At 45.2% G+C, this 139,734-nt stretch overlaps 3 protein-coding genes and 1 long non-coding RNA gene across 6 annotated transcripts; 3 read left to right on the top strand and 1 right to left on the bottom strand.

Moving 5' to 3' along the window:
• Nucleotides 1–34,663: 34,663 nt before the first annotated feature.
• On the top strand, nt 34,664–37,078 carry LOC137344674 (hydra actinoporin-like toxin 7). The gene is made up of 3 exons (XM_068007801.1): nt 34,664–34,769; nt 34,865–34,978; nt 36,326–37,078. The coding sequence occupies exons 2-3, from the start codon at nt 34,875–34,877 to the stop codon at nt 36,732–36,734; spliced, it is 513 nt and encodes a 170-aa protein (XP_067863902.1). The 5' UTR covers nt 34,664–34,769; nt 34,865–34,874; the 3' UTR covers nt 36,735–37,078.
• A 1,507-nt stretch (nt 37,079–38,585) lies between these two features.
• LOC137344333 (golgin subfamily A member 6-like protein 22) lies at nt 38,586–39,707 on the top strand. Its single transcript, XM_068007196.1, has one exon. It carries the CDS (start codon nt 38,586–38,588, stop codon nt 39,705–39,707), a length of 1,122 nt encoding a protein of 373 aa, XP_067863297.1.
• A 7,286-nt stretch (nt 39,708–46,993) lies between these two features.
• Nucleotides 46,994–59,092, bottom strand: LOC137344393 (uncharacterized). Its single transcript, XR_010968344.1, has 3 exons — nt 58,942–59,092; nt 51,011–51,111; nt 46,994–47,879 (listed from the first exon to the last, which is right to left on the bottom strand). It is a non-coding gene; the product is annotated as an uncharacterized lncRNA (long non-coding RNA).
• Nucleotides 59,093–65,162: 6,070 nt separating this feature from the next.
• Nucleotides 65,163–138,787, top strand: ap4b1 (adaptor related protein complex 4 subunit beta 1). 3 transcript variants are annotated; one of them, XM_068007304.1, is made up of 9 exons: nt 65,163–65,798; nt 68,683–68,813; nt 69,304–69,451; nt 70,449–70,945; nt 73,029–73,112; nt 73,191–73,294; nt 73,824–74,031; nt 75,541–75,819; nt 137,937–138,787. In XM_068007304.1, exons 1-9 carry the CDS (start codon nt 65,461–65,463, stop codon nt 138,020–138,022), a joined length of 1,875 nt encoding a protein of 624 aa, XP_067863405.1. In that variant the 5' UTR covers nt 65,163–65,460; the 3' UTR covers nt 138,023–138,787. The 3 variants fall into 3 exon arrangements, with proteins under 3 accessions (XP_067863405.1, XP_067863404.1, XP_067863406.1); XM_068007303.1 differs by lacking the exon at nt 137,937–138,787 and adding an exon at nt 77,233–80,030; XM_068007305.1 differs by lacking the exons at nt 65,163–65,798; nt 69,304–69,451; nt 137,937–138,787 and adding an exon at nt 77,233–80,030 and having other exon boundaries at nt 68,729–68,813.
• The last annotated feature ends 947 nt before the right edge of the window (nt 138,788–139,734 follow it).

The following is a 139,734-nucleotide window of genomic DNA, read 5'->3' as shown; positions in this document are numbered from 1 at the left end:
TGATCTGAAAATAATACTGTTGGATTTTTAAAAATCAACAAATAGAAATGAATAAAGTGAAACAACTTTTGGGACAAACAGCTTTAAATGTTCAAAGGGAAGGAAATGTGTCTGAAAGGGCGAAGTAGCTTAGTCACATTAAATGTTCCCATATTTCCCTAAATTAGCATTCCGCCACATAAGCACTGTAATTGCAGCTCTTAACTAGTACTTGCGGGTTGCTGGAAGAATGTGCAAGCTAATCTATACCACATGTAGTGTCAGAAGCCATATATAACCCCAGAATAATCGCTCGTCCAGAACTATTTCTTGATAGTTTCGATTTAGCTGACAAGGGTAAAATAAACTGCTCTTAAATAATGTTTTAAAAAATAAAACTTCTTCATCCAATGCCCTCCATGATAAAATAGGCTGCTGGCACTCATTCCCTAGTCTCATGCATGAAGAATAGTCTCTTAGTTGGTACCGTGCTGGTGCAACGGCAGCTCAGCATGATTCACTGGAGGTAATTTTCTGAGTTTGTATTACTAGTGAATCGCAACCAAGATTTTCCAACCATTAAATATATATCGCCATTTCTTCATCGTCGCTGGGCCAAACCCCTGGAACATCCTACCTAAAAGCATTGTGGGATGCCTTCACCTCATGGGCTTCAGCTGTTCAAGAAGAAGGCTCACCACCACCTTCTCATTGGCAACGAGGGATGAGCAATAAATGCCGGCCTTGCCAGCGACTCCCACATCCCAAGACCGGATTTTTTAAAAATAATCAAAAGAAAATTGTGGGTCACACGCCCATGATTTCCCATTATTTGGGGCCAATGGCAAGGCTCCCCACTGGTAATTCAAAAGCCATCTGTCTTTCTGCACTCTTTGTAGTCTCACAGCATCTATTTCCAGTGTCCTTGAGTTCACTACCAATATCCATTGGCATACTGCCAGTATCCCTGAGTCTCATGTCAAAGACATTGCTATCTCTTCAACTATATCCATATGTCTGCTGGTTCCTCTACACTAGACACATTTCCAACCTCGATCAGGATGCTTCCAACCTTGTCAAGTTAGCAGATGAAATCACAAGTATTAAGCCTTCATCTGTGAAGATATAATTAGCTGATCCAAGACCTGCCTCCAGCATCCACGAGGATGATAACTGGCTCAGTGTGGATACCAATCATTATCCATTAGGATAGTTCTTGTGACTACTATGATTCTGCTGGCACTTTTCCATAAAATGTCCACAAATCTGCACCGACCTTCCCCATAGATATACCATTGTAAACAATTTTACAACACCAAGTTATAGTCCAGCAATTTTATTTTAAATTCACAAGCTTTCGGAGGCTACCTCCTTCCTCAGGTGAACGATGTTCACCTGAGGAAGGAGGTAGCCTCCGAAAGCTTGTGAATTTAAAATAAAATTGCTGGACTATAACTTGGTGTTGTAAAATTGTTTACAATTGTCAACCCCAGTCCATCACCGGCATCTCCACATCATAGATATACCAAGCTGACATTGGTATCCTTTACAAAAATGTCACTGCTTATTTGAATTAATAACATACGAGTCTGATAAACAGTGGAATTCATAAGAAACCAAAAAAGCATGGAACAAGGAAAGGTCCTGTTCATCCCACCAGTACCAAGCTTTTCAATGACCATGTACAATATGCTTTATTGTGGATTCCACCCTAACCATTTAATCAGCTGAAGGAAAGTTCTGCATAAATATTTCCTATTACTAGCAGTATTATCTTGAGTTATTACCTAACAGCACAGACACAGACACTTTACCTGTCGGACTCAACATTGATTTCAATAACTTCAGATCATAACCACTGCTCCCATTTTTTCAGACAGCAAGTGCTGGTATTGGTTCTGCTGTTGCCATTTACAGCCACTCCTGACCAATCTTTTGTTTCTTATTACCAATCTTTTGTCCCATTACCACCTTCCTTGTATTGTACCATCATCCTTTTTGTCATTTAATCACTTTAGCCCTCTATCTCATCACAGGCCTTCCCTTTTGTTCTTTCCTCCCCTCCCCTCCCTCCCTCCCCCCGTTCCCTGGCTCTGTACTTGCTTAAAAACTTTAACTCTTTAACATCTTCCAGTTCTGACAAAAGGTCGTCGACCTGAAACGTTAATTCTGGTTCTTTCTCCACCGATGCTGCCTCACTTGCTGAGCTTATCCAGCATTTTCTCTTTTTAAGACACAAAAGCAGTCTTGTTACAAGGGGCTAGAAATTGGGCCATGGAGCACCCGTTGTTTCGATGCTACGTGGCCTTGCAAAGTGCCAGGATGGCGTCTTGGCTGCGCACGCACGTTTCCAGCGTGACGTGCGCCCGACGCCATCTTGGTGTAGGTATTAGCGCATGCACAAATACCGAACGCCGGCAGCAATAAAAGTAAGGAGAAAATGGATACAATCAGCATGCAACACTGATTTAAAGTGATAGACACCATTTTGGACCTTAACGCTCAACTCAACGCACAGTCTTAACCACGAACGCCTGAACATGTCTTAGAGTGCCTGGAGGACCCTCCATCAGTGCTATTTAAAGGGACCATGCAGGTGTTGCAGGTTAGTTGCTGGAATATTGCTTCTGACTGCTGGTGGAATAGGAAGTGTTTTTTGAAGTTCCCTATAGTTACTGAGAGTTCCTAGAGTACATTTGAGAGTAGTTTGGAAAGTACTGCCTTAAGGTTCGGAGAGTTACAACAGTGGTTGAACAACATTCCTGGCAACCATGAGTGGTCTGCTAGGGCTCCCGCTGGGCATTGAGCACGACTGGGAGCACGCAGAGAGGCCACACGCAGCTGCGAGGAGAAGGAGGAGGAGGAGGTGCAGTGCACTGAGCAGGAGGCCATATCCAACTCAACATGAGTGAGGAGCATTGCATCCGACGGCTGAGGTTCACCAAGGAGGCCGTGACGGAGATCTGTCAGCTGCTGCGGCCACAACTGCAGCCTCAGAGCAGGGCAAGGACAGCATTGCCTGTAGCTGTGAAGGTCACTGTGGCACTGAACTTCTACGGCTCAGGATCATTTCAGGCCTCTGCTGGCCACGTATGCAACATCTCGCAGTATGCAGTGCACTGCTGCATAAGGGAGTCACAGATGCACTGTACGAAATGAGGAACAGGTTCATCATATTCCCTCTTGACAGAGACAAGCAGAACTAGCGAGCACGGGGGTTCGTCCGCATTGCCACCTTCCCCATTGCGGAGAGTGCCACTGACTGCACGCATATTGCCTTGCATGCCCCGCATATCAACTCGGTCATCTTCATCAACTGAAAGGACTTCCACTCCCTGAACGCGCAGCTAGTGTGCAACCACACACATCGAATCACGGAGATCGATGCCCGCGACCATGGGAGCAGTCACAACGCCTTCGTTATATGGCAGTCCAACATGCCAGCTATCTTTCACCCGGCTTGGCAAGTCAAAGGCTGGCTACTGGGCAACAATGGCTATCCCCTCACAATGTGGCTCATGACTCTGGTCAGGAACCCACGCACACGTGAAGAGCAGGCCTACCATGAAAGCCACGCTGCTACACGCAACGTCGTGGAGCAAACCATAGGCCTCATGAAACAACGCTTCTGCTGCCTGGTGTCTGGAGGAGCCCTGCAATACTCCACTGAGCGGATGGGAAGATTCATTGTGGTCTGCTGTATGCTGCACAACCTCGCCATCATAGGGGACCAAGCCTTGCCATCGATGAATGGAGAAGACCCTGAGCCAGAGGTGGAGGAGGAGGAGGAAGAGGCTGAGGAGAAGGAGGAGGAAGAGGCTGAGGAGGAGGAGGAGGAAGAGGCTGAGGAGGAGGAGGAAGTGGAGGAAGACGCAAGGGTACAACAGGAACCACACGCCTTATCTGCAAGGGCTCTGCGTGCTCGCCTGATCCATGCCCGCTATCAATAAAGCCAACTACATCCCCCAACTCACCAACAGTCCTACACTCCCCACCTTTCCGCTCCCACATGACTATCAAATTGCCCTCCATCTGATTACACATTGGTTTCCCCCTCAGCTCATCACACAAATAAAAACCACCACCAAATGCAAATTCAAAGGCACACTTATCAATTAACAAATAGAATTATGGAAACAGAACAGAACTATTCACCTTTGCGCATTCTCTTAGTGCCTGTCGTTCATGTGCCTTTATCTATCCTAGTGCGCCTACGAGGTGCATCCCCAGTGGCTGGAGCATGGGTGGTGGGAGGCTGCTGGCCTTCAATGGAAGAGCGTGCAGATGGCATTGGAGGATGGCCTCGAGCGGCCCTGGGCCAGGAGGGCCCAGCTTCAGACTGCACCATCTCAGCATGGGCTGCAGCATTTTGGCTGGGCTGGCTGATAGGCAACAACAAAGGTACTGGCAGAGTGGCAGGGGTGGGAGCAGGAATGTTGTCTTCCAGAGAGAGGACAGCAGGTCCGACTGCCATGGCACCACTGCCAATCTCCCGGGGCCGCGCCTCAGCAATCCTAGTGATCAGGTAGAGAACGGATTGCTGGAGTGCAGTGATGCCCTGGAAGCCCCGTTCCACATTAATCCCCAGAGTCACGATAGCTGCAGCCTGAGCTTCCATTGCAGCAGTCTGAGCTTCCATTGCAGCAGTCTGAGCAGCAACTATAGCTTGCAGACCTTTGATCACATCGGTTTGTGCTGCAATGGAAGCCGCGACATCGGCCATCAGGCACTGCATCATGGTGGGTTCCACAGGTACGCTGATGGAAGGAACCACCCATTCCATGTTGGAAAGGATGAGCTCCAAGCTCTGCACAAAGCCCTATGCCAAGTTGGAGCTGGACTCCTCCGTGCTCCTTGACATTGTGCGCAGGCTTTCTGGCAGGCTTTCCAGTGCACCAAGCATTTGGTGGTGTACGCCCATCAGCCGTCTTCTGTAGCCCTCCGGCGAGCTGGCACCTGTGGTATCCGTTCCCCCCGTCCCGGCTCCTGCGCACTTGTGCCCGGTGTCTCACCACATGTGGATCCCTCCTCTAACCTAGCCTCTAAACGACACGCGGTGTCAGCCTCTGAGCTGGTGGAAGCGAATGTCAGATTGAGTGACGACATGCCTTCAGTGTCCCCCTCCTCCTCCTCCTCATCGGATGGTGCTGCCACGTGTTCTTGGGTATCTGCAATGACAAAGGGAAACAGGTTGAGTTGTGGAGCGGGGAGAGGAGCAAGTAAGATGTGAGTGCCGAAAGCATCTGCAGCACGTGAGTCAGAAAAGATTATGGGAGGAGGGAGATGTGGGAAACGAGAAGGAACATTAAATATGCAGAGATCCCCTTCATCGGGACCTCCAGTGTGGGCATGTGGTCACGGTTGTAGCGACGGCCCGCCCAATGATCCGAAGCACAGTCTCCTCCAAGGGGATGAGAATGTGTAGACGTGCCCGTCCTCCCTCAGGTCTGTCCTGCTGCCGGCTGTTATGCCCCATGTTCTCCTGCAAGACAGAGGGCAGTGTGTAAGTGAGTATCCTGCAAGGTGTCTGGGTGATGTGCCTGTCATGGTCAAATAGCTGCCAGTGTGTGTGACCTGTGAGTGGTGGCTATGTGGCCTGCAAGTATGGTACTATGTGCAGGTGAGATGCAGCATGCTGAATGCAGCATTGCGTATGGATGGGCAGTGTTTGTTGGTGGGTGGGTGACAGGTGGTGTAATGCATGGAGCAGTGGGGAGGTTGGTAGGATGTGCTACTTGACACTTGCATCCACTCGTGTCAAATCGTTGAACTTCTTTCGGCACTGCACCCACGTGCATGATGCAATGCTCCTGGCGTTCACTTCCTGGGCCACGGCCTCCCAATGCCTGCAGAGCTGGAGGGTCTCCTGCCATCCTGCAGGTACATGTTGGCCCTCCTTTCATCCACCCCTTCCACCAGGGCCTCCAGTGCATCATCGGAGAAGCGTGGAGTCCGCTCTCGCACCGGACCTGCCATCCTTCCGGCCATCTTTCCCTCCTCCCAGTGGACTGTGCATGTGCCATTTAAAATGTGCACCTGCTCCTTTAAGAGTTGCAGCTACCGATGATGTGCACTGAGCACGCCCCATTTTGGGCCTCCTCATTCTCCGTGCAACCTCTCAGCAGCGCGTGGCTGCACGGAGCTATCATTCTAATTGGAAGACAGCTCCCCGCGCCCAATAATAGACCTCACCAACTTTTTTCCCCAAGGAGTTTGAAATTTCTGTCTTCAACAAGATAATAAAGCAAAATGGCAGATTATTCATCTTTGTTCACATCTCCCCTATTCAACCCTGGCCTGCTGCCTTCCAGACGACATTCCCCCAGCCTAGCAGCACAGGAAGCAATGTGCCCTGTGGAGTATTTGGTGACTTAGATCTATACCTATTCCTATAACCATCAATCCCATTTGCAGAACAAAGTATACAATAGAACTGTTATTACATCTTGGGGCCAGAATTCTGGTCTCTATTAATTTTAGTGAAAAAATAGACATTCTGTAACAAGTGGTATTCCACCAGCTTTAATCAAGACTAGAATTTCAAACCCATTGTATCTAAACTGCAGTTGAGTCAGTACTGATGGATAATCAGTGAACACTCAAAATAGTAGCATGACTAACAGAGCTCCCTGCTTTTCATTCCCCATAGCAATAATGTCAACAGTTATGAATTAGGCCCCAAGAATTCACTATAGTGTATCTTAATGTTTATAAAGATACTGCCCCTCTAATTCCATGGGGGTGCTGCCGAACTCCCATCACAATTCTGGCGAGTAGCCGGTGCAGACTCGATGGGCCGAATGACCTCCTTCCGTGTTGTAACCTTTCTAACCATTCTAGACTGGTATAAACTCTGAGGAAATGAGGAGGCCCAGTTACTTTCCGTTGAAGTTGACTTCAACAGAAAGGTAAACCAGCAGTGTGTATAACAAGCAGCTGATCCAATAAACTCCATATTCCACCCCGGCCGAAAAGGAAAATTATCCCCCTCAATTCAACCCATCAGACAGCTAAGCAAAATCTTTGCATTTTTTTCTATTTCCCTCATCTCTGAAACCTCTTTTGAACAGATGAAGTATAATCCAATACAAGTCTGAATCCGTACATTTATTCTGGTAAATGCTTCAATTATATTGACATATTTGGCAAACCCTCTGTTCAAACAAAGTGTTTCAAAAATAACTTTTTAAATGTTATATTGCAAGCCCAATTCTCCAAAGATTCTTCATTTGTTCACTGAAACTTTGGCTAAGACTTCTTTTTTCCCCTTGTCTCCTGAAGGCGGTGACTTGTGATGGGTGTGGTTCTACAGTTGCTGGACGCCCTCTAGTGCCTCACCCTATGAGAGATTAAATAGAGTCCGAGAAGGCTTTATAACCAGGGAGGGTGTCACGGTCAAGATCGATCTGTCCGCAATCCAACATCCATACTTTCCAGCAGGGTCACCGGATAGCAATCAGGAGTAGAAACCCTGTTGGTTTTTTTCCTCTTCCCAGGGCACTGACACTAGCTCTGGCACCACTATCAATGCCTGGCTGAGATCAGCACAGACTGGGGATCAAAGCTGGGGCCTTGCAGGACTGCAGTTCTCAGCGGGCAGGAATTTACCAACTGAGCCTACGAGAAGCTACAGGCTGACACTTCCAGAAGTTCTGCACCGTTCCTTCATTCTGAACACCAGTGTTGGATGACTACCACAAATGCTGTGAAGGTTTTTCCATTTTGTGAAAGGGAATCTAAGCCCAGAGGTTTATTGAGCCACATCTGGTGAGGCTTGTCAGGATATGGCTGTGATTCATCTACAGTTAAATAGCTTGGCAACACTCACAAATTGAGAATGGCCATTTTCTTGAAGTGCTGTAGCTGTGAAGTGTTCTCCAGCAAGCGTTGGGACCACCAGGAAAGGACAGGAAAAAATTGGGGGAAAAAAATTAAAAAGTAGTAATGCAGTCTTAATCTCAAGAAACATTATGCAAGACACAAAGCCTGCCTTGTATTCTGCCCAAATATAGTTCTGGGCCGAATGTTAGGCAAACAAATGGTAAATGTATTCCATTTGCAGCTTGTTAAACATGACGCATAGTTTGGACATTTGTGCCAAAGTTTCAGTAAACTATCGAATACTCCAGATTGTATTTATGTGGGAGTGTAAGAAACACAGGACCAGCTCTGCTATTTGTAAATGATAGGAGTCATGTTCATATCTGGGTAATGGAGAAAGTGCTGTAATTTTTTTTTCCTAATTAACAAGTAGGAATTAGTTTCTTCTCCACTGATGTGGGACAGAAAGAAAGCAGCTACTGCTCCACACACACAAGAATTTCCAGAATCTCAACGAACTTGGCAGCCGCAGGAATGCCAAGTCAATAAAGCTCTCTGCCAATGAATGTAACGTGCTTTGGAGAAGATAAGCTGGAGTCTAGAGTAGTGAGGCAGGAGGCCCCAAGGTACAGATTCAAGATAAGAAGAAGGTCATGCCTCCTTCAATTGTTTTATAAATGTGCTCACATATCTACCAAAGAAATATTATCTCCAGCATCATCTGGCAACCAGATGTTTCTGTTTGGGCCAGGAATAAATGCAGTAGCAATGCATAGGGAGTATTGCCCCCAAAAGCTTGTGGAATCCATTACAGAGGGGATTACCAATGTCCACAGTGCCTTGGAAAATATGATTAAGTATATTAATTAGAAATCTAAACTCAGCAGAAACCGTCCCCCCAGAACAGCAACCTACCCAATGATGATGAAGGACAACAATCTTAATTTTTTTTTTATTCGTTCATGGGATGTGGGCGTCGCTGGCGAGGCCAGCATTTATTACCCATCCCTAATTGCCCTTGAGAAGGTGGTGGTGAGCCGCCTTCTTGAACCACTGCAGTCCGTGTGGTGAAGGTTCTCCCACAGTGCTGTTAGGTAGGGAGTTCTAGGATTTTGACCCAGCGACGATGAAGGAACGGTGATATATTTCCAAGTCGGGATGGTGTGTGACTTGGAGGGGAACGTGCAGGTGGTGTTGTTCCCATGTGCCTGCTGCCCTTTTCTATCAAGGAGGTGGAGGTCGCGGGTTTGGGAGGTGCTGTCGAAGAAGCCTTGGCGAGTCGCTGCAGTGCATCCTGTACCACGGTACACACTGCAGCCACAGTGCACCGGTGGTGAAGGGATTGAATGTTTAGGGTGGATGGGGTGCCAATCAAGCGGGCTGCTTTGTCCTGGATGGTGTCGAGCTTGCAAGGCTGATAACAGGCAAAGCCTTCCTTCAAGCCCCATTCCCCAGACCTAACTAATCCCCAGAATCCAAAACCAACCAAATTGTATCAATGCCTTAACCCACATTGCCCCCAGCACAAGCACAGACATACCAAGAAACCTGGGTTGAATCAATGCACTCCTTCTACAGCAAATCAAAATATACAATGGTGGCATAATGGGTTATAATTTGCTGTAGCAGGGCATTTAACGGCATCTGCCATTAGTTAGACTGGCCCTTGCCTGTTTAGGTTTTTAAGTTTTTTGCGTAGCAAGTTGCTGAAAGTGGGAGCTGATAAGGTCACAGCGAGGGAAACAGGGCATCTGGGACCTGAGTGAACAGGGCAAGCAAGTGGGTATCTCCTCAATCAATCAGATTGTAAGATTGTGAAATTAACAGTGCAAGAACTGAGAGGAAGTGTTAATTAAACTGGGTGAATTCAATGTCAAATCAGGTACAGCAAGAGAAATAAAGAGAGGGAAAGAAAGAGTGGATTATGAGAGAGAGAAAAAAGACAGAAAGGAAAAGTTAAAAAAAAATTAAACTTTACATTTTTAAAATCTCCAACACCAATTAAAACCTAAAGGAATGAGACTCCACACTTGTAATAGTTAATTTTCAGTGCCAGAGAGGTTGACTGGCAGTAATTAACACTTATCACATTGTTAAAAGGATACTTAGACTGAAATGGACAAGACTTAACTTTCTGTGGCAAGTTTGGTTTGTACCTACTGCGCAAATACAGCAACTTCACGCCGTTCAATGGTGAGGCGGACAGCGAGATGTCGTTTTCGCGAAGCTAACAGCGGAGCAGCGCATCTTGGACAGCAACCTTTGGATATCCGTGTTTAACCAGGCATCTGCCCCTCGCCTGAAGTTGCTGAGGCATTTGTGCATAAATAACGGCGAGCGCCATCAGCCGCACTGTTATTTTGACAGCAAATTCTGGCCCTATATATACAGCAACAACTTTCATTTATATAGTGCCTTTAACATAGAAAAATCTTTCAAGGTGCTTTAAGGTGGTGCAATAAACAAAGGACGCTGAGCAAAAGAACGAGATATTAGGAGGGATGACTAAAAGTTTGGTCAAAGAGCAGGGTTTCAAGGAGGGACATAAAGAAGAAGAGGGAGGTGGAGAGGCAGAGGCATTCATGGAGGAAATTCCAGAACATGAAACCTAGACGGCTGAAGGCAGAGCACCAATGGTGTGGTGAAAGATGCATAAGAAGGCAGAGTCAGAGTAATTGAGAGTTCAGGAGGGGTTGTAGGGCTGAAGGAAGTTACAAAGATAAGGAGGCATGCAGCCATGAAGGAATTTAAACACGAGGATGAGAATTTTAAATTTAAGGCGTTGGGGGACCGGGAACCAATCTAGGTCAGCAAGCACAAGGATGATGTGTGAACGGGACTTGATGCGGGATAGGGTATGGACAACAGAGGTTTGGACTAGTTGGTTTGAGAGCAGATGAGATGAAGTATGGAAGCCCAGCAAAGAGAGCAATGGAATAGTCAAGTCTGGAAGTGACAAAGGCATGGAACCAAGCTAGGGTGGTCCCCATGAGCTGGGCAATGGAAGACGGGCATTAGAGGAGAATGGTGTGGTTGACCATGTCAAAGACTGCAGAGAGGTCGGGGGTGGGGGGGATGCACCACAGTCATAGAGGATGAAATTTGTGACTTTGGTTAGGGTCGTTTTGGTGCTGTGGCAAAAATCTGATTGGAGAGGTTCAAATTGGACTTGTGGGAAAGATGGGCATGGATTTAGGTGATAATAACATGATTAAATACTTAGGAGAGGAAGGGGAGATTGGAGATGGGGCAGCAGTTTGCAAGGACAAAGAGGTCAAGGGTGGGATGTTTGTGGAAGGGGTGATGACAGCAGTTTTGAAAGGGAGGGGGACAGTACCTGTGGAAAGGGAACCATTTACAATGTTAGCTAGCATGGGGCCAGGAAGAGAAATTGGATGGTCAGCAGTTTAAGTGGGAATAGGGTCAAGGGAGCAGGAGGTGTGTCTCATGGACAAGATGAGCTAAGAGAGAACATGAGGAGAGATGGAAGAGAGACTGGAGAGAGAGATGCAAGTTCAGGGCTAAGGCAGAGGGGAGCATTGGGTGAGGTTTGGCTTAGTGGGAAAGGGGAGGGAGGGAAACAGTAACGGCAGCTGAATGGATGGCCTTAACCTTAGTGACAAAGATGTCCACGAGCTCCTTGCACTTGTTGTTGAAGGTGAGGATGGAGGAAATAGGGGAGAGTGGTTTAAGGAGATAGTTGGTAGTGAAGAAAAGAAACCGAGGGTTGCCTTTGTTCTCCAGGATAATCCTTGATTAGTGGGAGGTTTGGGCAGAGGAGAGTGACCCGATGGTGCTTGATGTGGTCCAGGCAGATCTGGTGATGGATGGCTAAACCAGTTTACTTTCCAATACAATCCCTGCTCATCCCACCTTTGCAGGTCATTTTTGGCTTTACACACATATATCCACCTGTATTTGAATGTGACATATCATCAAAATGGAGAGCAGCTGATTCTTTATGCATATGAGTTGCTCCCCTCTTCTCCCTCCACTCCTAAAAGCTCTGACTCGTTGGTTCAGAGGTCTTTATATTCTTCCAGTACTTTGCCCAAATGGCTATCCGCCATGTGTGAGCCTACACAGTTAGTTCACAGCTGAGCTTGATCCATCCCTCACAGATGTTCACACATGCCCACCTTTCATCAATGGTCACTGGAGAGCAATCAATTATGGAGCAGAAACCCTGGCTAATATTTCTCTTCCCTAGTCCAGGCCCACTGAGGTCAATTGCAAGAGCCCTACCAGTGCCCCTGCTGAAATCAGATAACTCAGTGGGGAGTGGGCAATTCACTTAGAAACTGATCTCTAGAGAAGTTTGCAATCGTCTTTTGCAGCTTATTTCTGAATTATCTTTAACTACAGTGCTCTCTAATTGTTGTGAATCTGTATGTGTGCTTACAGCTGTACAAGGCACAGCATAAGTATTGTCACCAGTGTCACAATGTCATAGAGTCACAGAATCATAAAATCTTACAGCACAGAAGGAAGCCATTCAGCCCATCGTGCCTGTGCCAGCACTTTGAAAGAGCTAAGCAATTAGACCCATTCCCCTGCCCTTTCCCCAAAGCCCTGGATTTTTTTCCATTTCAAGTATATCCACTTCCCTTTCGAAAGTTACTATTGAATCTGCTTCCACCACCCTTTCAGGCAGTGCATTCCAGATCATAACAACTCGCTGAGTAAGAAAATTTCTCCTCATCTCCCCTCTGGTTCTTTTGCCAATTATCTTAAATCTGTGTCCTTTGGTTATCAACCCTCCTGCTAGTGGAAATAATTTCTCCCTATTACTCCATTAAAAGTTCCCTTCATAATTTTGAACCCCTCTATTAAATCTCCCCTTCACCTTCTCTGCTCTAAGGAAAACAATCCCAGCTTCTTTAGTCTCTCCATATGACTAAAGTCATGCATCCCTGGTATCATTCTAATAAATCTCCTCTTCACTCTCTCTCTCTCCAAGGCCTTGACATCCTTCCTAAAATGTGGTGCTCAGAATTGGACACAATACTCCAGCTGAGGCCGAACCAGTGTTTTATAAAGGTTTAGCTTAACCTTCTTGCTTTTATATTCTATACCTCTACTTATAAAGCCCAGGAACCCGTCTGTTTTTAACAGCCACATCAACTTGTTCTGCCACCTTCAAAGATACGTGGACTTAAGTGATTTTTTTAAAAGTAACACATTACAATTCTTGAAAAGTGCATATGACTGCACTGTACTTGTGAAAAATTCAAATCAGAAATATGAAAACTCATTGTTCCACATTGATTTCATGCAGAATCCCCCTGCCCCTAGGCACATTCACTCTTTACACATGTTACAACATGATCTTTGCATCATCTCTGTGCATATTCTATGAATGCACATATTCCTATCGCAAACGTTATTTTCCAGGTCGATGTTTTCTCATGCAAAAGCAATTGCACACACATGCATTCAGAATTTCACTGAAAGGGAGTGAGTCTCGATGGAAAATTGGCCACAAGAATTTTTTGGGAAGCCCAAAGGGAAAATTGGCAGTTTGGAGCAGGTCAGATCCAACATCAATAGAGTCAAGAAAGGCTGAATTGTTTATGGTTGAACTGATAGAGCAAAAGCACAAGGCTGTGAGCAGAAGGAGGTTAAAAAAAAAGACTTGCATTTATTTAGCACCTTATCACGTCTCTCAGAAACACTTCACATACAAATTGCCTTGAGACACAATGATTGTTGATTTGTAGGCAAAATTATTAACTGTTGCTCCATAGGTAAAGCAATCTCTAGGATATATAGACCATTTTAGGTTCCTGGTTCTCACAGAGCAGTTTTATGTACTACTGAATCAGCAAGCCGATTTTAATAGAACGTTTCCAGTTAGCGTCAAGTGATCTGGAGAGAATTTTTGAGGAACATTTCCATTACAATTTTTCCTGTCATCATTTTGGTGATAGTACTCAATACTCCTCTAAACTTTCCTCACTAGTTCCCCCTAAGCTCCACATATGCCATCCGATGACCTCTACCCACCTGTGTTCTCACTGTGTTGAAATCAAGATTCATTGCACAATTTCCTATTCCAACTCATTCCCAGGAGCTTAAAACTGTGGAGTTTCATACCCTCTTCACTCCAGCCTTCCTCCTGCAATTTAAAGGCTCTTAAAATCAAGTAATTATTACTTCTTGATTTACTGCATCTTCTTGCCTACTCACTTCAACCAGCGTGGGGGGTCTTTCGTGATGGAGTTTGGTGCTTCACCCAGATTTTCACCATTGAGAAAACTAGGCCCCGAGTTTCTCTTGGAGGCTAGGGTGCACTCCCAAAGTAAGTCAACCAGGAGTGCAGCACAGGGGGAGGAAAATTGAGTTGTATCCAGGAACACCAGGTCTCTGCCCAGAAGAGCAGCTGTTGCTAATCTCTAGTGGGCCCTAAGTGGATGGAAGTTCTTCCCCTCCCCCCACCCCCCATACCCATTCTCCCCCCAACGCCCCCCCCCCCGCACCATACAATGCCCCCCCCCACCCCCAATTGTATCCATGTGATTTAGTGTTAATTGTATTCAGGTGGTGATCTCTGTGAATAAAGGCTTGGAAACAACTGAAGACCAGGCTCTAGTATTCTATGCCTCACCGCGTGGCTATCGAATTTGTAATACCTGATATCATAAGGACAGGAGATGTGGCTGACAGGAGATGTGGCTCCCAACTCTTTGTCTTTCAATGATCTGGATGCTGGGAAGAATCCGGATGATTGTAGGAATGTAACTGGGGCCCTCCCTGGGTCTCCAGGCCAGGCTCATGGCATTAAAAGTGCCCAATTTTTTTGACTAGCATTCTTACAACTGAGGCTGACCACAATCAGAGCTGTCCCTTTTTTGGGGGAGGGTCCATCATTGTCAGCCCCACGCGACCACCTGGCACCACATCTTCTGCACCTCTGCTCTGGCAGGTGCCCAAGATTCTGATGTGCACACCCACCAAAAACATTTAAATGAGATGATCCCACCCTGACCCCGTATACTCTGGTCGGGTTGGGTGTGGAGGAATGCAGTGCCTACTCTGCCGCATTTACACCAGTGCAGTGGGCCCAGTGATTCTCAGGCCCCTGGATAGTGGTTGACGTGAGGCTGACATCAGCTGGTGATGCTAACCATTCTGCATGGCTAATTTGACTAGATACCGGGACCAAATCCAGATCATTTTGTACCGTCCCACTGTGTATATTTCTCAACATCTCCACCATCTTAACCAGGAGGGTATTGTGACGGCTTGCTATTTATTTGCTCAATTGCACAGAAACCAAGTTCCCCTGCTGCAAATACTGTTCCACAATAGAAAACCCAAGCTCCTGTCACACCCAAACAACAGTGATGCTTTACTATGGGAGGCCTCAGCTGCTCACTCCTTATGGGGAGTGATTGTAGGCAGGGAAAGCTACCAATTGGCCATGGAGCTCCTAATTTTGATCATCCAGTTTTTAGGGTGCGTTCTTACATCACAACATCGCTTAGTGACAAACTTTCCAGCATCTTTTGACTTGTACTGGTTAACTACATGGGCCAATATCAGGCAGGATAGAAATTAATAACAGCAAGCTATCGACCATCCTTTCTACCATGTAGAGAATTTTTAAAAATGCATCCTGACCTCACCAAATTGTTTATTGTGTATTTCAGCTGAATGGTGTCTCAATCAGCTCCCTGACTGTTCTCAATGTTGGGTGGCAATTGACTGAAGGATCTGAATCATTCTTCCATGGCATGAGAGGCCATGATTAGTATAGTGATGTGGTGCAATGCAGGATCAAATTGTTTGGATGCATTATGCTGTTTACTTGGAAACAATCATAATTTATTCATAAACACCCACTTTTTCCACCCTAGAACTACTCAATTGTTAGGGCCTATGATTTTAGAGAAATATTGTACATTTTGTCGATTTCATTTAGTTTCTTTTCCCCTCCCCAATTGTCTCCTGTGGGGTTACAGTTCCACAGAAAGCAAGCACCCTCCAATAATTTCCTAAGAGGTCATTTTTCATGCATGACTCAGACGGTAAGTGTTGGCAGGCTAGTCGTCTGTGTAAGGCTTTGCACCCGTCCAATTCTGTCCTCATGTGCACATTCTAGTAGGTATCACCAGTGATCGGGAGTGAGAACTTTGGCTGACTTTTCCCTTTTCTAGCTCAGGAATGCTTAAGTGAATTCTAGCACGCAGCAGAGGCCATCTAACCCAGCATAGATTGGGAATCAACCTTCTCATCTGTGGAGCTCAATTCCAATGCATTTACCAACTGAGCCACTGGAGCAACTACAGTCCTGATTTTAACCTAACCTGCCTGGCGAGAACGGGGCAGCTTTGGGTCGTACTTCAATGGAGCGTAAAACCGGGCGGGGTGTAAAATGGGTGACTGACCCAAACCTGCCGGGTGGGTTAGGTTAAAATTGGGGCTTACGTTTTGTCTCCAAAGATTTTGTGTTCCAATATTTCATTGTTGTACAAAATGCTACTTTCAATTAATTTGAGATCTCTTTATAGTCTAATTCCCTCTTTTCACACAGATGAGCATTATTTGGGAATTAATTTTAATTTTGTTTTTTTGCACACACAGTAATACTGACATACTCCCATAAGGTTAGCTGTATTAGTACTAATATGTAGTTAGGATGCAGCTCCAAGAAACTGCTAAACTACCTGCAAAATAGCTAAATGGGCATGTTTGCATAAAAAGTAATGCACTATGGGATAATCTGGCTGTATACTGTGCGAATTAGTGGATCAATCTAGCTGTGCACTTTGTGAATTAGTGGATCAATCCAGCTGTGCACTTTGTGAATTAGTGGATCAATCCAGCTGTGCACTTTGTGAATTAGTGGATCAATCCAGCTGTGCACTTTGTGAATTAGTGGATCAATCCAGCTGTGCACTTTGTGAATTAGTGGATCAATCTAGCTGTGCACTTTGTGAATTAGTGGATCAATCCAGCTGTGCACTGCATGAATTAGTGGATCAATCCAGCTGTGCACTTTGTGAATTAGTGGATCAATCCAGCTGTGCACTTTGTGAATTAGTGGATCAATCTAGCTGTGCACTTTGTGAATTAGTGGATCAATCCAGCTGTGCACTGCATGAATTAGTGGGCCAATCCAGCTGTGCACTGCATGAATTAGTGGATCGATCCAGCTGTGCAATGTGCAAATTTGTGGGCCAATCCAGCTGTGCACTGTTTGAATTAGTGGACCAATCGAGCTGTGCACTGTGTGAATTAGTGGGCCAATCCAGCTATATGAATTAGTGAGCCAATCCAACGGTGCCCGATATCAATTAATGGGCCAATCCAGCTGCGCACTGTATGAATCTCTGTAACCTCCTTCAGCTCTACAATCGTCCGAGATCTCAGCATTCCTCCAATTCTTGTCCCTTGCGCATCCCTGATTTTCTTCACCCCACCATTGGCAGCCATGTCTTCAGATGCCTAGGCCCTCAGCTCTGGAATTCCCTCCCTAAACCTCTCCACCTCTCCACCTCGCTCGTCTCCTTTAAGATGGTTCTTAAAACCTACCTCTTTGACCAAGCTTTTGGTCACTTGTCCTAATATTTCTATGGAAACAAGGTGCACAAAGGATTGGGAGAGACCGATAGCACTAGAGTAAGAAATAGTACAGTATTAGGTGGGATCAGACTAAGAGAGAGTACAAGAAGGTCTAAGAGAGGTTTACAGTGCATGTGTGTAAACGCACAAAGCATAGTAAATAAGGTTGGTGACCTGCAGGCACAATTAGCATGGGAATATGACGTCATGGCAAAAACGGAGACCTGGCTCAAAAAAGGGCAGGATTGGGTACTAAATATTCCTGGATACAAGGTGTTCAGGAAAGATAGGGAAGGAAAAAAAGGAGGTGGGGGGGGGATGGTGGCAGTATTGATTAAGAAGAATATTGCAGTGCTAGAGAGAGAGGATGTCCTGGAGGGGTCAAGGACAGATTCAATTTGGTTAGAGTTAAGGAATAATAGAGGTGCTATTACACTAGTGTGTGTATTCTACAGGCCACCAATTAGTGGGAAGGATATATAGGAGCAAATTTTCAGGGAAATTACAGAGAGGTGTGAGAACTAAAGAGTAGTGATCATGGGGAACTTCAACTACCCTAATATAGACTGGGACAGTAATAGTGTAAAGGGCAAAAGAGGGGGACAAATTTTTGAAGTGTGTTCAGGAGAACTTTCTTGACCAGTACCTTTCCGGCCCAACGAGGAAGGAGGCATTGCTGGATCTGGTTCTGGGAAATGAGGTGGGCCAAGTGGAGCAAGTGTCAGTGGGGGAACATTTAGGGAACAGTGATCATAGTATCATAAAGTTTAGAATAGCTATGGAAAAGGACACAGAGCAATGTAGAGTTAAAATATTCAATTGGAGGAGGGCCAATTTCAGTGGGATGAGAACGGATCTGGCCCGGGTAAATTGGAATCAAAGATTGACAGGCAAAACTGTAATTGAACAATGGGCGGCCTTGAAAGAGATGGTTTGGGTACAGTCTAGGTTCATTCCCATGAGGGGGATAGGTAGGGCAACCACGGCCAGAGCTCCCTGGTTGATAAAATGTAGGTACTAGAAAGGCTGGCTGTACTTAAAGTAGATAAGTCACCCGGTCCGGATGGGAAGCATCCTAGGTTGCTGAAGGCAGTAAGGGTGGAAATTGCGGAGGTACTGGCCATAATCTTCCAATCCTCCTTGGATACGGGTGTGGTGCCAGAGGACTGGAGAATTGCAAATGTTACGCCCTTGTTCAAAAAAGGGTGTAAGGATAAACCCAGCAATTACAGGCCAGTCAGTTTAACCTCGGTGGTGGGGAAACTTTTAGAAATGATAATCTGGGACAAAATTAAGTAATTTGGACGTGTGGATTAATTAAGGTAAGCCAGCATGGATTTGTTGAAGGTACATCATATTTAACCAACTTGATTGAGTTTTTTGATGAGGGAACAGAGAGGGTTGATGAGGGCAATGCGGCTGATGTAGTGCATGTGGACTTCCAAAAGGCGTTGGATAAGAAATAGAGAGTACTGGTGAACGATTGTTTTTTGGACTGGAGGGAGGTGTACAGGGGTGCTTTCCAAGGTTCGGTACGAAGACCGCTGCTTTTCTTGATATATATTAATGACTTGGACTTGGGAGTACAGGGCACAATTTCAAAATTTGCAGATGACACAAAACTTGGAAGTGTAGTGAACAGTGAGGAGAATAGTGATAGACATCGTAAGACATAGGCAGGCTGGTGGAATGGGTGGACACGTGGCAGATGAAATTTTAATGCAGTGAAGTGTGAAGTGATACATTTTGGTAGGAAGAATGAAGAGAGGCAATATAAATTAGAGGGCGCAATTCTAAAAGGGGTTCAGGAACAGAGAGGGTTAGGGTTAGGGGGTATATGTGCACAACTCGTTGAAGATGGCAGGGCAGGTTGAGAAAGCGGTTAAAAATGCATACGGGATCCTGGGCTTTAGAAATAGAGGCATAGATACAAAAGCAAGGAAGTTATGATAAAACTTTATAAAACACTGGTTTGGCCACAACTGGAGCATTGTGTCCAATTCTGGGCACCGCACTTTAAGAAGGATGTGAAGGCCTTAGAGAGGGTGCAGAAGAGATTTACTGGAATGATTCCAGGGACGAAGGACTTTAGTTACATGGAGAGACTGAAGAGGCTGGGATTGTTCTCCTTGGAGCAGAAAAGGCTGAGAGGAGATTTGATAGAGGTATTCAAAATCATGAAGGGTCGAGACAGAGTAGATAGAGAGAAACTGTTCCCATTGGCGGAAGGGTCAAGAACCAGAGGACATAGATTTAAGGTGATTGGCAAAAGAACCAAAGGTGACATGAGGAAAAACTTTTTTACACAAGATCTGGAATGCACTGCCTGAGGGAATGGTGGAGGCAGATTTAATCATGGTTTTCAAAAGGGAATTGGATAAATACTTGAAGGCAAAAAATTTGCAGGACTATGAGGAAAGGGCGGGAGAGTGGGACTAGCTGGATTGCTTTTGCGAAGAGCCGGCACGGACTTGATGGGCTGAATGGCCTCCTTCCGTGCTGTAACCATGCTATGATTTTACGATGCTCCGTGGCTCTGTGCCAAATTCTGTTTGATAATGCTCCTGTGAAGCGCCTTGGGACCTTTTACTATGTTAAAGACACTATATAAATGCAAGTTGTTGTTGTGGCCAGACGCGTTGTGTACTGTGTGAATGAGTGCACTGATGGATTGAATAAGGCAAATAGAAAATTTGGCTTCACGAGCAAGGCCCTGCAGACTATTGTGGACAGTGTGAGGAAATGTGAAAATGCCCTCTACGGATTTGAAAGGCACCCCAGAAGTACTCAGATGGTGCAGCAGGCAAATGAGGCAGTTGTCTGGAGAACCACCCCCTAGAAATTGGAAGTATACGAACATACGAACAATGACAGGCAGAAAAAGACCCTCTGCTCCATCCAGCCTGTCCCACACAATTGTGATACCTTGGGGTCAATTTTAAAATTAAATTGTCGGTGCGTTGGGGGCTCCGAAAATCGAGGAAATCCAGAGCGCGTTCGGAACCCGACTCCAGCCCGCAGACTTCCGGGTTCCCCATTGACCCGTCTGGGTGCGTGAGCGCCTCCCGAATGCAGAAGTCTCACCGGCAATTAAAGTCGGCGGGACGGTAGTTAAGACACTTATTTAGATACTTAAAGTAATTAAAGTACTTAATTTTGTCCACATTGAGACAGGGGTCCGATTTTGAAACATCCTCAGCGTGTTTCCTGTGCTGTGGGAAACACTCCATGTTCTGCCAGACGTGTTTCAGCCAGCAGCCAGTTGCACATTCAAATACTTGTTTGACAGATGGGAAGAAAAGGTGAGTTCTTGCAGCAGGGCACTCTGTTCTTTCACACAAACTTTTGGCTGCAAGATCTTTGTGTTTTCACTGAAAATTCTTACTTTCCACTCACAATTCTTCTGCTCAAACATATTTAACAACTTTTCGGACCCCCTCAAACTCACACCATTGGGATGGGGACCGCCATGGCTGCATTCACCACTACATCCGAGGATGGGAAACATCACCAGCCTCGCCAGGCACGGTGTCTACCTCCGCCACTTGGAGCTCCACAACACAGTGCTGCACCACAGGCACCTGCACAAGAGCACAGAGGGCAACAACTGAGAGAGCGACGTCGCAGGGTCTACAGACCGAGGCTCAGCTTCCTGGACCTCTCTGAGGAGTAGTGCATATGGAGGCTCAGAGTCAGTCGCCAGGTAGTCGCAGACATCTGCAGCCTCCTTCACGACAAGCTGCTCCCGGCTGGGCTGAGCAGCATCTCATTACTCGTCGCTGTCAAAGTCACCACTGCCCTCAACTTCTTCGCTTCCGGAATAAGGCAGGTCACCGATGGCTTGTTTCGCAGAGCCCTGCAGTACGTCAACTTCCCCGTGGACGACCTCAGCCGGATGGAAAGGGCAGTGGGATTCCACTCTGTGGCTGGCTTCCCACGAATTCAGGGTGTAATCGATTTCACCCATATAGCAATACGAGCATCTCCACACGAGCCAGCACTGTTCATCAACAGAAAGGGGGATCACTCCATCAACACTCAGCTCGTTTGTGACCACCGCAGGAGATTCCTTCACGTGTGCGCCAGATACCCTGGCAGCTGCTTCCTTCATCCTCCAGGAATCCAACATCGCGCCCCTCATCCACGCACCGAGCACCCTTAAGGGCTGGCTCCTCGGGGACAAGGGATACCCCCTGTACACGTGGCTCATGACACCTCTGAGGAACCCCATCACCGAGCAACAGTGTCGATATAACGACAGCCACATTGCTACCAGGTCTACAATTGAGCGTGCTATAGGGCTGCTCAAGATGCGATTTAGGTGCCTCAATCGTTCTGGGGGAGCACTTCAATACACACCAGACAGAATAGGATGCATTATAGTAGTGTGTTGTGCCCTGCACAACATGGCACAACAGAGAGGGGTGCCGCTTGAGGATGCCCCATCCACATCTGTCACCCACATGGAGGAGGAGGAGGAGAAGAGGAGGAACCCATGGGTAGAGCAGCGGCTCACCTGGATGCTCGTGAGGCCAGGGAGTCACTGATATGTGAACAGTTCTGCTAACATCAGACAGTGTGAAGAGCCAATCCTCAGACCACCTGGAAAGAGCAGCACATCGCAACATGACACATCTGTGATGATGCTTAATATTGCCTTCTGTTGTCTTACAGGCCTTTCAGCGACCACAGTGACGGCGGAGGGCGATTCCTCAGTGGACCTGCCAGCCTTTGAGGGTGAAACCTCGCATCTTAGTGAGCCATCCACCAGTGCAGACACTCAAACCTTGGTGGGTCCTAGTCCTCAGTTAGTTGGGTTGGCACCTGGTGAGTCACCACACACAAGAGAGCACGAGCAGACACTGGTGGCAGGGACAGCTGTGGAGAGTCCGTGTCGATGGGAGCACTCCTCTCCAGGCTCTGCTCAGCTGGACGCAGATGCTGAACCCCCGGGGGCCATCCTTTAAAAGGAGAATGATCGAGGGACAGCAGCACACTCGCGAGGTACTGGAACAGATTCATAGTGAATCTCATGAAAGGGCCCTATCACAAAAGCCAGTCAAGAATGGGCAAGATGAGGCAGCAATGGTGACAATCGTAAAATTGAATGTCATTTCAACAAAAACTAAATATAAATGAATGACAGTCTGTCAAACACCCTTCCTGCTCGCAAAACCTTCGCCTTTCTCTTCCGACTACTTCTACGTGGTGCATCCCCTGTGGCTGCAGCAGAGGTAGTGGCAGGTTGCTCATGTTCATGCCCTGACTGATTAGATGTTTTGGGCCTACGCCCTCTGGGTTTTGGAGCCCATGTGGGCCCCTCCAAAGACTGCTCCACCTGTACCTGTGGAGGGGCAGACACGGCCACCTGGAGAGGAGGCAGCATTGCGGGTACTGGTTGAGAGGGGGGCAACGAGTGATATGTGGGAGCACTTTGATTGGTGTCTCCACTTCCATGTCCTCTTTCGCCATCATCCCTCTCCTGGACCAGGCCCACTTCACTCCTATCACCCTGCTGGAGAACAGTTTGGAGGACATGTATGATGCCTTGGAAGCCCAGTTGTAAAGTTTCTGTCTGCCTGTTTAAGGGGGCAGAATGTTGTTCATCCTGAGTCCGAACGGCTGTTGTCAGGACCTGAATGGACTCATTTTTGAGCCATGCTTGAAGCTCAATGGAGGCTAGCCTTCTCTCCATTGCAGACATTCCCACACTTACCTGTGACACTATCTCAGAGAGTTGCTCATGTCCCTGTGACAGTATCTCAGAGATTCCCTCCCGCACCTGTGCCACCATTCCACTCATGCAGGAGTTGGACTCCTCCATCCTCTACGCTATTGTGGAAAGTGCATGTGGCGCCTGTTCCAGTACCTCACGAGTGTGCTGCTGTCCCTCGATCATTCTCCTTTTAAAGGATGGCCCCCGGGGTTCAGCATCTGCGTCCAGCTGAGCAGAGCCTGGAGAGCAGTGCGTCCACCAACACGGACTCTCCACAGCTGTCCCTGCCACCAGTGTCTGCTCGTGCTCTCTTGTGTGTGGTGACTCACCAGGTGCCAACCCAACTAACTGAGGACTAGGACCCACCGAGGTTTGAGTGTCTGCACTGGTGGATGGCTCACTAAGATGTGACAGTGCACCCTCAAAGGCTGGCAGGTCCACTGAGGAATCGCCCTCCGCCGTCACTGTGGTCGCTGAAAGGCCTGTAAGACAACAGAAGGAAATATTAAGCATCGTCACAGATGTGTCATGTTGCGATGAGCATACTGAGGTGTTGAAGATGGCAAGGCATGTTAACATCAATTCATATAGTGCGTGATGAATGTTAAAGTTGTGTCACCAGATGTTTGTGGGGTGCCAGTCTCGCAGTCCCCGACAGACAGGCACTCGAAGGCATGGCTCAGCTCCAGCGCCTCCTGCTCCACGTCTGTGAGGACCAGTGTTTGTGGAGGCCCCCCTCCGGTCCTCGCCCTCTCGCGTGCACTCTGGGCTCCCTTCTCCTAGAAGGGGAGAAAGAACAGACGTGTGAGTGAGTGATGGTGAAGTGGCCAACCGATGAATGCATTGCTTTGGGTGAGGCTGACTGTGAAAGAGATGCATCGGAGGGTGAGACAGAGCCATGACATTGTATGAGGATTGGGGTGAGTGGTGGGGTGACTAATGGGGAAGTGAGGAAGTGCTAAGGAAGTGCAGGTAAGTTGAGGATGAGCCTTAAGTGGGTGTGAGGAGTGATGTAATAGAGTAGTCTTGGCAGTGCAGAATGAGTTGGGGGGTTGCGGTGATGGGCAACACGGAATGTAGGAGAATCAGTAAGTGTAGTCACTTTGGCTGACCTAGTTAGGTCAATGAAGCTCTTCCTGCACTGGATCCAGGTGCAGGAGATGTTGCTGCTGCTGGTGACCTCCTCTGCCACCTCGAACCAGGTCTTCTTGGTGGCAGAGGCAGGCCACTTCCTCCCGTCCGCCGGGTAGAACATATCCCTCCTCCTCCTCACCCCATCCAGTAGCACCTGGAGTGAGGCATCATTAAACCTTAGAGCAGCTTTGCCCTTATGCTGCTCCATTGTGGCGTGTGGGTGTTTGCTCCGGCAAAAGCCTTTGGGCAATACCTCTTTAAATAGAGCTTCTCCAGCTGACAGCCTGTAATGCAGGTGCGCGGTCCGCCCGCTGCGCAGCTTTCGAACGACAAACCCGGAAGCCACGTTAAGTGGCACCAATTGAATAGTGATTGTGTGCGAAACAGACATTTTTTATTGGGCGGGTTACCCAGGTGCTCAATCACCGCCCCCCACCCCCGCGCTATTCCGCCTCCATTCTAATATCAAGGCTCTTGTGTATCACAATATATACACTCCGCACCCCACCCAAAGCTATGTGATCTCCTGGGAGGGGCAAAAAACCAGAGAAAAACCCAGGCCAATATTAGCAGACCAACTCTTAATGCATTTGTATGACATTTCTCTGCCTGCTGTTTTATGAGTAGGAAACAGCGCTTGGATTGTGGGCAGAAAAGGAGAACATGGTGCACTACTGGCATAATCTGTTTATAATGTTCTGTGTTGAGTTCTTATTAGAGAAGGTGCTCAATACAGACAACAAGGAAATAAATTCTAGATGTGTACCCATCACACCTCTACAGTTTAACCCATTGCCTGTTGTGCTGCAAAGGCTTCAACTTCCTCCTCAACTGTTCTCATCAAATATGTACATGCCTCTTTTTATGGTGATGGTGATATTGTACAGAATGCAGAATGTCACAGTTATTCTGTTCGATTGATCTGTACCTTACTGCAAGGCACCATCAGTATGGTCGGAGCATCTGAGATATCGTTTTAAAAGAGCTACAGTGTGTGTCATATTTCAGGATTTCTGACTATGCCTCCATGGGGAGAAGGGGGGCCTTGGTGTAATCTATGATAGAAATGCTACTATTGAGCTAAAGAAGCTGGTATCAGTAAAAGTGACCATGAAGCTGTTGGATTGTCGTAAAAACTCAACTGGTTCACTCATGTCCTTTAAGGAAGGAACATAGGAACAGGAGTAGGCCATTCGGCCCCTCGAGCCTGTTATGCAGAAAGAAAACCTGCCATCCTTACCCGGTCTGGCCTGTAAACGACTCCAGTCCCACACCAACATGGTTGACTTTTAACTGCCCTCCAAAGTGACCTAGCAAGCCAATCAGTTGTGCCAAATCAGAGCAACATGGGATGGGCAATAAATGCCACCAGCCTTGTTAGCGATGCCCACATCCCAAGAATGAATAGAAAAACTTAAAGCCACTAATGGTGTAACTGTGTATGATGGGGCTGATATCGATACATGCAACAATGGCTGCATACATTTGATGGGGCAGGACGTATGCCTGTCTGATGCCTGTGTCCCCGAGCCTGGACGATTTTTCAGGATCAGGGTAACTATCATAACTTGGGTGGTTTCCAGGCTGTTTACGCTGCCCTTAGGTTGCCTGCCTTAGGTAGGGGGAGAGGAAAATTGCTGCGGTTACTGCCGCCTGATCGCCCGGCAGATGGTGCCGGCTGAAGAATAGAAAACTGTGGGGGATTTTTTCCCAAATTCCAGCCTTGTCTGGTGCAGTCAATCACTCAACGATTCATTGCACCAGTCAAAGCTGCCCTTTATAAAGAACCCCGCAGCTCATAGCAACGGTGAATATAGAAACACACCGGCATTCCGTAAGCCCAGCGTTGCTAAGACACAAATGATGTCATATGATATATTCCCCTTCATTTGTGTCTAATTATAATAATACTCATCCTTATTTGCTCAAAGTCACTTCCAGCAGAAAATCCTGGAAGTGGTGCCAAGGGTCGGGGAACTGGAAAAATGGCTCCTTGCCCTTCCCAAGATAACCACAGTGGAAATTCGGCCTCACTGTCTTTTCAGAACAATCCATGGAATACAAAGATCATTTTTCCTTCGTCCTCCCATATACAAAATAAAAGTGAAAATAGGGAGTGAATGCAAATTACAATTATCGTATTGCACAAAGTTAAAATTCAAATAATGTGGACAAGGGTACAGTAAGATCCAAAATGCATAAAATTCCTTTCAAATATGTGCCTGTGGCCACAGGGGTTAAAATCTGTCCCATGAGTTTTCTGATTTGTACAATGATGTGTGGGTGAGATATGAGTGTTCAGGAAGGGCGAGGATGTTTTATTACATTGTGCTGCGTAAATAGTAGGCAGTGAGCAACAAGCCCTGAAAGTATAGCTGTAGATGCACTGAGGGTTCTGCATGGCGATGATACAGTACGGTTTATAAGCAGATGAAATATTCTGGTGAGCTCAGTCAGAAAATTATATTATATTATAAATAGGGAGACATGAAGGTAGATGGAGTTTAAAGAAAGATGATCCTACATGTCTCAATTCCTGCTGGAGAGTGTGTCTGGGCATTGGGTTAGTAGAGGATCGAGTTTGGCTTTGGTGCTCCCCCATCAGTGAATAGTCTGTCTAATCTCATACATGAAGGAATGGTAGCTTGGTAGCTTGGGCAACGTTCCCAGAGGGTGGGAAGCACCATATCACCATATCCCTTCAGGAAAGGGGGGGGGGAGAATTGGAGGGGGAAAAAATTACTCACACTTTGTGTGTAGTATTATACCAAGTTGCTACATAATAACACATTAAGATAATGTTATGTGACCAGGATACTCAATCAAAAAAATGTATGCTTGCTATGTGCCTCGCAACAGATCTTAAAACTAAACAGTGTTTTTCAAAACACAAAGAGACAAATACCAATTGGTTAACCAGCATCAAAACTCTCTACATTCAATTCAAAATAACTTGCACAGAGGAAGGTTGAAGAGTTTTTGTGATCTAGAGGCCATCACAATGATTCTTGGCCCAGCAATGATCCATTACCATTCAACAAGTACAATATAAAACCAGTATATACATTGATCGTAACTCTGAGGAATCGTTTATCTTAGAGCCTAAAAAATACAGTTAATATTCATTGTATTTGGAGTTTGATGAGCTATCTCTTCTTCAACATTACAAAATTCCTGCTAGGGATTGGATGAATGACAATTTTTTCCAATTTGTTCATTAGTATTTATGAGGTACAAATGAATGATTCAGCCCCATTATATTTTTCAATGCTGCACAGTGCTTCACTTGAAGATGTAATTAGTTATGGTCATGTGGGTGAGTGCTTTAATGCCTCTGTGTGTGCCTCATTTATGTTAACAAACAGAGACCAAAAGTGCTGGAAGTTAGATGTTTTCTTCTCTGCATTCACTGTACATGACTTGTTGAAACTGTTTTCTTTGGTTATGTATTTAACCAAAGCCTGTAGATTACCGCTGTAACAGGCAGGCAGGATGTAATGATCCCAGAACATTCTCAAACTGCATTACCGATATACATCAGTAGGTTATCTTCCTTGATTTAAACAGAACAGGCGTGATTTCACTGGCTCCGCCGGGTGGAAACAGGGCTGTAGCACTCCGAAAATCACAGGGAAAAAACTATTTGGTGCCTGCAGCCCACTTGGTAATGAGGGGCCCACACTACAGTCAAGTACCAGGCAACGACCATCTCCAACGAGAGAGTCTAACCACCTCCCCTTGACATTCAACAGCATTACCATCGCCGAATCCCCCACCATCAACATCCTGGGGTTCACCATTGACCAGAAACTTAACTGGACCAGCCACATAAATAGCTCTGTGGCTACAAGAGCAGGTCAGAGGCTGGGTATTCGGCAGTGAGTGACTCACCTCCTGACTCCCAAAGCCTTTCCACCATCTACAAGGCACAAGTCAGGAGTGTGATGGAATGCTCTCCACTTGCCTGGATGAGTGCAGTTCCGACAACACTCAAGAAGCTCGACACCATCCAGGACAAAGCAGCCCACTTGATTGACACCCCATCCACCACTTTAAACATTCACTCCCTTCACCACCAGCGCACCGTGGCTGCAGTGTGTACCATCCACAGGATGCACTGCAGCAACTCGTCCAGACTTCTTCGACAGCACCTCCCAAATCCGCGACCTCTACTACTTAGGACAAGGGCAGCAGGCGCATTGAACACCACCACCTGCACATTCCCCTCCAAGTCACACACCATCCTGACTTGGAAATATATCGCCGTTCCTTCATCGTCACTTGGTCAAAATCCTGAAACTCCCTACCTAACAGCACTGTGGGAACCTTCACCTCATGGACTGCAGCGGTTCAAGAAGGCGGCTCACCACCACCTTCTCAAGGACAATTGTAAACAATTTTACAACACCAAGTTATAGTCCAGCAATTTTATTTTAAATTCACAAGCTTTCGGAGGCTTCCTCCTTCCTCAGGTGAACGAAATGAAATCCTCGAAATGAAATCACATTTATAATTCACAGAACAATGCTTGGTGATTACAGACAGTTTTTTCAACTGCCCGTTGCCAAGGCAATCAGTGTGCAGACAGACAGGTGTTACCTGCAATGTCTCAGAATATACAAATCACCAAAAAAAAAACAACAAACAAAAAAAAAAGAGATAGAGAGGTAGAAACATAGAAAAGACAGCAACTGACCCGTTATATTAAAAACAGATAACATTTGTTCGCTGGTGGGGTAACGTGTAGCGTGACATGAACCCGAGATCCCGGTTGAGGCCGTCCTCATGGGTGCGGAACTTGGCTATCAATTTCTGCTCGACGATTTTGCGTTGTCGTGTGTCTCGAAGGCCACCTTGGAGTATGCTTACCCGAAGGTCGGTGGATGAATGTCCATGACTGCTGAAGTGTTCCCCGACTGGGAGGGAACCCTCCTGTTTGGCGATTGTTGCGCGGTGTCCGTTCATCCGTTGTCGCAGCGTCTGCATGGTCTCGCCAATGTACCATGCTCTGGGGCATCCTTTCCTGCAATGTATGAGGTAGACAACGTTGGCCGAGTCACAGGATCATGAACCATGCACCTGGTGGGTGGTGTCCTCTCGTGTGATGGTGGTATCTGTGTCGATGATCTGGCATGTCTTGCAGAGGTTACCGTGGCAGGGTTGTGTGGTGTCGTGGACACTGTTCTCTTGAAAGCTAGGTAATTTGCTGCGAACGATGGTCTGTTTGAGGTTGGGTGGCTGTTTAAAGGCGAGTAGTGGAGGTGTGGGGATGGCCATAGCGAGGTGTTCGTCGTCATTGATGACATGTTGAAGGCTGCGGTGGACATGGCGTAGTTTCTCCGCTCCGGGGAAGTACTGGACGACAAAGGGTACTCTGTTGGTTGCGTCCCGTGTTAGTCTCCTGAGGAGGTCTATGCGATTTTTTGCTGTGGCCCGTCGGAACTGTCGATCGATGAGTCAAGCGTCATATCCCGTTCTTACTACGGCGTCTTTCAGCGTCTGTAGGTGTCCATCGCGTTCCTCCTTGTCTGAGCAGACCCTGTGTATTCGCAGGGCCTGTCCATAGGGGATGACTTCTTTGACGTGGTTAGGGTGGAAGCTGGAAAAGTGGAGCATCGTGAGGTTGTCTGTGGGCTTGCGGTAGAGTGAGGTGCTGAGGTGCCCGTCTTTGATGGAGATTCGTGTGTCCAAGAAAGAAACTGATTCTGAGGAGTAGTCCATGGTGAGCTTGATGGTGGGATGGAACTTGTTGATGTTATCGTGTAGTCTCTTTAGTGATTCCTTGCCGTGGGTCCATAGAAAGAAAATGTCGTCGATGTATCTGGTGTATAGTGTTGGTTGGAGGTCTTGTGCAGTGAAGAAGTCCTGCTCGAACTTGTGCATGAAAATGTTGGCGTATTGGGGTGCGAATTTGGTCCCCATGGCTGTTCCGTGTGTTTGGGTAAAGAACTGGTTATCGAAGGTGAAGACATTGTGATCCAGGATGAAGCGGATGAGTTGTAGGATGGCGTCCGGAGATTGGCTGTTGTTGGTGTTGAGTATTGATGCTGTCGCAGCGATGCCGTCATCGTGGGGGATACTGGTGTAGAGTGCCGAGACGTCCATCGTGGTGAGAAGTGTTCCTGGTTCAACTGGTCCGTGGGTACTGAGTTTTTGTAGGAAGTCTGTAGTGTCGCGACAGAAGCTGGGGGTTCCCTGTACGATGGGTTTCAGGATGCCCTCGATGTATCCAGAGAGGCTCTCACACAGGGTTCCGTTGCCTGATACGATAGGACGTCCGGGTGTGTTGGCTTTGTGTATCTTTGGGAGGCAGCAGAAGTCTCCCACGCGGGGAGTACGTGGGATGAGAGTGCATAGGATGCTTTGAAGGTCTGGATCGAAGGTCTTGATCAGTTTGTTGAGCTGGTGGGTGTGTTCTTTGGTCGGATCTACGGGTAACCGTCTGTAGTGTTCCTGGTTGTCCAGTTGTCGGTATGCTTCTTTGCAATAGTCCGTTCTGTTCTGTATGACTATGGCTCCTCCTTTGTCCGCTGGTTTGATGACGATGTTGCGGTTGGTCTTGAGAGCGTTGATGGCGTTGCATTGTGCTCGGGTGACATTCTGGACTGTCTTCTGAGTGCGGCTGATGAATCTGGCATTGACGCATTTCCTGACAGCTTGTGCATACATGTCAAGCTGAGGGCAGCGACCCTCTGGAGGAGTCCAGTTTGACTCTTTCCTCTTCGGTTGCTGTACCGCGGATCCCTCTGTCTGCTGTCCCGGATCGTCGATTGTCTCATTGGGTTCGCTGCTGAAATCTTGGGGTTTGTGGTAGAATTCCCGGAGCCTCATTCTCCTGATGAATTCCTCTGTGTCCGCCGCGAGACTAGTGGGGTCCATTTTGGTAGTGGGGCAGAAATTGAGCCCTCGGCTGAGAACTTCGATTTCGTCTGGTTGAAGGGTGTGGTCGGACAAATTGACGATAGACTTCCCTGTGGTTGCAACCGTGGTACCAGGGGAAGCTTGGTCGATGCTGGTGGTGATGCCGAGTTTCTCAAGCTTCCTGCTCTTGGTTTTCATGTAGGCAGCGTAGTTCCGTTGCCTCGTCTGTTTGGCGGTATATCTTAGCTGGTCTGCTGTGTCCTGAGTACAGGTTGAGAGTATGGACTCTATCTTGGTTTCGAGGTTGTGGCGTCTGCTGTGGAGTTGGTGTATGAGATGGTTGCGGAGTGTGCGAGAGGTACGGCGGCAGAGTCTCTCAGCGTAATCCGAGTTGTATGTGGACTTGAGTGGGTTCGTGATCTGTAGTCCTTTCGGGATCTTGTCTGCTTTCTTGCAGCTCTGTAAAAACTTGATGTCTGTGTCTAAATGCGCGATCTTCTCAAGGACAGTTAGGAATGGGCAATAAATGCTGGCCTTGCCAGCGACACCCACATCCCATGAATGAATTTTTAAAAAGGCCCACCAGAGTCTACCCCAACACAATGGGTGTGAAGTGTTTATCGATTGCTAGGACATGCTAACAAATTACATATTATTTACAGTCAATGAGGAACCAACATGAAAACTTTGCTCATTAGCATTTCAACCACTTAGATTTAAAAGCCCAACATTTAAAAGTAACTCTTTTCCAAATCCTTCTTGTGGATAAATGGTCAAAAAAAATTCCAAAACTTGAAACCTATCTTGTGATGTATCTTTTGATCTTATTATGAAGGACTTCCGCCCACTTCCCCCCACAATTCATTGCGCTATTCATAATAACGGCAGAAATATACTGCAGGTGCATGAGGATTTAAAAAGAGGAAAGATGAGTTAATGTTCCAGGTGGGGCCCTTTGTCAGACTGATGAGGATGGCAATTCTGACAAAGGTCTCACTTAAAGTAAAGTCTCTTTTCTCTTTTCAAATGCAGATGGACATGCTATATATTTACAGCATTCTCTGTTTTTATTTCATATTTTTGGCATTCACAGTTTATCTCATTCATACTAAATGGTACAATTTTAAAGGTGATGCAGGAACAGAGGGACCTGGGGATGTAGGTACACAACTCTTCGAAGGTGACTGGACAAGTTGAGAAGGCTGTTAAAAAGGCATATGGGATCCTGGGCTTTATGAATAGAGGCATAGAGTACAAAAGCAAGGAAGTTATGCTCAACCTTTAGTTAGGCTACAGCTGGAGTATTGTGTCCAATTCTGGGCACCACACTTTAGGAATGATGTCAAGGCCTTAGAGAGGATGCAGAGGAGATTTACCAGAATGGTACCAGGGATGAAGGATTTCAGTTATTTGAATTTGATAAATACTTGAAGGGAAAAAATTTTACAGGGCTATGGGGAAAGAGCAGGGTAGTGGGACTAATTGGATAGCTCTTTCGAAGAGCTGGTGCAGGCACGATGGCCCGAATGGCCTCCTCCTGTGCTGTACCTACTATGATTCTATGATACTATGATTGGACAGTACAAGTGGGACTTGTACTTGTACGACTCAGTTGGCCTGCTATTTCTCATCTCTAGGCATAGCCTGGGCATTATCTGTTCACATTAGAAATATTTTATCAAAATATGAGAGTATGAAACTTTACTGCAAATTATTGAATGTTATTGTAGTCATGACAGCAAACGTTGTAGCCATGCATTGCACCCTTCTGAAAGGAGATTTGATGAAATAACATCACCTAAAAGCACTGATAGTAGTTAGCTAAATAGTAAGTTCTAAGTCAAAAAGTCCTTCTAATGGTCGTGTATCACTATAATTACTAAAGCCTTTACACTTGCATTATTGAGTATGTGATATCCCCAATCTCAACTGGGTAGGTGAACAAGCTTTATTAACTATAATGGTACACTATTGTTAATACAGGTTCTCACTTAAGCTATTGACTTTAGGAAAGGAATTCCGCCTTCAGATTTTCTTCCATTTCCTTCTTTCACTAGATAATTAGATGGAAAGGAAATAATATTGAATTTTGTGACTGGGAAACTTTACACAATGGGAAACAGCACAGGAACTTAAAGCTACCAATGCAAATCTGTTCTCATTAGAAAAACAGATTAATAATGCACATTGATGACTGGGCCCATGTCCAAGCACATATTCAAGTCTTCCAACTCTGTTCTATTGTGTGTTCCCCTCCCTATGATCCACTGTTGGTGACAGAATGCCCCTGCATTCTGGAATTCCCTTCCTCTTTGGCCATTCCTATGCTCACCACCCATAATTTCTCCCTCACATCCTGCTTAGTCTTAAGGTATTTGTGGAAAATGCTGCATCAGGGCATGTTGTTGTAAACACTACTGTGCTGCTCTAAGTTGCTACAACTTTTAACAACTATGAATTAGAAAGGCAGACATGTATTTATACAGTGTCATATCACATCTCTCAGTAATGTCTCAAAGTACTTAATTTGCAATGAATCACTTTGAAGTGAAGTGACTCTTGTCATGAGGCAAATGCAGCGGCCACTCTGCATGTGGCAAGATCTCACCAACAGTAATGAAATGAAAGACCATTCATTTGTTTTGGAGGTTTGAGGGAAGAATGTTGGCCAAGACCCCGAGAGAACTCCCTGCTGTTCTTTGAATGGTGACAGGACATCTTTAACAGTCAACTAAATCGCTAGAACAGGCAGAACGCTTTAACGTTTCATCTAAATGACAGCACCTGACAATACAGTGGTCCCTCAGTACTGCCCTGGAGAGTTTGCCTACATTATGTACTCAAGTTCTGGAGTGAGACTTGAGCCACAATCTTTTCACTGTGAGATGAGTGCTACCAACTGAGTCGAACTGCCAATTGTTATATTTATTTTTAAATCGTTTTTTAAAAGCTGTTTAAGAGTATGTTTGTGCAAACTTTAGCACAACAGACTTCTTTTATTTTTAATCATCTTTTTTACCACCATCCAACTCTCCTAAAAGTTCTAACTCGTGCTGGAACATGGTTCCACTGGCCACCAACATTTCATCTCAGAAAACCTTCACAGATGCATAAATCAGACAAAAATGGACACCAAAATCAAGAAGAATATATTAGGAAGAGTGACCAAAAGCTTGATCAAAGTGTTGGGTTTTAAGGAGGACCTTAAAGGAGGGAAGGGAGGTGGAGAGGCGGAGAGGTTTAGGGAGGGAATTCCAGATGCACAATAAGCTGTAACCCTCAGACCATACGCTATATGTCAGTACAAATTCGAATTTTGAAGTCTGTTCTTACTTGTCAAGTTTCTTCATACATTTCTTAAAATCAAATTCAACTTCTCCCTGCCTGCTCTTTTCATCAGTGTTTAGACTGTCTGGTGTTGGTGACTAGCCATCTCTAGGAGTGTTTTCTAATGTGGTTTAGGGATTTTGAGCTGGAATTTGGCTTGGGTGAGTTTGGACGCTGGTGACAAGAAGCTGAAAAAATGTTTCCAGGCTTGGATCTGCTCCACCACCAGGGCGTTTCCTTGTTCTCCACACACACCCCGCCTCCCCCCACCCCACCCCCGTCTCAAACAGCAAGCAGATTCTGTGGAACGACACAGAGAACAGACCCATATCCACAGGAATATTACCTATTGCTGTAAAACACTGTGAGTAAAGAAGTAATGTAACAATTATCCAGGTTATCCAGTGATACATGTACTTCCAGTTCATTTTTTGATGAGAGGTACCTATTTTTTTCCAGGTTATACAGAATGTCGAAATCAATTGAAGAAATAATGGAAAGTGTTGACTCTTCCAGATGTGTGGGGATTGAAATCTCCAACAAAAGCATGAACTACATTTTAACTGAACCTGCGTAAGTAACCAGCATCTGTGTGCATTTCTTTCTTTGGAGGGGTTGTGAAAAACTTCAAAGTAATTTGCAGTGTTTAATGTAAATACTTGTTACACATTGGTAAGATTAGATCCAGTGCTGACTTTCTTTTTCATGGAAAACAAAAAAAAAATACATTTGGCAAAATCTTGACTTAATCCAAGACAATTTGTTTCTAGTTACAGTACGATGAAAGAAAGTAGTTAAAGCTTCGCTGGCTAAATATTTCAGTCAGGTTACGGCCAGAAAATGCTGGAAATGTACAGCAGATCAGTCAGCATCTTAAAGGGAAAGACATGACGATGTTTTGAGGTGCAGACCCAGAGCCGAGTTCTGACAAAGCTCTGGTTCTTCTCTGGTTCCAATTTCCAGGCTCCCCTTGTGCTTTTTTTAACAACCTCGGAGCAGATTTTACCAATTAGCACCAGATGGAAAATTGTGCAGGGCTTGCTGACCTCAGTGCCCAAATTCCCAACATGCACTCCCGTCACGCAAAACTCTGCGTTGGGAGCGATAAATCCCTAAAGTGGAGCCCTGCTGTTGTTTTAATAAACGCACATTCCGTTTTAAGGCAACCGCAAACGTGATTTGTGGACTGATAGAGGTAGCTGAGATTTCGCAGATTACAATCAAATGTATTTCTTGACAGTGTTGCCAAAAAAAATAAATATTCCTCACAGAATTCTTATTTACCCCAAAAAGATGTCAGAAAAGTACAAAGACGTATCTGGAGATAGGTGCATTTAGGTTAGGGTTGGATGTAAAAGAAAGAACTTGCATTTATATAGCGCCTTTCGCGACCTCAGGACGTCCCGAAGGGCTTTACAGCCAATTAAGTTCCTCTGAAGCGTAGTCCCTGTTGTAATTATCCCTCGCTGACCTACATTGTCTCCCGGCCCGCAAACGCTTCAAATTTAAAATTCTCATCCTTGTGTTCAAACCCCTCCCTGGCCTCGCCCCTCCCTATCTCTGTAACCTCCTCCAACTCCACAACCCTCCAAGATCTCCACTTTCCTCTAATTCTGGCCTCTTGTGCATCCCCAACTTCCTTCGCCCCATTATTGGCGGCCGTGCCTTCAACCTCTGGAATTCCCTCCCTAAACCTCTCTGCCTCTCCACCTCGCTGCTTAAAACTTACCTCTTTGGCCGAACTTTGTCCCATTGTCTCCTTCTTTGGATGGGTGTAAATTTGTGTTTGATTATGCCTTGGGGCGTTTTATTACATTAAAAGCGATATGAATGCCAATAGTTGTTGTGATAACGGATTAGCTAAAGAATCCCTATCAGGCCTTTTAAGACTATAATACACCCACAATGTGTCTCTTACAGGACCTACAGTTACAGTGGCCGCGTACAAAGCCCACCACCACCCACCATCGACAGAGGGCAGAAAGGAGTGTGCGTGTTCATTAAGACTCCATACACAGCCTGTGGCACCGTCGGGGTGCTGAGTTACAAGTTCAGCAACGCCCAGGTCTCGCTGCTGGTCTCCAACCCTTACGACTACAGCAAGTACAGCATCGAATACGCCCTCTTCGCCCCCGACAGGCCCATTCCGACCGACCGAGCATTGTACAATAAGATGTATATTGAGCAAACAGAATCGGCTTCCTTCACTAAGACAGCGCTGGGCAAAGGGAACTCATCTCTGAACATCAGAAAAGGAGGCATGTTCATTTCTGCTACTATGTCCAACGAGCAGAAAGCTATACTCAAAATAGATATCAGAGATGCTTAACGCTCTGATAGAATCGTATATAAATTTGAGCAGAGAATGAGGCCATTCATTATACCTGTGCTAGCCAGAACTATCTAACCTCGTTTTCCTGCTCCTTCCTGTAATCGTTAACCTTTTTCTTCGCGTGTTTATCAAATTCCTTCTTAAATGTTGTGAATTGACTCCGCTTCAGTCGCCACTGTGGTAGTTCATTCCATTATCTATTAACCCTTTGCTTGAATGAAAAATCTTTTAACCTCCTCCATCTGGGGAGAGCTCAAGGCTCTCCGGTGACTAACATGGCAGATTTTTTTTCTATTTATGGTTAAGTTTCCATCAATAATAAAGCTATAATATTACCATCAGTACTATGCAGTTTTATTGTTGTGTAGACCTTTTATGAAGCAGTATTACAAACAATCTCTTTATGTTGACAGCACCAGTATGAAACCATCACTCTAATATACAACTTCAGCAAATGGGAATTGCTGAGCTATGTTACAGTAATAAATGATTGATTAGCTAATTCACATTTTATTTTTGCTTTTTATATTTTTTTTATTCATTCATGGGATGTGGGCGTCACTGGCGAGGTCAGCATTTATTGCCCGTCCCTAATTGCCCTTGAGAAGGTGGTGGTGAGCCGCCTTCTTGAACCGCTGCAGTCCGTGTGGTGACGGTTCTCCCACAGTGCTGTTAAGAAGGGAGTTCCAGGATTTTGACCCAGCGACGATGAAGGAACGACGATATATTTCCAAGTCGGGATGGCGTGTGACTTGGAAGGGAACGTGCAGGTGGTGTTGTTCCCATGTGCCTGCTGCCCTTGTCCTTCTAGGTGGTAGACGTCGCGGGTTTGGGAGGTGCTGTTGAAGAAGCCTTGGCGAGTTGCTGCAGTGCATCCTGTGGATGGTACACACTGCAGCCACAGTGCGCCGGTGGTGAAGGGAGTAAATGTTTAAGTGGGGGATGGTGTGCCAATCAAGCGGGCTGCTTTGTGCTTTTATATCATCTGCATAACAACTACAAGCATTACACTCAATACATCCATACATCTTGGCAAAAAAAAATCAACAGGTATTGTTTTGCTCCCAATTGGAGATATCCGAAGGTGTTACATTCCAAACAACAATCTGAGACTGCTGAGAGTGACGAGTGAGTCAGAAGTTATACTGCACATGCTTTGGATGCTGTGTTTTCTAAAGGTTGGGGATGGTGCCCCCTATAGTGATTGGAGATTGCATGTGTAATGGTGATTGGCGATGGCGTGTCCTATCGCAGTTGGGGAAGGCATGTGTTGGTGATGGCATGTATTATGGTGGCTTGGGATGGCATATCCTGTAGCATCTAGGGATACTGTGTGTCTGTACTCAGGATGAGATGTTATAAGGAGTAGATATTCCTTTAATGGCTGAAGATGATGTGTGTGATAACAGTTGGAGACGATGTATGTGATAACACTTGGAGATGATGTGTATGATATCAGTTGTGTGTTATAGTGGGTAAGGATGATGTGTTATACCGGCTGGTGAAGACATGTCATTGTGGTTGGGAGTGACAATGTTAAAAGTAGCTGGGGATGGCATGTGTTATTGAGGATGACGTGGGTTGCATAAGGTGAATTCTCGAGGCTAAAGTTGAGCATCGACTTAACAGGATTCCCTATAATCTTATCTAATTAATAATGTTATCTAATTTATGCAAGTGAGGTCCCTGCCCATTTTGTCCATGGCTCTATGAGCTAGGGTGAGGGGGGTGGGGAAAGGAATTGTGTGTCAGCAGCCCTTTAAGTTACTTTAAAAGGGATGTGGTCACTTAAAGGCAAGTGGCTGCATATATGAGAGCACACGTCAGCAAAACCTTTATAAAAGCTGTATGGGGAAAAAGCAAGTGGCTGCCAAAATATATGCTGAGAAGGCAATGGAAGCAAATTATGGAGCAGTGCAGCACCCGACCCTCTGCGTGATGACTGGTGAGGGGGATGACCTGTTACGTGAGGGGGATGACCTGTTACGTGAGGGGGATGACCTGTTACGTGAGGTGGATGACCTGTTACGTGAGGTGGATGACCTGTTATTTGAGGGGAATGACCTGTTACGTGAGGTGGATGACCTTTTACATGAGGTGGATGACCTGTTATGTGAGGGGGATGACCTGTTACATGAGGGGGATGACCTGTTATTTGAGGGGGATGACCTGTTATTTGAGGGGGATGACCTGTTATGTGAGGGGGATGACCTGTCACGTGAGGTGGATGACCTTTTACGTGAGGGGGATGACCTGTCACGTGAGGTGGATGACCTGTCACGTGAGGTGGATGACCTGTCACGTGAGGTGGATGACCTTTTACGTGAGGGGGATGACCTTTTACGTGAGGGGGATGACCTGTCACGTGAGAGGGATGACCTGTCACGTGAGGTGGATGACCTTTTACGTGAGGGGGATGACCTTTTACGTGAGGGGGATGACCTGTTACGTGAGGGAGATGACCTGTTTCGTGAGGGGGATGACCTGTTACGTGTGGGAGATGACCTGTTTCGTGAGGTGGATGACCTGTCACGTGAGGGGGATGACCTTTTACGTGAAGTGGATGACCTGTCACGTGAGGGGGATGACCTGTCACGTGAGGGGGATGACCTTTTACGTGAGGGGGATGACCTGTCACGTGAGGGGGATGACCTTTTACGTGAGGTGGATGACCTTTTACGTGAGGGAGATGACCTGTTTCGTGAGGGGGATGACCTGTTACGTGAGGGAGATGACCTGTCACGTGAGGGGGATGACCTGTCACGTGAGGGGGATGACCTGTCACGTGAGGGGGATGACCTGTCACGTGAGGGGGATGACCTGTCACGTGAGGGGGATGACCTGTCACGTGAGGTGGATGACCTTTTACGTGAGGGGGATGACCTTTTACGTGAGGTGGATGACCTGATACGTGAGGGGGATGACCTTTTACGTGAGGGGGATGACCTTTTACGTGAGGGGATGACCTGATACGTGAGGGGGATGACCTTTTACGTGAAGTGGATGACCTTTTACGTGAGGGGGATGACCTGATACGTGAGGGGGATGACCTTTTGCGTGAAGGGGATGACCTTTTACGTGAGGGGGTACCTTGTTTGGTACCCCAGAGAACAGCAGGGCAGCATACCTGGCAGGAGGTGGTTGCCAGGCTGAATGCCGTGAGCACTGCCCCGCAAAACCTGTAAGAGGGGCAGCAAACAATGACACACCTTCAGTGAAACAGTGCCAAGGTAAATTGGCCCAATCGTTTAACAGGTGCATGCCACAAGGGCTGCCGGGCAACCCAGTGCACATCTACTGCTGGCCGATGCCAAGCCGTCACATAACCTTACCGCCTTTTTAATTGCCGACCATGCATACCCAGAGTGCACAGGTGACAGCTGTCGTATACGATTGAAAACCTGGGTAGACTCACATCTTCAAAGGGACTCTCACATGAAAGAGCTGGAACACAGCCTAGTTTCATCGTCACTTAATGACACCCAGGATGAGCTTTGGTTGTGGCACTTGTTTGTCTCTGTGCACCTGCTCCTTTGGTTTACAACATGTAAAGGCTACTTCTCTGTTTGCATAACAAGGTGGAAACTAATAGAAGGAACAGACCTGAAGAGGATGGGGTGGGGAGGGCAGAAATTATAAGCCCTTGACTCCATTGGAGGAGACCTTGATGGACAAGCTTGCCCATTAGAGCATCAGGGGAGTAAAAGAAGGTGAAGCTACAGACCACCCCCACGATATGGATTCGTAACATCTTGTTGTTTTGCTCCCGTCTCATAATTCCCACACAGACATACACACAACCACACAAGCAAAATGCATTGTTACCATCCTGTAATGTTAGATCTGACAGAGGTGTTTCTGGGGACAGCATTGTAACCTTTCTAACTCCAATGCCATTGTAGACCTGGCAGCCTGCCAGCACTGACAGTGGGTCAGAACATAACAGCATCCCTGGGCCTCCTCTCACCAATATTTACAAGCACCAGCACAGTTACATATGTCCCCGGGGATAGAGGTGGTAGCACTGGATGAATAATAGGGTGCAGGTGAGGAGGAGCAAGTGGTGATGGCAGAGGAGGAGCAGGACTCTGCCGGTCACCATAGTGCATGTTGCACGACAGAGCCAAAATAGTAGAATATAAGTCAGAGGAAGTCCTAATCAAAACTACAGTGCTCAGGTCAGACTGCACCTTGAGGACTGTGTCCTTCTGGTCACCTAAAACCAAGTGCTGGAGGCAGTACAGAGAAGGGCCATGAGACTGATCCTAATGTCTGAGTTAATCGAAAAGAAACTTGAGTTTATCAGGCTGGAAGGGAGCCATCTGATGTGGTGATTTTACAATCCTAGCCCCTTTGGGACTATCCCAGATCAGGTGTACTTCTCAGGGGTTCACTTTCGACCTAAGGTCAAGGTAGCCAAATCCTAAAGACACTGAATGGGTCTGAAGGTCTGGTCTATCTCTCCCCAAGGGAACGGGATCACCCGAGAATATTACCATCCTCCAGAAAGCGATTTTAGCAAGTTCCAGCCAGATTGTAATATCCCGGATATTGTGAGGGTCTGGGGGTTTCTCCTCAGTAATGTACCTCTTCACCAAAAGAGTGTACGGAGATGGGATTCACGAGTTAGTGATGCAGAAGACTATGTGAGACAATACAAAAACTATACAGAGGTTTATTGATGAAACAAGTTGCAATCTACAGCTGATGAGACCGGTCAATTACAACATTAACAGTTTCTTAAAAAGGGAAAAATTATAATTCTTAAAAGCATTTAGACAGGAAATCCATCAATTATCAAGGTAGCTTTTACCTTAAATCCCAGAGTAGTAGAAGGCTATAGAGTCACCTTACTCTGATAGTCGACAGACGCTTCAGTCCTTCTAAGCGAAGCTAAAAAACTTGAGCTGAGCTCTCAGAATTTATACCACTTTTTCTGTTTACTTCATCTTGGCTGTGAGCATTCTTGTTGACAAGGCTCTTGTTGATTAACTTGGTTTCAATTCTTACTTATTAATATCAATCAAAACTAGTTACATTGTAGCTGACCGCTGTTTTTCTTCAGCCTATGTTCATTGAAAAGAGTTATTTCAAGTACTGTTTAAAGGTAGGTGCTCTTGAGCCAGCTGCTGTTTTCAACTTTTCGCTTATGTGTCCCATTGTATAGAGTTAGCAAGGAATGCTGTAAAGTAGGCCCTCTTGACCATATTTGCTGTCTTCATTACGTGCTTATTTGTGTCCCGTTGTGCAGGGTTTATCAAGGAGTGCTCTAAGGTATGTGCCCTTGATGAAATCAATCATCCATGATTTAACTGACTGGTGTTTTCAGCATTTCGCTTACTGCAAAGTATTTTCAAATGATTATTTAAAAATGTTAAAAGTTTGTTGTAAAAGGTCTTCAAAAGATTATTAAAAGTAGGTACCCCTTGTCCCCAAATTCCTTCGCACTGTAAGATGATCATATCGAGCTACATACCCTAGTCCCGGCTATATAAAAGGATCACCTGCAATATTGATAGTAGGACAAAGAGACACAAATTCAAATTAGTAAAAAAAGAAAGACTTGCATTTATATAGCGCCTTTCAAGACCTCAGGATGTCCCAAAGCGCTTTACAACCAATGAAGTATTTTTGAAGTGTAGTCACTGTTGCAACATAGGAAACGCCAATTTACACCCAGCAAGTTCTTACAAACAGCAATGTGATAACAACCGGATAATCTGTTTTAGTGATGTTGACTGAGGGATAAATATTGAGGTAAGCTTAAGACTGATAGCTTCACACTCCCGGATAGAGTAGCAGAGGCAAAAACCTTGGCATCGTTTAAGAAACAATTAGTTGTTGCAATGGGGAAATGTTGGGTCTTTTTGGATGAATGAGCTATGATGGGCCAAATGGCCTTCCTCATGTGTAATTATCTTGTGACACTCCCATATACTTTGGAAAATGCAGCAGTCCAGTGACGTCGGGTAGCTGTTGTGCTTTGCTCGTCAGCAGGAAGGGAGACGAAATGATCAGTAATGTTGACTGAGGCATCAGTGACTTGTTTCATTCATCTGTGGGTAGCACATTGACTGATACTGCAAATGAGTCCTATGCTAAACTGGAAGGAGGCGGGGTCAAAAGAAGTTGGGCACTCATCTGCCATTGACAGCCCTGTCCCCATGGTGCAGATTTGCTGCAGGTCTCCTTGCAGATGCAATAGATCTGCAAGCACCTCCATGCTGATCCAGAGCCTACGGAGCCAACTCCCCATAGTCATTGCTAAGTAGGTGTACCAGGGCCTGTGAGTATGGTTGGTGGCATCATGGTGGCTGCAAGCAATCTGGCTGTGGTGCCTCCTGATCTCTCAGCATGCCTTCTTTCATCTAATGCTAGTTAAAGCATAAAACTTTCCAAGCAACCCCCAGCATCAAGGTAACAGTCATTTACTGCAATTGGTAGCATCCAGTTAGATGCACTGTTGCACCCTGAGGTGGTATGAACATTGATATTGCTGGACAACACAGGAAATTTCCACTCCAAATCATTAATTTATAAAAAGCCTATATCTGGTTAAACTAGGACTTTAATGTATTGTTCAGAATGGGCATAAGTAACTCTAAGTGGGACTCTCCCAAACTGCGAGCATCTGGTAAAGGTGCCCATTAGCTTGAAAGGGGCATACGAAATTAGGCTGCTCCTCGGAGTGAATGGTTGTGAGAAATGCAGCCTTATAGCCTTATCGGAAAATTGGATGGGGTGAGTTTGCGGGTGGACTGTGTGGTATTGGTCAGTCCTCAGTTTCTCAGCCCCTACAATCTTACCAATACTGCTGGTTGGAATAATGTGTTCATTACTACTATCACATAGTGGGATTTCAACCACAAAATGTGTAACACGTTCACTTCTCCTTATACACACTCCCCCTGCTGGCAGTAAAACGAGCACAGTCCAAAAACAGAATAGGCTAAATTTCCCTCTGTGACCCTGCTTCAAATCGGGCAGAAACAGTGGGAAAATGAGGCACAGCGGCCTACAGCTGCCTCCTGGCCCTAACCTCATAGCTCATTCATCCAAGTCTTGTCCCCGCCAGGACCGCCACTGGGTGCCCCTTCCCCACCTGCTGTATGTAAATGCTCAGGATTCGGTCTCTCGTCCCTCCTGTCTGCCCTAGTTACCACCGCTCCCTGGGACCGCTTGATGGAAGGTGACAGTAGACCCAGGTAGCATCAGTAAAGGTTTCTGGTGGAGGGAGAGGACCAAGTAGAGGACTCGTCTCCCCCCATTTCTGCCTGAACACCTACCATCGTAGGCCTCAGTCTCAGCTGAAGCCAACAAAAACTGCAGCCTTGGCTCTTCTCCTCCTTTCACTGCTGTTCCACCTCTTCTAGAGCAGCAATGGCCGAAACTGGGAGGAACGGGAGTCAAAATCCAAGCCGTGCACTTACTGCTCTTTTTCCGCAGCCGTTTTAACACCACTGTTTTCTTGGGCGGTTGAGGCGCCCACCTGACTGAACAGCTATCAAATTTTCAGTCTGCACCGCATATAGCGAGGCGCGTTTGCGCTAACTCGATTTGCCTGCTTTACATGGTGGACGGTAAAAACATAATAGGTTGTGGCGATGAAATAACTCCCATAGTTGTTAGTGCGAACAGCTGATGGAGACTTCGGGCATTTTCAGTCTGCTGTTTACACTGTCAATTTGGAAATTGGAACACAAGATTCGGAACATGCAATTGACGCGCGGGTGGACAGAGCAGCACAGTTCTGCAACAAGCCCTTGAGCTGCATTCATTCCAATATACTGTCAAGCTCAACACATGAAACCATGGCGGCTGTAAAAGTGAAGCAAGAAGCTGCAGATCCTGTGGGTTTGGAAAACTGACTGACTGACTTGACAGCTTCAATCAGCCGTTCACACTGTTAACAACTACGGGAGACAATCGGAAAGTGGTGGCATCAGGCAGCTTCATGCATTCTGATTGAAGCTGCCTGAAGACCTGACTTTGCCTGAAATCAGCGGGGCTTTTAAATCGGTAAGTACTGAACTGCACGGGTAATACATTATTTGCAGCGCCTTTGTAATTGACTCCTACGGTAATGACAAACTGTCGGCACCATTTGCCCAATATAGGCTGTGATAAGCGGGAATGGTGTCAGCGATGGGGACGGTATGTACTTTCACAGGTCACATTAACTTTTGAGATGATGGGGAGTCAGTTCACACCCTGATGGTAGAATGGGTTTTCATTCAACATACCTGACAGGGGAGCTTAGCTGAATAGACAACACTGGTGTCACATAGTTCCATATCAAGGAGACCGCATTTCATTCAAGGTGGGAACTTTCATTAGCAGCTCAGCGAACAAATCCTTGACACACAGAGCTGAGGAAGGGACCAGAGGACAGTCTTTGTTCTCTCTATATCTCTGGTGAAAGCAGTCTAGAACAGAGAGAGAGCTTACCCTCTGGTTGGTCGAGGAGGATGAGGGACTCTAGACTGAGGCCTGAACACTTATGGCTTGTAAGAGAAAAGGTTAGTGCCAGTTAGTTCAGAGACTGCTAACTTGTGAGTTCAGCCCATAACAGGGGCAGAATTACATGTTTTGATATTTTATGACACAAGGAGTGGTAGGAAATAAATGTTTCTCACTAGAAAACTGTATTCATAGAATCATGGAAACACACAGCACAGAAGGTGGCCATTCGGCCCATTGTGCCTGTGGCGGCTCTTTGAAAGAGCTATCCAATTAGTGCTACTCCCCCACTCTTTCCCCATAGCCCTGCAAATAGTTCCTTTTCAAGTATATCCAATTCCCTTTTTAAAGTAACTATTTGAGTTACTACTAAAGTTACTATTTAAAGTTACTACTAAAGCTTCCACCATCCTTTCAGACAACGCATTCCAGATCATAATAATTCGCTGCGTAAAAAAAATTCTCATTGTGCCTCTGGTTCTTTTGCCAATTATCTTAAATCTGTGTGCTCTGATTACCGACTCTCCCTCCAGTGAAAACAATTTCTCCTCATTTACTCCATCAAAACCCCTCATAATCTTGAGCACCTCTTTTAAACCTCCCCTTAACCTTCTCTGTTCTAAAGAGAACAATCCCAGCATCTCTAGTCTCTCCACATAATTAAAGTCCCTTGTCCTTCATATTCTTTTCAATCATGTATTCAATGTAAAATAAGCCAGTTTGCTGGTTTACAATTGGCCTTTTCTCACTAGATTGCTTTTCAATCCACTATCTGGAAAGGCGGGAGAATGTATGTGGCGACATGTGTGAGATCACAGTGATCCCCGGGTCAAACTACTGTTTAACTAGATATTTGGCAGTAAAAATGTGCTCCAGATTGTAGGGACACGCAGTCCACTTACAGGAGTGACCAGTGATACTGTGGGACGGAAAATGATGCATCGCAAATCAGACACGTACATGAATTCCTAATCTGCACCCCCCAGCCTGCAATGTGCTGGGAGTGCTAAAGGTGAAAGTTTACCCCGACATCGTTCAGACGGGAACTGAGCAGAGTAGGACTTGAACCTATGTCTGTAACACTTGACTTCACGGAATCACTCAACACATCTGGATTTCCAAGTCCGATCTGGTTGTGTTTTATACTCACGAAGAGAAATGACTTTTGCTTTTCTTGTTCCTAAGAGTAAACTGCTGATGTGATGTCATTGTTGATTGATGTCATCGTGTTGTCTATTCTGAGTGCACAATTACCTCATAGATCCTTTGAAAAGAGATGTTGCTATTGGAGACAGCCTGGACTGTTCTGGTGGTGACACAAAGGCTCCCAGACACAGTGCAGGATGGCAGATGTTATTTAGCTATTTGATCACAATGCAGATCCTTTGCTGTGATGTAACACCAGCCATCTTTTAGGAAGTAGAGTAAATATAAAAGTAAAGGCTGCATATTTTATTAACAATGGACTATTGAGATGAATAGAACTTTGGTGATTTCAATTTATTTTGTGTTCCTGTGACCATTCCTTCTGCAGACATCAACCAGGGGAAAATTATCTAGATTAGAGAACTAACAGTTACAGAAATGCTAGCACAGGAATTCATTAGTACAGTAGGATTCTTCTACATTGTGTTAGTTGTAACAAAAACATTGACAGACTCCCTGTAATACCTACTGATGTTCCAACTTTTTATTTGTTCTCTTTTCCCTAACTGCCTGGTGATGTACATGATTTCTACAGCAGACAGGAGTCAGTATCAATCCCCGATTAATGTAAGGACTTGCACAACACCAGGTTATAGTCCAACAGTTTTATTTTAAATCACAAGCTTTCGGAGCTTACCTCCTTCATCAGGTGAGTTACACATTGTAACATAGTGTGATTTAAAATATATTAAAAAAAGCAGAGTCAGATCTACATTCCAATAAAATGATTACAGGGTTTTCATTGGGATCATTCACACAATCAGTAAACTGTTTCAAAGCTCCCTTCATTCTAGCCTGATCAATGTTGGCCTCTAAAAACTTTACGGGTTTATACAAATGTTTTAATCCGAAGAAAAATGAAAATGAATTGACTTCACACTGGTGCTTCTTAAATCAGTATTTTCAATATGTTACTCCCTCACAATATTTTTTAGATCTCATAAAAAGATAGAAATTGTAAAAATGTGTGTGGAAGCCTCATTAATGCTGGAGAGTGTCGTCAAATCAGAAAGAAGATTGCATCAAATAAATCACTGAGGAACCCAGTTCAGAATTTAGCAACCCTACTAAACATCTCTGATATATATTCTCATGAAGCAATTATCCATTGCCGTTATTGTGGCTGAAATGACAAGATTCCCTCCCTTAACAGAAATCGTTCCAATTTCTGAGTTCAGTTCTGTTCTAGCAAAGGACTCCGATGGTACCAGTTCATAATACATCTTGTAGTACAGATTTTCATCCGTTAGTTCAGGTGTAAAAGGGACGTATAAAGCAAACATCGCTGAGTACAAGTTGTAATCATAGGGGTTGGAGAACAGCACGGATAACTGGTAACAACCAAACGTGTAGGTCAGCAACCCAACGCTTCCACGAGCTGTGCCTGAAGTCCTAACAAACAGAGCATCTCCTTTCTTCCCAGGGTTGATCAAGGGTGTTGGTAAACTGCATATATAACCACTGTAAAGATAAGTCCTATAAAAAACATATTACATGTAGCGCATTAAGGAAAGGTTTATCCCAAGTTCTGAAATCATGTCTTCTAGTTTCCAACCTGTGAAGGATTACTCTCTAAAGAAAGCTTGAATTCTTGGGAATAGATGGTCACGAGTACAACATCAATAATAACCAAAACTGCATTGGAAAAAAATCAGCCTGGAAATTACACTGTACGATATTATCCTCAGTGCATTCATATCAAATTAGTCTGTCTGCTTTATTTTGAACTGGTTAGCACCTCCATTAAAACAAGGGCAAAGATACACGTTAAATGTTTAAGCAATAACATTTCAACTTGTAATTCACAGGCTGTCAATGATTACATTTTTGTTTATGATTTTAAACAGAGTGCTGTGCTGCCACCTCAACATGGAGCAGCTGGACAGACTGCAGTCGTGGGTCCCACTTGTCCCATTCCATGGGCTGCCTGACAGAAGTTAGAGGGATACAATGATGTCTGTCATTCGCCCCACAATTGGTGGTGGCCTTCAGGCGTCTAGGCCCTGTGATCTGGCATTTCTTCCGCAAACCTCTCCGACTCTCTCTCCTCTTTAAGACCCTCCTTAAAACCCACCTTTTTGACCAAGCTTTTAGTCACCCCCTCCTAGTATTTCCTTCTTTGGCTCGGTGTCAATTTGTACCTGACTCCGCTCCAGTGAGGCTCCTTGGGATGTTTTCCTACGTTAAAGGCGTTACATAAATGCAAATTGTTGTTGTCAATCTAGTGGGTGTGGAAGGAGTTGAGGCCAGCTGAGGCAGGAACGTTACAGAGCAACTCATGAAGATGTTTACAGAATCAAAGACTTTTTCAAAGCAGTCTGCAGGATGAAGGTACACCCTTGTTTTAAAAAAAACCCGGAACCATACTAGATCTTAAACAATAACGTACAGGATAGATGCATTTCAGGGGAAGCTAGATGAACACATGAGGGAGAAAGGAATAGAAGGATATGCTGATAGGGTTAAATGAAGAGGGGTGGGAAAGAGGCTCAAGTGGAGCATAAACACCAGCACAGACTAGTTGCGCCGACTGGCCTGTTTCTGTGCTGTACATTCGATGCAATTCTATGTTATATGTAATTCTTTGTAGCAGAACTTGGGACAACTTACTACCACAGCACATGGTGTATTTATTAGCAAAGCCATCAAGAAAGCTCCAGTTTAATGTTCTCCTGTGACTTCCTTTGTTAAACAATTTTCAGTGCATTCTGTTGCATTTTTCTGAGTGTGGCTCAAAACTGTAATTGTACACATGCCGAGTGCCTTATCATCTTTCTCCCTACATTTTCCCTCTCCTTCCTGATGGTGTGGGCGTTTGCGAGGGTATAAGAACATAAGAACATAAGAAATAGGAGCAGGAGTAGGCCAATCGGCCCCTCGAGCCTGCTCCGCCATTCAATAAGATCATGGCTGATCTGATCCCAACCTCAAATCTAAATTCATGTCCAATTTCCTGCCCGCTCCCCATAACCCCTAATTCCCTTTACTTCTAGGAAACTGTCTATTTCTGTTTTAAATTTATTTAATGATGTAGCTTCCACAGCTTCCTGGGACAGCAAATTCCACAGACCTACTACCCTCTGAGTGAAGAAGTTTCTCCTCATCTCAGTTTTGAAAGAGCAGCCCCTTATTCTAAGATTATGCCCCCTAGTTCTAGTTTCACCCAATCCTTGGGAACATCCTTACCGCATCCACCCAATCAAGCCCCTTCACAATCTTATATGTTTCAATAAGATCGCCTCTCATTCTTCTGAACTCCAATGAGTAGAGTCCCAATCTACTCAACCTCTCCTCATATGTCCACCCCCTCATCCCCGGGATTAACCGAGTGAACCTTCTTTGTACTGCCTCGAGAGCAAGTATGTCTTTTCTTAAGTATGGACACCAAAACTGTATGCAGTATTCCAGGTGCAGTCTCACCAATACCTTATATAACTGCAGCAATACCTCCCTGTTTTTATATTCCATCCCCCTAGCAATAAAAGCCAACATTCCGTTGGCCTTCTTGATCACCTGCTGCACCTGCATACTAACTTTTTGATTTTCTTGCACTAGGACCCCCAGATCCCTTTGTACTGCAGTACTTTCCAGTTTCTCGCCATTAAGATAATAACTTGCTCTCTGATTTTTCCTGCCAAAGTGCATAACCTCACATTTTCCAATATTTTATTGCATCTGCCAAATCTCCGCCCACTCACCCAGCCTGTCTATATCCCCCTGCAGGCTTTTTATGTCCTCCTCACTCTCTACTTTCCCTCCCATCTTTGTATCATCTGCAAACTTTGATATGTTACACTCGGTCCCCTCCTCCAAATCGTTAATATAGATTGTGAAGAGTTGGGGACCCAGCACCGACCCCTGCGGAACACCACTGGCTACTGGTTGCCAGTCCGAGAATGAACCATTTATCCCAACTCTCTGCTTCCTGTTAGATAACCAATTCTCCACCTATGCCAGAATATTACCCCCAATCCAGTGATTTTTTATCTTGAGCAATAATCTTTTATGTGGCACCTTGTCGAATGCCTTCTGGAAGTCTAAATACACTACGTCCACCGGTTCCCCTTTATCCACCCTGTACGTTATGTCCTCAAAGAACTCAAGCAAATTTGCCAGACATGACTTCCCCTTCGTAAAGCCATGCTGACTTTGTCCTATTAAATTATGTTTATCCAAATGTTCTGCTACTGTCTCCTTAATAATAGACTCCAAAATTTTACCCACCACAGATGTTAGGTTAACTGGTCTATAATTTCCAGCCTTCTGCCTACTACCCTTTTATGGTATGGCTCCACGGTTGCAGATTACCCTTTGGTATCTGGCCCAAGTGGCCCTTCATCATGTGTGAGTCTAGACAGTGAGTGTCGGCAGGCTATTCTACAGTCGCATGGCATCTGAGGCACATCACAGTCACACTCCAGCTTTACACCACCACAATGCTGGGTACGGCTTTAATGTAAAATTACTAAAACCAGTTTGGACATTTGTGAGGCCGATTCCCCGACTGGGCGTTCCCAGTATTGAGCAGTGCTTTCAGGCAACACTGATTGGGAAATCGCGGGCCCCTCATTTGCCTGGCACACGTGATCACACCTTTGAATACTTACGCAGGTGTGGTGAAGAATTGGTTGTTGCAGTTGTTAGTGATGTTAATCTCAACACTTCTGTTAAATTCACATGGTGGTGCAGACATTCTGTAAAATCAGACCTAAAGAGATTCATTTAACAGAATTAATTCCAAAATTTAAAAAATGCAAAATAGCTATAGCAGTAAATAAATAGCAATATTTCACTCACTTTTTTTAGGTTCCATTGAATTCAGTAAAGTTTAAATGCTATCATGAGTTGTGATATGTTCCAGGTTGATTACACACAGAGTTCTATTTGAAAACCCATGCGTTACATAGCACTTGCAGTTACCTACAGTGAGGATCTCACAAACCTTCAGGATACTGAGAGTTAACATAGTTGGGTTCTCTTCCTGGGTACAGGCGGTTTGAATGGTCAAGAAGGATAGGTTAGGGGGCTTGCTGTTAACGGCATGGTTTGTGTTTTTGCAGGATTTGGGGTATTGTAATGGACAATGGGGGCCTGGGATTCATAGTTAACAAAAGGGATTTAATTGTCTAAGGAAGCCTTTCCACCTTCTACAAGGCACAAGTCAGGAGTGTGATGGAATACTCTCCATTTGCCTGGACGAGTGCAGCTCCAACAACACTCAAGAAGCTTGACACCATCCAGGATAAAGCAGCCCGCTTGATTGGCACCCCATCCACCACCCTAAACATTCACTTCCTTCATCACTGGCGCACTGTGGCTGCAGTGTGTACCATCCACAGGATGCACTGCAGCAACTCGCCATGGCTTCTTCGACAGTACCTCCCAAACCCACGACCTCTACCACCTAGAAGGACAAGGGCAGCAGGCACATGGGAACAACACCACCTGCACGTTCCCCTCCAAGTCACACACCATCCCGACTTGGAAATATATCGCCAGTCCTTCATCGTCGCTGGGTCAAAATCCTGGAACTCCCTTCCTAACAACACTGTAGGAGAACCATCACCACACGGACTGCAGCGGTTCAAGAAGGCGGCTCACCACCACCTTCTCAAGGGCAATTAAGGATGGCAATAAATGCTGGCCTCGCCAGCGATGTCCACATCCCATGAACGAATAAAAAAAAATTTGACCTGACTCCAATTGATACTTTATTACCTTCACACAAGGATCAACATTAGTAAACCTAGAAGTAAAGGGAATTAGGGGTTACGGGAAGCGGGCAGGAAATTGGACATGAATTTAGATTTGAGGTTAGGATCAGATCAGCCATGATCTTATTGAATGGCAGAGCAGGCTCGAGGGGCCGATTGGCCTACTCCTGCTCCTATTTCTTATGTTCTTATGTTCTTATTAACATATGCCAGTGTCTAAGCAGTTGATATCAGTCGAGAACAAGAATTATATTACCCATTGCGATCTGGGTAGAAGGTGTGTCCGCTTCTCACTCCTCTTGCTTCTACACTAACAAAAGTCTCAGACTCCTCCAGTTATTCCCCAATAAAACAGAACTGCGGCAAAATTCATCCAATCAAGTGTTCCCCAAAACAGCACGTACTTGTCCAGATCGGACAGGACCTTGTAACCCCCTTATCTCTCCTTATTCTTAGCACACTGTTTCTTAATTCCTGCAGTTGGTGTACATGTATGCTCAAGCTGTCAGGAAATGCGTCAATGCCAGATTCATCAGCCGCACTCAGAAGACAGTCCAGAATGTCACCCGAGCACAACGCAACGCCATCAACGCTCTCAAGACCAACCGCAACATCGTCATCAAACCAGCGGACAAAGGAGGAGCCATAGTCATACAGAACAGAACAGACTATTGCAAAGAAGCATACCGACAACTGGACAACCAGGAACACTACAGACGGTTACCCGCAGATCCGACCAAAGAACACACCCACCAGCTCAACAAACTGATCAAGACCTTCGATCTAGACCTTCAAAGCATCCTACGCATTCTCATCCCACGTAATCCCCGCGTGGGAGACTTCTACTGCCTCCCAAAGATACACAAAGCCAACACACCCGGACGTCCCATCGTATCAGGCAACGGAACCCTGTGTGAGAACCTCTCTGGATACATCGAGGGCATCCTGAAACCCATCGTACAGGGAACCCCCAGCTTCTGTCGTGACACTACAGACTTCCTACAAAAACTCAGTACCCACGGACCAGTTGAACCAGGAACACTTCTCACCACGATGGACGTCTCGGCACTATACACCAGTATCCCCCACGATGACGGCATCGCTGCGACAGCATCAATACTCAACACCAACAACAGCCAATCTCCGGAAGCCATCCTACAACTCATCCGCTTCATCCTGGATCACAATGTCTTCACCTTCGATAACCAGTTCTTTACCCAAACACACGGAACAGCCATGGGGACCAAATTCGCACCCCAATACGCCAACATTTTCATGCACAAGTTCGAGCAGGACTTCTTCACTGCACAAGACCTCCAACCAACACTATACACCAGATACATCGACGACATTTTCTTTCTATGGACCCACGGCAAGGAATCACTAAAGAGACTACACGATAACATCAACAAGTTCCATCCCACCATCAAGCTCACCATGGACTACTCCTCAGAATCAGTTTATTTCTTGGACACACGAATCTCCATCAAAGACGGGCACCTCAGCACCTCACTCTACCGCAAGCCCACGGACAACCTCACGATGCTCCACTTTTCCAGCTTCCACCCTAACCACGTCAAAGAGGCCATCCCCTATGGACAGGCCCTGCGAATACACAGGGTCTGCTCAGACGAGGAGGAACGCGGGACGCAACCAACAGAGTACCCTTTGTCGTCCAGTACTTCCCCGGAGCGGAGAAACTACGCCATGTTCTCCGCAGCCTTCAACATGTCATCAATGAGGACAAATACCTCGCTATGGCCATCCCCACACCTCCACTACTCGCCTTTAAACAGCCACCCAACCTCAAACAGACCATCGTTCGCAGCAAACTACCTAGCTTTCAAGAGAACAGCGTCCACGACGCCACACAACCCTGCCACGGTAACCTCTGCAAGACATGCCAGATCATCGACACAGATACCACCATCACACGAGATGACACCACCCACCAGGTGCATGGTTCATACTCCTGTGACTCGGCCAACGTTGTCTACCTCATACGTTGCAGGAAAGGATGCCCCAGAGCATGGTACATTGGCGAGACCATGCAGACGCTGCGACAACGGATGAACGGACACCGCGCAACAATCGCCAAACAGGAGGGTTCCCTCCCAGTCGGGGAACACTTCAGCAGTCATGGACATTCATCCACCGACCTTCGGGTAAGCGTACTCCAAGGCGGCCTTCGAGACACACGACAACGCAAAATCGTCGAGCAGAAATTGATAGCCAAGTTCCGCACCCATGAGGACGGCCTCAACCGGGATCTTGGGTTCATGTCACGCTACACGTTACCCCACCAGCGAACAAATGTTATCTGTTTTTAATATAATGGGTCATTTGCTGGCTCTCTCTGCCTTCCGGATGTTTCTGCCTCTCTCTGTGTTTTTTTTTCTCTGTTTTTTTTCCCTGTTTGTTTTTTTGTTGAATGTGTATTCGGGGGTTCTGCAGGTAACACCTCTCTGTCTGAACACGGTGATTGCCTTGGCAACGGGCAGTTGCAGGGGCAGTCTGTAAACACCATGTATTGTTCAATATGTATAAATGCGTAGGCTTCAAGGAGCTCTTGAAACATTTGCCTGAGGAAGGAGAAAATCTCCGAAAGCTTGTGAATTTAAAATAAAATTGCTGGACTATAACTTGGTGTTGTAAAATTGTTTACGATAATCCTATAGGCCTTGAAGCTAACAGGAGTTCTAACTAGCTTCAGCATTCTAGTATGTCTGAAGGAGTGAAGCTACCATTGTGTTCTTACCTTCCCCCCCCCTCCCCCCCTCAGCTTGCAATAACAGGATGTTCGTGGGCTATTATTCATCCTGCAGCCTCAGCAAATTAATTCAAAAGCAGTCTATCGGGTGACGCAGTAATTTCAGCTAAAGCTTTGTCTATTTAACCCTTTCAGGCCTGGTTCCCCATAATATCTTCCAAACCTCTATTTCCTTACATATGCCAGGATTTCAACACACTCCACAAAAACACAACCAGTCCTTAAATAGCCTTAGTAGAGTTTGGCATGAACATCAGAGGCATGATGTTGAAACTGAATAGCAGCCTGTCCCGAATGTCAGGAAGATTAGTGTCAGAGGGCTCAGCCAAAGTCAGTGGGCCCTCCCCGTCACAGTGCAAGACTGTCCCTCATCCCGATATCCTACCATCAGCATGCAGCACTTATCCTTCCACCATCCCCTCTAAACACATTGAACACAAGCCCAGCAACTCTCCACTATCCCCTCTGAACACAAGCCCAGCAACTCTCCAGTATCCCCTCTGAACACAAGCCCAGCATCTCTCCGCCTTCCCCTCTGAACACAAGCCCAGCATCTCTCCGCCATCCCCTCTGAACACAAGCCCAGCAACTCTCCGCCATCCCCTCTGAACACAAGCCCAGCAACTCTCCGCCTTCCCCTCTGAACACAAGCCCAGCAACTCTCCACTATCCCCTCTGAACACAAGCCCAGCAACTCTCCGCCTTCCCCTCTGAACACAAGCCCAGCATCTCTCCGCCTTCCCCTCTGAACACAAGCCCAGCAACTCTCCGCCTTCCCCTCTGAACACAAGCCCAGCAACTCTCCGCCATCCCCTCTGAACACAAGCCCAGCAACTCTCCGCCTTCCCCTCTGAACACAAGCCCAGCATCTCTCCGCCTTCCCCTCTGAACACAAGCCCAGCATCTCTCCGCCTTCCCCTCTGAACACAAGCCCAGCAACTCTCCACTATCCCCTCTGAACACAAGCCCAGCAACTCTCCACCTTCCCCTCTGAACACAAGCCCAGCAACTCTCCACTATCCCCTCTGAACACAAGCCCAGCAACTCTCCACTATCCCCTCTGAACACAAGCCCAGCAACTCTCCAGTATCCCCTCTGAACACAAGCCCAGCAACTCTCCGCCTTCCCCTCTGAACACAAGCCCAGCATCTCCCCGCCTTCCCCTCTGAACACAAGCCCAGCAACTCTCCGCCTTCCCCTCTGAACACAAGCCCAGCATCTCTCCGCCATCCCCTCTGAACACAAGCCCAGCAACTCTCCACTATCCCCTCTGAACACAAGCCCAGCAACTCTCCAGTATCCCCTCTGAACACAAGCCCAGCAACTCTCCGCCTTCCCCTCTGAACACAAGCCCAGCATCTCTCCGCCATCCCCTCTGAACACAAGCCCAGCAACTCTCCGCCATCCCCTCTGAACACAAGCCCAGCAACTCTCCGCCTTCCCCTCTGAACACAAGCCCAGCAACTCTCCACTATCCCCTCTGAACACAAGCCCAGCAACTCTCCGCCTTCCCCTCTGAACACAAGCCCAGCATCTCTCCGCCTTCCCCTCTGAACACAAGCCCAGCAACTCTCCGCCTTCCCCTCTGAACACAAGCCCAGCAACTCTCCGCCATCCCCTCTGAACACAAGCCCAGCAACTCTCCGCCTTCCCCTCTGAACACAAGCCCAGCATCTCTCCGCCTTCCCCTCTGAACACAAGCCCAGCATCTCTTCGCCTTCCCCTCTGAACACAAGCCCAGCAACTCTCCACTATCCCCTCTGAACACAAGCCCAGCAACTCTCCAGTATCCCCTCTGAACACAAGCCCAGCAACTCTCCACTATCCCCTCTGAACACAAGCCCAGCAACTCTCCAGTATCCCCTCTGAACACAAGCCCAGCAACTCTCCGCCTTCCCCTCTGAACACAAGCCCAGCATCTCTCCGCCTTCCCCTCTGAACACAAGCCCAGCATCTCTCCGCCATCCCCTCTGAACACAAGCCCAGCAACTCTCCGCCATCCCCTCTGAACACAAGCCCAGCAACTCTCCGCCTTCCCCTCTGAACACAAGCCCAGCAACTCTCCACTATCCCCTCTGAACACAAGCCCAGCAACTCTCCGCCTTCCCCTCTGAACACAAGCCCAGCATCTCTCCGCCTTCCCCTCTGAACACAAGCCCAGCAACTCTCCGCCTTCCCCTCTGAACACAAGCCCAGCAACACTCCACCTTCCCCTCTGAACACAAGCCCAGCATCTCTCCGCCTTCCCCTCTGAACACAAGCCCAGCAACTCTCCGCCATCCCCTCTGAACACAAGCCCAGCAACTCTCCACTATCCCCTCTGAACACAAGCCCAGCAACTCTCCACTATCCCCTCTGAACACAAGCCCAGCAACTCTCCACTATCCCCTCTGAACACAAGCCCAGCAACTCTCCGCCTTCCCCTCTGAACACAAGCCCAGCAACTCTCCGCCATCCCCTCTGAACACAAGCCCAGCAACTCTCCGCCTTCCCCTCTGAACACAAGCCCAGCAACTCTCCGCCATCCCCTCTGAACACAAGCCCAGCAACTCTCCACTATCCCCTCTGAACACAAGCCCAGCAACTCTCCGCCTTCCCCTCTGAACACAAGCCCAGCAACTCTCCGCCTTCCCCACTGAACACAAGCCCAGCAACTCTCCGCCATCCCCTCTGAACACAAGCCCAGCAACTCTCCACTATCCCCTCTGAACACAAGCACAGCAACTCTCCGCCATCCCCTCTGAACACAAGCCCAGCAACTCTCCGCCATCCCCTCTGAACACAAGCCCAGCAACTCTCCGCCATCCCCTCTGAACACAAGCCCAGCAACTCTCCACTATCCCCTCTGAACACAAGCACAGCAACTCTCCGCCATCCCCTCTGAACACAAGCCCAGCAACTCTCCGCCTTCCCCTCTGAACACAAGCCCAGCAACTCTCCGCCTTCCCCACTGAACACAAGCCCAGCAACTCTCCGCCATCCCCTCTGAACACAAGCCCAGCAACTCTCCACTATCCCCTCTGAACACAAGCACAGCAACTCTCCGCCATCCCCTCTGAACACAAGCCCAGCAACTCTCCGCCATCCCCTCTGAACACAAGCCCAGCAACTCTCCGCCATCCCCTCTGAACACAAGCACAGCAACTCTCCGCCTTCCCCTCTGAACACAAGCCCAGCAACTCTCCACTATCTCCTCTGAACACAAGCCCAGCAACTCTCCACTATCCCCTCTGAACACAAGCCCAGCAACTCTCCACTATCCCCTCTGAACACAAGCCCAGCAACTCTCCACTATCCCCTCTGAACACAAGCCCAGCAACTCTCCACTATCCCCTCTGAACACAAGCCCAGCAACTCTCCACTATCCCTCTGAACACAAGCCCAGCAACTCTCCGCCTTCCCCTCTGAACACAAGCCCAGCAACTCTCCACTATCCCCTCTGAACACAAGCCCAGCAACTCTCCGCCATCCCCTCTGAACACAAGCCCAGCAACTCTCCGCCATCCCCTCTGAACACAAGCCCAGCAACTCTCCGCCTTCCCCTCTGAACACAAGCCCAGCAACTCTCCGCCTTCCCCTCTGAACACAAGCCCAGCAACTCTCCGCCTTCCCCTCTGAACACAAGCCCAGCAACTCTCCGCCATCCCCTCTGAACACAAGCCCAGCAACTCTCCGCCTTCCCCTCTGAACACAAGCCCAGCAACTCTCCGCCTTCCCCTCTGAACACAAGCTCTCCCACATTCAACACAAGTCCCATGCATCAGTTTACAATCCAATGCCGTTCTTCCCTTAGGATGTCACTCCCTTAATTCAGGGTCTGTTTTACGGCAGAGAGCCGCTTCTTTATTCTGGACTGGGTTTACTTTGCGTGTGCGGACCTTTCTTCCATGAGAAGAGACTGCACCCGCGCAGAAAACCGATGGCAAAGCGGCTTCGGACAACAGGGAAGGAAACTGCAGCATAAAGGAGAGAGAAAAAACACTATGGGAGAAAAGTGTTGCGCTCATTTTTTAAAAAAAGAAAAGCAAAGGACAGTCACAGAGAGAGGGCTCACTTTAGTCTGGCTGGAAGACCAATTTGAAGGCAGGCTGCTCAGACTCACTTCAGTATTGCAAAGCTCCAAAGTACTCAAATCTTAGCTGTTGGTCTTTTGCGATCTCCACACTCCCTATTGCAATTGCTGTGACCACTATTGCAGTTGACACGCCTCCTCGCACTTAAAAAAAAACTTCAGCATTTTAAACTGTTTCGTGCTGCAACGCAACTATGTTGAGACAGTTCACATTACATTGCACCAAGTTTACATGCACAAAACCGTGAGATACTCAACCTGAACAGGAATATTTATTGCACTAATTCAACTTATTTTACTAAAAGGGCACCGAACTATCAAGACACTGTTGACTTTCATGATTTTCTAATTTTTCAACAATCCGCTCTTATTTTTAATAACAAACTAATCAGACTACCATCTAGTCAGGTTTAAAATGTAATATGTCATCATTTAAACACCATGGAGCTGATTTTCCACTCCCAATCTGCCCAGTCGGCAGGGGTCAATTTCCCCCTCTGCTGGGATTCTCTGCCGGACTGTCCAGGTTTGAAGTCATGGGAGTTTCTTGTTGATTTGACGCTATCCTGTCGATAAGAATCAGCAGCATAGTTAATGGATTATGCCCTCAGGTATCTCCTCCATCGATTTCCCCATGGCCTTGGCTGTGATGTTTGCTGCCAGGTGGCAAAGCTTAGAAAGACATAAAGAACTTGCATTTAAATAACGCCTTTCACACCTCAAGACGCCCCAAGCACTTTACAGCCAATGAAGTACTTTTGAAATGTATGAAATACAGCAGCCAATTTCTGCACAGCAAGGTCCCACAAACAGCAATGAGATAAGGAACGGAGTGTCTTGTGGCCAAATTTGCTGATGGTACAAAGATAGGTGGAAAAGCAAGTTTCGATGAGGACACAAAGTGTCTGCAAAGGGATATTGACAGGTTAAGTGAATGGGCAAAAATTTGGCAGATGGAATATAATGTGGGAAAATGTGAAGTCATCCACTTTGGGAGGAAAAATAAAAAAGCAAAATATTATTTGAATGGAGAAATACTGCAAAATGCAGCGGTACAGAGGGATCTGGGTGTCCTTGTACATGAAACACAAAAAGTCAACATACAGTTGTAGCAAGTAATCCGGAAGGCAAACGGAATATTGGCCTTTATTTCTAGGGGGATGGAGTATAAAAGCAGGGAAGTCATGCTACAACTGTACAGGGTGCTGGTGAGACCACACCTGGAGTACTGCGTACAGTTCTGGTGCCCTTATTTAAGGAAGGACATATTTGCCTTGAAGGCAGTTCAGAGAAGGTTCACTAGGTTGATTCCGGGTATGGAAGGGTTGTCTTATGATGAAAGATTGAACAGGTTGGGTCTATACTCATTGGAGTTTAGAAGAATGAGAGGAGATCTTATACAAGATTCTGAGGGGACTCGATAGGGTAGATGCTGAGAGGATGTTACCCCTCATGGGGGAATCTAAAACTAGAGGGCATAGTCTCAGAATAAGGGGTCGCCTGTTTAAGACAGAAATTAGGAGGAATTTCTCCTCCCAGAGGGTCATGAATCTTTGGAATTCTTTACCCCAAAAAGCTGTGGCGGCTGAGTCATTGAATACATTCAAGGCTGAGTTAGACAAATTTTTGATCAGCAAGGGAGTCAAAGGATATGGGGAAAGGGCGGGAAAGTGGAGTTGAGGTAAAAATCAGATCGGCCATGATCTCATTAAATGGCGGAGCAGGCTCGAGGGGCCGAATGGCCTACTCCTGCTCCTATCTCTTATGGTCTTATTGTTTTATGGCTGCCAGTCTATTCTCATACTGTCTCTTTGTCCCTCTTATTCCCTTTTTCACTTCCCCTCTGAACTTTCTATATTCTGCCTGGTTCTCACTTGTGTTATCAACTGACATGTGTCATACGCCCCTTTTTTCCATTTCCTCTTACTCTCTATCTCTTTTGTCATCTAGGGAGCTCTGGCTTTAGTTGCCCTACCTTGCTGCCTCATGCATCTGAACAAATCAGGTTTGCGATGCAGAAGGGAGTATAGCCATGAGAATGGGAAACAGCTGTTGCCGGATGGCACAGCCCTTCGACACTGCACTCCGCTGGCCTCCCCAACTTAGTGTTGTCCAGCCCTTCCAACTCCACGGTCTACAGTCCTCCCCTACTCTAGCCATCTATGACTCAGCCCTCCCACTTCTGCTTTCCAGTCCATCCAATTCTGCATTGTCCAAACATTGTGCTCTCTAGTTCCTCGTTCTCCAATCCACTGGCGTAGGCAGGTACACACACTGTATATGGATGTGTATGTTTCTTTTCCCTTGGAGTTCCTGATTCAGTGCAAAGGGGATGGTCAGCAATTTCCCAAACAATACTCATCTCCCGGGATACCAGCTTCTGATTTTCTCCCCGTGTCATGTGTAGCATCCGTGTCGAGAAGCAAACACGCGTGGTACCCGTCTCTTTCCAGGATCGAGTACACCTGACCTGTGGAAAACCCATTAATGCAAGCTGCACATCTTTGGAAAGCATGGGAAAACTGAGCGGGAGAGCGGCCATTGGGTGAACACAGCAGGGAGAAGCCAGCATGGAAAATAATATGGAAGCCCTGCAAGCAGAACGACATTTCAAGAAGCAGACAGTACGGGGGAAGGTAAAGTATAGAGACTGCCAAACCCAGCGGCTGAGACAGTGAGTGGAAAGAAGATGCAGCTTCAGGATCTTTGGAATTCTCTAGACCAGAGGGCTGTGGATGCTGAGTCGTTGAGTATATTCAAGGCTGAGATCGATAGATTTGTGGTCTCTAGGGGAATCAAGGGATATGGAGATCGGGTGGAAAAGTGGAGTTGAGGTCGAAGGTCAGTCATAATCTTATTGAATGGCGGAGCAGGCTCGAGGGGCCGTATGGCCTACTCCTGCTCCTATTTCTTATGTTCTTAGAAGAGGAACGCGATCCTGGAAATCTATTTCCGAGTGAACCTGGGACCTTTCTTACAGCTAACATCCTCGTGTGTAACATCTGACTCCTGGTATTGAGATAGGAGACGGGGTGACTTTGTACAGAGTTTAGAATTTTTTTCCCCACAGACCCATAATCAGTGAGTGTCGCCCGATCTCACCGGGAGGTTAACAAACTCACCCCCTTACAGACGGGACACCACGTGCATGTTTTAATCAAGACGTGCCTCCCCTCTCATAGGGGCAGTCCCTCTAAGATTAAGTTTTTATTCTTTTTTTCTTTTGTGTTTTAGGCCCCCCTTTTATAAGGGGGATTAGGGTGTGTTTTTATGTGCAGCAAACCAATAAAACCAAACTAAGTGTCAAATAATAATTTTATTATATCGATCCAGGATGCTCTCCAGTCCCTGCGGTGCCCACTGGTCGCGGAAAGCCTCAAGCATACCGGCGGACACCGCGTGCTCCCCCTCCAGGGCTACCCGGGTGCGGAGAATGCCGCGGAAGAGAGGCAGACAGTCGAAGCGACCGCCCCCACTGTCTAACCTGGGCCGTGTCTAACCTGCACCTGTGGATAGTCACCTTGGACAGGCACAGGAGCAGGCCCACGAGGACGTCCCCCGACCTGCCCGCCCCCCCCCCTCCTCACCGGGTGGCCAAAGATCACGAACGTGGGACTGAAGTGCAGCCAGAACTTGAGGAGCAGCCCCCTTAAATAGTGGAACAGGGGCTGCAGCCTCCCACACCCTGTAAATAAATGAAACATGGACTGATCCAGGCCACAGAAATTGCAGGAGCCTAAGATGAAGTTGTTTTAAGCAGATAGTGACGCACATAGACAGTTTCAGTCTTCAGTAACCTTAGTATTTTGGAATGGCTATTTGTTGATAATGGCCCAGATTTTGCTGTCAAAACAACTGTGAGGCTAATTTCACTCGTTATTTATACGCAAATAGTACAGCAGCTTCAGGCGAGGGGCAGATGTGCGATTAAACTCAAACATCCAAAAGTTGCTGTCCGAGATGCGCCACTCCGCTGTTAGCTTCGTGAAAATGGCATCTCACTGTCTTCCTCACCGTTAAAATTCATTGAACGGCGTGAAGTTGCTGTATTTGCGCGGTAGATACGAACTAAACTCCTCACAGAAAACTAAGTCTTGTCCCTTTCAGTCTAAGTATCCTTTTAACAACGTGTTAAGTGTTAATTACTGCCGGTCAACCTCTCAGGCACTGAAAATTAACTATTACAAGTGTGGAGTCTCATTCCTTTAGGTTTTAATTGGAGAGTTTAAAAATGTCAAATTTAAAATGAAAACTTTTGTTTAAACTTTTCCTTTCTGTCTCTTTTTTTTTCTCTCTCTCTTGATCCAATCTTTCTTGCCCTCTCCTTCTGTACCTGATTTGACATTGAATTCACCCACTCTAATTTACACTTGCTTCTCAGTCCTTGCGCTGTTTTTTTTTCTTTTTTTCCCCTTTTTCCTTGTGTGTTTTTCTTTTTTTTTGGAACATTTAAATTGCTTGAGTGAAAGGGGTTAACTCAATCTGTTTGTTCAGTGACTGGGATTAATGATGCTTGTTTTTTCTTTTTTTTTCTTTTTCTTCTTTTTTCATTTTCTTTTTCTTTTTTTTGTTATTAGGCCCCCCTTTTATAAGTAGGGGGGGTTTAGGGTGTGTTCATGTGCAGTAAACCAATAAACCCAAAATAAGTGTCAAATAATAATTTTATTACGTCGGTCCAGGATGCACTCCAGTTTCGTCTAGTTTTCTTTTTTTATATATAAACTCAAAATAAATGTCAAATAATTTTTTTTTCCTTTTTCTGTGACTTTAGGCCCCCCTTTTATAAGGGGGGGTTTAGGGTGTGTTTAAATACAAAAAACCAAACGTACCAAAACCAAGTATCAAATTAAAATTTTATTGTCCCCGTCCAGGATACACTCCAGCCCCTGCGGTGCCCACCGGTCGCGGAAAGCCTCAAGCGTACCGGCAGACACCGCGTGCTCCCTCTCCAGGGCCACCTGGGCGCGGAGCATTCCGCGGAAGAGAGGCAGACAGGCCGAGCGACCGCCCCCACGGGCCGCGAGCAACCTGGACCTGTGGATGCCCCCCCCCCTCACCGGGCGGCCAAAGATCATGAACGTGGGACTGAAGTGCAGCCAGAACTTGAGGAGCAGCCCCCTTAAATAGTGGAACAGGGGCTGCAGCCTCCCACACCCTGTAAATAAATGAAACATGGACTGATCCAGGCCACAGAAATTGCAGGAGTCTAAGATGAAGTTGTTTTAAGCAGATAGTGACGCACATAGACAGTTTCAGTCTTCAGTAACCTTAGTATTTTGGAATGGCTATTTGTTGATAATGGCCCAGATTTTGCTGTCAAAACAACTGTGAGGCTAATTTCACTCGTTATTTATACGCAAATAGTACAGCAGCTTCAGGTGAGGGGCAGATGTGCGATTAAACTCAAACATCCAAAAGTTGCTGTCCGAGATGCGCCACTCCGCTGTTAGCTTCGTGAAAATGGCATCTCACTGTCTTCCTCACCGTTAAAATTCATTGAACGGCGTGAAGTTGCTGTATTTGCGCGGTAGATACGAACTAAACTCCTCACAGAAAACTAAGTCTTGTCCCTTTCAGTCTAAGTATCCTTTTAACAACGTGTTAAGTGTTAATTACTGCCGGTCAACCTCTCAGGCACTGAAAATTAACTATTACAAGTGTGGAGTCTCATTCCTTTAGGTTTTAATTGGAGAGTTTAAAAATGTCAAATTTAAAATGAAAACTTTTTTTTAAACTTTTCCTTTCTGTCTCTTTTTTTTTCTCTCTCTCTTGATCCAATCTTTCTTGCCCTCTCCTTCTGTACCTGATTTGACATTGAATTCACCCACTCTAATTTACACTTGCTTCTCAGTCCTTGCGCTGTTTATTTCTCAATCCTTCCATCTGATTGATTGAGGAGATACCCAGTTGCTTGCCCTGTTCACTCGGGTCCCAGATGCCCTGTTTCCCTCGCTGCCAAGTTATCAGCTCCCACTTCGAGCTGAAGGGGTACCCGGGCAGGTGGAACTAAAGTCTCACTCTGTCACAGCAAGTTCTGACCCATCATTTCCAACCAGCAGGGGGCGGAAGAGCCACAGTCAAGCGACAAGGTGCACTCTTGGCCGCGCGTGTTACTTGTTGTGTTTTTTTTAAAAAGACCAATCAAGATAAGTTTTACTGGTCGGGTGGGCCAATGAGGTTGAGGGAGTTTGCGGTGTGCGTTGCTGGGGCCGGGGTGGGGGTGAGGAGCGGCGGCGGTCCGGGGACTTTATAATAATCCAGGGCGGGGCTGTAAATCGGCCTAAAACCCGCCGGGGTGAGACGCGGCCTCCCTCTTTCCCCGGACCGAGTGAGGCCCCGCCGGGACTGTTGGAGCCCGCGGGGAATGGGCGGCTTCCGAGCGGCCACCCGCGGGTCCTAACGGGCCTGTGCGGCGAGGAGCGAGGGGAGCCTGCGCCGGGGGCCCGGGGCCCGAGGCCCGAAACTCTTGTTGTGTCTGTGAGTTAGACCGCCGGCCGGGACATGCCGTACTACGGCTCCGAGGACACGGTGAAGGAGCTGCGGCGGGGTTTGTCCAACCCCAGTATCCAGGCGGACAGGCTGAGGTACAGGAACGTGGTCCTGAAAGTGATCCGCTTCATGACCCAGGGGCTGGACGTGTCCGCTCTCTTCATGGAGATGGTGAAGGCCAGCGCCACCGTGGACATCGTGCAGAAGAAGCTGGTCTATTTGTACATGTGCACCTACGCCGCGCTGAAACCCAACCTGGCGCTTCTGGCCATCAACACACTGCGGAAAGATTGTACTGACCCCAACCCCATGGTCAGGGGGCTGGCTCTAAGGAGCATGTGCAGTCTGAGGTTTGTTGACGGCTGGTCTGCTTTTGGACAAGTGTATTTGGATAACGGACTTTTATCATTCAGGAAATTTGGTTGTATAGCAAATGGGGGAAAGGTCCCCCCTGTGCACCACTTCTAGTGAGAGGGCAAACTTGTTCTTTATAGATGCTTTTATCATTTTGCTATCAAAACTCTACAGATGAAGTATAGCAAAGTAAATGGAGTTGAGGTACAGATCATCTAATGATCTAATTGAATGGCCACTCATAAGGAATAGGCCATACGGCCCCTCGAGCCTGCTCCACCATTTGGTAAGATCATGATTGATCTTCTATCTCAACTCCACTATCCCCATATCCCTTGATTCCCTTAGTGTCCAAAAATCTATCTATCTATCTCAATCTTGAATATACTCAGTGACTGAGCATCAACAGCCCTCTGGGGTAGAGAATTCCAAAGGTTCACAGCCCTCTGAGTGAAGAAATCTTTCCTCGTCCTGGTCTTAAATGGCTGACCCCTTAATATTGAGACTATGACCCCTAGTTCTTGACTCTCCAGTCAGGGGGAAATATCCTGTCAGCATCTACCCTGTCAAGCCCTCTAAGAATTTTATATGTTTCACTGGTATCACCTCTCATTCTCTAAACTCCAGAGAGGATAGGCCCATTCTACTCAATTTCTCCTCTTGGGACAATCCTCTCATCCCAGGAATCAATCAAGTGAACCTTCATTGCACCCCCTCTAAGGCAAGTATACCCTTCCTTGGGTAAGGAGACCAAAACTGTTCCTATGAAACCTTCCCACTAAATAAAGGCTGATGGGATTGGGTTTATTTTGGGGTGAAAATTGATGGGTTGACTTAAGTGTTTGAATCCTCCTAGCAAAGCCTGCTACTTGTAGTTCAGTAGTGCAGTAAAATGGTGCCTAATGTCACTACTGTCCTGAATTGTAGCCTCCGATGTTCTGAGCTGCATTTTGTTTTGTGCCAATCAAGATAAAGGATGACAGATGGTGAAGAAACCTTTTCCATTTCATGTGCCCAGTGTCAGCATGAAGCACTCCCAACTCTGATTAATATGGTTAAAAGCAAAGTAATGCTCCTTTTATTCTACTCCAACATGTCTTGCTCCCAGACACTAGGGAACAGTCCCTCTTTGTACCAGCATAACCTGTTTCCATGTTCTTCAGTAGTCATTCTTGGGCCCCTTAGTGATTATGCCAAATTAAGTGTAATTTTGCAATGCTCACTAAGAATTGTTTTTGAGACTGACCATATGCTGTATAGGACCCTTTCAGTCAAAAAAACATTTCTCCCATCAGTCTGAGCTTGACATATACCCAGATCCCAGAATAGAATGCCCAGTGTCTAACTACTCCACTTCCCAGTCCCCCAATCCACTTTTTTTAAGATTCTTTTGCAACTCTGAGAATTGTCTAGTGATAAGACTTGCTCGCTTTTGGGCTATTCTTGTTGGAGAGTCCATGTGGTCCTAAATATGTAACACCGCTCTGCCACAGTGGCTGATCAGGATTTCTAGGGTGCTGGCCAGATATACCCCCTGACCCGGTCTGAATTGCTGGCTTGGCAATTTGAACAAAGTGGGAGGATGGATGGGAACCTCTGCCAGTATCAGTGCAATTGGGGTGGCTGCTAGTGGGGAGGAGAGGAAACTGCAGCATTGACCAGCTGATGAGCTCAACTGCTGGCAGGTCCAGCTGAAAAATCCCTCAGTGCGGGAAAAAAAATTAGCTAGTTTCCAAGAAGGTCACCGTCCTTAGGACAGCTGGTTGCTTTGCTACTGGCTACCGTGTGGAAACGGGCCTTTCTAAACTTAGTGGGCCCCACTCCTATCACATGGCCAGTACGGTGTATTGTATTGTCCACTTCATGCAGGCGTAAAGTATGCTGGGAGCCCCAAAAGTGGAACTAGTGGGAATTCCAATGGATTGTATCTTCCTCTCCATCTGCCTACTTCTGTAACAACTGTGTCAAGGGGGAGGAGAAACATAGGAACAGCCCCCCCCCCCCCCCCCCCCCCCCAAAAAAAACTAAATAGTTAGCCCCAACTTGCATTGCTGAGCTCGTGTATCTCCAGAGCATTAACCTTGAGATTCAGGGCTATTGTTTGGGCTGTACCGCTTGCTGTGATTGAAAACCTGCCAATGCTCAGAGCCCAGGCCCACAAAGGAAGAATAGCCAGATGGGTGAGGTAATAGATGACTGTCGGAGTTCATAGCACTGCAGCCTGCAAAAGTCCTCTCCCTCAGCAGAGGAGGGGGAAAGACTTAATTTCATTATATTCTTGCCTTCTCATCTGTCCTGTATCAGTAACAGTTAGTAGATTTACAGTTACAAATAGCAAATCAATGTCTTAGTGTTATCACAATTTTAATATTTTATATAAAAATGTTATAATACGTGGCGCTGTGTACCTCACAGTTCGCTCCCCCCCCCCCCCCCCCTCAGTCATGGAGCCTGGTGCTAAACACACATAAAGAATGGCCATTTGAGAGCAGTGCTGGAGACTGCTGGCTCCGTGCCTCATAAAGAGTCAACATCTTCAGGGAAAATGGGAGAACGTTGGGGGTGAGGGGAAGAAATTCAGTAGGGCGGAATCTGTCCTCTTGAAGTCAGACGCAGGGAGTGGTGGTATAACACAATGCGTAACTGTGGATGGGAGGGGGAATCCATCTATCAGACTGATGGCAACAGAGGACAGTGCTTTACAAACAGGGTGACTTCATGGACCGTGTGCTGGTATCTGACGTACTGCATCACATGGTACCAAAAGTACTGGTCAATTCTTAATGCTTGGAAAAATAACTAGACTGTGCAACTGTAACAGCAGAGAGGAAGTGCAGGATCGCTGTGAGTCTGAGCAAGTGATCTCTGTCTTTTGTTTAGAATGCCTGGTATAAGCGAGTACATTCAGCAGCCAATATTGAACGGATTAAGAGATAAAGCATCCTATGTCAGGCGAGCAGCAGTCCTGGGTTGTGCTAAAATGCAGAATCTTCAGGGAGACACAGAAGTTGGTAAGTAGAAAAGCAATCTGTTCCTTTTATTAAAGTATTTTACAGATTTACAGTTTTTTGGGGGTGTGACAGTATGCTCAAGATGATCATTTAAAACTCAATCAGATTTACCTGAGCGAGGTCTTGTTACTGTACTTTTTTATTATAAAAGTCCTTGCATGGGGACAGCCAAACTTGGCTGAAAGTGTTGTTCACTGCAGGTTCCTTTTTGGTAAAATCAGAATGTGCGTAATGACTTATAATCTATAATCAGCTCTTTAGTCATACGGACCAGAAGGGTTTTAAGTATGATCCCTAAATCTGTGTCAAGTTAGTTGATCTCGGACAAGGTGGTAGTGAGTGAAGATAGAGTGGGCCTTCAGAATAGGAGGGTGGAAGTTGGAGGAGGAGAAAAAAGGAATCCTGTTCAAAGCCTTGTTTTGATCATAGCGCGTAGTTTGGGATTATTCTGTTGTTTGTGTGCTCCCCCACCCGCCCCCCCCCCCCACAGATGGAGCAGTAGTAAATGAGCTGTATGCTATGCTGCGTGACCCGGACCCCATTGTTATGGTGAACTGCTTGCGAGCGTTGGAGGAAATCCTGAAACATGAAGGGGGTGTAGTCATCAACAAGCCAATTGCACATCACCTTTTAAACAGGTTTGTTCTATTCTGTTGCACTGACATGTTTTAAATGTTGCATGTGAGAACAACACCTAAAAAAAAAACTAATAAAATTCCTTTGCTACCCATCCTTTTTTAAAAATTCATTTATGGGATGTGGGCGTCGCTGGCAAGGCCAGCATTTATTGCCCATCTCTAATTACCCTTGAGAAGGTGGTGGTGAGCCGCCACCTTGAACCCATGCAGTCTGTGTGGTGAAGGTTCTCCCACAGTGCTGTTAGGAAGGGAGTTCCAGGATTTTGACCCAGCGACAATGAAGGAACGGCGATATATTTCCAAGTCAGGGTGGTGTGTGACTTGGAGGGGAACGTGCAGATGTTGGTGATCCCATGCGCCTGCTGCCCTTGTCCTTCTAGATGGTAGAGGTCGTGGGTTTGAGAAGTGCTGTCCAGTATTCTCTTTTTGGGGCGATACAGTAGGAGATTTTTCTTTAATCTGTTGTCAAAATGGTGGCAATGAAGAGCTTCTGAATTGTTCCACAGGTTGCATCCTACAGTTATAATACATATACCCCTGACAAAGAGGGAGGGAGGGAGGGAGGGTGGGGGTACTATAGTGGCGCCTGATCATCCCCTGCCATCCATACTATCAAGCACGAGTTACTAGATAGTCATCAAGAGTGAGCACCCTGGCTGACTCTTTACCAAACCTAGCTGAGCTTTCCGGGTGGAAGGTTTCTAATCCAGATTGCTATCAAGTGACTCCTGCTGGAAAGTGCATGTGCGTGAGGGCAGGATTAGACTCGCCTGTTATGCCCCCTATGTTTAAATAGCCTCCCAGCACTCATTATCTGGGTACCTTTTGGGCAAAGTACAGAAGAGTGGCTTGTGCCTGTGGGACAATACCCTAGCACAAGTATGTGCTTTTAGGAAAGGAGGACAAAGTTTTGGGGTGGGGAGGATGAGAAGGAAAATGATAGAGTGATGGTGCATTTTTATTAAGGCATTCTACTCCATTTTATGTCTTTGTTTAGAATGAAAGACTTGGATCACTGGGGGCAGAGTGAAGTGCTGACATTCCTGGTTCGCTACAGGACCCGAGCTGAAGATGAAGTATTCGCTATTCTGAACATACTTGATGGCTTTCTCAAGAGCAGCCATCCCAGTGTTGTCGTGGCAACCACCAAACTTTTCCTCCTCTTGGCCGAAGATTTCCCCAATGTGCAGATGGACATTCTGGAAAGAGTTAAAGGGCCGTTGCTGACTGTCTGCACCTCTGAATGTCACGAGCTGTGTTTCCTGGGCCTGTGTCACGCACGGGAGATCCTCCGTAGCTTGCCTGGACACTTCAGCAGCCACTACAAGAAGTTCTTCTGCACGTACTCTGAACCGAATTACATCAAATACCAGAAGATGGAGATCCTGCGTGACCTGGTGAACGATGAGAATGTCCAGCAGATACTTGAGGAACTTCAGACCTACTGCACTGACATTTCTGTAGAGCTAGCCCAGATGGCCATTTTAAATATAGGTGAAAGAAACCATCCATTTTGCACGTTCACACCTTTCAACCTGTCCTCTGAATCCAATTGGATAGTTACCTAAAAAAAAAACCAACATTCATATATTACCCCTAATTTATACTGAGGTAAAGTGCACACAAATTCATCTGAGGGCCCCAATTTTTTTTGGTTGTAAAGCTAAGAATGGGAAAAGGGTTGCATCTCGCTGTATTGGCTCGGCTGCACTATTCACAGGTGCGAACCCACTTCTGAGCAGCACAGTGTATGGGATGGGGGAAGAGGGCTTTGACCTGCTCTGTTTCCAACCTGGGCCAGTTTACCCCCCCACCATTAGCAGACCTGCCGGCCCTAGGTTCTTCTGGGAAATACCATGTGGGTACTGATCTTAGTGTAGAGACACTCGATTGGCACAAACAGCTGTAGCCCAGAACTTCTGAGCATGGGCAAACCTCTCAGCAGTTGTATACACATGCCACTGCACTTTGCGAGTTCGCAAACAGCAACCGTCCACACACACACATACACCCAGGCCAAGGGCGGCGTTTTTCTCAATTACCAGAGAAATCTTGTGTTCAGCTACCAACATCATTTGATTCCATTTCTGTCGGACACTCTATTTGTTATACCAGTAAGTTCCTGCTGGTGGTGCTGCTGAGCTACATATAATCACTTCACAGCGGTGCTACCAACAGGACCTTGGTACTGCCGCTCTGTTGTAATTATAGTGATTTATAGTCCTCGTATGCCTGCTAATTTGGTAAATTTTGAGGTCGACAGTATCAGGTCTCTTGGACTGAAATGTGTTCATTTGATAACAAGGTCTCTGAGTTGTAGCATGGATTTGGAGAAATGTTTTTTAAGCTTTGGAGGCAGTTGCAGCATTGCAAGGTAATTACAGATGAGGGATACCATTTGGCCCAACAATCGAGAGAGAACTTACAGTGCCCCTTATTGCAGCATCCAATTGCTTCTTAAATGATTCCAGGCTTTTGCCTCCACTACTCTATCTGGGAGTCTGTTCAATGTGTTGAGCACTCAAAAATTTCCTGACATCGGTCCTAAATTTATCTTTTACTAGTTTGAACCTGAGTCCCCTTGTCCTACTCCTGCAATTTAATAATCTGTGTTTACTTTTTCCATACTATTAACTATCTTATAAACTTCTATATGATTACCTCCCTGATGTCCCCTCTCTAGGCTGAAAAGCCCATTTCTCTCGTCTTTCCTCACATCTCCTAGGGACATTAGGTATCAGCTTCATGGCTGTTCTTTGCGCTGCTTCCAGTGCTTGAATGTTTTTCTTGTGGACCAGAACTGGACATAGCACACAAGGTATGGTCTGACCAAAGCACTCTACGGTTGATCAGGATTTTCCCATCCTTTGACAATTTAGCTGAGTACCACAACACATGCAGTAACACACTGAACTATTGACTGAACTGGACCCCCTTCTCTATTAATGTATTCTCTCTCTCTATTTTATTTCTCCCAATTTTCTGTCCTCTTCCCCCATCTAAGGGTGTTGATTCCTTGTGGGGTCACCTTCTGGTACCTCACGCAGGTGGGCTGTACTTGTGTGAGCCTATGTAGAATGTGTCAGCTGGCAGGTGGATCACCACTGACCCCTGTCACCACCGACCTTCTCTTCCCCCTCCCCTTCAACATTTACCCGATGTCTCCACAGTCACTTCCAACAAAAATCACTGGATAGCAAGCAGGATCGGGAGCCCAGGCCTTGTTTTATGTCCCTCTGGTTCAAGAACACATGGGCCAGTTTTGACAGTCCTATTGATGTTCCTGGTTGAGATTCGCTCACTCAGCACAGACACGGGATCAAAGCAGGAACTTCCCATGTCTGTAAAGCCCACTTATTTGCTGCCTTAACCAGCTGAGCCATTGACAGCTCAAGTTTATTTTAACCCTTGTCCTGCTGAATAAAGAACTTCATACAGGTGGCACAAATGCTGTAACTAGTGCTTTTGGGTTAATATGGACCAGAAAGTATTATGGAAAGTATATCTTAATGTTAATACAGGGAACTTCTCCATCACATTCTCTTTAATTATGTGAATTATGTGTTGTGTTTCCTAGGTCGAATTGCACGGATGTACAGTGAAAAGTGTGTGGTTATTCTAACGGGGCTGCTGGGCCTCAAGCAGGAACACATTACTTCAGGTACAGCACTCTTCCAGTGTCCTGCCATTAGGTTAATCAATATTAAACTAAACTGTCTCTCGCTCTCTTTGTCTTAAGCTGTCATTCAAACTTTTCGCGACCTTGTATGGCTGTGTCCCCAGTGTACAATGACTGTGTGTCAGGCACTACCAGGCTGCGAGGAGAACATCCACGACAGTGAGGTAGGTTAACGTAAATGAGGTAGCAGTTTGTTTATTTATTTTTTTAAGTCTTTTGATGGCCTGCATAGGCATTCACCTCGTGCCATGGTACTGAACCATGCGGACCTGGAACGTCCCAGGTTCAAAACCTGGTTTAGCCAATCTCACAGACCTGGAACGTCCCAGGTTCAAAACCTGATTTAGCCAATCTTAGCCAAGTCATTGCATTTGGTCTTGTCCCTAGGCTGGGAAGGGGCAGGGGGAAAATAAGCTAGGGTTTCCACTGCTGATTACTATTCAGTAGCCTCTTGGAATCTGTGTGGATGTCAGATAAGGTCAAGATTGGGCTCAGGTATGATATCCCCCGGCAGAATAGCCTGCCAACACTCTCAAAATGAATAACATTTGTGCAAGTTGTTGCAGGGCCGCTTAGCCCATGGAGACGTGCAGGATTAAAAATAATGTTTATGGGAATGATTCTGTTCTAAACAAATTAACTAAATCTCCCTCTCTTCTCTTTCTTCCCCCCCCCCCCCCCGACCAAAACCAGGGGAAGCAGGCCCTAATCTGGCTGCTCGGGATGCACGGAGAGCACATTCCCAATGCTCCCTATGTATTGGAGGAGTTTGTGGATAATGTGAAAATGGAGACCTGTGCCACAGTGAAGCTGGAGCTGCTCACAGCGATGGTACGCCTGTTCCTGAGTCGACCAGCTGAATGTCAAGATGTGCTGGGCAGACTGCTGTATTATGTTATCGGTAAGGATAGCGCTAATGGCAGAATCGCTTGAATACCTGTCATTGGGGTTAGCTCTGTGTGCTTTTGAGGGTGGGGGGAGCAGTGGCAGTTTTCTCCCCTTCCTGTCCTAAAGGCCCTGCTTGGGATTTGGTCCCATGGGTGCCTGACACCAGTGGCCATTCTTCAGTATGTGAGCTTACAGTGGGGGAAAAAAAGGTTGAAGAATCTGTAACCTGATTGCAATCAGAAATAACCTCAGGTACGTAACTCTGCAGTAGTTTCACTTCATTATTACGTGATCTTTTCGGATGACTATTACAAATTGGTGTATTTTGTTACTTGCACCCATGTCTCATTGAGGCACGGTTGCTGTGGGACACGTACTGGGGGGAAGGAACTATTTAGGAGGAACTTCCAGATACTTGATGCAAAGGTGTCGCTGGGGGTTCTTTAGATGTGGGGCTTCACATTGTTGGCAAATTCTTTATCGGTCAGCGTGGACATTGTTTATTTGGTTTGAGTCAGTATTTTGAGATGTGCAAAGGCAGCAGCCGGGCATGAGGCAAAGGGTGAAGTAAAGTGTTGGCGGCTTTTTGTGATTTAAGATTAAAAGAGCAGGCAAGCATAAGGAGAGCAGTCTTATTCACAGTATTCCCTCTACTGTTCATGACAAAACAAGAACCTAGTTATAGAAACCTTCGTTACTGCTTATTTCAAAACTGTGAATTTCAAGTCTCCTTCCCTCTGGCCTGCTGCAGCAACATCAACGGGGAAGAGATACCTAAGTCCCAAAAAAAAGGCTGAATGCACTTTAACCAGGTTTGCAACTTTGGATCAGCCTGGCAGTCCGAGCCCAGGAAAACCACCCATCAGTCAGGTAGGTGGCACGCTCACTGAGCTGGGCTGGCCTGGAGAGGAAGAAACCCAAAATGGCAGGTCTACGTGGGAGCTGGATGTTATTTTCCTAAATGGTAATGAATATTTTCACGATCATGTAATTCTCAAAGAGGCATTGGGAGGAGAAATGTGGAGGGGTTGTTCCTCTAGAAATTCTTCTTTCCCTGTTGAAGTAACCACTGAACTTTTCCTGATATGAAATAGAATGTCCAGAATAAACAAAATATACTGGAGGGTCCTATGAATTTATAGGCTGCAATTTCCTAGACCTTAACTTGTTCCTGTTGACAGTTTGTTGCTTCCCAAATTTTTATCCTCCCCACGCCTCCCAGCCAATTTTCCCCTTTCCCCTCCAGAAACCCTTCCTTGGTTCCACATGTGCTGGTCACCCTCCAGTACTTTGTCCAAAAGACCATTATTATGTGTGAGTCTTACCAGTGAGTGTTGGTGGCCTATTCAACAACTGTAGGTGCAGCACAGTTAAGCCTGATTCTTCAAATGTCTTACTGGGTTTATGGTACAATTTAAACTTGGCAATGCATTTACTAACTAAGCTAGCAACTGGGTTTTCTAAGATTAACCACGCCACTTGCTGCTATTCTCACCACATGCATTTGTTGATTTATTGACAGAGGAGGAGCTGGATATGGCTGTGCGTGATCGTGGTCTGCTGTATTATCGGCTGCTTCAGCAAGGAGTTGAAGAGGTCAAGCGAGTAGTCTGTGGGCCGAGCTCTGATCCATCCTTGGGCGTAATAAGTGGTCAAGCCAACGAGCCAGTCAGTGCCTGGGCAAAAGACTTTAACACACTGATTCCGATCTATGGTCGAGAATATTGGAGTTGCTTAACAGCACAGAAAGAGAATTCCTTAGAAATCCTACGGATATCAGCAGTAAATTCAGATGAGACAGGTAAGGAATCAATAGACACAGCTGTCTGATGTGTTGATGATCCGAAGACACTTTGCATCTTTTAATGCATCTTGCTAGAGTTTTGCATAAAATATTTAAAGGGTGACATTTACAGTAAAAAAAAATGTGGCATCATAGGTACAGCTCAGGAGGCGGCCAGTTGGCCCATCGTGCCTGTGCTGGCTCTTTGAAAGAGCTGTCCAATTAATTCCATTCCCCTGCTCTTTCCCCATAGCCCTGTAAATCTTTTCACTTCAAGTATTTATCTAATTCCTTTTTGAAAGTCACTATTGAATCTGCTTCCGCCACCCTTTCAGGCAGTGCATTCCAAATCATTACAACTCACGTTAAAAAAAAATGTTTCCTCGTGTCAATCACCTTAAATCTGTGTCTTCTGGTTACTGACCCTTCTGCCACTATTAAAGCTCAGGGTCCCATATGCTTTTTTAACAGCCTTCTCAACTTGTCCTGCCACCTTCAAAGATTTGTGTATGTGCACCCCCAGGTCTCTCTGTTCCTGCACCCCCTTTAAAATTGTACCATTTAGCCTGTCCCCATTCTTCCTACCAAGATGCATCACTGCACTTCTCTGCATTAAATTTTATCTGCCATGTGTCTGCCCATTTCGCCAGCCTGTCTATGTCCTCCTGAAGTCTGTTACTATCCTCCACATTGTTTACTACATTTCCTGGTTTTGTGTCATCTGCAAACTTTGAAATTATACCCAACTCCAGTTCATTAATATATATCAAAAAGAGCAGAGGTCCTAATACTGACCCCTGGGGAACACCACTGCACACTTCCCTCCAGTCTGAAAAACAACTGTTCACCACTACTCTCTGCTTTCTGTCCCTTAGCCAATTTTGTATCCACGCTGCTTTGTTTCACCATGCTTTAAATGTTCAGCTGCCCCCAGAAATCTAGTGGGGAGAGGTGGCACCAATGCAATATGAAGCTGTATAGACCAGAATGTCCCAGATTTGATCAGCCTGTGCTGAGTTAACTGATCTCAGTTGGGGCAGCGCTTGGGATGCTATAATTGGCCATAGTGTCCCTGGGCTAAGGAGGGGAAATAATTTGCTGATCACTATCCAGTTGCTCCTGTTGGAAAGTGCTTGTGTATGGGCATTAGTTGAGAAAAGGGCTTGGCAGTGATGCCCCCTACAGTTGAATACCCTACTGACACTTGCTGTCTAGGCTCACGCGTGAAGAATGTCTACTTTGGCAAGGTACTGAAGGAATCCTGGAACTTTTGATATCTCTGCACGAGCAGCTACCTACAGGAGAGAGGCAAAAAAGGCATTTCCTATCCAATAATGTGCATTGTTTCACATTAGTTTTGTGTGTTCTGCTGTGTTGGCTTTTTGTAAGAAGTGCCTGGTGTAATTCTTTCTGTGTTCTTTTTCTGAAAAGACTCAAGCCCAGAGCAAGGAGATGAGATAGTCCTAGGCTCTGGATCAGTCAGTTTGGAGACCAGTGCCCAGCTATCACCGGAGCATTTTGAGGAGTACTGGGCGCGTCTGGAAGCTGCTAAAGTTGTGACTGTGGACTGGCACAGAGATCCACACCCCGATGCCATCCAGTCTGCCTTTCAGTTTGTTCACATCCAGCCCGTTGCGATCAGCCGAGCAGGAGCCCAGCCCTGGAAGGCGTACCTGTTTGCCAGAAATGAGACTGGGTCGCTGTTTTTGACCGAACTGTTAATTGAAACAGGCAAGAAGGACCTACAGATTACTGTTAAACAGGAGAATAGCAGCGAAGAGCTGCTCAACAGTTTCATCACTGTTGTTAAATCTGTGATACAAACCTTGGGCGAGACTGAAGGTTAGACCTTGAATACACTTCAGTAGCCACAGAAGTAGAACGCCCTCTTCGCTGTTTGAGATGAAACCAAGTTCTGCCTTTTATCTCATTGCTGTTGTAAGACATTGGTGGTGCAAAATAGCTGCTGTGTTTGCCTACATAAGTGACTGGACTGCAAAAGTGATTCATCATGTGAAACAGTTTTGAGATGTGTTGATGTGGTAGAGCACTTTATATACACAAGTATTTATTTTATTTTAGCAATGCCAGATGCAATGGTGAAGCCAGTAATGTGGCTAGTAAACATTTTATTCTAAGTGGACTCAGTACCTGGAACTCCAGTTGTTAGGAATGTGCATATGCAGCCAAGGCAAAAAAAATTACATGTGTTCCTTGGAAGCTTATACATCTATAAAAAAAATTAATCTAAAACTGCATATTGCAAACCAATATAGGTCTGTGGGCAGGGGTGTGAAAGAGATAGCTTGCATTTTATATGCCTTTCACTTCCTCTGGATGTTCCAAAGCATTTCAAAACCAATATGCTACTATTTAAGTGCAGCCACTGTTTTTATGAAGGAAAACAAGGCATTAAATTTGTGCAAGCAAGGTCCCACAAACAGCAAATGGGATGCATGGCTAGTTAATCTGTCTCGGTAGTGTTGGTTAATGGATAAATGTTGGCCAGGGTACCAGGAGAACTCCACTGCTCCTCGAATAGTATCATGGGACCACTTACATCTGCTTAAACAGGCAGATGTGGCCTCTGTTTAATGTTTCATCTGAAATACAGCATCTCCAACAATGCAGCACTCCCTCAGTACTGCACTGGAATGTCAGCCTAGACTCTGTGTTCAAGTCATGGGGCTTGAACCCTTGACCTTCTGACTTAGTGACTAGAGTGCTACCAATGAGCTGAGCTGACACTAGAGCTTACTTAAGTTGTACATTAAGCTTCTTCAGTAGCTCCTTGGATAGTTTTATGGCTAAATGCACTGCTCAGTTTGGAATTGAGCCATGCAGACCAGGGATGTCCCAGATTCGATCCTCAGTTTGTGAGGTAGGGGCACAACAACTGATCTCATTGCTCCAGGGGTGGAATGGAAAAACTTTCACTGGAAAGGTCTCTGGTGTCATTGTGTGAGGACAGGACTTGCCTCTGCTGTGATGCCTTCCACAGTCACCATCCCAGTACTGTCTAAGCTAACAGGTGAGGAATGGTGCCTGAGAGCTGCTGATGCCCATGGCACTGTGTCCCAGCTTTATTGGAAGAGCGATTAAAAGGCTTTTCAGTGACGGGAAGGGGGGTTGAGAAGCAGCTCTTTAGTTATGGCTATAGTGCACAACCCTAGCCAGATGGGAATAATTCCTATCTTTGTAGCCCAGTTTGGTCAATACTGAGCTTGTGGTGTTTGCTGGTGGATCAGCTTTCACAGAAGCTTGTTCATTGTGGCCAATCTTCAAATTTTAATTTGATCAGATTTCAGATGTATTGATGGAAACAGTTTTGATTTTGCACCCTGTACATAAACAGATGTGCATTTTGTAGGATTCTACAGTAGTGACAGCTGTGATGTCCCGTGCCACTTGTATTACGGAGCCTTTTCTAATAGAGACTGTTCTGTAATTGAGACAATTCCATTGGGTATTCAGTTACGACCTAGTTGATCTGGTTGCAGACCTCCCTGTTGTGGAAAGTTGTACAGATCAGCAGTACCGCAAATGTATTTGCTGAGTGTACCGGCAGGCTGAAGTGAGTCTGCCCTCCGCCAGAGCCTAGACTGCAAATCCAATGCAAGTCCAGTCAACTGAGAACCACTTGGTTTCATGGGTCGCTAGCATTTTCATCATCAGAGGCACCCAGTGTAATCTGCCCCCGAGGCAGGTTTTGATGTCTCCATCAGCCCTCCTGCTGGGTCGCTTACTTGCGGACATGTCTCAAATGGCACACTTAACCATCTGGGACAAAATTGTCCTGCAAAAAGAAACTTTAAGAGCCAGTCCATTTGATACTGTGCCAAGAACATATTTGAAGGATTTTCTTGTATTCAGGTACAATCCCAGGAACCATTTACATAAACATGATTCTGCATTGTGAGCAATTGTGGAGAAAGCAGAATTGTGTCCTTCACCCAAAGTTTATATAAGGATTTTACTAGAAAGGTGTGTTTGTGATTTTTCAGATACTGTTATTTACATAAAGGAACAGTGCTCTTTGTGTGATCTGCTGCATGTGTTTTTCAGTTCAGGATGGAAAGTTACTGGTCTAAAAGTAAGTGATTTGCTAGAAATGCCTCAATAAGCACATTGTGAAATTTGTGTGCACTTTGTTTTTTTTTTAATTGTAGCAGCAGGAAGGAACACACCACAGGAAGAGCTTATTTAAATAAACATGCTCCATCCCCCCCTTTCAGATTCCCATCTCCTTTGATTCACACCGTAGTTGAGGCAAATGACAAGTGACCTGCCCCAACTTCCAATGAAACCTTGCAATTAACTGAGAAGCTGCATTAAGGCGGCACAATCAAACTTAAAAAGTGCAATATAAGCCATTAAGATCACAGCACCGGGCAAAGCATCCTTTCTTCTGATCTCCAACCCCTCCACCCCCACCCCTCTCTTGGCTGGTGTATTTTTCGAGCAGTGAGAAAGAATGAACTCTTAACCATTTTTTCTGTAGAATCCTTAGATCACGTGATCCCTCTTTGGCGAGTTCCACAGCTCACCAAATAGCACTAGGGATTTACAGGTGATTATTGTCGTTGTAGAGTTTATGGTAACCCTTTTCTGTGTCTTTTGGCATCTTTAAGTTTTCAATAGTAATAAAATACAAGCTGAACTCTGGTGCTGGTCACAGTTGAACGATACACTGCTTTATAAAGACTGGAAATTGACCTATCTATTATGCTAACATGGAACTGTATCCCTTTTAACGTCACAGAGTTTAGTTGTTAAATAAACAGGCTCTGGTCAATCAGTTTAATTGTTCAAATAAAAAAGCTCCCATTTGCTGGAAATGTGAAATAAAAACAGAAAAGCCAAAAGATTATTGAGCTCCTTTGTAGGGGCAAGATGTGCTGCTGAAAGAAGGGATGTTAAATTGTTGATTGCTCACGGAATCTTGCAGATTAGAATGTGCTTGTCCGTTTCAGGTCAGAAGATACCAGCATCTTAATTTTGTTTTACATCTGTAACCGTGTGATGGTGTCTGGATTGTGACATTTGGAAGGAGAAGCACAGTCAGAGAACGTTTACTACCAACAGATGGCAGTAGAGAGTTGTACCGATAACCGAGTGTAACTAATGTTTCTAAAGCTTGGTTTTGTCGTGAGATGCAGTTTATTTTAAGTTGTTCTCACTTTTTAAAAAAAAAATCCAAAATATCACATTTTAAAATTGATGGAGTATTTTTATGTTTGAAAGTACTGGTTTGTGATGCTATATAATTACATTTCCTGTAGTGACGTATATTCTGATACAGCTCCAGTAAAAAGGATCAAATGATTCTAGAATTGAACATCGTGCATTGTTCAGGAGTGGATGTGAGGAGGGGTCTAGATGGAGAATCAGATCTTTGTGACTTTTCTAGAGGGCACTATTATTGGCCGCAGCACTAGAAAGGGGGAGGGGAGAAAATGTATCTTCCTGATTACTATACAGTGACCCTTGCTGGACCTACATACAAGGTACATTTGAAGCCTCATGTATATAAATAATTTCATTACTGGCCAGTTTCTTGTTATTGTAGCTTTTTTCCCTTCTCTCTTTCTCTTACCCCCCAGGTGTGTTCTTCCTTCTAAGGCACAGACACATACTGGAATACAGTTCTATGGGAGCCAGCAGTTCTTCAGTACCTCACCCTAGTGTCCATTCTTCATGCAAGTAGTTGACACTGTGTTTGGCTATTTGACTATGGAGGGCATCACAGCTGGGACTGATCCTATCAACACTAACTCGAGCACTTTCCAGTAAGGGTCACTGCATAGTGATCAGGAAGAGGAATTTGAACCTCTCTCCTGTCCTCGTTTCTGGTCCATGAGGCCAATAATAGTGCCCTCTACTGCTGCCTGCCTGAGATATCACCAACTACAGACTGGGGGTTGAACCCAGGTTGTTGCTGGTCTTGCAGTTAAACATCACAGCAGGCAATGCAGTTATCCATTGAGCCAGCGGGAACGCTAATGATTTGGATAACGTAGGAATGTAGAAGGAAGAAAAACTACAAATGCTGGAAACGCACAGCAGGTCAGTCAGCATCTGTAAAGGGAAGAGGCTGGTGCAGTGTCAACATCTGTCTTTTTCTCTTTGCAAGTGCTGACTGTCCTGTGTATTTCCAGCATAGAGAATGGTTACAAAATTCGCAGTAAATAATCGCATTACTACTGTTCAGAATCTCCTATTGTTCTGTCCCCGGCTCCTGTGAAGTTGCAAGCATCACCATGGTGATTACAGTGACAAACCGACATTGGGTTCTGCCCAGAACTGACTGCAATCTGACCTCTGTTACTATGAATTGTCAACAGCCCAGACACCCCTCAGGGAATAGGTTCAATGTTGGTGTCTATTCAGTTGCATGTCAATATAAACTGGCAGTAGCCACAAACCCAGATGTCCTCTCTTTCTCTTCCCGATCCCTATACCACCCATCATCTCCATGCCAATCTTTCAAAACAGTTACTGAAAAAGATGATTGAGCATCTGACCCGTACAACAACTTGCAACTATCCAGTGTCTTGAACGTAGAAAAACACCCCAAAGTGCTTCATCGAAACATAATCAGACAAAAATGGTGCCGCCAAAGGAGCTACTTGGAGGAGTGACCAAAAACTTAGTAATAGAGGTAGGTTTTATGGATGCTCTTAAAGTAGTTGGAGATGTTCAGGGAGGGGATTCCAGAGCATTAAGTCCAAGAAGGTTGAAGCGAGTAGGAGCTGTGCAAGAGGCCAGGGTTGGAGGAATGCAGGGTTCTTGGGGGGGGGTGTTAGTGCTCTGGAGGAGGTCAGAGATCGGGAGGGATGAGGCCCTGAATGGACTTGAACATGAGGATGAGAATGTTAAATTTGAGTTGTTGGAGAACCAGCAGGACCCAGGTTTGATTCCCGGTAGTGCTGCGGCAGCTGATCTTAGCAGAGGAAAGGTGGGAGGGAGGGAGGGAGGGGGGGGGGGGGTTGGTGGTAAGGGGCACTGTAATTGGAGCTCTTACCTAGCGCCTCTCCCAAACAATTACTGTTTAGGCCAGGTGTTCGAAACTGGCTGGCCTCTGGAACTTTATCCCAGTAAAAGATTCTCAACAAGGAGAAAGCTGGGCAAAGGAAAAATGTTTCATTTTGTGAGAATTGTCAGCCATAAAGGGCCTCACTATGTAATAAATTATTAGTCAGTAAGAAACTGAGGATCTCTGTAAAGCTCAAAGTTCGCCCTGTAAGTTTATCCATTGAGTAGCTGAGCCTCACTGACCAGCTGTGCTAAGACAGCGCTAGGGTAACTACAATCTGCCTCAATGCCCCTAGGTCAAGGAGACATAAAATAACCCAAAGTTTCCACTCCCAATCGTTATACAGAGACTCCAGGCAATTGTGCATGGATGGTGTGTAAGGACAGGATTGGACTTAATAGTGCAGTGCCTTGGGGAGAGGAGAAAATTGATGTGAAGTTGAAAGAAACTTCCACGCTAGCGGAAATGGTGAACACACACACAGACAGACACACGCTGCATCAGGGATTCCACCTTTTACCAAGTCAGGACAAGAATGGAACAGGCACGGAGGTAGGGAGCATAGCTTCAGTACTGAGGTTTGCCTTGCTGCTTAGGAAAATTCATTAAAAGGCTTAATGTTATTAAGCAATGCTTCCATGTGATAAGTAAAGTGCAAAAGATGGACTGTTATATTTTGAAATGGTGGTTTCAACTCTACATTTTCAAGATTTCCAGTCTGCTCAGAAGCTAGTCTATCGAGCCTAGTTAGTGACCCATGTCTAACAGTATAAACAGAGTGGCTCAACTCCATTGAACTGCGAGGATTCAAAAGCTGAGCCTGAGCTTAGGCCCCAGTTGTCAACATAACCAAAGCAATAACTTGGAGTTTATAGAGAGTTGTTGAAGGGAAGAGGATGAAAGAACTTGCTTTTAATAGCACCTTTCACATCTGTGGAGCAGCCAAATTCTTCAAAGCCAATTCATTCCTTTTTGAAATCTAGTCACTGTTGCGTAGGCAAGCGCGGGAGCCAGTGTGCGCACGAAACCATATTAAACTATCCTTGGTTGAGAGGGGAATGTCGGCCGAGAACTCCCTTTACAAAAAGTGCCATGGGATACTTCGTGTCTCCGTGAACAGGCAGATGAGGCCCTCAGTCTAACTTCTCATCTGAAATAAAACATCTCGGACAATGCAGCACTCCCTCAGTCCAGCCACCCTAAATCAGCCTAAGGTTATATGTTCAAAACCCTGGAATGGGGCTTGAGCCCACGACCTTCTGACTGAGGTGAGAGTGCTGGCAAGTGAGCCAAACTGATAACTTGGAAAAACTGTTTGGCACACCATTGGAAAAAGAAGCGTTGCAATTAATTAAAAGATGTTTTAACTTAAAAGTCTGATTGCAAAAATGAATGGGAAACCTGTATTTGTCTCTGTTTTCTACATCAGGGTCTTTCTTAACCACTTGCCGGCTTCACGCATGATAAACATGTATTCACTTATCTATTGCCCAATTACTGTGGGGAGCCATTTACATTGAAGTCTGATGAGATAAAATACCTGGTAACATTTAAAATACCACAGTCTGTATTGTTAAATGCAGCTTGCATCTCTTGCTGAAACACATCTCAACACACAGGCTGCCTTGGGTATTGCAGAGATCTTATCGAGCGTGTGCTGTGTTACTGCTGCAGGTCTCCCTTCACTTGCTCTGTGTTAGATTTCCTGTTTTCACAGAATGGGGTTCATTTTACTATATTACTTTTAGTAAAAGACAAAGTTATATCCATTTCATGCCCTTTGGCAGTTGTCAACATGTGACAATGAATGTAGCTTTTTAAAAAACCTTATAACTTCTGAAAATGTGGTTCCTGATCAAAGCTATCCAACCTGTGACTATCATCAGTTTGAGCGATTTCTGCATGCAAAGCAAATTCTGAAAACTAGTAAACCGTATTATTTTGCTTTTTGTATTTTCCTGTATCAAAACCAGCCACCACTGTAGGGCCCCCATGCTAGCTGAAATTGTAAATGCTTCCCTCTCCTCAGGCACTATCTTCAACACTCTTTCAAAACTGTTGTCATCACCCCCCTCAAAAAAAAATCCCGCCCTTGCTAATTGCCATCACTCCCTTTCCTCTCCAAGGGTCTCGAACGTGTTGTCACTTCCCAGCTCCGTGCCCATCTCTCCCACTACTCCATGATTGAATCCCTCCAATTACCCTCCCGCAGCACTAAACGGCCCCTACCAAAGTCACAAATGACAATCTCTGTGACTGTAACTCTGCTGCCTTTCACAGGATTGACCACACCATCCTCACCCAACACCCCACCTCCGTTATCCAGTTCCAAAGAACTGCTCTTACCTATCCGGTTGTAGCATCCTGGTTAATGTTGGTGCGAATGCATCATTTTTGTCAGTAACTTTAATAACCACAGTTTTCCTTTACATCCATATATGTCCTGTGCTGTTACATTACAGAAATATTCTTGCCATATTTGTATGCTCTTTAAGATGCCTTTGGACCTCCCGCCAGGTTCTCCAAGCAGTTAATAGCGTAGTCACTCTTTGAGTGACATATAGTCTGAGCCTCATCAGGAGTTTTGAAGGCCATCCTTCCCCGCCGAAAAGCTGTTCGAATTTCTCTGTAACAGGTTATCAGTATCCGTGGGCCCTGGCTGTTGACAGACATTTCTCAGTTCTCATTGAACCACTATCTACAAAAAACTGCACACCCCATATTTGCATTAACAATTTATCCTGGTTAACTGGCTCGTCAGCTCCCTGAGAAGTGTTAAAGGGCCATCGCTGCAGATGTGCCATGAGTGCTAGCTTTCTGTTACCTGCACCCCCTCCACACCTAACTAAATCTTATCTCAGGAACTGCATCCCTGTGACTCCTTTACCCGGCTGTAAATTAAAATGAAAAAATGGGCATTTCTCCCCTTATACCAAAAAAAAGGAACATCCAGTCATTTTTAAATTGATTTCTTCAAAAATGGGACAAGCTGAATCAACAAGACTGAGGGCAATAGATTTTCATTAGGTAAGGGTATCAAGGGTGGGGAAAATGGAGTTGAGGTACAGATCAACCATGATTTAATTGAATGGTGGAGCAGGCCTGAGGGCTGAATGGCCTACTTCTGTTCCTAATGTTCCTAAATGTGACAGAGTGCTTAAAATAAGCATTTTTAGAAAATCGTGGGGCAAGCAGCCTTGAACTATTAATCGGTTTGGTCCACATTTGTCACTAAACTTGCAATTAAGTATTGAATAATGTAGCCCTCTGGAAGACGTTATTTGGTCCTTGTTTCTGCCACAATCCATGGGCCCATAACAATGTCAGTGCAGCCACGTATATACATTCTGAATATTTCTCCCTTTTTACAATCTTTGCGACAGAAACCTTATCAGTGATATATCAAAGTCTTGAAACGGCTGTAGATTGCATTCGAGATATCTCAGGTTACCTTACGACAGCAGTGGGCAATGAATAGATTATTCATCCCTCCCCCCCCCCCCCCCCACACAGATACCCTGTTTACCTGGGAGATCAGATTCAGCTCACTATTGATCTAGGTTAAATTCAGTCTCTTTCAATGTTTGTGATGCATTTTGCCTCATTCAAAGTTCTGTATGTGTGGGATATTCTCATGTTACACTGTTGTGTACAGCTGGACAGAATGGAAGCATTGGTACATGCCTGACATGAATCATTTATAGTCCTATTTGCACTGATGATTGGGAAGTTGTAACAGTACCTGCGAAGAGAAAAGACAGGTTAACATTTTGGGAATGATGAAGGGCCTTGTATCCAGGACCTAAACCTGGCCTTTGGAGCTGCTGACAGACCTGCCCTGTATTTCCAGGACTTTTTGTTTTTGTTTCAGATTTCCAGCATCTGCAGTTTTTATTTTATTGATCATCATAGATCTGACTCCAATAGGCAATATTCTGCACCATAAATTAGACTCTTCATAAAGCAACGCCCTGTTTTGTTCCAGGCCCCATTTCACAGCTGGGACCATATAAAAACCATCAGCAGATTGGCAGCAGCAATGGGGCCTAAGACTGTGTAAATTGCCCATGCAAATTGAAGCTGATCAGAGCCCGTAGAAATCTGGGGGGTAATTTTCACCGTCAGCACTTGGGCGGTGAACTGGCAGAGTGGAGTTGTCACCTGTCCTAGAACCTGCCTGACTTTCATCCCATTGAAATTTAACTTGTGCTGGTTCTAGAATGGGCGGGCGGGCGATCTGCTTCACCAGTTTAGCGCCCAAGTGGTGAAGGTGAAAATTACCCCCCTGTGGAAACCAGCTTGTGTTGGGTGCCTGAGATGGGCCTATACCTGTTGCAGGTACTCCCTGCACAACAGTCCAATCTTAACACTCAGGTCCTGGACTTTGAAGCCGTTTGTTAAAAGGCCCTGCTTTGTTTAATATTTATCGAGTAATGGAAATGAGGCAGCTTGGAGCTTTCATCTGAAGTAGCCACTTCACCAGCATAGGTCTCATTTACATGTAGGTGGTAATAGATGCATTTACAATTTGTTTTGATAAAATACTGAATACCAGGCTTGATTAATGGAGTGAGAGTTCGTGCAGTAACAGCCAGCATCTGCACTATCAACGGCCTTCACTGGCAGATTAGCAGTTGTTCTACCGAAAAGCTCTTCCTAATCTGACCGATGAACAACTGTGTCTCATGACTATGTAAATGCAGAGTGCTTTATCTATACTTTCTGAATGTGTGCAGAACTGCCGTCTGACACAAACCCAACACTATTCTGTACTTCAGTCTGAATTAATACTTGCTGAATTACTGCAGAGGAACAGAGTGACATACATGGCGGGGGATGTGTTAGCTGTGGCAGACTGAGACATGTGCCCACTCCAACAGGGGCATAGATTTAAAGTGATTGGTAGAAGGATTAGAGGGAAGCTGAGGAAAAATCTTTTCACCCAGAGGGTGGTGAGGGTCTGGAGCTCACTGCCTGAGAGGGTGGTAGAGGCAGAAACCCTCAACTCATTGAAAAATCACCTGGATGTGCACCTGAAGGGCCGTGACCTACAGGACTACGGACCAAATGCTGGAAAGTGGGATTAGGTCGGGTGGCTCATTTTGACCAGCGCGGACACGATGGGTCGAATCGCCTCATTCTGTGCCATAAATTTTCTATCATAGAATCATAGAAGTTTACAACATGGAAACAGGCCCTTCGGCCCAACATGTCCATGTCGCCCAGTTTATACCACTAAGCTAGTCCCAATTGCCTGCACTTGGCCCATATCCCTCTATAGATGATTCTATGATTCATCTATATGATTCTAACAGGCTGCGGAGTGAATGTTGGCACGATTCTGACACATGCACGTGCTGGGGGAAGAAAATATCAGAGGAACAGAGCTGATTGTTCTTTCCCCCTCCTCATCTGAAGTCTAAGATTCGGTTGCATCGATGCCGTCGGTCCTCCAGCTCCTCACCCAAGGGGCTATTTATCATCTGTGTCGCTAGATAGTGATCACTGCAGTTCACTGCTATTCAACTGCAAGTGGCATCATAGACAAACCCAGTCCTCTCCGCATTTTCCAGCAGCTGTCACCGTACTGTGATTGAGAGGTGGAAACCTGGACAACTTCTCCCGTCCCTGGGCCGGAAGTGTTGATGCTCTCTTGTCGCAGTCTCCTGTTGCTGCCTTAGCTGAGATCAGATCATTCAAACACAGACAGACAGAGTGAGTGGTTGAACTTGGGATTTTCCTGGTTTGTTGGTGGTTCGGTCCCTCACTGGGCACCGTACTGATGAACTGAACCATCGGGTGAAATAAAAAGGGGAAAAAAAACTGCAAGTGCTGAAAAATATGAAATAAACAGAGAAAATGCTGCCAACACACAGCAGGTCAGTCAACATCCGTAAAGAGAAAAGATGTTATGATATTTTGGGGTGTGTGCACTTCATCAGTGCTCAAGGGTTACACAACCCAAAGTGTCATAACCTGTCTTCTTCTAGATACTGGCGAACCATGGGGTGAGCTAAGAGTCAGTACTTATGATGGAGCCTCTTAATGGTAATCACCCCACCATTTATCCTGGTAGATAACTACTGCTGTTCCAAATGTTAGTACAGCATTATAGCACAACCATTGCCTTACTTTAGGATGCTGTGATGTTATTTCTGATGTAAGACACCTTCCCAACGTCATACTGATCCGGGCTCACTCGCATAACTGAACCCAGATTAGAAACTGTTCTCAGCACCTATTGCGGGAGTCCAAACGCTGCTAAGAAAGAAAGATTTGAATTTACATGGCGGCTTTCATGACCCCAGGACATCCCAAAGCACTTTACAGCCAACAAAGTACTTTTGAAGTGTAGTCACTGTTGTAATGTAGGAAATTTGCAGCCAATTTGCGCACAGCAATGTAATAATGAGCAGATAATCTGTTTTAGTAATGTCGGTTGAGGGATAAATAATGGCCAGGACACCAGGGAGAACTCCCCTGCTCCTCTTCAAATAGTGCCATGGGATCTTTTAATATTTACCTGAGAGGGCAGACAGGGCCTGGCTTTAACATCTCATCTGAGAAACAACATCTCTGATAGTACTGCACTGAAGCCTAGTTATGTGCTCAAGCCTCTGGAGTGGGACCTGAACCCACAACCTTCTGACTTAGAGGCGAGCGTGCTACTAACCGAGCCACAGCTAACACCTAGGACGATTACAGTGCAGTCGCAAAGTGGAACAGGGTCTCTCTTAGCGGCCAGTTTGCACAAAAAACCTGAGAAATGCTGACATGCAAACTAAGTAGAAGGGTTAGAAAAATAAACACAAAGGAGCAATGCTCCTGGGTGCCCCTTGCAGGTGGGGAGTAAACAATGGCTTCCTCTTTCAGACATGTTCAGTGAGGCATACAGATAAAACACCTGTGGTGGAACCTGAGAGTGTGTCCTCGTTACAGTGAGGTTTACATGATGACAGTTTGTGAACAGAGTCAGGCTAACCCCACCGCCCTAATCCCTCACATGAGCCGGTCTAAGGGTTTGTAGTGACTAGTGCTATCTGAACCATCTGGGCTTCCTGTTCTATCACATAGACTCGCTTTGAAAGGTATTTACATCACAAAAGCAGCATGTGGTTCAACTTGTTTGCCCGATACATGACATTGGTGTTTGGGCTTGTTGGACAAAAACATCTCTTTTAATTTTAAAGAGACATTAATCCTTAAGCCCACTGGAGCTACCGTTGAAACCTGTCAAAGCTCAAATCCCTACAATAATGAGAGATCCTCCACCTTCACCCAATGTCAATTTTTTAAAAATTCATTCTTGGTGTGTGGGCCAGGCCAGCATTTATTGCTCATCCCTAGTTGCCCTTGAAAAGGTGGTGGTGGGTCTCCTTCTTGAATCGCTGCATTCCTGTAGTGAAGGTGCTCCCATGGTGCTGTTAGGTAGGGAGTTCTAAGATTTTGACCCAGTAACAATAAAAGAACGGTGATATATGTTCAAGTGGATATGGTGCGTGACTTGGAGGGGAGCTTGGAGGTGGTGGTGTTCCCCTGCACCTGCTGCTCTTGTCCTTCTTGGTGGGGGACGCAGTGGGTTTGGGAGGTGCTGCTGAAGAAGGATTGCTCAGGGGATACTGTGAGAAGAGGAAGGTTTTGTACATCCACATATTTGACGGTTCTAGCAAAAAGCAGATGGTGATTGTGGCTGAGTTAAATGCCCAAGAGAGAGCCTGTTTTTGCCTCCTACTCTCCTGAAGGTGCTGACCCCGTACTTGGCGACAGTTCCACGGGTGGCAGTAGCCCTCCAGAACTTCACTCAAGTGCTCATTTCTCATGTGTGAGCCTTGGCAGCGAGTTATTGGCAGGCTATTCACCCATGAAGGACGTGTCCTCACCCGATGTGCACACACACACTTTCCAGCGGGAGTCATTTGATGATAACGGGAATCCTGACTGATTTCTCGCTTCCTTAGCTCTGGCTGAGATCAGCTAACTCGGCACGGACTGAGAATCAAACCTGAGGCCCTCCATTCTTTACGACTTAGTATCGCAGCACTGAGCCAACTTGTTTTTCAAAGCTGCTAATGGCATTTGTTCATCACGTTGGTTAGCGCGTTCCAGCATTACCAAGGGATTGAAACTCTTTGACTGTTTGCATGTTTTCTCAGCCCATCGTGGTACATTGCAGAATGCAGACTAGAGGTTACATGGTACTTGCAGATACAAACACTGAGAATCTTACACAGTAAGGTAAGGTCCCAAACCCGTGACCTCTACCACCTAGGACAAGAACAGCAGGCACATGGGAACAACACCACCTGCACTTTCCCCTCCAAGTCACACACCATCCCAACTTGGAAATATATCGTCGCTGGGTCAAAATCCTGAAATTCCCTTCCTAACAGCACTGAGGGAGAACCTTCACCACACGGACTGCAGCGGTTCAAGAAGGCGGCTCAGCACCACCTTCTCAAGGGCAATTAGGGATGGGCAATAAATGCTGGCCTCGCCAGCGACGCCCACATCCTATGAACGAATAAAAAAATATATATTACTCATTGTTGGGACTGTAGTCATTCCTCGATCGTATTCTAGGGTTGGGCAGGAAGGATGAGGGATATTGGGTGCAGGGGGTGGTACATGGTTCCCAGCATATACTGCTGTGGACCAGGCCTACAGTGCAGAGTTTCAAATCAGGTTTCTCCCAGTAACAAGGCCCAATAAGGACATGAAGATAAATAATATTGAGATATATTATATTATATAATTCTCTTATTGAGAAATATCTAATTTAGAAACAGTGCTGTCAACGTTGGGCAAATCCCAGGTGTGAGATTTTCAGTCGAGCTGTAAACCCGATTCATTGCCTCAGGCCAAGAACGTCAACTTGGATAAAGGTGGGAAACTGCCCGTCACATGTAAGGGATGGCCTGTCTGTGCTTGGATTCAAGCTCAGTGTTACCATGGATACAGCCCATGTTCAGTTACTGAGTGTTGGGGTTTGTATTCATGGGGAGCTGACTTAACAATAGCAGCGAGCAATGAGTTTAGAAGAATGAGAGGTGATCTCATTGAAACATAAAATTCTAACAGGACTAGAACAGACTAGATGCAGGGAGGATGTTCCCGATGGCTGGGGAGTCCAGAACCAAGGGTCACAGTCTCAGGATACTGTGACTGAGATGAGGAGAAATTTCTTCACTCGGAGGGTGGTGAACCTGTGGAATTCTCTACCACAGAAGGCAGTGGAGGCCAAGTCATTAGATGTATTCAAGAAGGAGATAGATATATTTCTTAATGTTAAAGGGATCAAGTGATATCGGGAAAAAGCGGGAACAGGGTACTGAGTTAAATGATCAGCCATGATCATTTTGAATGGCGGAGCAGGCCTGAAGGGCCTACTCTTGCTCCTATTTTCTATGTTTCTATGAAAGCACAGCTCCCACTGACACTATGAAGTGAAGTGGATGCGGCCTGCTGCAGTGGATTTAAAGCGCCATTAAACTCTCTACTTCTCCCTTACCTTCCCTTCTCTTTCTCCTGCTTTTCTCTTTTTCCTCTATTTCTGTTTCTTTTTCTCTCTGCTGCCTCAACAGCACATCTGACTGCAGCATTTGCGATTTTCTCTTTGTTTCGCTATGGAGGCAGTACTATCCCAGCGGGGAGATTCACTAGTGCTGTCGGGGAGGGTTTAAACCAATTTGGCAGGGGGGGGTGGGCTCCAGGATGTAGCATTAGAAAGGAGAAAGAAAGTGCACAAAGGATTGGGAGAGACAGATAGCACTAGAGTAAGAAATAGTACAGTATTAGGTGAGATCAGACTAAGAGAAAATACGAGAAGGTCTAAGATAGGATTAGAGTGCATGTGTGTAAACACACAAAGCGTGGTAAATAAGGTTGGGGAGCTGCAGGCGCAAATAGCCACATGGGAATATAATTTAGTAGCGATAGCGGAGACCTGGCTCAAAAAAGGGTAGGATTGGGTACTAAATATTCCTGGATACAAAGTGTTCAGGAAAGATAGGGAGGGACAAAAAGGATGGGGGTGGCAGTATTGATTAAGGAAAATATTGCAGTGCTGGAGAGAGAGGATGCTCTTGAGGGGTCAAAGACAGAATCTATTTGGTTAGAGTTAAGAAAAAACAGAGGCGCCATTAAGCTATTGGGTGTATTCTATAGGCCACCAATTAATGGGAAGGATATAGAGGAGCAAATTTGCAGGGAAATTACAGCGACATGCAAGAACTGTAGAGTACTGATAACGGGGGACTTCAACTATCCTAATATAGACTGGGACAGTAATAGTATAAAGGGCAAAGAGGGGGAGGAATTTCTGAAGTGTGTTCAGGAGAACTTTCTTGATCAGCATGTTTCCAGCCCAATAAGGAAGGAGACATTGCTGGATCTAGCTCTGGGGAATGAGATGGGTCAAGTGGAGCACGTGTCAATGGGGGAATGTTTAGGGGACAGTGATCATAGTATCATAAAGTTTAGATTAGTTATGGAAAAGGACAAGGAGCAATCTAGAGTAAAAATACTTAATTGGAAGAGGGCCAATTTCAGTGGGTTGAGAACAGATCTGGCCCGGGTAAACTGGAATCAAAGAATGGCAGGCAAAACTGTAATTGAACAATGGGCAGCCCTTAAAGAGGGGATGGTTCAGGTACAGTCTAGGTACATTCCCACGAGGGGGAAAGGTAGGGCAACCAAAGCCAGAGCTCCCTGGATGACGAAAGAGATAGAGAGTGAGATGAAGCAGAAAAAGCAGTATGACACATGTCAAGTTGATAACACAAGTGACAACCAGGCTGAATATAGAAGTACAAAGGAGAAATGAAAAAGGAAATAAGAGGGGCAAAGAGAGAGTATGAGAATAGACTGGCGGCTATCATAAAAGGGAATCCAGAAGTCTTCTATAGGCATATAAATAGTAAACGGGTAGTAAGAGGAGGGGTAGGGCAGATTAGGGACCAAAAAGGAGATCTACATATGGAGGCAGAGAGCATGGCTGAAGTACTAAATGAGTATTTTGCGTCTATCTTTACCAAGGAAGAAGATGCTGCCAAAGTCACAGTAAAAGAGGAGGCAGTTGAGATACTGAATGGGGTGAAAATTGATAAAGAGGAGGTACTAGAAAGACTGGCTATACTTAAAGTAGATAAGTCACCCGGTCCAGATGGGATGCATCCTAGGTTGCTGAGGGAAGTAAGGGTGGAAATTGCGGAGGTACTGGCCACAATCTTCCAATCCTCCTTGGATACGGGGGTGGTGCCAGAGGACTGGAGAATTGCAAATGTTACACCCTTGTTCAAAAAAGGATGTAAGGATAAACCCAGCACAGGCCAGTCAGTTTAACCTAGGTGGTGGGGAAGCTTTTAGAAACGATAATCCAGGACAAAATTAATAGTCACTTGGACAAGTGTGGGTTAATAAAGGAAAGCCAGCACTGATTTGTTAAAGGCAAATCGTGTTTAACTAATTTGATTGAGTTTTTCGATGAGGTAACAGAGAGGGTTGATGTGATGTATATGGACTTCCAAAAGGCATTTGATAAAGTGCCACATACTAGGCTTACCAGCAAAATTGAAGCCCATGGAATAAAAGGGGCAGCGGCAGCACGGATACAAAAGTGGCTAAGTGACAGGAAACAGAGAGTAGTGGTGAACGGTTGTTTTTCGGACTGGAGGGAGGTGTACAGTGTTGTGCCTCAGGAGTCGGCACTAGGACCATTGCTTTTCTTGATATATATTAATGACTTGAACTTGTGTACAGGGCACAATTTCAAAATTTGCCGATGACACAAAACTTGGAAACAGTGAGGAGGATAGTGATAGACTTCAAGTGGACATAGACAGGCTGGTGGAATGGGCAGACAAGTGGCAGATGAAATTTAATGCAGAGAAGTGCAAAGGGATACATTTTGGCAGGAAGAATGAGGAGAGGCAATATAAACTAAATGGTACAATTCTAAAGGGAGTGCAGGACAGGTTGAGAAAGTGGTTAAAAATGCATTCAGGATCCTGGGCTTTATAAATAGAGGCACAGAGTACAAAAGCAAGAAAGTTATGTTGAACCTTTGTTAAACACTGGTTCGGCCACAGCTGGAGTATTGTGTCCAATTCTGGGCACCGCACATTAGGAAGGATGTAAAGGCCTTAGGGAAGGTGTAGAAGAGATTTACTAGAATGGTTCCAGGGATGAGGGACTTCAGTTACGTGGATAGACTGGAGAAGCTGGGGTTCTTCTCCTTAGAGTAGAGAAGGTTGAGAGGAGATTTGATAGAAGTGTTCAAAATCATGAAGGGTTTAGATAAAGTAAATAAAGAGAAACCATTCCCATTGGTGGAAGGGTCGAGACCCAGAGGACACAGATTTAAGGTGATTGGCCAAGAACCGAAGGCATCATGAAAAAATCTGTTTTACGCAGCGAGTAGTTATGATCTGGAATGTGCTGCCTGAAAGGGTGGTGGAAGTAGATTCAATCATGGCTTTCAAAAAGGAATTGGATAAACACTTGAAGGGAAAAAATTTGCAGGGTTATGGAGAAAGAGCGGGGGAATGGGACTAACTGGATTATTCTTACAAAGAGCCGGCACGGGCTCGATGGGCCGAATGGTCTCCTTCTGTGCTGTAACGATTCTATGATTCTATGATTCTATCCATATCACTAGTAAAAGTGCCGTGTTAAATCTATAGTGTTTGTGTTGAGTTTCAATCAGCTTTTTGAGTGTGGGGGACGTCAACAGCCAATCTTACCCTCAAGTGACATTCACATATAACCACTGGGGAAGGACCATAAAGGATTTGATTTGAGAATCTAGCTACTTCACAATGATCTGATAAAATGTTGTGTTAATATTGTCGAGATCAACAAAGGCCAGACAATTCCTGTCAGATCTCAGCACTATTCACTTATTCTGCTCATTTGACCATTTCATTTGCTAATGATAATTCAATTTATTGGTAACCGTAACTTTATCTACAGTCATTTTGCGCCAAGGGTTTAAATGTTAAGGGGAAGCACGTCTTGCAAGGTAGTTTACATTGTGATAAGAGTTCTCGGGAGAAGGGGGCTCCAACAGATACCTAGATCCTCCATGTGCCACTCTCCCCTTTCTGCTAGCCGTGGCTTCTTGCCAGGAGGCCCATGATCTCCATTGCTGAAGGGGGGGGGGGGGGCACGGCGGACGGCGGAACTCAGCTTTGTGCTTTTAGTTTTAACTGAAGCCCTGACAGCAGTTCTGAGACTCATGAGACGTCGCTCTCGGTTAGGTCACGTCATTAAAGTCGCTGCTGATGGCAGGAGAGCCTGCAATCGATAGCACTCACTCAGTGTGAAGTTGCCAATAGTGACTGCCCCAGAACATAACATCACCATCCCAGGTCCATTAGCCTAATTAGAGATAAAAATAGAACACGCTGGAGAAGCTCAGCAAGTCAGGCAGCATCTGTGGAGAAAGAAACAGAGTTAACGTTTCAGGTTGAAGACCTAGAGAGCTGGTTAGGAATGAGAACCTTATAATTAGGACAGAATGTACTCTTCCCTCTGGTAAAAGCTCTAAAGCTGACTCAGTTGGTAGTTACACTGACCAGTCGGCAACCAAGTCAGAGAGGTCAGAGGTTAAATCCTCGGCGCGTGCTGAGTTAAGCTAATCTCAGTTAGGCTGGCTGTAGGGGATACTACCATTGGCCTCAGCTCCCCTGGGCTAGGGACTTCCTGCTCCTGATCACTTCATCCAGTGACGCCTGCCATAAAATGTCCGCATGGAGATTGGATAAGGACAGGACTGGTGCACCACCGCTGTCAAATAATGCTGGCATTCACTGTCTAAACTCACGCACTTGGACGATTTACTGGAACTGGGTGCCTGTCGAATTAGGGTTGCCAACCCTCCAGGATTGTCCTGCAATCTCTAGAAATTCAAGATTAATCTCTCGGACACGGCTGGGAGCAACCTGGGAGAAATATCATAGGGGCATTCAAAAAAATGGTGTGATTTTTGTTTTCATTTTCTCTGAACACTTTCGTTTATTTGTTATAAAAATATTGGAGATGGGAAAAAAAGGCTGTTTGACTGGGTGGAGAGATAATGTGATGAAACCTCCAGGAATACGTCCAGCCTGAGTTGGTAACCCTATGTGGAATGGGACCCCTGTGTGAGTCAATGCATTCTGAGAGGAGGGGGCGTGGTGTGCGGGTGCAGTGGGGATGATATTGAAGGGATGGTCCAACACTGTTTCTTTCTGACATGTTTAGCAGCCAGTCACGCCTCATGCCTGACTGAAGATGAGATTAAAATGACCTGAGCGGTGATAAATCAGACAGGCAAAGCCTGTTCCAGCCGCTTCTGGCTGGTAAACACTGCCTGAGCCTCCTGGCCTTGGGTGCGACCTCAGCTTGTTTACTGTAGTGTTCCTGGCCTCTCTTCAGGTATCTGCGTTACCCTTCAGCAGCTTTGCATACCTGCTGCAAATTAAGGCTAGAAAATATGATTTGATCTTCACAGGTTGTTGTAAAGGCATTCAGCACACATCGGGGCACCCTGGATCAAAAGGACTGACTCTCATACACAGTACCCACTTCAGAGGAGTTCAACTAAAGCACAGTGCAGTACAGAAACTGATACAGAAAAATACAGTGCAAATATTGTGTCCTGTATTGGATGTTTTTATTTTAGGAAGGATATCAAGGCCATGGAGGGAGTGCAGAAGAAATTCATTGAGATGATACAAGGGATGAGAGCCGTTAGTTATGAGGAGAGACTGGAGAAACTGGGACTCTTTTCATTAGAGCAGAGAAAATTATGAGGAGATCTGGTAAAGAAAGAAAGAATTTGCATTGATATAGCGCCTTTTATGAGCTCAGGACGTCCCAAAGTGCTTTGCAGCCAATTAATTGTAGTCACTGTTGTAATGTGGGTAGAGGCATTCAAAATTATGAAGGATTTTGATAAGTGGCAAAAAATTATTTCTACTGTTTGGTGAGTTGATAACTAAAGGAAAGAAATTTCACCAAAAGAACAAAGGGAAAGTTTAGGAGAACTATTTTATAACTTAGATTGTGTTCGGACATGGAATGCCCTACCAGAAACAATGGTGAAAGCAAAATTCACAATATTTTTCAAAAGGGAAGTTGATAAATATTTGAAAAATAATTTCAAAGAGTCAATGGGGAAAGGGCAGGAAAGTGGATCTAAGTGGAGATCTGTGTCAGAGAGCCAACTCAAGCACTGTCACTTCTTTGGGTATTTTGCCCATTTTCCACAGAATGCATTTGGAAAAAAAAAGTTGCATTTAAGACTTGTGCTTTAGAGCAAAATATATTCACACAAGTTTAAAAATAAGCCACTGATATGAAAGGTGATTAAAATGCTAATGAGCTGGGCTTCAAAATTGTTCCACAAAGTCTCTAAACAATTCATTAGCCTGTCTCATTAATCGAACAGAAGTTGATTAAAATCAGAGACAGAAAGATGCAGACAGTCACATTTTTAAACAGGAAACTGCAAAGGCAAGTTTTCGCTAGGCCCAGAAGGAAAATGTAAGATAATAATTAAGACTTGTTTAAGTCAAGCAAGTCGACCCACTGATGTGAGGAGCATAGCTTGTTCATTATTTTATATTATTACACAAAGACAAATCGTACTGATTAAGTGAGTTCAATCATAACAGTTGCTCGATAAGTTCCCTGTCTATGAAATAAAGCAGCTCAATGATTCGTATCAGGTCTTGCCTTACCAAATGTATTCTCAGTCCACGACACGAATATCCAGTTCAGATCACAAGGGAACACTGTTGTTACACTTCTGGGTAATCCAACCTATGCTGAGTTATTGGGCAATACAAGAGATGCCAAAACATAAGACGCTCAGACAGCTCATGGGAGTGACTAGTACCACTGTACCAGAGAGAACTTGTAAGACAAGATCCTTAAGTTTGTAATAAGTGCGAAGGCTGGATGGCCTCCTTCTGTGCTAAATTCTATGGGCAAGATTTTCCTATGGGCTATTGAATCACCTGGGCACCTCGTATACAGGAAAATCAGGTGAGGTGGAGCATAGGCCCTGCATTGACACTGTCCGATTTTCTCTCCGTTAATTTAACTTTGGGACCATCACATGTGACCCTGATTCCCTCCTCACTGACCCCCAGTAAGAGGTCCCTGATTCACAAGAAGGTGAGGGAACCCAGGCCAATTCTCCCCTCCTAATCAAGGGGTACTAGAATCATAGAATCATAGAATGGCTACAGCACAGAAGGAGGCCATTCAGCCCATCGAGTCTGTGCTGGCTCTCTGCAAGAGCAATCCAGCTACTCCCCCGCCCTTTCCCCGTAGCTCTGCAAATTTTTTCCCTTCAAGTATCCATCCGGTTCCCTTTTGAAAGCCATGATCGAATCTGCCTCCACCACCCACCCTTCCCACCCCCAGGCAGTACTGAGGCACCTCAGCTGAGATCAGCTAACTCACCACAAACCAGCGATTGAACCAGGGACCTTCCTGGTTTGTATGGCTCAGTTACTCTCTGCCTTAGCCACCTGAACTGGTGTGAGGTTTTGGCTTAGTGCTATCATTCCCACCTCTGAGTCAGAAGGTGCAGGGGTCGAACTCCATGCCAGACAGTCCTAACGAACGGAGACAGGAGCTCCGGTTCTGAATTCTGGGTTGACATTCAGTGAAATATTTGTGTCCGCTGGGTGTGTGTGGTTTTCCCCCCTCATCATATGAGTTGCAGGAACCCTTCTGCTGTATAGGACTAACCACCTTTTCACCATTATTCAGCCCTGCTGTTCTTAACACTGTATATATCAATGGTCCATAAAGTAAGTGGATTAGAAGAGGGCCAATTGTGTATGTAGTAGGGAAGGCCCACTAACTCTCGCTGGGTTTGCATTGCGGCATCTCTAAGCTCACTGACTTGAACACAATCACTGGCGGGACAGCCTTTCATGCCAGCATGAGAACTGTGGGCACAATTCAATAGTCATGGTTTTGCCAGGCAGCATTCATTCTAGCATGGAACCGGCAACAGGAACGGGGAACAAGACTGCAGAATCTGAACCATACTGTAGTTTTTAATTTTAAAAAAAAGTAAAGAAAGAACTTGCATTTATATAGCGCCTTTCATGAACCCAGGACATCCCAAAGCGCTTTACAGCCAATGAGGTACTTTTGAAGTGTAGTCACTGTTGTAATGTAAATATTGGCCAGGACACTGGGAGAACTCCCCTGCTTTTCTTCTAAGTAGTGCCATGGGATCTTTTATGTCCACTTGAGAGGGCAGACGGCACCTCCGACATTGCGGCACTCCCTCAGTACTGCACTGGGTGTGTCAGCCTTCTGACTCATCTATTCCAATTTTATCCACAGGATTAAAAACTTTTCCAGCTCGGCTCATTACCAGTCAACTAGAATATTCCAGTGCCCAAGTATTCTCTGCCTTGGTGAGGGCTGAACTGGATCCATAATTTGAACTGACCCAGGGGAGTGGTGTTAGATTCTACCAGTGCAAAGGCTCTGTACCCACTGCCACTGACAAGCAGCAAAGAAGGTCGTTGAGACGGCAAAGACATCATGGGTCAGGGAGCTGGCTGCAGGCGCATTCCGATCTTCTTCTGCTCCAAGTGAGCAGATAATTGACACATTACAGGCTCACAGTGACGCCTCAGCACAGTCCTTCCTTTCTACTTTTCAACTTAATACGCGCAGAGGGTTCTCTAAGTGTCTAAAGGATGAGGAACGGTGATTTTGCTTCAAACCATAAAGAACGCCTTCTGAGTGAAAGATGTGAGGTCTGCCAGGAGTATGTTAAAGAATACAGTTTTCCTTTTAAAACTCAATTGGTCTTTATCTTTTAATCTCCATCTCCCTGTGAAACAGGGTAGTTCCTTCTCACAGCCTTCTGTGTTCCAGTCAGTATAAGGTCCAGTGATTTAGACTGTTTGTTATTTTTAAACAAAGCAGTTACACCGCTGCGAGCAATCTGGGAGAAAAATCATAAGGGGCATTAAAAAAAAACTCAGCGTTCCTTTTTCATTTTCTTTGAACGCTTTTGTTTTTATGGTTAGAAAAATATTGGAGATGAGTGAAAAAGGCTGTTTGACAGGGTGAGGCGGTTGGAGGCTGGAGGAATACCTCCAATCAAAGTTGGCAACCCTAATCCTGGCTGATCTTCTCTTCTCCAGTCCAGGAATGTTGAGGCCAATTGTAGCCTCCTCTACTGCTACACCAACTGACCATTACGGGCCGGCCTGACCTTGCCCGAATGTCCACGCACACTCTCAGTGAGCTGATAGGTTTTGATCCAGCGCAGGAAAGCTGGTTGATTTTTCTTTCCTCCTCCCCAGCTTGGGAATACCGAAGCTAAATGTGGTGCCCCTACTTCTGCCACGGCTGAATTCAACCACGTCCACACAGGCCATGGATTGAATATGAGTATGTGCCACACCTACTGGATCAACGTTACGTTTGTGGTTCAGATAATGGCACATGCCCAATTTTTTATTGTTACAAGTGCAATACAATCTAGGCCTAAATAGAAGTATTCAGGCAAATCTAAAGACCACCCATTGGGATCCTTAAACTAGTGCAGTTTAATCACTAATCAAATGGAGTCATGCAGGCAGCTTACAGTTAAAAAAAGGTCACTTAACTGCATTGTTTAGAGATAAAGTCGATTATATGACTGAACAGCAGAGATAATAGGGAACAGCTCATTATCAGGAAAATGCAGCAACCACATAAAAGGCAGCCATACTTTGAACACGTATCTGTGGCTCACAAATGCACTCGTTCATTTTCTGTTTCTTCTTGCCAATTTTTTCCTCGGCCTCCCTCTCCTGAAGGTGTTGACTCTTTACTGGGGTTATGATTACATGGGCAGTAGTGATCCTTAGATGCCTTATCCAAGTGGTAATTATTCACGTGTGAACCATCGACAGCGAATGGCGATGGCTATTAGACCACAGGGAGAATCACCGCTGAGTCCAAACCTGCCCTCCTTCACCGTCCCCATGTGCACATTAACAGTAGTGTGGGGGGGGGGGGTCAGTGGATAGTGATCAGGAGAAGTACCTTGGCAAATGTTTCCCCTCCCTGACCAGGGCCCTGTGTCATATGTATCACCTCTACTGCCACCTCAGCTGAGATCAGCTAACTCAGCACTGGGGATCAAACCAGGGAACTTCTCGGTCTGCAGGATCAGGTTTTGTTTTGGAGAGAAGCCAAGGCCCACAGTACAGGACACCACCAAGGTTGAAAAAAGTATAAAGGACAAATTAAATCACAAAATAAAAAGAAAGAACTTGCATTTATATAGCGCCTTTCATGACCTCAGGATGTCCCAAAGCGCTTTACAGCCAACAAAGTACTTTTAAAGTGTAGTCACTGTTGTAATGTAGGAAATGCGGCAGCTAATTTGCACACTGCAAGGTCCCACAAACAACAATGAGATAAATGATCAGATAATCCATTTTAGTGATGTTGATTGAGGGGTAAATATTGGCCAGGACACCAGGGAGAAATTCCCCTGCTCTTCTTCGAAATAATGCTGTGGGGTCTTTTACCTGAGAGGCCAGGCGGGGCCTCAGTTTAACATCTCATCCGAATGATGGCACCTCCAATAGCGCAGAACTCCCTCATTACTGCACCAGAATGTCAGCCTGGATTTTGGGATCAAGTCTCTGGAGTGGGAGTGCTACCAATGAGCCACGGCTGACACCTAGTAAATGTATGATGCAAAGCTTGAGTTTCAAAAACAGAAGATTACAGGAGATTGAAGGAGGTGAGGTGTTTCAAAGAGCTATTACTGATTCATTGGGAGACTCACTGCACTACATTCTGCATCAGATTAAAGATTTTCTATCCTCAAAAGCCCAAATCAAAGGACACCTGTCAACAAATAGTGCTATAAGTAAGGAATTTTGTGATATACAGGCTTAGTTGGTAAATTAGCTGCCCAGTGTAGAACTGAGCCATACAAGCTGGGAATGCCCTTGGTTCTATCCCTGATCTGTGCTGAATTAGCTGATCCCCTCTGTGTTGGTGGTAATTGGCCTGAGACCCTCCAGGTTGGGAAAGGAATGAAAATCAATCACGCTTCCTGTTCCTGATTTCTATCTAGTGACCAGTCTTGGAAAGTGCCCATGTGTGGATTTTGGGTGAGGGCAGGATTGGGCTAAGAGAATAGACTAGGATGGGCAAGTGCCTTTAGAAAATGATGGGAGTTGGTTTTGGAAGGAAAAGCACTTTTAATGAAAGTATAAAGACTGAGGAGGCCACAAATTAGCCACTACCGGCATTCTAGGTCGATCCAACTACTCATTATTATTTATATATTAAAGTCTTGTATATAGCATGTGCCATCACACACTTCCCGTAACGTTTTTGTGTAACACTTCCTGTAACGCCTGTGTTACTCTTAAACAGAGGCAAATTTAGGCGAATCTAGGCAAATTTATTAAGCTAATTTATTCTACCACACTTGATTGATCATTCCCCCCATGTGATTGACTCCCAACTCTAGTTCTTGCAGCCCTGACTTCCATTTCTTAAGAGCTGTAGCAAACCAAAGAGAAATAAGCTAAAAGTTTAAAGTTTTTAAGCAATGATTCTTGTAGCTAGGATAATTCACACTTCCCACCTCTAGCACTTGGCTCTCTTTCTTACACATGGAAAACAATTTTAAAATGCCCTGTGTTTCAGCTACTGTTCTCCAAAAACATACTGATTCAATAATGTCTATAAGTTCTTATTTGATCTGCCAATTAAATTAAGCTAGGATTAGAACTTTAGAACCATAGATTTTTACAGTACAGAAAGAAGCCATTCAGCCCATTGAATTTGTGCTGGCTTTTTGCTAGATCAATCAAAATTAATCCTACAGCCTCGCTCTCTCTCTGTAGCCCTGTATCTTTCTCTGTTTCAAATATTTGTCCATTTTTCCCTTAAAAGATATAATTATTCCCCGTGGCAGCACGTTCCATGGTCCAACAATTCACCACATAAAGAAATTTCTCTTATCCTGTCTCCCCAACCAGAGGAAATGGTTTTTCCCAGGAAATTATAATGGGAAAAGTAGACAAGGAATTGTGCACAAATGTAAGATCTAGTACATCCATCATATTCCAGATGTCACACTTTGTTACAGATGCAAAAACAATCTTTAAAAAAAAGTCAAGCATTTTACCCTGGGTTCTGGAGCCTGAAATTTACAAATAATTTACTGACCTCTAATTCACCAGAAAAATTTACAAGCAGTTAGAATTACTTAGATTCACATAGGGAGCGCCTGAGCAGTGGACTTAAAGGGATAGACAAAGATTGGCAGTTAAAGATCACAACCATGGTCCAGAGCCTGCTACCTCTACGGGAGACCCTCTAGTTTATTCTAGCTTTGTTCTCAGGGTTATACAATGCTATCTGTTGAATAGGGAATGTTAAATGTTAAGATTGTGTCAGACTGGGACTGCTTACTTTGGCCTTTGCTATTATTAAACATGATGTGATACCAGCAGGAAAGATCCTCTGTTCTGCAGTCTTCATTCTATTTTCAAGTAGGGAAAGAAATAGCTCATCTGCCTGTCCAGGAGAGGGGAAAGGATCCTGTTCCGGGAGGCCAAGTATGTGTGTGTTAGAATATGACCCTATGATTACCCTGTGATGGTCCCTAGCACCAAGACCCCAGTGCTGCACTAGGACAGTGCCTTGGTTGGGACCTGGAAAAGCAACAAGTTGAGCAATTTTTCTTCACTCTGTTTCAACTGCATCTGAGTCTTGGATCGAATTACTGTTTACTTCTCACCACCAGTAAATACAGGAAAATTGGAAGTTTATTTATCGTTGAGAACCCAAGATGAAAGGCCAAGGCCTATAGTGCAGGGCAGCACCAAGCAAAAAGACTAAAGGGGGTTGGAATCACACTGTGCAATATTAGTATCAAACCCGCTATTTTAAAAAAAGGAAGAACTTGCATTTATATAGCAACTTCAGGATGCCATGATGTCCCAAAGTGCTTAACAGCCAATGAGGTACTTTTTTGAAGTGTAGTCACTGTTGTGATGTAGGGAACGCGGCAGCTAATTTGCGCACAGCAAGATCCCACAAACAGCAACGTGATAATAACCAGATAATCTGTTTTAAGCAATGTATGTTGAGGGATAAATATTGGCCAGGGCACCAGGGAGAACCCCCCCTGCTCTTCTTCAAAATAGTGCCATGGGATCTTTTACATCCACCTGAGGAGCCAGACAGGGCCTCAGTTTAACATCTCCTCTGAAAGACAGCACTTCCAACTGTCAGCACAGATTTTAGGTTTAAATCTCTAGAGTGGGACTTGAACCCACAACCTTGTGACTCAGAGGCGAGAATGCTACCGCTGAGCCACAGCTGACTCTTCTAACGTCCGCTTACTGAAGTGAATCTGTTAAATGAGGGCTCAATTTTTCTCCCTTTTTCAGTGCACTCGCAGGAACAGACAGGCTCACTCATAGCACATTCCTGGAGCTCGGAAGGATTTGTTGATTGTTGAAATGTGATCAGTGTTTAACCCACCACCATGCAGGCCATCAAGGGGACAACAGTGACTCATCATTCAATTCTGTCATGAAATTTTCTCGTTTAAGGTTTTGTTTTGTTAGCATTTTTCTGCATGTGTATGCTCTGCGTGTGACCCTGACTGCGGCTCATGCTGCAGAGGACACATCTACTGGCTGGCCTCAGTATTAGAATCAGGGAAATTCAGAGTCCCATCAACTGCTAGCTGAAGTGGTGAAGCAGACAATCAGCCTGTACTGGGGATGGTTTTAAAGCAGACCAAAATCGGGGCAGATCTGCTCCAATGGCTCAGTGGTTAAATGTACTGTACAGTGTGGGACATTATGAACAGGGAGGTTTGCCTTACACGTGGGGATAAATGGTGTCACTCAAATCGGGCAAGTGAGTTATTATCACTGAGATATGCTCAGAAGCCTATGTTTGCACTACCTTGGAATTTTTATGCACAATTTTGGTACTCAGACAGCAAGTCACACTACATGTAGTAAGTGTTGAAATTTGTAGAACTTTTGCAGGATGTCACACATTTTACCAAGTCATGGAATAGGATTTTAGAACCATTTATGAACCTGACCACATAATAAGAGTTAGCATTGGCTCAATGGTAGCATTCTTGCCTGTGAGCCAGAAGATGTGGGTTTTGAAGCCCCACTTTGGATTTGGGCACATGCTCCAGGCTGACTCCGCAGTGCAGTTCTGAGGGAGCACTGCATTTGTTAGAAGTGTGTCTTTTGGATGAAATGTTACACTGAGGCCCAGACGGCCTGTTCAGGTGGATGCAAGAGAACTCTAGGCCCATTGTCCAGTGCTATTTACTCACCTAAAACAAGGGTACTCACTACCTTCTCACCAAAGGCCACAATTCTGTCCAGTGACTTGCTCGAGGGCCACTCTCACAGACCTACTGCAAGGCAACTCTTTGTGCTTAGTTCTTTCAAAAAAAAACTTTAACATTTTTCTTTTTTTTAATAGTTTATTTGAGTCTCTCTCTATATCTGGTTCCAACAATATTGCAGAGCTGGTGGGTTGTAAATTGGGGTCCAGAGATCTGTGAAGCAGCAGCGATTCTGAGGCCTGCAGGTGAACCAGTAGTAACCCAGCCTATGTAATCAGTACTACTGCTTCCAACAGGAGTTTACATGGAGGACGTAGTGCAGTGGTTTCACAGTAAAACAAAATAAACTGGCTAATTTTTAACCCTTTCACAACCACAATAATACATTTGGTCTTAATTTTCTTGGGTGCATTTTTATAGTGCACACCAGTATCATATCTGCCCCATAATTATTGCCACTCCATGTTGGGTTTCTGTCTCTTTAAGAGGGGAAAGATTTAGACTCTAATTTTATTTTCCACTTTCTCCTCTTTTACCTCCTTTTTGTCTTAAGGCGCTGGCTCATGCTGGGATACATTTCTCAGACAGTGAACATAAGAACATAAGAAATAGGAGCAGGAGTAGGCCATACAGCCCCTCGAGCCTGCTCCACCATTCAATAAGATCACGGCTGGTCTTCTACCTCAACTCCACTTTCCCGCCCGATCCCCATATCCCTTGATTCCTTTAGTGTCCAAAAATCTATCGATCTCAGTCTTGAATATATTCAACGATGAGTGTTGAGTGTAGATACTGAAGGATCGATTTCCGACAAGGGGTACAATCCCCACCACAATTGTCACTGAGCAGGTCCTTCGCGCACCCAATGTTATGACCGCTGTCCCCACCATAGTTTCCAGGGTCAGCCGTATTTCAATAATGTGGGCGAGCACTAGAAGGTTGGAAATTCCTTTTATTGGGAGCTTGTCTGTTTGGGGACAGGAAATAGTATGTTGCATAACACTGAAAAGGCAGGCATGTATTGTGCTACTAAACTCATTCAAATGGCAGATTAATCACATAGCTTTGTAGACCAAGTGACTATTATCTTGGTTTACTCCTTAATAGTAATGTGAAGCACCAAAATTGATAAATATAAAAAGTTTAATAATTATATAAATGTATATACAGTGAGAGGGCCAAGAGTGGGTCAATTATCTTTGGTAGGAACCTCTACAAATGAAGTGTAAAAGAGCCTGTAAATTCAAGAAACAAAGTTCTCTTTCTGAATGCCTGTTTAATACTTCTTGCAAATCTTTTGTTATGTAACATATCCCTCAGGCAGCGAGTGAACCTGATCTTTTCATTCCTCTCAAGCATCAGATTGCTGAAGTACTTTTGTTTTGTTTTAGTCTTGAAAGCTCCAATTGACCCTCAGAATCCACAGCCTTTTGCAGGAGAGAGTTCTAGATTTCCACTACCCTTTGTGTGAAAATGTGCTTCCTGATTTCACTCCTGAATGGCCTAGCTCTAATTTTAAGATGATTTCCCCTTGTTCTTGATTCTCCCACCAGGGGAAATAGTTTATCTGTATCTTATCCTTTTAACATTTTATCAAATCCTTTTAACATTTTAATCACCTCAATCACATCGTAGGAACGTAGCAACATGAGTAGGCCATTCAGCCCCTCAAGCCTATTCTGAGATCACCCCTCAATCTTCTATACTCAAGGGAATACAAGCCAAATTTATGCAACCTGTCCTCATAATTTAACCCTCTAAGCCCCGATATGATTCTGGTGAATCTGTGCTGCACCTCCTCCAAGGTTCCAAGGTCAGTATATCCTTCCTGAGTTGCAATGTGCATGAGGAAGCGCCCAGCCAACCTCACCTTCATACACGTACGTAATCAACAGTCGCAAAGCAGATAAAGCAAATATAATGGGGCGTATCCCAGAAAATCTGACTACCTTGGATGTGTATATCAATTGTTCAAAAATCTACACAATGGAACAGACAGCTCTTTCACATCAAAGGAAGAAAACTGCTAATTAAATCAAGGAAGCAAATCACTTTGATCATCTATGCAAATGAAACCAGCAATTTAAACTTGGCTCTTGGAATAATAAACATGTACAGCCCTTTCCTGTTACAGTAACTGTTTGTGAGTAGAACTCCAACTCTAGCCATTCCTCGACAACTCTAACTGTTATCAGCTAACATCAATGGAGCAGCTTCCGAGTGCAAGGGCTGATCTGAAATGACATGTCTCTACAAGGCTGAAATGAACAGTAATATGAAAAATATCCGCTACCAATTAGAAGGCTTTTTACACCCTTGCTTAATTTAAAAGAAATGGAAGGAGTATCTTATAATAAAGATACTCTTCTCCCCTACACTATCCTTCCCATTTATGCTAAAATTATATTGCACTGCTCCTTTAATTTCCTTGTGTGAGCTTCTCAAAGTGCTGCAGAGAGAGAGAGAGAGTCTCTTGTAAGCTCAAAGAATCTAAACTCAAAGCTCTTCTGAGGAGAATAATTATAGTCATTAAACCTATTCCAACCAAGCTCCAACTGGAATAATCTGAGGAAGTATTGGGGAAACATCCGCCTCATTTCTATGGAAATAGATTGCGTTTAGTATGAAAGCAGTGATCCTTTGTTAAAGCCCCAATGTCACTTATTATCTTGCTTGGAAGCAACAAACAAAAAACGAACAAAGAACAAATATATTGCTTCTTGCCACGTTCGTGCCTTGATAACAACACCATATTTAGTTATATTGAAGTGTTGCCTCCACCCCGGACATTAATCCACCTTTTTTTTCAGATGCTCACTATGTTTTCTCTTATTATTTCAAATTTCCAGCATTGCTGTTCTACCATTATTTCTTGTTTAGCCTTACTTACAGCTGAGGCTTTGTTCGAAATCTCTGATTCACAGGAACACTCACATGAGAACATAAGACCATGACACCCGTTGAGCCCCATCCTTCATCACAGCTCAACCTCAACTACTTAGCTTTTCACCATATCCTTCAATCCTGTCTCTCTTTCTCTCTCTAGAAATGCACCTAATTGCCACACGGACCTATTTATACCGTGGGCTTTCAATGGCCTTCTCCGGTAATTTATTCCACGGCTCTATAATTCCACACTCCATAAAGTAATCCATTGTGTGAAGCACATTGAGATCTTTCTGATAAGACACTATATAAACGCAACTTTTTCTTCCTTCTACCCTTTTGTTTGAAAATGTTTCACCTCGCTTCTCTACGTAGTCCTAATTTCCTGATTTTCTCATGGGCTGTAATATTTCGTTATTTCTCCAGCAAAATGCAGTGAGTGGAGGATAGTTACACACGTGCGTAAAATCAATCCCATTCACTTACAGCAGTGCGGTCTGCAGGCGCGATTGACTGGCCGGGAATAGGGATGTCACTACATGCAGCCTTAACTTAATGGCTGTAATACCTCTTAATAAAGAAACACTACAGAGGCTGCAGGTTGTGGAGGTCGGATATTTTACTCCTTGCCTTTCTACACTTCTTGTACCATTGGTTGAACTCCTTCTCTCTGGTTATTTATTTAAGGAAAGCGTATAGATTGTCAGTGTAACCTTTAGACAGAATGTAATGATCCCAGAAAATTCTTAAAGCAATAGTAATAATATCCTGGATGTTACAACATCACCAGTCCTCAGCTTGCTCACAAAAGATCCCCAAGTGGCTCATTTGCTAAGTGCACTGCCAATGTGGAACTGAACCAGGCAGACCAGGAAAGTACCAGGTTTGGATCCTGGTCTGTGCTGAGTTAGTAGATCTCAGCTTGGGCAGCAGTAAGAGCAGTACATAGGAACATAGGAACAGGAGTAGGCCATTCAGCCCCTCGAGCCTGTTCCGCCTTTCAATTAGTACGGTTGGTACATGAGGTACATTAGTACATGAGGTCCCCTGGGCTGAGGAGAGAGAAAAAATCAGCCAGGGTTTCTGCTTCTACTCTCTCACCAGCATGCCCCTGGTGGAAAGTGCATGTGTGGGGGTATTGGGTAAGGATGGGCTGTGGGTGAGCTGAACAGCCTGTCAGTGCTCACTATCCAGCCACACATCTAAATGAATCAGCTCCCTCAGGAAGGAAGGAAAGTAAACAAAATTGGCAGGATGGGGGAGAGAGACAACTTGCCCTTTAATCTAATGTTTCCAATTCTTTACCTGATTGTTGCCAGTGCCACTGGTAAATCGTTCCCACTCTGAAAGTGGTTTCCTGCTCTGTTGTAGCTGATGTCAGACTCCAACCATACCTGCCACAGCTAGGGAACTCCTGTTCAGTAATCTATACGGAATTCCTATCTGGAGCGAGTGAGTGAGGAGACCAGGAACAGTAGACGGGGAGGCCACAATAGGAGATAGCGGGCGGGGGTTGGGGAGGGGGCTGAGAGGAAGTGAACCAGTGGCCTGAATGAGCAGGGAGGGCCGCAGGGGATGGACAGGGAAGCCAGGGCTTGCCTGGGGCTGGGAGAGAGCAGGCAGGGAAGATCAAGTGGAGAGACTGGGACCAGGAGGAAAAGAGCTGTGGCCTGGAGGTAACGGGATGGGAGGCTGAGGCTGAGGCCTACCTGGGTTCAGGGCCTGGGGTCAGTGGCAAAGTGCGGGATAGCAGTGGTCCCTCTCCCCCATAAGAATATAGAGTTAAGCCCAAATCTAGTATCTGCGTAAAAGTTACTACATTTTTAATATAGCTGCTGCTTCCCAGCCCAGTCCAGTCAGAAATTACATTTTTAAAGCACCTATGAAGTGCTCAGGGCATCACAAAGCAATTCACAGACAATGAATAACTTTTGAACAATACCTGTTGTTATTTATGCCAATATGCCGACATTAAGATCCCACAGACAGAGTGAGATGAATCACCAGTTAATCTGTTGTTGGTGGTTTATTTTTGGGGATGAATATCGACCAAGATACTGGGAGAATTCCCTGCTCTCTTGAATACGGCCATGGGATTTTTAATGTCCACCAGAACAGGCAGATGGGCCTTAGTTCAATGTCTCATCCGAAAGACGACACCGCTGACAATGCAGCACTGCACAAAAATGTAAGCTGATATTCTGTAGTGTAAAGTCCTGAGCTCGTGTTTCAAACCCATGACATTCTCAGAGATGAGAGTGCTACCAACTGAGCCAAACTGACACATTATAAAGTATGTTTTTTTTTTAATAATAACACTGCTGTAAGTTTTGTGATGATACCAGTGTTGAGGTTTTACTCTATAATCATACGGGGCCGCCCTGCATATCACTGCCATTTCCTAGCCCCAACTTGTCCATGTGCAGCAACATGTGCCATTGGAAAGCCAACAGGGAACAGAGTGACAGGAACAGGGTATGGAGCTGTGGAAAGTGGGACCTGGGGCTGCCGTAAGCCATGAGTAGCAGGGCCTGGGCCCAAAGAGTGGAGATAGTGGGACCTGCAGCCTTGGAGAGTGATATCTGGTCCTACAGACAGGGGGGAACAGGGTAAGATACATGAGGGTGTTCAGTCCCCAGGGAACTGTACTCCAGTGTGAGTCAGCACCTTGTGGAGATGAGGGGAGAAACTTGGGGAAGAGAGGAAACAAAAAAATGTTTTCATTCTTCACGTGCTTGGGGGAGTTTGCAAGGAGTGCCGGGAATACTCTTTTAAAAGTAGACCCAAATAGAAAACACTAGTAAGCTGGTTAAAATGGTCAACAATGCAAAGGGGCAGGAAGGTTTTATGTTTCATCAAACATTCCTCGGATCAGCGTTAAAATTTCACTCAAAGAAAACATGTGGGTGGCAGGCGAGGGTGAAGGAAACATTCGCACCAATGTAGTGGGGAATACTGTCCTGAGGTTGTGGGATAGATTTTCAAGCTTGCCGCCTGGGCGTAAGACTGGCGTTGTGGATTGGCCACCAAGTATACGAACCGCCCGACTTTCATTTACATTGATTTCCCGGGTGGCAAGTTGAAAATCCACCCCAGTGTTTGGCCAGAGTGGAGGGAGTCTTAGCCTAAATATAAGCTGTGCTGCATCTCACCTGAGAGCTCTCAATGCTGGCACGGGGTGAAAAATGTAATTTTGGTCCAAACACTGACGTCGTGTCCTCGCCCCTGAAGAGCCAGAAAAATAGCATAATACGATTTATAATTGGACTTTTAACTGCAGGTGGTGTTTAAAAGGGAGAGTTGCTCTTGCATTGATGTATTACCTGCACATTCTGGAGTGTATCTTAATAACATCTTGGAAATGAGAAACATCTTTCTTGTCACAGGAGTGTGTGGAGGTGGGTCCCATTAAAAGGCTGTGACTGTATCATTCTTCACTTCATTCAGAAAATAATACTGCTAAAAACTCGAATTGGACCAGCTGCACTAGGTTGAAGCAAACATAAGCCTTGACGATCATGCTCAGTTAAAAGCTAAGTTTCAAAACCATCTCTTACCTATCACTGGGGCTGCGTATGTCCAACTCCACCCTTACTCCTCCCTCACCATCTCTGATGCCCTCATCCACGCTTTTGTTACCTCAAGACTCAACAGCCTAGATTTTCTGATCATCGTTATTTAGCGTTGGTTTTAACCCATTTATGTTAGCACTAGAATGATGCTAATTGGAAAACTGAGGCTTGTCTTCTTCACCAGCTTCCTAAACTCCAGCCTCATCTTGTTCTGCACCATCCTGCTCACCCCATCACCCCTGTCCTTACCAACGTCCGCTGGGTCCCTGTCCTCCATTACAATGAATTCAAAATTCTTTGGGGATATGGGGAAAAAGCGAGAACAGGGTACTGAGTTAGACAATCAGCCATGATCATTTTGAATGGCGGAGCAGGCCCGAAGGGCCGAATGGCCTACTCTTACTCTTATTTTATATGTTTCTTTCCCTTGTTCAGAAATCCATCCATGACCTCACCTCACCCTACCTCTGCACCTTTCTCCAGCTTTACATCCAATGCTCTCTCGCCCCTTGGTCCACTGACTCAAGTATATCCTCCATTCCAGCCAATCCTCCATCAATGGAAGATCCTTCTTTCACCTTGGCCCTGCTTTTTCTATTTCTCTCCCTTACCTTGCTACTTCTATCGCTGCCTTTAAAGGTCTTCTCCAAACCCATCTCTGCCATTGTGCCTATGGCCACCTCTTCTAACTCTTATTATCACTCAGCGCCGGTGCTCTCCTATATCAGGTTTGACTCTGATGCTCCCTCCGAGGTAGAATAGCCAGCCGACTCTCACTGTCAAGGCTCATAATTGAAGAACGGCTGCTTAGGTGAAGTACGAAGAGTGGGGCTGACACCAATGGAGCCATATCCCGGCAATGAGTTAAAGCCTTCAGGAGAGAAAGGGAAAGAACTGGAAAAAGGGAAAACTCCCTTATCACCCCAATCAGCTAATATTTTAATCCCATATACAACAGAAAACCTGAGCAATGAGTTACAAAAACATTTTAGCAGCTGAAACAGATGGGACTTTCCAGTCAATAACTAAAACAAACCAAGAAAACAAAATGACTAATGAGACTAATGCACAGTGAGACCTCTCCAAGGTTTCTATTTAGCAGATTGTAAAATAAAGTAGCTTAAATCTAATAAGCTGCTAATGGAGCTCGTACACCGTACCCTTTCATGGTGGGTATTGAAGTTGCCATGGTGACAGTGTTTAAACTAAAGCAATTAGTTTGTCTGTTTAAAAGCGAAATATCCCAGTAATCTTTCTGCCCGGCTGTTCAAGCAAGGAAAAACACATCACACTTTGAATGTCCGTGATAACACTTCACATGTTTTCAAAAAGGATGCTGAATCAGCTGCCTTGATCACCAAGTGACTAAATGCATTGCCTAGTGAGAAAATGAACCGTACAACAACAACTTGCATTTATATGGTGCTTTTAATGGAGTAAAACATCCCAAGGCTCTTCACAGGAGCGATTATCAAACAAACTTTGACACCAAGCGACATAAGGAGATATTAGGACAGGTGACCAAAAGCTTGGTCAAAGAGATAGGTTTTAAGGAGCGTCTCAAAGGAGGAGAGAGAGATGGAGAGGCGGAGAGGTTTAGGGAGGGAATTCCAGAGTTTAGGGCCGAGGCAGCTGAAGGCACGGCCGCCAATGGTGGAGCGATTAAAATTGGGGGTGGACATGGGATTCCCAGCCCTCCCGGAACCTCCCCCGAGTGCTGCCTCTAGCAGCCAGGGAGATCGGCGATTTATATTTCCTGCCGCAGTGCAACCCCCCCTCCCCCCGCCCCCAACCACCCCCCAACCCTAGATCCATGATGTCACTGGTTGTTGTTAGAGAAGCCTCCAGCTCGGTAATGTCACCTACAGAGCCACAACTGCTCTGGAGGGAGGGGGCTGGAGAGTCAGGAATCGGGTGTCAGCATTCAGGCAGTCTTGGCAATCAAGGAGGGGTCTGAAATGGGGGGCTCTCTGAAATGGGTGGCTCTGAAAAGAGGGGTACCTCTGAAATGGGCAGTATCTCTGAAATGGGGGGTTTCTGAAAAGTGGGTATCTCTGAAATCAGGGGTCTCTGAAATGGGGGAGGGTTCCTTGGTTTCCCCTCTTCCCCACCCTCGGTTTCCTCTCCCTCTGCCCGCGTGGGGGGGCCTCCTGGTTCTTGGAACTTCTCACACAACAGCTGCTGGCACGAAACCATGAGTAAAGATTCTCAACTACAGGGGACCCAACCTTTATAATGTAAATGCAATAACATTTGTAGAAGTCATGTGAACCAATGTCACGTGATCAGGCATCACATGGTCAGATGTCATGTGGTCAGAATGACAAATGATCAAACCTCCAGGAATGCCTGCAACCAGAGTTGGCAACCCTAGATGCGCAAGAGACCAGAATTGGAAGAGCGCAGAGACCTCGGAGGATTGTAGGGCTGGAAGAGGTCATGGAGATAGGGAGGGACGAGGCCATGGAGCGATTTGAAAACAAGGATGAGAATTTTAAAATCAAGGCATTGCCGAACTGGGAGCCAAGGTAGGTCAGCGAGCACAGGGGTGATGGGTTAACGGGACTTGGTGTGAGTTATGATACGGGCAGCAGAGCTTGGATGAGCTCAAGTTTACGGAGGGTACAAGGTGGGAGGCCGGGCAGGAGAGCATTGGAATAGTGAGGCTAGAGGTAACAAAGGCATGAATGAGGGTTTCAGCAGCAGATAAGCTGAAGCAGAGGTGGAGATGGGCGATGTTACAGAGGTGGAAGTCGGCCACCAGGCCAGACCATACAGACCAGGAGAGTCTTGGGTTTTGAACCTTGGTGTGTGTTGTCTAAGCTGATTTCAACTAGAGGGTCTCAGAGGCTCTGGCTTGGGATGGGATAAAGTCAGCCAGGGATCCTGCTTTTATGCTCATCCAGGAAAATAGAATGGTGAAGTGTATAGCACAATGAGTATAAGATGGAGGATGCCGTGCTAAAATGTACTTTGCTCGGATTGGACTGTACGTTGAGAACTGTGTTCAGTTTTGTCAGTGAGACACATAGAGGCATCCGAGCCCTGAAGTGGCGCAGAGAATGATCACAATGCCGATCCCTAGGGGCCGATTTTCACTGGGGTGGCAAGGGCCTAAAAATGGGCTGGGAAGCCTTACCACCCCATTAAACCCAACGATCGGACTGCTGTGACTTTCACAGGAGCCTACTGCTGGGTGATCAAAGTGCCTGCCTGAAGCAGGTGGTCAGCCTCTTTCCCTAGTAAATCGGGGTCTTAATGATGTAGTTAGGACCCCGATCGCAATCTTAAGGGACAAATGGGTGGAGCTTGTGACACGACGCCTTGCCCGTGTGTATTGGAAATCCAATCAGGAAAAGGCATGATAAATAATAAAAATTGAATTTGTTTTGTGGAGCCGGAAGGAGCCTCGGCATCGCCTCCCCACCTCCCCCCTTCTCCCACCTCTCCCCCACCCTCCAACCTCCTCCTCTCCTCTCCCCTGCCCCTTCTCCCCTCCACTTTCCTCCCCCCCTCCCCTCCCCCTCTCCCCTCTCCCCCACCCTCCACCCTCCCCCCTCTCCCCCACCCTCCAACCTCCTCCTCTCCCCTGCCCCTTCTCCCCCTTCTCTCCCTCCCCTCCCCTCTGCCTCTCCTCCCTCCCTCCATCCTCCCCCTATCCCCTGCCCCCTCCCCTGCCCCCACCCACCCCCCTCTCCCCTTCCCCCTCTCCTCCTCCCACCCTCCGCCCTCTCCCCATCCTCTCCAACCCCTTCCACCTCTCCCCAGCATCCCCTTCCCCCACTCTTTCTTACCCTCCTCCCACCCTCCCCCTCCACCTCCCCTCCTCCTCCCCACCCCTCCTCTCCTCCCACTCCCTCCCCCCCGAGCACCTACTGTAAGCCCCCGCCAGCCTCCCAGGCCAGCCGATATTCCTGCGGCTGAAGAGTTTTTTTTTTTATTCGTTCATGGGATGTGGGCATCGCTGGCGAGGCCGGCATTTATTGCCCATCCCTAATTGCCCTTGAGAAGGTGGTGGTGAGCCGCCTTCTTGAACCGCTGCAGTCCGTGTGGTGAAGATTCTCCCACAGTGCTGTTAGGAAGGGAGTTCCAGGATTTTGACCCAGCGACGATGAAGGAACGGCGATATATTTCCAAGTGGCGAGAGGACCCCTATTTGGCATCCGCAGCTCGCCTGCCAAATTCAAATGAGGCCAGGACCTCAAAATCACGGCCGTCTTTTCGCCGCCGGAACAGACGGCTGGCCAAAGGTCAGAAAAATTGACCCCCTAATGTCAGAGAGCTGAGATATGAGGAACGACTGGAGAAGCTTGAGATTTTCAACCTTATTTTAACCTTCTCAGTCCCGACTGATCTCCACTTATTTTCCAGACCATTGACGTTTCCGGCGGGAGATCGGGCAGGTAGCGGAACCTCTCACCTGAAACAGGTGGGAAACGTTGATAAAACATGGGAACGGGCCCAGGGATTACTCGCATATAATTTGCTGACTTCGGGAGTGCAGGGCATCCAGTGTAAACAACACCTAGAGCTGCTGGGGACTGAGAAGTCAGACAGCAGTTCATTTAAAGAGTAAGGTAAATGTTTTTGGGCCAATACTGGACATTTTTTTAATGATTTTTATTTCTGCTGGAACCACTATTGGCACTAGTGTGTTTCCCGATGCTAATATCTCCGTCCGAGGTGATTGGAAGATGCAGAGGACCTACAAAGAGACACTGGACAGATCAGGCCCCATGAAAAGTCCTCGCTGGTACCTGCACACACACATCTTCAGTCAGAGATGAACACACCTCATCTATGCAGATGATTAGTCCATGTGGAGAATCCTATTCCCAAAGGTAGCTGGGACAGCAGACCAAACGGCACCACTAAGATATGTGAATTCCTGACTAACCATGATGTTCGCTGCTTCCTCGGAAGCATCACAATCTCAGTGTGTGCTGCTTTCAATTGCACTAATTGAAAGAAGGCGTGCCAGGCTGATGAACAGCCAGCAAAGCCTGACTGCCTGAACCTGCCAAGATGCCACCAACCACATCTGCGGGCCCTGGCACACTTGCCAGCCAATGACTATGGAAAACTGTCTTTGCAAGTTCTGGGTCTTCAGCGAGCCAGATGCAGTGCTGTGTCACCTCCTGCAAACATTCAGCATAGGGTAGGCACGTCCAGCGACTGTAAATGGTGAGCTGCAGCCTGAAACTTGGTTCACCTCCTTAAAGGATTGCTGCAATGATGACCTATTGGGATAGCGCTGTAGACAGGCGCAGAGAATCACTGTCCTAGCAACCACATTATTCAGCAGCACCTCACCTTCAGCAGGTGGTCAGGTGCCCCAGAATGATACCGGTACTAAAAGGGTTAACTTATTAGGACAGGTTGCATAGAGTAGGCTCGTATTCCCTTGAATATAGAAGTTTAAGGGGTGATCTAATTGAGGTGTTTAAGATGATTAAAGGATTTGATAGGGTAGATAGAGAGAAACTATTTCCTCTGGTGAGGGAGTTCAGAACAAGGGGGCAAAACCTTAAAATTACAACGAGGCAGCTCAAGGATGATGTCAGGAAGCACTTCTTCACACAAAGGGTAGTAGAAATCTGGAACTCTTTCCCCCAAAAGCTGTTGAGGTTGGGGGGTCAATAGAAAACTTCAAAACTGAGCTTGATAGATTTTTGTTAGGTACGGGTAATAAGGGATATGGAACCAAGGCGGGTAAATGGAGTTGAGATATATGATCTAATTGAATGGCGGAACAGGCTCGAGGGGCTGAATGGCCTACTCCTGTTCCTAGGTTCCTATTCTGTCAGTTGCCTGCACTCCGGGCATCCTTTCTCTTCATTTTTGCTGGCCACTTCCCAGTCCCTTGCCCCTTCAGCCTTGTCAAAGGCCGTTAATGGGCTGAGATGCCTTTTGAGTTTTTCCAAAAGCTTTCAGAATTTTTTGTCCTCCTATTGTGACACTTCCTCCTTTCTATTGACCCTTTCCCTTTAAATTTCACATACACACAATTTTCCACACCCACTACTGGTGTGCTCTCTGCACTGTCCAAGTCTGCAATTGGACTTGTGAATCATTATGCAAATAAGCTTACCCCGGAACATTGAGTGTTACTAGCACGTTACCAGTCTGGTGAGATTTGCATCCGTCCTTAACTGACGCAGACAAAAAATCAGCTCATTAGGTTGTAATTTGGTCCGTGCAATATTTTTAGCGCACTGGTTAATGCACTCACATTAAGTTCCTGTATGCTCTATTTTAACACATTCGTTAATCCATTTAAAATAAACAGGTTAATGACTGCATTAAAATAACACAGACAGGAATGCATTATAAATAGCACACAGAGGAAATTGAAGCACTTAGAGAGGGCAAAGGAGGAACCTAGAGAGATACTTATATTTTGACGTGAGGATAGACTTCGCTTGTCATTGTACTATAAAGGGCATTGGGACTGATAGTCACCCAAACGCCGTCCGATGTTCACACACCCATACTATCCAGCGGGGGTTTACTGGACAGCAGTCAGCTGTGAGAACCTTGTCTGACTGTCCCTTCCCCAGCTCAGGGACACCGAAGCAATTTTACTGCCCCAACTATTGGTCCCTGTGGAACTGTACCTCGGCAATAGTCAGCACCTTCAGAAAAGCAGAGAAAAAGGTAAAGGGAAAAAGAATGAACTGTTCCATCTTACATCTTTTAGATAGTAAAATTAAACCCATGCAGTGTTCAGGAGCAAAGCAGATGAAAGTATTCTTGTTTGTTTGACTGAACGCAAAGGCCGCGATATTTCCGGAGAGGCGGGGAGGGAGTAGGGGAGTGTGGCTGCAGGAGGGAAACCCGGAAATGCCGGGAACGCGGAGGTGGCAGGACCTCATTATCATTTTTATATTCCCACCCGGCAACCGGACAGATTGAGAGGGCAGACGACTGCCAGGGCCGGAAAGCCTGTGGTAGAAGGCCGTAGCTGGGGACCATTTGGGCAACAGTCCCCAGCAATCGGGACAGATCGGGGCACGGTGGTATGTGATGGGGGGGGGGAGCTAGGCCCAGCAATCAGGAGGGAGGGAGGAAAAGATCAGGGGGTTGGAGTGGGGTTCGGCAGATCACGGGGCAGGCGGCTCGAGATGGGGGAGCCGCCGATCGCGAGGCAGACCGGAGATCGGGGGTTGGAGGTTGTTTGCCGATCGCGGCAGTGAGGAGAGGCCGCAATCGGCAAAAGGTTTGCTTGAGGGGCCGGGGAGACCACGCCTGCTCCTCCTGGCTCACAAGCAGTGCTCTAATAAGCACTAACCTTCTGCAGCCAGCTGCTCCCATCTCCATTTCACTGCCGGATTTCCCGAGCCCTGGGAAACCTGGACAACTGCACTGTGGGAGCCTGATTTAAACATTATAATGAAGTGTTCCGCCTCTCAAAAGCGGGACACAAGGCACGCCGTGTAACCCACCGCCGTAGGCAGCCGGTTGGGGTCGCGTTTTGCAATGTTTAATTTTTAACCCCCCTGACCCTCTCCCACCAATCGTGGGGGGATAATATCGACCCCCAAAGTGCCTGAAATATTCCAGATTCACAGGTAGACTTTCTTTGTGAAACATCAAGTGATCTTCAGAGTGGGCTGAGGTGTCCGTAACCTTGTTTAATTTGGGATCACCCACACAGCCTAAATAAATAATGAAACTCCAGCTCAATGTAATGTTTTCAATTTGAGTGGAATGCGAACAATACTGGCTGTCAGCATTTCAGCACTGCAGTGTCACTCTGAACCTGCATTTAGCCATTGTGGAAATAAAAATGAGATTTTCAACTGAAGCAATGTCGCAGTTCAGCACTGACGTTATCCAGTTATTCAGTCTTAGTATTAAACCGTTCAAAGTTCAGAAAAACAAATAAGATGGTCATCCATTCAGCATCCTCTATTTTAATCACAATCCAATCCAATGACCATATCTAGGTAAAATTTGAATGGAATGGGGGCTGGAGAAAGAAAGAAAGAGAGAGAGAAAGTAAAAGAGACAGAGAGAGCCCGAGCGATGACCCCTCCCCTGAAGACATGGCTCCTGCTGGGGTAGTCTGGACTGAGGCACTGCCCAGCATAATCATATAGATCGGAAGGAATCAACTTTGATTCCCAGTCTGTGCTGAGTTATCTGTTCTCGGCCAGACAATAGCTGGGATGTTAGAACTGGTCTGAGCTGTGGAGTTCAAAAATTAGCCAGGCCCCCCCCTGTCCGGAACAGTATTACTTTCAATAGACGGGTTTAAGCAGCATTCTGGAGTAGTTAGTTCTTGAGAGTGACATCCACAGTGAAAGAAGTTGGGGAAATGTAGCAAAACTCAAACTCCAGTCTCCAGAGACCTGTGAGAAGAAAACTCCTTGGAATGATCTCTCGCATGTAGGGCCGGATTTTGCCGTGAAAATAACGGTGAGCCTAACAGCGCTCACCGCTACTTCTGTGCAAATCAGACAGCAACTTCTAGCGACCGCTCATGAGCAGTTAAACGTGGAAATTCGGAAGTTGCTGTACCAGATGCCCAGCTTCTCCATCAGCTCTGCTCCGATGGCATCTCATTGTCTGGCTCCCCATTCAAATGAATGGAATGGAATGATGGATACGGACTAATCTTGCCAGAAAAAATTAGGACATGTCCATTCTGATGTGAGTACCCTTTTAATCTTAATGACTGACAAACTACCTCTCTGGCACTGAAAATTAACTTTAACAAGTGTTCAGTCTCATTCCATCAGATTTTAATTGTTGTTGGACATTTAAAAAAAAAATTAAATACATTTTTACTTTTTTACTTTTGCTTTCTATCTCTTTTATCTCTGTCTCTTAATTCAAACGTTCTTACCCTCTCTTTATTTTGCTTTCTGTACCTGATCTGACATTCTAACTTACACTTCCTGGTTCAGTATTTGCGTGGCTTATAACGTGCTTCAATCTGATTGATTAAGGGGACAGGCAGTTGCTTGCCCTGTTCATACAGGTCCCAGATGCCTTGTAGAGGGCGCCATTCTTTTTGGCTCTCTAATTTATAGGAAGTTGCCATTCAAGTCTATGGGCAAGTGGAAGTCTGTTCATTCGCCACTCACAGCAAAATCTGGCCCATAATCTCGGACTTTATTTAATTCCTGTTATAAATGTTATTTATGTGGCTGTATATTCAGCTGGGTCAGAAATCAAGATGGTAACTGAAACCAGATTGCAAAAAAAAAAATTGTGCAATGTGATTGGTTTGTTTTGTGGTTACTGCCAGATTGAAAAAAATTAGAATAGAATTGGTTGTTTTTGTGCAAGTTCTTTGCTCCGAACAGATAATATTCCTGATTCTATCTGTCCATATCGGTGCTGTCCAATAGAAATTGCTGACTAGCCACGGGTGTGTCTATGGTGATGCCGTTTTAGACACATGCACTAATTTTAGTAGAAAACACCTTACACACACTCACACCATACAGGTAAATGTACTTCACATTTATGTTTACTTAACAGTGACATTCACTAACTGTCAGTGACATTCACTAACTGTCAGTGACATCCAATAACTGTCAGTGACATTCACTAATTATCAGTGTCATTCACTAACTGTCAGTGACATTCACTAACTGTCAGTGAAATTCACTAATTATCAGTGACATCCAATAACTGTCAGTGAAATTCACTAACTGTCAGTGACATTCACTAATTATCAGTGTCATTCACTAACTGTCAGTGATATTCACTAACTGTCAGTGAAATTCACTAATTATCAGTGACATCCAATAACTGTCAGTGAAATTCACTAACTGTCAGTGACATTCACTAATTAACAGTGACATTCACTAACTGTCAGTGACATTCACTAACTGTCAGTGAAATTCACTAATTATCAGTGACATCCAATAACTGTCAGTGAAATTCACTAACTGTCAGTGACATTCACTAATTATCAGTGTCATTCACTAACTGTCAGTGATATTTAAAAACTGTCAGTCACATTCACTAATTATCAGTGACATCCAATAACTGTCAGTGAAATTCACTAATTATTAGTGACATTCACTAAATGTCAGTGACATTTAATAACTGTCAGTCACATTCATTAATTATCAGTGATATTCATGAACTGTCAGTGAAATCCACTAACTCAGTGAAATCCACTAACTGTCAGTGGCATTCACTATCTGTTAGTGACATTCAATAACTGTCAGTGACATTCACTAATTATCAGTGACATTCAGTAACTATCAATGGCTTTGAATGGCTATCAATATAACTCAGTAATTATCAATGGCATTCAATATCTGTCAATAGAAATCAATTACTGCTAAAGACATTTAAGTGTCTAATTTTTAATCCATTGTTAGTGAACTAACCAGCGAACAGAGCTAATCCAAAATTGAAGGGAATCCACTAAATTAAAAAAAAATCAACAATTTATTCACAAAAGAAATCAGTTACTGGGGTAAAAATCTGTGTAGGGCACGAGTGCAGAAGGGGTCATAGCACATCGACCGCCTGTTATACTCACCGGCCCAAGACGAATTTCTACCCCACTATGTTCTGAATCATGCTGGCACATTATAGAAAAGTTAGATGTTTGACTCCCAGAAGGGTTACTGGATGAAACAACTCATTAGTGCAGTAGTGAGCCACATAGACCAAGAAAGTCTAACTTCATTCTTTCATCTGTGCTGAGTGGTGGCCTCAGTGTTCCTCGGATAGGCAGTGGTAAAAATGGCCAATATTGACTGCCGAGACTCTCAAGTGAAGAGCGGTCACTTGGGTGAGGCAGTGGAGGGAGGCCTGTGGAACTTACGCCAGCATGAGTCAGCAGCTTTTGGATAATCATAGAAATTTACGGCACAGAAGGAGGCCATTCGGCCCATCGTGTCTGTGCCGGCCGAAAAAGGGCCATCCAGCCTAATCCCACTTTCCAGCTCTTGGTCTGTAGCCTTGTAAGTTACGGCACTTCAAGTGCACGTCCAAGCACCTTTTAAATGCGACGAGGGTTTCTGCCTCTATCACCCTTTCAGGCAGTGAGTTCCAGACCCCCACCACCCTCTGGGTGAAAAATCTTTTCCACAGCTCCCCTCTAATCCTTCTACCAATTACTTTAAATCTATGCCTCCTGGTTATTGACCCCTCTCCTAAGGGAAATAGATCCTTCCTATCCACAATACCATAATTTTATACACCTCAATTAAATCTCCCCTCAGCCTCCTCTGTTTCAAAGAAAACAACCCCAGCCTAACCAATCTTTCCTCATGGCTAAAATTCTCCAGTCCTGGCAACATCCTCGTAAATCTCCCCTGTACCCTCTCTAATGCAATCACATCTTTCCTTTAATGTGGTGACCAGAACTGTAATATACTGGCATGGATAGAGGATTGGCTAACTGACAGAAAACAAAGAGTCAGGATAAAAGGGTCATTTTCAAAATGGCAATCTGTAACTAGTGGGGTGCCACAGGGATCAGTGCTGGGGCCTCAACTATTTACAATATGTATCAATGACTTGGATGAAGGAACAGAGTGTCTTGTGGCCAAATTTTCTGATGGTACAAAGATAGGTGGAAAAGCAAGTTGCGATGAGGACACAAAGTGTCTGCAAAGGGATATTGACAGGTTAAGTGAATGGGCAAAAATTTGACAGATGGAATATAATGTGGGAAAATATGAAGTCATCCACTTTGGGAGGAAAAATAAAAAAGCAAAATATTATTTGAATGGAGAAATACTACAAAATGCTGCGGTACAGAGGGATCTGGGTGTCCTCGTACATGAAACACAAAAAATCAACATAGAGGTGCAGCAGGAATTCCGGAAGGCAAACGGAATATTGGCCTTTATTTCTAGGGGGATGGAGTATAAAAGCAGGGAAGTCATGCTACAACTGTACAGGGTGCTGGTGAGACCACACCTAGAGTACAGCGTATAGTTCTGGTGCCCTTATTTAAGGAAGGACATACTTGCATTGGAGGCAGTTCAGAGAAGGTTCACTAGGTTGATTCCGGGTATGGAAGGGTTGTCTTATGAGGAAAGATTGAACAGGTTGGGTCTATACTCATTGGAGTTTAGAAGAATGAGAGGAGATCTTATTGAAACATACGAGATTCTGAGGGGACTCAATAGGGTAGATGCTGAGAGGATGTTACCCCTCATGGGGGAATCTAAAACTAGGGGGTATAGTCTCAGAATAAGGGGTCGCCCGTTTAAGACAGAAATGAGGAAGAATTTCTTCTCCCAGAGGGTCGTGAATCTTTGGAATTCTTTACCCCAAAAAGCTGTGGAGGCTGAGTCATTGAGTACATTCAAGGCTGAGTTAGACAAATTTTTGATCAGCAAGGGAGTCAAAGGATATGGGGATAGGGCGGGAAAGTGGAGTTGAGGTAAAAATCAGATCAGCCATGATCTCATTAAATGGCGGAGCAGGCTCCTATCTCTTATGGTTTTATGGTCTTATGGAGTATGCAGTACTCAAACTGTGGTCTAACTAGTGTTTTATACAGTTCTGGCATAACCTCCCTGCTCTTATATTCTGTGCCTCGGCTAATAAAGGAAAATATCCCATACACCTTCTTAAATACCTTATCTACCTGTCCTGCTACCTTCAGGGATCTGTGGACATGCACTGCAAGGTCCCTCTGTTCCTCTACACCTTTCAGTACCCTCCCATTTATTGCGTATTCCCTTGCCTTGTTTGCTCTCCCCAAATGCATTACCTCACACTTCTCCAGATTGAATTCCATTTGCCATTTTTCTGCCGACCTGACCAGTCCATTGATATCTTCCTGCAGTCTACAGCTTTCCTCCTCACTATCAACCACACGGCCAGTTTTTGCAAACTTCTTAATCATGTCGCCTACATTTAAATCTAAAAGCAAGGGATCTAGTACTGAGCCCTGCCGAACACCACTGGAAACAGCCTTCCGGTCACAAAAACACCCATCAACCATTACCCTTTGCTTCCTGCCACTGAGCCAATTTTAGATCCAATATGTCACTTTCCCTTGGATTCCATAGGCTTTTACTTTTCTGACCAGTCTGCCACGTGGGACCTTATCAAAAGCCTTGCTAAAATCCATGTCGACTACATCAAACGCGCTACCCTCATCATTGTTACCTGCTCAAGAAATGTAATCAAGTTAGTCAGACAAGATCTGCCCTTAACAAATCCATGCTGACTGTCCTTGATTAATCCATGCCTTTCTAAATGACGATTTATACTGTCCCTCAGAATTGATTCCAATAATGTGCCCACCACCGAGGTTAGGCTAACAGGCCTGTAATTACTCAATCTATCGCGTTCTCCCTTTTTAAACAACGGTACAAACATAGCAGTCCTCCAGTCCTCCGGCACCACGCCTGTAACCAGAGAGGATTGGAAAATGATGGTCAGAGCCTCTGTTATTTCCTCCCTTGCTTCTCTTAACAGCCTGGGATACATTTCATCTGGGCCTAGCGATTTATCTACTTTCAAAGATGCTAAACCCCTTAATATTTCCCCTCTCACTATGTTTATCCCATCCAATATTTCACACTCCTTCTTAACTACAATGTCTGCATCGTCCCCCTCTTTTGTGAAGACAGACGCAAAGTATTCATTAAGAACCATACCCACATCTTCTGCCCCCACATATAGGTTACCTTTTTGGTTTCTAATAGGCCCTATTCTTTCCTTAGTTATCCTCTTGCTCTTTATGTATTAATAAAATGTCTCTGGGTTTTTCCTGATTTTACTTGCCAGTATTCTTTCATGCATGAGAAGCAGGGAGAAAATTATCAAAAGGAAACATTTCTGCAGATCTTACTTCTAGGTGGTTTCTTTCACTAGACACTAATTTCCTTAAAAAAAATAAGCACACTGAAAATGATATGTATCAAGACTGACCTCCCAGCAAATCAACTCCAGCCCTGCTTTATTAGATTTTAACTAAAATTCATGAGGAACTTCTTTTAATTAGACACGAGGGTTTATTTATAAATGGCCACAATCCAGTTATTTGCTTTCCAAAAAATCAGAAGAGGCATTGGGCTCTGGGTAAGTTTATCAGTCTAACTTTGTTTCCTTAGCCCTGTGAATAAATCATTTCCGTTGGGATATTGGTTTCCTAAGCAAACAATTCAATAACCCTGCCAGGAGTTAATGGATGACTTAAAAAAGAAAGATTAATCAGTGAACATCGCAGGGGGAAGATTTCCTCTAGTCATTATGTGTTTGTAACATCATAAACCATAGGCTTTCAAACCAGGGTCCTGGAAAGGAATCCTGGAGGGTGTACAAGCTCATTAGGTGTCTGCATTTGTTCACCTACAAACATGTTCCTTCTTTTCTTTGGCTAGCTGATACTGTCATTCAGAAGTTAGGACAAGGGGTCTGAGAAGTTTCTTGATATTTAGACGGATCCCCCGCTTGGAAAAATCGGAAAATCGCTTTCACGAACACAAAGGGAAGATTTTCTGCATTCACTGTTTCTGGTGCAATTGTAATATCATTCTAAATAAAAATACATTTCTGATTTCGATGTCAATGGTGATCAAAAGAACTCTTCCAACTATGTTTATGACCTCATTAACACACAGAGACCAGAGGGAATCTCTCCACTGTGTTCACAATGTCACTAACGCATGGGGGCCAGAGGGAATCCTCCACCATCACCAGAAATTGGTAGTAGATCTCCCCTTTTTTTCCTTGTCTCCGCCTCCCAGTTGCCCTCCCTTCCTCTTACTTGGCTGGTTCCATGGGCATCAGCTGCCTTCTGGCGCTTTGGTTTGGTAAACATGCGTCAGGTATAAGTTTAGGCAATGACTACTGGCAGGCTATTATCACAGTCCAGTTGCATCCTATGATAGATCTTCCTTCTCCCTAGCCAATTGGGTACTGAAGCCAGTTGTAGCATTCCTGCAGTCATCCTGACCGAAATCATCCAATTCAGCACAGATGGGAATTACATTTTGGACCTTCCTGGTCTGTAAGGCATTGTCCCCCTGAGCTATCAAGTCATCAGTACTCGCTTTCTAAGCTGCTGGTACTTTCATACACCTGTTGGTGACATCTCAGGTACATTTTAAGTGTGCTAATCAGATGACTATTGCACTGGCTAAGGTTATATGTCAACCAATGTTTTCCGAGGAGCCATGAAAAGTGAAAGCAAAGTTGCAAAAATTTTCAAAACACAGCCTGCTCCTCCAAGACCTTCCCATTTATTGGTTCCATACTTCTTAAATTACATGTCCCTCAACAGAATTTGGATTTTATGGCAATCAAACGGGTGGTATTCTGTGCATGTTCCAGTAATTGGTAATAACAGCACCAACATCTGTGCATTTGTCAATTTCAGTCATCCCTTACAAGGTCACAGACAGCCAATTGGCACAGCTAGACAGTGGGTGTATCGTTTACAGATTTCCAAGACCACTTCTACACGGGGGTTTCATGTAAAAATGGATAGTATCGCAGAACGTGATCCTCAAAACACTCGTAAAAATCCTGGGAAGTCTCAAAGTCCCATATAACGAAAATGAAATTTGAGTTTTTCAGTCACCAGTGCCCCTAATTATGTATGGACAGGATTGTGGAATGCAATCCCAAAATACTGGTAAAAATCCTAGAAGATCCCAGAATCCCTTGTAATAAAAATATAGTTTGTAAATCAGTGGGCCTGTATACTTCCTCTAACTGAGCATGGTCAAAATATCTGTTTTTCTGACCATGGGCTTGTCTGTTGTCCGTCTTGGTTTCAGTTTTTAAACTCTAATGTTCGATAAGTTTCCTCACAAGAAGCTTGTGAAAAATTTCAAGTATAGGTATAAGGGAAATATGGTATCATGAATCGAAAGTTGGTTGATGGACACATTATTAATATTTTTATTTGCCCTGATAACTATGTAAAATATCTATAAATAATTTTCTCACATAGTGATTCTTTTTCTATTTTTTTCATCAACCATGGCCATTATCTACCTCAACCAACTCTCTTCAGAAGTTGTAGATAGGCTGTCTAAAAGGGCTCCAGATCAACTCACTGATTTGAAAATGCAGGTTAATAAATGCCTCCAAAATGGAGATCGGGGCTCTGTGAATTAAAATAGCTATCTGTTCAATTCAAAAGGAGCTGCCAAACAAGCACATATTTGAACAAATCAAACAGAATGTTTGTATTTGAATTGAGTGGCTTGGCCCCCTTACCTTCCCTCTCCCCAAGATATTTTCTTTAAAACAAGCTGATAGATTATTGCAACAAAATGAGCTGGAATATTGTCCTGTGAATGAAATTGTTTTTTAGCCCTTTATGTAAAGTGACAGAATTAAAGAAGCCAGTATCAAGCTAAATATTAGACAAAAAGTACTTCATTTTTGTAACAGGCAGTTCCTCAATCAAAGCTTTATGTTTCTCTTGAACCTAGAATTATCTCTTCTATGACTTCAAGTATCTGTGTGAATCCCATGTTTAATAATGTGAAAGATGTCAGTGTTAGAAAATAGAACATTTTCTCATTTATTGCATACCAGGAGTGGAGTGAAATTTCCTCTGGTTGCAATGTGCAGTTACATCATAAATGTATTTGTGAAGATTTTCTGTGTTTGGCATTTTTAGTGAAATTGTAAGAGGAAATCTTCATGAGCACATTTATAGCATCACTACACATAGTGAGCAGAGGCATTCAGGGCAAAGTTTTCTCTATATTGCCGAACAACATAGATTAATACCAGTCTCAGAGATGAGCTCCAAATGCAGCAAAGTAACCAATCCACTTATCATTTCAGCATCCATATGTGGTAATAATGTTTCTCAGTCATGATTGCCTCTCCTCCACAGCTCGCTCCAACTCCCCTTCCCTTGACTTACCTGAGGGCTGCTTTACATCGATCCTCGGGCCTCTCAGTTCGGGCGAAAACAGGCCCAGACTAAAAGCTACCCCTTCAGGTTCATGGCTAGCACAAGGAGGAAATTTCTTGGATGCCACTTAGTTCTTGCCTGAAGTCAGAGAAGACATCTTTTTGGAAAGAATGCTGAAAGTATTCTCCTAGAATTCATTATCCTGCTTCTCTTTGCCTTTAAGAACAACTTACATATATTGTGCTCTTCACATAAAAGGACATTCAAGAGCCTTTTAAAAAATATAGAGGTGAATGCTGTGCAGGAAGTATAGGAATTTGGAAGGAGAATCAAAGCTACAGTTAAAGAGATGGCTTTTTACTGGGCTTCTCAAGGTAGGAAAGGAGATAGTAGGTGAAGTGGTTCTTGAAGAGAGTTCAAAAAGAGAGGGATGTAATGGATGAATGAATGGCCTCTGAAGGTGGAGCAGAGAATTTGGGGGTAGAAGAATGGAAAATGCAGGCTGCGATGTATAATTAGAGAAAGTTTCCACGACAAGGATGATCATTTTTGCATGGCCACTGGAATTGGCCTTAGTTGTGTGTAGCTTGACTGAAGAGGAACTGTGCCACTCTTATCCTTGCAGGTGACGAGATGAAAGAAGGAGGCGGTGACTCTCTACAGGACACAAAGAGCTCTGTAATAATAGTGGACAATACAGTCCAATGATATATTTACTTCATAGTATATGCTTCACAGTAGTGAGTAATTAATTTCTTTATTCCAATGACCTATCAACTATAATCAATATCTTGTTTTGCTTGTATTACGGCTGAAAGTAGTGTGGGTGTGCTTGGGATGAGATACTTTTTGTAAGTACACCAAGAACGTATGTAAAATGGGATTTTTTTTTTGTGTACTGATGCGTGAACCTTGAAACTTAGCCGAAACGAGTGATTATTAAGATTCAATACAGTCATGCTATTTCTCTAGGTGTAGGAGAAAGTAGGTCAATGCGTGCATCTGTGAAGGCTCAGTAGTACAATCGAAAGATCATATTCATGTGTAGGATCAATTAAAGTCAGTACCTTACAAAAAAACATGCTTGTCCTCTGTGGGCCCTGCTTCATTACCTGCCAATACCACAGACAGTCTCCAGGACCAAGAGTTATAAAGCTGCCTTTTATTCAGAACCAGGCAATACCATTGGAAGGACAATCTTCAGTGGCCATTTTGGTTAGCTTGTCCTTAATCTGGTAACTCATGGCATTGAACCGCTTCCAGCACCTCCTCTAATCTCTTTTAACACCGGGCATTCAGTTTTTCAGAAATTTCTTCCCACATCATTTGGGTCTTGTTGGGTTGGGAGGGTATTTCTTACTGCCAAACAGATATTTTGTTTTTCCAGGTCCTTTAGCGCAAAAAAATGCAACTCCTTGTCTGCAAGTCACTTCCTCCTTAGTTTGTTTGCTTTTGTCTTACCATCTTACTAATTTCTCTTGGGGCATGCAGTGTTGTTTACATCTATCTTGCCTTCATCTGCCTAGGCCCCACGCTCTAGAATTCCCTTCATAAGCCACTCCGCTTCTCCACATCCCAGTCTCTCCTCCTTGAAGACCCTCCTTAAAACCCACCTCTCTGACCAAGCTTTTGGTCATCCCTCCTTTGACATCCATTTCTTTTTCTGGGATGTTTTTCTACGTCAAAGATGCTATATAAATGCAAGTTACTGTTGTTGCTTAAGACATGTGCCAAGGTGCTGCTTCAACTACCTCAGACACTGGGACAAATAATTAAAAAGAAATGGGAGCATCTCGGACAATGGCTGTGTTTGTAAATGCACTACCCCATGTGGTACTGAGACCTGCAGACCAGGAAGGTTCCAGGTTTGATGGGACTTTGGCCTGTAGTGATATTGCTGATTTCAGCCAGGATGGTCACAGTGGTGCTATAGTTTAGCCTCAGTACCACTGGACTAGGGAGGGGAAAAATCAATCCGGTGACTCCTCATGGAAAATGCATATCTCGCCTCTTGAGTCAGAAGGTCATGGGTTCAACTCCCACTCCAAGGACTTGAGCACAAAATCTAGGCTGACACTTGAGTGCATTACTAAGGGAGTGCTACACTGTCAGAGGTGCCGTCTTTCCGATGAGACGTTAAACCGAGGCCCCGTCAGCCCTCTCAGGTGGACGTAAAAGATCTCATGGCACTATTCAACGAAGAGAAGCGGAGTTCTCCCTCAAGCAACACCGAAAAACAGATGATCTAGTCATTATCACAAAGCTACTTGTGGGACATTACTGTGCACAAATCGGCTGCTGCGTTTTCAAATTTTACACCCGAGGTCATGAAAGGCACTATATAAATGCAAGTCTTTTTTCTTTCTTGGATGAGAATGGGATTGGGTTCAGCTGTGATGCCTCCCACAATCGAGCAGCCTCCCAACACTAATTCATCAGGCTCACACACATGAAGAATGGGCACTTGGGTGAGTTACTGCAGGCCTTTGGTGCCTAAAAAACTGCACCCCAGCATGTCAGAATTAGATGAAGTGTTCTGTAATTTAAAATATTATCGATAAAGGGTGGTGTCTCTACACTTATTTATTTCTCTCAGACGTTCCTTGATATGCTGCTTCAGGGTTAATGGTTGGATGCAGCCTGGAAGCAGATGTTTTGTGTAGAATCCTTCCTCATTCATGTGACATCAAGAAGTTCCATTACTGTGACATCATAAATGGGAGCAGTGGATTGTGGGCAGAAATCCTCATTCATGATGTCATTGGAGTGGAACTTCATAATGTCACATTGGGGATGTTCTATCGAAATGAATCATCTTCTGCTCTCAGGCTGCCTCTAAACAGCAATTCAACACGATAGCAAGGGGTGACTGAAATCAAAGGTAAGTGTAACATGTGGCAGTTCAGTAGAACACACTTTGCCATCTCACTACAGCACATCTCAGAAGCCAAACTTCAAACATCACACTTCAAAGTGTGAAAGGTATATAAGAGAAAGAAAGGCAGCCATTTCATGCTGTTTTTTCCAACGTGGAGCCAGACATTTACAAACACCTTCCAATCTGTAAACTTCACTCACAAATAGCAATTACAGCATTTAGACTTTGTGGCCTAAAGGCACATGCCTCCTTAAACATAGATCCACATTAGTGACAGAATAATGTATTGTGTGTGGCATGATCAACCACCCAAGTCCTTATAAAATAGCAAATCATCTGACTTGGCTCAGTGGTTGTACTCATTACCTCTGAGTCAAAAGGTTGTGGGTTCAAGCCCCGCTTAAGCCCATAATCTATACTGATAATTCATTGCAGTATTGAGGGAATGCTACATTGTTGAAGGTGATATAGTGTGGATAAGACAATAAATCAAGGCCCTGTTTGTCTGCTCAGGTAGGTGTAAAAGATCCTGTGGTACTATTTGAAGAAGACCTGGGGAGTTGTCCTAGCCAACAATTATCCAACGCCAACAAAAACAAATTAATTGTCATTCATCTCACTGCTGTTTGTAGGTCCTTGCTGCGTGCAAATTTACTGCTATGATTGCCTACAAAAACAACAGAGACTACACTTAAAAAGTAACTCATTGGTAAAATGCTTTAGAATGTGAAAGGTTTTACATAAATGCAAGTTCTTTGACTTACTGAGAGCAATGGGACATCCAGCAGCATTATGGAAAAAATTGAGTCTATCGCCAAAGCTAACACTAAGCCCCTTTTCCAAGGATCCAATTAGTCTGTTAATTAAAGCCAATGCTAAAGCCCCATCCTCTAGCATCTGTCATAATCATGAGACCATAAATCTCATTGGTTGGTCCACCCTTCACCTAAACCTTGGCCTATAACCTCCATTCCAACCTCAGACTTGTCAATTCCTTGCTCCCTGGCCTTGGACTACTCCACACTCTGACCTTTGGCTCCAGCTGCTCCACACCCCATTCCTTAGCCTTGAGCCACTCCAGGCTTCATTCACTGACCTTGTCCCACTCTAGAGAACTAGTAGTGTGTAAAAGCCAGGCTTCAGAGCTTCCTTGATAGGTCTGTGCATACGTGTCTTATTGGTAATACTGAGATTTGATCCCTGGTGCGTGCTGAGTGATTGATCTCAGCTAAGATGGCAATAGAGAAACTGCAAATATCCCTAGAACCCATAGACTAGGGAGGAGGTAAAAATCATCCAGGATTTCAGCTTTTGATCGCTGTCTAGTGACTCCTGTGTGAATGCAGAATTTGGGATGAGAAAATATCAAAGGTCAGTTAGGGTATGCCGATGGTTAAATAGTCTGCCAATACTTGAAGAATGGCCACTTGACGAGAAACCAGAAGACGGCTTGCACACATGCACATAGCTCCACAAAGGAGAGGAGCGAACAAAACTGGAGGGAAAGATAGAATGTAAAAAATAAGTTGCTAAAGCACATGTGTCTAGTAAAATAAAAATAATGAAAGCTCAGCTAACAGAACAGGAACAATATAATTACTACATGGCTGTCTTATTTTAGCCTTCTTGTTGTCCTTTGTCTTTTATTTTTATTCTGCATCAGTTCCTTTTCCATTCATTTCCTTAGTCACTTTTTCCTTCCTAATTTCGTTCTTTGGTTTGGTCTTGCTGCACAGTTAATTTCATTGTTCACTGAGCGAGAAGGCTTGGGCCTAGTGCAGGTGGGTGGAAAGTTCCAGAGAAGGTTGCGGGGGAAGATCATTATTGTTAAAAACCTTGCTTAGAAAGTAGGCGGGTTCTTTTTGCACCTTAGCCTGCCTGTGCATGAACTGGAAAGTGTCTTTGTGCGTGTGTTGGTGTATGTGTGATTATCTGTAGCCTACAAAAAAATCAGATTGAAATAACCTATTATTAGTGATCACTAAGATACTTTAATGGTCTCATAATCATTGCTTACTATTGAATGTTTTCTCAACCGATTATACTTTATATAGTACGAAATTTTAATAGGCATGTGGATTATTTTTTGGAACTTATCTTTTCTCCCTCCAGTTTACTCCCTTCCTCTCCTGAAGGTGGTCACTCGTGTATAATAATGCACGGCCATTTGTAATGTGTGAGCCTGGACAGTGAGTGTCGGCAGGCTATTCAACAGTGGGGGCATCGCAGGTGAGCTCGAGCTTGTTCTCACTTGAATTCCACATGTAGCCACCTTCCAGTCGCAGTCACTGGATAGTGATCAGGAATGGCTGGGGATTCCCCCCTCTCTACTCCATGGGCCATGAGGCCAATTGAACAACCCTAGCTAACTCAGTAGACAGCCAGCTCAGAGTAGAAGGGGTTTCAAATCTGAGAACGTTCCTAGCCGTATTGATTGACCCCACACTGGCCAGCTCCTTTACATCAAATATCATAATCTTTATAAACAACTTAGATGAGGGATTTAAAAGTGAAATTTCTAAACTTGTCTTTGACACAAGGATATGTATTTAATAGTTTAGAGAGGAATTTCCAATTGTCATTTAAATTTACTGACACGTACGTATTATAATTATGACAGCACAGGACATCCAATTTTTTTATTGGTGGTGACCTCCATCTAAGGCCCTATTGGCCTGAACCAGAGGACATATGTGTGATGTTAAAATGTGTGACATTGCTCGGAGATTTGGAAAGGATCACCAGATAAACTGATTGAAGCATGGGAGGTGGGAAGTCGGCTGGCTTCCATGTCGAACTGGTCAGCATGTTGGTCCAGGGTGGGGGGGGGGTGCGATTCGGTGGGGAGGGGGATGGGGGGGCTGGGAGGGAGGGCATCGAACAGACCGGCAGCAGACTGGGGTTTTTTTGGGGGGCCCAGGAGCAGCAACTGTTCCTCTTGGGATCACCAAAGAAAAAGATTGAAAGCTTCCTGGGTTTTCTGAGCAGCCTCCAGCAGTTGGGCTGCTCAATGCCTGGTACAAATGGGCGGAGTGGGCACGGTGCATGCTCTGCCCATTTGTACCTGAAAATTGCATCAGGCGGGCCTTGGCCATCAGTGGGGTAGCTAAGGTGCCTCCCCAAATTTCCAATTGCTGGCGGCCTGTTTTTCAGGCAGGAAGCAGGCAGTTGGCAGTTGAGAATCGCCCCCATGGTGTTTAACCTACAGCATGATTTAATATGAGTGAGAAGACACACAGAAAATTACGTTGGACATTCTCCCCTGGGACTGTCGCCCCTCTCTCCAGGCTCGAGCTGGCAGCTGGCTCAGTGTGGAAGCTGACTGATTTCCGGCCCTCCCAGAACCAGTGGGCCGCGCGCTCTTGGCATCCGCAGCTCGCCGGCGGCAAGCTAATGAGGCCCAGGCATCAAAATGGCTCGGGCCTCACGCTGGCACGTACGCTCTGCTGACTTTAGGCGCTACTTGAAAATCGCCCCGCAGACCTCCAAGAAAGGTCATTGAATCAAAAGGTGGAGAGGACACCAAAGAAATGAATGGAGATGAAGTGAAGGAGTTAAAATTTGAGCTGCAAAAACTGACTGTAAGGACAAAGACTATTCTTTAGTAAGATGAAGAGTGAGAGAACACTGGATGGAGATCTTTAAAATAATGAGGGAAATAGATAAGTAGAAGTTAGCACATTTTATCAAGTGAATCAAGCATAGCAGACACATTAGGGTGACAACGCCTCTGGTTGCTATGTGTAAGAACATCATAAATGCTGCCATGAAGATTTCCTCCGTTCAGCATTTCTAGTGAAATCGTAAATGTATTTCCAGGTTCACTATAAATAGTGACCAGAGGAAATCGTCACCCCCGCATTCGTGTTGTTGCTACATGTAGTGAGCAGAGGCACTCTTACCCCACCCTCACTAGCTGAACAAACATTTAGAAGAAATGTCTTTTAAAATAACATTGTAAATGTTTAGGTTGAAGTATCTGGTCATAAATACTGAGTCTGTAAATCCCATCGAAAATTACATATATTACATAGAATGCACAGCTCAGAAACAGGCCACTCGGTCCAACTGGTCTATACCGGTGTTTATGCTCCACACGATCCTCCTCCCACCCTTCTTCATCTAACCCTATCATGGACAGATTTCTATTATAGCATACGATGGAGGGGTAGAAGCTTCAAACTAGAGGAAGAGCAACCAGTCGCTCAGCAACTAAAGGCACCTTATAGAGTGTCCCAGCTCATTGAATGGCAGTGGATTATCCAAGGTGTGGATTTATGTCCACTAGGAATTGTATTGAGCTTGCCCAAACTTCTACCCCTAATTACAATCAAAACCTACCTGAGAGAAGGGATTTTTATCCCGTCTTTGGGGTTGGATTTGAACTGAGGGGTGAAAGAATTGTGTTGCTTCTGATCCAATGCACCACTCAGCCTCTCTAAATGTGATTTACTGTGTTGTTAATGATTTCATGCCACGCGGGAGATATAATAAATTAAACACAATTCTAAATTCTATGCTTCATCCCATGAGACAGCAAACCTTCTGCACTAAATAAATATTTAAATAGTTTCCAACCACTAAAGTATTCCTAATGCTAAAACAGGTCCTGTTACCTTTGAATCTGTCAGTGCTGAATTCGTTACTGAGAAATGGAATATAGTTGGATAAATACTTGAAAAGGAAATTTTTGCAGGGCTATGAGGAAAGAGCAGAGGAGTGGGACTAATTGGATAGCTCTTTCAAAGACCTAGCACAGGCATGATGGGCTGAATGGCCTCCTTCTGTGCTGTACAATTCTACGATTCTAATTTCACCTTGTAAATCTGTGGGTTTCAAATGACTTAGTCATAGACTGTATAAATCAGTCAGTCTTGCTTCTAGCTTCTGATCTCAGCCAGGCACTGAAGGACCTATAACTGGAAAAAAAAAATCAGGCAGCGTTCCTGCTGCTAATCACTATTTGGTGATTGCTGCTGGAAAGTGTCCATTTAGACAATGGATGAGGGTGGGATTGTTTTGCCAATGATACCCGTCATAGTCAAACAGCCTACTGATGCTCGCTGTCTAAGCTCACGTATAAAAACTGGTCACTTGACTTGGTCAAGGTAGTGGAGGGTTACTGCCACCCGTGGAACTGCATTCCAACGTGAATCATCACCTTCAGGGTAGATGAGGAGAAAATGGAAAAGATATTCAAACCTTCATCCAATCTTGAATTTGAGGTAAAATGAAGCAATGCTGGTGCTTTATTTGAAGAGGCAGGTCCTCATTTGACATCATGAAATCCTTATTCTGCATGACTTTTTTAGATGTTAGAAGAGATACAGCTCTAAATGCAATACAATAATCCATCAAAGAGAAAATTGACGTTTTAGGCAGAGTGAACAAGCCAATAATGCGACAAACAGCTTTGCTCCTGTCAATATGTAAAGTCTGGCCAAATATTATTTTCAAAGTTATTAGCCTAAGGGAAGGAATTTTCAACTAAAATAGAAAAGATATTTAACGTATTGACTACTTGTAAATTGTACCTCTGATTGTGCCCTTTATTTCTCCTCTTGTTAAAGGCACTGATGCTGGGATCCAGTTCCAGAGCCAGCAGCAACTCACTCAGTACCTCAACCAGTTCTTCATGTGTGAGTCTATATCATGAGTCTCAGGAGGCTATTTGACTTTGGGAGCCATTATAGTTGGGGCAGATCCTACCATCATCACCTGACAGCTACAAACAAGCACACGCGGCAGGCGTCATTACAGAGCAATCAAAGAATCCTGGTTGATTTTCCCCCTCCCTTATTGAAGGACGCTGAGGTCAATTGTTGCCCCCTGACTACAAACTGACTGGGATTGGCCAATTGAGCTGATCATTCGACTGCCCTGTTTTAATTGGGAAATCCCAACTGTTCCACTGAGAAAAGCAGCAGCGGCACACAAGACTGGCAAGCAGCTGATTTGCCAGTTCTAAACTCACACTCCTGCCCTCAACACGAACCCAAACTTCACCCTTTCAACACACTGCTGATTGAGAGGTATAGTGGGGATCTACTCTGGGATTTTCATACCCTTATATGGTTCAGCATCGCACCCCACGTTGTCCATTTACTCACAGAGCCACCTGAGAGCAGATGTGGAATTGGCACAAACTTTCCGCAATATTATGGGTGAGTTGAAAACATTACATTTACTGTGGATACTAAGATACAGGATGGAGAATGTTGACTTATGGGGAGTTCTTAGATGTTTGTGAGTCACTACGCCCAACATGATTCACTGGTTTATTTCCCCATGAGCTAACATTCCCCACCATGTGTCCTGCATGTAAATTGGTCCCTTTTGCACTAAATCCAGACTCATCATAAGAAACAAGTTGTTATGAAATAAAACATTGACAGAACTGCTTATGGACTATATGCTGCAAAATGTTTAATATAACTGACAAGATTAAACTTAGTTGATAACTGGGGTTAGATTTATTACCACACTTACCAAGATTGTGAATATGCACTTGCTTATATGCATAGCTGTGAATTTCCTGGTTGTCAGTGATGCATTAAATATATATATATCTCTATGGACAGCTGGAAACAACCTCAGGACTTGCTGTCGGATGTAGACTGTGATTAATATGTAGTCTGTGATTATTTCATTCCAATCCTACAGATTTACAAGGTAAAATTATATTCAATTTCTCGATAACAAATTCAACGGATGTAAAGGTAAATAAAGGTCACCTCAATAGCTTTCTTCTTCCATTATCAACAGGATCTGTTTTAGGATTAGGAATACTTTAGTGCTTAAAAACTATTGAAATATTTATTTAGTTCAGAAGGCTTGCTGCCTCATTAGTTGAAGCATAGAATTTAGAATTGTGTTTAATTTATTATATTTTTCAAATGGCATGAAATCATTAACAATGCAGTAAATCACATTTAGAGAGGCTGAGTGGTGCTTTGGAGCAACACAATTCTTTCACCTCTGGGTTCAAATTCAAACCCCAAAGATGGGATGAAAATCTCTCCTCTCAGGTGGGTTTTGAAACAAAGAAAGAACTTGCATTTATATAGCACCTTTCATGACCTCCGGACATCCCAAAGCACTTTATAGCCAATGAAGTACTTTAGAAGTGTAGTCACTGTTGTAACATAGGAAACGTGGCAGCCGCATTGTGCACAGCAAGGTCTCAGAAACAGCAATGTGATAATAACAAGATAATCTGTTTTAGTGATGTTGGTTGAGGTATAAATATTGGCCTGGACACCGGGGAGAACTCCCATGCTCTTCTTCGAAATACCGTCATGGGATCTTTTAACTCCACCTAAGAGGGCAGACAGGGCCTCGGTTTAATGTCTCATCCGAAAGATGGCA

This window comes from Heptranchias perlo, chromosome 27 (genome assembly GCF_035084215.1).
Source record: "Heptranchias perlo isolate sHepPer1 chromosome 27, sHepPer1.hap1, whole genome shotgun sequence".
Taxonomy (NCBI): domain Eukaryota; kingdom Metazoa; phylum Chordata; class Chondrichthyes; order Hexanchiformes; family Hexanchidae; genus Heptranchias; species Heptranchias perlo.
The sequence above is the reverse complement of the archived record's forward strand: the minus strand, read 5'-3'. Positions and strand labels throughout refer to the sequence as shown.

What these genes read in the sequence shown, in the direction of transcription:
- LOC137344674 (XM_068007801.1), top strand. Translation starts at nt 34,875, where the DNA reads ATGTCGAAATCAATTGAAGAAATAATGGAAAGTGTTGACTCTTCCAGA. An exon ending in TACATTTTAACTGAACCTGC is followed by an intron (nt 34,979 to 36,325) that starts GTAAGTAACCAG and finishes TGTCTCTTACAG; the next exon opens with GACCTACAGTTACAGTGGCC.
- LOC137344333 (XM_068007196.1), top strand. Translation starts at nt 38,586, where the DNA reads ATGGGGAAAAAGCAAGTGGCTGCCAAAATATATGCTGAGAAGGCAATG.
- ap4b1 (XM_068007303.1), top strand. Translation starts at nt 65,461, where the DNA reads ATGCCGTACTACGGCTCCGAGGACACGGTGAAGGAGCTGCGGCGGGGT. An exon ending in GCAGGAACACATTACTTCAG is followed by an intron (nt 73,113 to 73,190) that starts GTACAGCACTCT and finishes CTTTGTCTTAAG; the next exon opens with CTGTCATTCAAACTTTTCGC. An exon ending in ACTGCTGTATTATGTTATCG is followed by an intron (nt 74,032 to 75,540) that starts GTAAGGATAGCG and finishes ATTTATTGACAG; the next exon opens with AGGAGGAGCTGGATATGGCT.